Source organism: Heterodontus francisci, chromosome 2 (assembly GCF_036365525.1).
Source record: "Heterodontus francisci isolate sHetFra1 chromosome 2, sHetFra1.hap1, whole genome shotgun sequence".
Lineage (NCBI taxonomy): Eukaryota > Metazoa > Chordata > Chondrichthyes > Heterodontiformes > Heterodontidae > Heterodontus > Heterodontus francisci.
Window position 1 is genome coordinate 214,846,927 of NC_090372.1, and position 144,179 is coordinate 214,991,105.

Below are 144,179 nucleotides of genomic sequence, written 5' to 3' on the forward strand. Positions count from 1 at the left end.
TCACACTCTGCTCCCGAAAAAGCTGCTGCAATGAAAGGAAAGTTATTTTAAACCGCCCAAATATATAGTGTTTTACTTACCCAGCAGCCCCCTGGCCTCCGCCGAAAAACAAAAGGAAATTAAATTTACTTTCAAACTGACCTTCCCAGCTGCTCACTCGCTCACACTCTGCTCCCGAAAAAGCTGCTGCAATGAAAGGAAAGTTATTTTAAACCGCCCAAATATATAGTGTTTTACTTACCCAGCAGCCCCCTGGCCTCCGCCGAAAAACAAAAGGAAATTAAATTTACTTTCAAACTGACCTTCCCAGCTGCTCACTCGCTCACACTCTGCTCCCGAAAAAGCTGCTGCAATGAAAGGAAAGTTATTTTAAACTGCCCAAATATATAGTGTTTTACTTACCCAGCAGCCCCCTGGCCTCCGCCGAAAAACAAAAGGAAATTAAATTTACTTTCAAACTGACCTTCCCAGCTGCTCACTCGCTCACACTCTGCTCCCGAAAAAGCTGCTGCAATGAAAGTAAAGTTATTTTAAACCGCCCAAATATATAGTGTTTTACTTACCCAGCAGCCCCCTGGCCTCCGCCGAAAAACAAAAGGAAATTAAATTTATTTTCAAACTGACCTTCCCAGCTGCTCACTCGCTCACACTCTGCTCCCGAAAAAGCTGCTGCAATGAAAGGAAAGTTATTTTAAACCGCCCAAATATATAGTGTTTTACTTACCCAGCAGCCCCCTGGCCTCCGCCGAAAAACAAAAGGAAATTAAATTTACTTTCAAACTGACCTTCCCAGCTGCTCACTCGCTCACACTCTGCTCCCGAAAAAGCTGCTGCAATGAAAGGAAAGTTATTTTAAACCGCCCAAATATATAGTGTTTTACTTACCCAGCAGCCCCCTGGCCTCCGCCGAAAAACAAAAGGAAATTAAATTTACTTTCAAACTGACCTTCCCAGCTGCTCACTCGCTCACACTCTGCTCCCAAAAAAGCTGCTGCAATGATGTAGACTACATCAACTGCTTTACCCTCATCTACACATCTAGTCACCTCCTCGATAAATTCAATCAAGTTAGTTAGACACGATCTCCCCCTGACAAAGCTATGCTGACTATCCCTGATTAATCCCTGCCTCTCCAAATGGAGATTAATCCTGTCCCTCAGAATTTTTTCCAATAGTTTCCCGACCACTGATGTTAGACTCACCGGCCTGTAATTACCTGGTTTATACCTGCTACCCTTCTTGAATAACGGGACCACATTCGCTGTCCTCCAGTCCTCTGGTACCTCTCCTGTGGCCAGAGAGGATTTGAAAATTTGTGTCAGAGCCCCTGCTAACTCCTCCCTTGCTGCACATAACAGCCTGGGATACATCTCATCTGGGCCTGGGGATTTATCCACTTTTAAGCCCGCTTAAACAGCTAATACTTCCTCCCTTTCAATGCGAATATATTCAAGTATATCACAATCCCCCTTCCCGATCTCTACACCTACATTGTCCTTCTCCATTGTCATAGTCCTGTAGTTTTTTTTCCGAGAATATGCAGTTTACCTTTAAGGCTTGCAAAAGATCAGTATTACTTTAAGAACCAGCAAGCCTCAGGAGTTATAGGAAGCTGCATTTTCGCTGCCTTAGAAACAGCCATTTGGAGACTGCGCTTCAAAGGGTGCATTCTCGATGCCATGGAAACAGCCACTGGAAGTTAGTCTCATGCGATACATTTGTTACAATTCAGTTTTGAACTGCATTTTAGTTGAGGACAGTTTGCTCCAACAGAACACACAGACAGAGGACACAGCTGTGATGACAGCACCTGGAAAAAGAGCTCTCAACCATTTAAACTGAAGGAAGAGGATTTTAGTCTGTTTATTATTATCTCTCAAAATTCTAAAAAAGTCGAGCCAAAACAGAGATCTCTAGTAATTTAAATTGAAGAAAGGGAAGTTACACTGTGACAATCTTTTATCCCTCAAAAACTCTAAAGTCATATTGATTCTGTTGAAAGTGTTTGCAAATCATTAATTGTTGAAATTTGCTGGAGAAGGAAAGTAACATCCTGTGAGGACTTCAAGCAGCATCCTGTGAGGACTTCAAGCAACATTGAACTGTAAATTTACAAGGACTCGAATTATTCTATTTTAAATGTTGTTTATATCTTCATAGTGTTTAAGAATTTAGTTATTCTAATTAAAGAGTTAATTTATTGATTTAAATACACCTGGTTTGGTTAGCCTCATTCGGGGGTGAATAGATGTTACAATTTGGTTGGGTCTTTCTTTAATTTGGAAAGTTTTAAATGATATGTTCGCCGATCTGTGGAGCGACAGCATTGAATTAACAGTGCGCTGGTCCCACCACAATCAGAATCATATATTTTGATTGGGGGCTTTGACAGAGCGGTTGGACATAACATCAGAGTGAACACAGATGAAAAGTAATCATTTAAAACCTCACCTATGTCCTCCGGCTCCACAAACAGATTGCCATTTTGGTCCCTAATGGGCCCTACTCTTTCCCTGGTTATCCTCTTGCCCTTAATATACTTATAAAATGCCTTAGGATTTTCCTTTATCTTGCCCACCAGTGTTTTTTCTTGTCCCCTCTTTGCTCTACTAATTACTTTTTGAAGTGCTCCCCCTACACTTTCTATACTCCTCCAGTGCCTCCACTGTTTTCAGTGCTCTGAATCTGCCATAAGCCTCCTTGGGGTGCAATTTGTTCATCTTTCCTTAATCCCCTGGTGGGGCCCACTTGCACCCATCTGAAGGCCATATTTCTCAGCTCTGTTTTTATACTTTGCCTCAAGTAATCTGCCAGATTCCCTGTGAGGCGAGGAAGTGGAACTCCTGATATGGAAAGTCCCCACATCCATTGTTTACTATAAAATTGCTTTGCCAAGAAAAGAAATGGATGTAAATTCAACGCAAAATCTATCTGCAGGATCTTGTTAGTGTACTGGTCTGGTCGACAAGTTGCAAGTTATGCTTTGCCAGCTTCTTGTGCTTGCATAGCAATTGTGGAGACATCATCAGTAGTCCAGTCACTGTGTGCCCATTTTATATTCTCTGTGCCTCAAATGAGAACCATTTGTGAAATTATTCATTGTTTTTATCCTTCAGCGGGAATTTTTTTGTCGCACAGTATTTTTCATTTGGTTTTCAGAATGATTATATCATTTGAGAAAGACTGGACTGAGGAAAGGTCATCCTCACTTATTCATCAAAAAAATCTACAGTCCTCCCACCACTCCACGCACTGTTTGTTAAATGACCCCAAAGTTTCTATCACCAACACTCTACCATGAGGTCCATTCATGTTTTCAATCACTTTCTAATAGCAGCAGCCAGCATCTCCTTTCCAAATCTTCTCCCTTTTCTTCCTCCTCTCCCATTCCGCTCCTCCTCTTCCACATTAAAATATAAGAAATAGGAGTAGAGTAGGCCATTCAGCCCTTTGAACCTGCTCTGCCATTCAATAAGATCATGGCTGATCTTCAACCTCAATTCCACTTTCCCATCCAACCCCCATACCTCTTGATTCCCTTATTTTCCAAAAATATACAGATCTCATTCTTGAATATACTCAATTGATGTCTTGAATCTCGAGTTCAGCTCTTTTTTCCATGTTTGAACCAAGGCTGTAATGAGGTTAGGAGCTGAGTGGCCCTGGCAGAACCCAAACTGAGCATCACTGAGCAGGTTATTGCTAAGCAAGTGCCGCTTGATGGCACTGTTGACGACACCTTCCATCACTTTACTGATGATTGAGATTAGGCTGATGGGGCAGTAATTGGCCGGGTTGGACTTGTCCTGCTTTTTGTGTACACGACATACCTGGGTAATTTTCCACATTGCAGGGTAGATGCCAGTGTTGTAGCTGTACTGGAACAGCTGGCTAGGGGCGCGGCAAGTTCTGGAGCATAGGTCTTCAGCACTATTGCCGGAATATTGTCAGGACCCATAGCTTTTGCAGTATCCAGTGCCTTCAGTCGTTTCTTGATCTCATGCAGAGTGAATTGAATTGGCTGAAGACTAGTACCTGTGATGCTGGGGACTTCAGGAGGAGGCCGAGATGGATCATCCACTTGGCACTTCTGGCTGAAGGTTGTTGCAAATGCTTCAGCCTTATCTTTTGCACTGATGTGCTGGGCTCCCTCATCATTGAGGATGGGGATATTTGTGCAGCCACCTCCTCCAGTTAGTTGTTTAATTGTCCATCATTCACGAATGGATGTGACAAGACTACAGAGCTTAGATCTGCTCCAATGGTTATGCGATCGCTTAGCTCTGTCTATCGCATGCTGCTTACGCTGTTTGGCACGTAAATAGTCCTGGGTTGTAGCTTCACCAGGTTGACACCTCATTTTGAGGTATGCCTGGTGCTACTCCTGGCATGCCCTCCTGCACTCTTCATTGAAGCAGGGTTGGTCCCCCGGCTTGAAGGTAATGGTAGAGTGGGGGATATGAGGTTACAGATTGTGGTTGAGTACAATTCTGCTGCTGCTGCTGATGGCTTACAGCACCTCATGGATGCCCAGTTTTGTGTTGCTAGATCTGTTTGAAATCTATCCCATTTAGCACGGTGGTCATGCCACACAACAGGATGGAGGGTATCCTCAATGTGAGGATGGCACTTTGTCTCCACAAGGACAAAGCTTATCTTGTATGGTACACACTGCTGCCACTGTGAGCCAGTCGTGGAAGAAGTGAACGTTTAATGTAGTGGATTGAGTGTTGATCAAGCGGGCTGCTTTGTCCTGGATGGTGTCAAGCTTCTTGTGTGTTGTTAGAGCTGCACTCATTCAGGCAAGTGGAGAGTATTCCATCACACTGCTGACTTATGCCTGTAGATGGTAGACAGGCATTGGGGAGGTGAGTTCCTCACTGAAGAATTCCCAGCCTCTCAACTGTTCTTGTAGCCAATGTATTTATATAGCTGCTCCAGTTCAGTTTCGGGTCAATGGTAACCCCCAAGATGTTGATGGTAGGGGATTCAGCGACGGTAATGCTATTGAATGTCAAGGTAGGAGGAGGGTAGTTCGATTCTCTTTTGATGGAGATGGTCATTGCCTGGCACTTGTGTGGTGTGAATGCTACTTGCCACGTATCAGGCCAAGCCTGAATGTTGTCCAGTTCTTGCTGCATATGGACATTGGCTGCTTCAATATTTGAGGAGTTGTGAATGATATTGAACACTGTGCAATCATCAGTGAACATCCACACTTCTGACCTTATGATGGAGGGAAGGTCATTGATGAAGCATCTGAAGATGGTTGGGCCTAGGACACTAGCCTGAACAACTCCTACAGTGATGTCCTGGAGCTCAGATGATTGACCTCCAACAACCACAACCATCTTCATTTGCGCTAGGTATGACTCCAACCAGGAATCTGTGATAAAAGAAATCTTTATAGGACAATGAGTTCCTATCAATATAACAACCAGGTCTACCCCTGAAAAAGAAAAAAAGTAAGAGACTTTGGGAGGCCTCGGTACAGGTAGACAATGGAGGAGAAATATCGAGGATGGCTCCAATCTAACACTCTTGGGTAAATCGAGATGTCGTGAAGATGTGAGACACCGAGAAGAGGAAAGAGGCGAAAGAAGAAACAGCGGGTTGCAAATGACCTGGACCGGTACTCACGACTTGTTATGGATCCTATTTCTTTTCTGTCTATTTAGCTTATGTATCGTATCTAAACTGCTTTAAAATCATATATGATGCAGACCCCTTTTTTGGGTAATCCGTGACTCTTGGACCAAATCTTACACCCTTTCTTCTTTCCTCCCCTCCTCTCTCTCCTTTCCTCTCACTCTCTCTTCTCCCCTCTCCTCCCCTATTCTCTTTCATCCCTTCCTACCTCAGGGGAGGCGGTGGCGTTGTAGTAATGTCACTGGACTAGTAATTGAGAGCCCAGGCTAATGCTCTGGGGAGGTGGGTTTGAATCCCACCACAGCAAATGGTGAAATTTGAATTCAATTAATAACATCTGGAATTAAAAAGCTAGTCTAATGGTGACCATGAAACCACTATCAATTGTTGTATAAACCCATCTGGTTCACTAATGTCCTTTAGGGAAGGAAATCTACCTTCCTTACCTGGTCTGACCTACATGTGACTCCAGACCCACTGCAATGTGGTTGACTATAAATGGCTTAGTAAGCCACGCAGTTCAAGGGCAATTAGGGATGGGCAATAAATGTTGGCCCAGCCAGCGACACCCACATCCCACAAACGAATAAAAAACAAACTAACATAAAGATAAACAAGAAGTGTTATAAAACATAATGGCCATAGAGTCATACAGCATAGAAACAGGCCCTTCGGCCCACCACGTCCATGCCGACCATAATGTCTATCTATACTAATCCCACCTGCCTACATTAATTCCATATCCCTCTATGCCTTTCTCATTCAAGTACCTGTCCAGATGCCTCTTAAATGTTGCTACTGTTCCTGCCTCCACCATCTCCTCTGGCAGCTCATTCCAGATACCCACTATTCTTTGTGTGAAAAATTTACCCCTTTGATCCCCTTTAAACCTCCTCCCTCTCACCTTAAATCTATGCCCTCTAGTTTTAGTCACCCCTACCATGGGAAACAGACTCTGGCTATCTACCCTATCTATGCCTCTCATAATTTTATATACCTCTATCAAGTCCCCTCTCAGCCTCCGTCGCTCCAGGGAAAACAGACCCAGCCTATCCAATCTCTCTTTATAACTCAAGCCCTCCAAACCAGGCAACATCCTTGTGAATGTTTTCTGCACCCTCTCTAGCTTAATCACATCTTTCCTGTAGTGCGGCGACCAGAACTGCACACAGTACTCCAGACACTAATGACTGACAAATACCTAGCTCCTCGTGGTTTTCACCTCAAGTTTTAAAGGAAGAAATTGTAAGTGTATCTTCCAAAGCTGAATTCAGGAATTGTCCCTCTGGATTGGAAATAGCAAATGTAACTCCATTATTTAAGAAAGATGAAGAAGAAAAATGATACGAGGAAGTTATTGAAATCTCTAATTAAGGACAGAGTGACTGAGAACTTAAAGACATGTGAGCTGATTAGAGAGAGCCAACATGGAGGTCATGTCTAACAAACCTAGCTGATTTTTTTGAGGAATCAAAAGTAGTGGACAGGGAAATGTCTATGGATGTAATTTATATGGACTTCCACAGGCCATTTGATAATATATGAAAGCAACACAATAAAACTCACCCCTCTCACTCACTCCCCCTTCACTTGGTCCTTTATCACTCCTTTCTCTCACTTCTCGACTCCCACTTCACCCCTCCACACCCTCACTCTCCTCCCCTTCACTCCCCTCACTCCCTCTCCTACTTCCTCACTTTCCTCCCCCTCACACCCATCTCCTCGACCCATCCCCTCCCCTCTTCCATCACTCCTCTCCTTTCTCACTCCCCTACCCCTCACTGTCCCTCTCACTCCATTCCCTCCACTCCTCCTCATCCATTCCTCCTCACTTCTCCTCTCCTTCCGCCTGACCTTCCCCTCACTTTCCCCCTCACTATCCATCCCAAACATGCCCACCCCTCTCCTCTCTCACTCACCCCACTATCCCCTCTCTTTACCCCTTCCCTCTTTCATTCCCACCACTCCTCCCCTTCCCCATTTCCCCTCTCACTTCCCCAATTCCACCCTCAATCTCCCCCATTCCCCCTCTCTCCCCCCATTTCCCTCTTTCCTCTCACTCTCCACCATTTCTCTTCTTTTAGCTCACTTCCCCCTCTCTCCTCTCCTCCTCCACTCTTCTCTCTCCCTCTTCTCTCCCCCTCCCTCCCTCTTCTCTCCCCCCTCCCCTCCATCACTGAGCATGTTCAAGACAGAAATCAATAGGTTTCTGGTTATTCATGATATCAAGGGATATGGGGATAGTGAGGAAAAATGGCGTAGAGGTAGATGATCAGCCATAATCTGTTTGAATGGCAGAGTAAGCTCGAATGGCCTACTCCTGCTCCTATATCCTATGATCTCCCCCTCTCCTGCCCTCTTCACTCTTTCCCCTCCCTCACTCCCTCTTCCGCCTCCCCTCCCTGTCACACATTCTTCTCCTTCCTCTCCTGTCCTCCTCTCCCCCTTCCCCGCTACACTCCCAATTTCCCTCCTCACTTCCCTGCCTCTCTCTTTCCCCTGCCTGTCTCTTTCTCCTGCCTCAGTCTCCACCCCCTTCCCTCCTCTCCTCCCATTCGAACATATGAATTAGGAGCAGGAGTAGGCCACTCGGCCCCTCGAGCCCACTCTGCCATTGAATAAGATCATGGCTGATCTGATTATTACCTCAACTCTACATTCCTGCCTACTCCCAATAACCTTTCACCCCCTTGCTTATCAAGAATCTATCTAAAAATATTTAAAGACTCTGCTTCCACTGCCTTTTGAGGAAGAATGTTCCAAAGATTCACAACCCTCTGACAGAAAAATTTCTCCTCATCTCTGTTTTAAATGGGTGACCCCTTATTTTTAACAGTGACCCCAGTTCTAGATTTTCCCACAAAAGGAAACATCCTTTCCACATCCACCCTGTCAAGACCCCTCAGGATCTTATATGTTTCAATCAAGTCACCTCTTACTTTTCTAAACTCCAGCGGCTACAAGCCTAGCCTGTCCAACCTTACCTCATAAGGCAGCCCGCCCATTCCAGGTATCAGTCTAGTAAACCTTCTCTGAACTGCTTCCAACGCATTTACATCCTTCCTTAAATAAGGAGACCAATACTGTACACAGTACTCCAGATGTGGTCTCACCAATGCCCTGTATAACTGAAGCATAACCTCCCTCCTTTAGCATTCAATTCCCTCACAATAAATGATAACATTCTATTAGTGTTCCTAATTACTTGCTATACCTGCATACTAACCTTTTGCAATTCATGCACTAGGACACCCAGATCCCTCTGCATCTCAGAGCTCTGCAATCTCTCACCATTTAGATAAATGCGTCTTTTTTATTCTTCCCGCCAAATGGACAATTTCACATTTTCCCACATTATACTCCATTTGCCAGGTCTTTGCCCACTCGCTTAACCTATTAATATCCCTTTGTAGCCTCCATATGGCCTCTTCACAACTTACGTTCCTACCTATCTTTGTGTCATCAGCAAATTTAGCAACCATACCTTCGGTCCCTTCATCCAAGTCATTTATATAAATTGTAAAAAGTTGAGGCCCCAGCACTGATCCCTGTGGCACACCACTCGTTACATCTTGCCAACCAGAAAATGACCCATTTATTTCTACTTTCTGTTTCCTGTTAGCTAGCCAATTTTGTATCCATGCCAAAATGTTACCCCGACACCATGCTTGTATTTTCTGCAATAACCTTTGATTTGGCACCTTACCAAATGCCTCTGCAAATCTAAGTACAGTACATCCACTGGTTCCCCTTTATCCACAGCACATGTTACTTCTTCAAAGAACTCCAATAAATTGGTTAAACATAATTTCCCTTTCACAAAACCATGTTGTCTCTGCCTGGTTACTTTGAATTTTTCGAGGTGCCCTGCTACAACGTCTTTAATAATAGCTTCTAACATTTTCTCTGTAACAGATAGGCAGCACAGTGGCCCAGTGGTGAGCACTGCAGCCTCACTGCTCCAGCAACCTGGGTTCGGTTCTGGGTACTGCCTGTGCAGAGTTTGCACGTTCTCCCTATGACCGTGTGGATATCTGCTGGGTGCTCTGGTTTCCTCGCACAGCCAAAGACTTGCAGGTTGATAGGTAAATTGGCCATTGTAAATTGCCCCTAGTGTAGGTAGGAGAAGGGTGGGGATGTGGTAGGCAATATAGGGTTAATGTAGAATTTGTATAAATGGGTGGTTGTTGGTCAGCACAGACTTGGTGGGCCAAAGGACCTGTTTCAGTGCTGTATCTCTAAATAAATAGATGTTAAGCTAACTGGGCTGTAGATTCTTGCTTTCTGTCTTCTTCCCTTTTTGAATAAATGAGTTACATTCACTATTTTCCAACGTAATGGACCTTCCTCGAATCCAAGGAATTTTGGAAAATGAAAACCAACACATCAACTATTTCACTAGTGTCAGGCAAGCCCCCCACCTGCCAAGAATGAGGAAAATTAATTTCGCCACATGAACATTGATTTTAAACTGTTGTTGGTGAAGGAAGAACTTGCTTCAAAAAACAACTGGAGACTTTGGCTGGAAAGAGACATTAGCATATCAGCAGACTGTACTTCAAAGGACAAAGGGGCTATTCCCTGCTCCAATTTAATCCACAATGGACTTTTGATTACCAGATGTTGAAGCATTTCAGGTTAACTACGAAAATGGCCAAATCCACAAACAGATGTGGTCAGACCAGTTTCTTCATATGACTGGCTGATTGTTGGAGTTTTTTGGATTTGAACTGGACACAGGGTTAAAACTCAGAAAGCTGTTTGCTCCTGGACTGGAAAAGACCTCTCTCCTGTCTGCTCTCATCTCTCTCTCACCAGCTTCAGAAACCATTGAAGACATATGGACCCCAAGAGAGAAAAGTCTCCTAAAGTGAATTAGAACAAAGAACAGTACAGCACAGGAACAGGCCATTCGGCCCTGCAAGCCTGCGCCGATCTTGATGCTTGCCAAAACTAAAACCTTCTGCACTTCCGGGTCCCATATCCCTCTATTCCCATCCTATTCATATATTTGTCAAGATGTTTCTTAAACGTCACTATCGTACCTGCTTCCACCACCTCCCCTGGCAGCAAGTTCCAGGCACTCACCATCCTCTGTGTAAAAAACTTGCCTCGCACATCCCCTCTAAACTTTGCCTCTCGCACCTTAAACCTATGTCCCCTAGTAACTGACTCTTCCACCCTGGGAAAAAGCTTCTGACTATCCACTCTGTCCATGCCGCTCATAACTTTGTAAACCTCTATCATGTCGCCCCTCCATCTCTGTCGTTCCAGTGAAAACAATCCGAGTTTTTCCAACCTCTCGTCAGAGCTAATGCCCTCCAGACCAGGCAACATCCTGGTAAACCTCCTCTGTACCCTCTCCAAAGCCTCCACGTCCTTCGGGTAGTGTGGCGACCAGAATTGCACGCAATATTCTAAGTGTGGCCAAACTAAGGTTCTGTACAGCTGCAACATGACTTGCCAATTTTTATACTCTATGCCCCGACCGATGAAGGCAAGCATGCCGTATGCCTTCTTGACTACCTTATCCACCTGCGTTGCCACTTTCAGTGACCTGTGGACCTGTACGCCCAGATCTCTCTGCCTGTCAATACTCCTAAGGGTTCTGCCATTTACTGTATACCTCCCACCTGCATTAGACCTTCCAAAATGCATTACCTCACATTTGTCCGGATTAAACTCCATCTGCCATTTCTCTGCCCAAGTCTCCAACCGATCTATATCCTGCTGTATCCTCTGACAATCCTCATCATTATCCGCAACTCCACCAACCTTTGTGTCGTCTGCAAACTTACTAATCAGACCAGCTACATTTTCCTCCAAATCATTTATATATACTACAAACAGCAAAGGTCCCAGCACTGATCCTTGCGGAACACCACTCGTCACATCCCTCCATTCAGAAAAACACCCATCCACTGTTACCCTCTGTCTTCTGTGACTGAGCCAGTTCTGTATCCACCTTGCCAGCTCACCTCTGATCCCGTGTGACTTCACCTTTTGCACCAGTCTGCCATGCGGGGACCTTGTCAAAGGCTTTACTAAAGTCCATATAGACAACATCCACCGCCCTTCCCTCATCAATCATCTCGTCACTTCCTCAAAAAACTCAATCAAGTTAGTAAGACATGACCTCCCCTTCACAAAACCATGCTGCCTCTCGCTAATAAGTTTGTTTGTTTCCAAATGGGAGTAAATCCTGTCCCGAAGAATCCTCTCTAATAGTTTCCCTACCACTGACGTAAGGCTCACCGGCCTATAATTTTCTGGATTATCCTTACCACCCTTCTTAAACAAAATAACAACACTGGCTATTCTCCAGTCCTCTGGGACCTCACCTGTAGCCAATGAGGATGCAAAGATTTCTGTCAAGGCCCCAGCAATTTCTAGGGTAGATCCCATCAGGCCCTGGGGACTTATTCACCTTAATGCTTTGCAAGACAATTCTCCCGCATTCCCTCCCCCTTCCCTTCCTCTGCATTCCCTGCCTTCGCATTCCTGCCCTTGCATTCCCTCCCCCACAACCCCTCCCCCCGCACTCCTTCCCCCCCCTCCTCTCCACCCTCTCCCATTCACTCCCCAGACACTCCCCCCATTAACTCCCCACACCCTCCCTCAACCGGTTCCCCCACCACTCTTCCTCCACTCTCTCCTCCACCACTCCCTCTCCTCCACTCTCTCCTCCACCACTCCCTCCCCCCCCCCACTCCCTCCTCAACATTTCCCCCTCTCCTCCCCCACCACTCCCCCTCTCCCATTTCCCCCCCACATCCTCCCTCTTCCCCTCCTCCTCCCCCCCACCCTCCTTCTCCCATTTCCCCCCCTCCCACTTCCCCTTCCCCCTCTTCCACTTCCCCCCTTCGCTCTTCCACTTCCCCCTTCCCCTTCCCCCCTTCCTCTTCCACTTCCCCCCTTCCCTCTTCCACTTCCCCCCTTCCCCTTCCCCCCCTTCCACTTTCCCCCCACTCTTCCACTTTCCCCCCCTCCCTCTTCCACTTCCCCCCTCCCTCTTCCACTTCCCCCTTCCTCTTCCACTTCCCCCCTTCCCTCTTCCACTTCCCCCCTTCCCCTTCCCCCCCTTCCACTTTCCCCCCACCCACTTTCCCCCCCTCCCTCTTCCACTTCCCCCCTCCCTCTTCCACTTCCCCCCCCCACCCCCCTCGTCCACTTCCCCCTCCCCCCCACCCCCCTCTCTCTTCCACTTCCCCCCCCCACCCCCCTCGTCCACTTCCCCCTCCCCCCCCCCCACCCCCCTCTTCCACTTCCCCCTCCCCCCCACCCCCCTCTTCCACTTCCCCCTCCCCCCCCCACCCCCCTCTTCCACTTCCCCCTCCCCCCCCCCACCCCCCTCTTCCACTTCCCCCTCTTCCACTTCCCCCTCCCCCCCACCCCCCTCTTCCACTTCCCCCTCCCCCCCATCCCCCTCTTCCACTTCCCCCTCCCCCCCACCCCCTCTTCCACTTCCCACCCCCCTCTTCCACTTTCCACCCCCCTACCCCCCCTACCCCCCCCTTCCACTTTCCACCCCCCCTACCCCCCTACCCCCCTCTTCCACTTTCCACCCCCCTCTTCCACTTTCCACCCCCCTCTTCCACTTCCCCCCCCTCTTCCACTTCCCACCCCCACCCCCCTCGTCCACTTCCCCCTCCCCCCCACACCCCTCTCTCTTCCACTTCCCCCCCCACCCCCCTCGTCCACTTCCCCCTCCCCCCCCACCCCCCTCTTCCACTTCCCCCTCTTCCACTTCCCCCTCCCCCCCACCCCCCTCTTCCACTTTCCACCCCCCTCTTCCACTTTCCACCCCCCCTCTTCCACTTTCCACCCCCCCTCTTCCACTTTCCACCCCCCCTTCCACATTCCACCCCCCCTTCCACATTCCACCCCCCCCTTCCACTTTCCACCCCCCCACCCCCTCTTTCACTTTCCACCCCCCCTTTCACTTTCCACCCCCCCTTTCACTTTCCACCCCCCCACCCCCCTCTTCCACCCCCCACCCCACTCTTCCACATTCCACCCCCCTCTTCCACACCCCCTCCCCACCCCCCTCTTCCACTCCCCCACTGCACCCCCCTCTTCCACTCCCCCTCCCCCTCTTCCACTCTCCCCCCCCTCTTCCATTCTCTCCCCCCTCTTCCACTCTCCCCCCCTCTTCCACTCTCCCCCCCCTTCCACTCTCCACCCCCCTCTTCCACTCTCCCCCCCCCTCTTCCACTCCCCCTCCCCCTCTTCCACTCCCCCTCCCCCTCTTCCACTCTCCCCCCCCCCCCTCTTCCACTCTCCCCCCCCCCTCCACTCTCCCCCCCCCCTCTTCCACTCTCCCCCCCCCCTTCCACTCTCCCCCCCCTCTTCCACTCTCCCCCCCCTCCACTCTCCCCCCCCTCTTCCACTCTCCCCCCCTTCCACTCTCCACCCCACCTCTTCCACTCTCCCCCCCCTCTTCCACTCCTCCCCCCCCTTCTCTTCCACTCCTCCCCCCACTTATCTTCCACTCCTCCCCCCCTTCTCTTCCACTCCTCCCCCCCCATTCTCTTCCACTCCTCCCCCCCCCCATTCTCTTCCACTCCTCCCCCCTTCTCTTCCACCCCTCCCCCACCTTCTCTTCCACCCCTCCCCCCCTTCTCTTCCACTCCTCCCCCCCTTCTCTTCCACTCCTCCCCCCCCTCTCTTCCACTCCTCCACCCCCTCTCTTCCACTCCTCCCCCCCTCTCTTCCACTCCTCCACCCCCCCTCTCTTCCACTCCTCCACCCCCCCTCTCTTCCACTCCTCCACCCCCCCTCTCTTCCACTCCTCCACCCCCCCTCTCTTCCACTTCCCCACCCCTTCTCTTCCACTTCCCCCCCTTCTCTTCCACTTCCCCCCCCTTCTCTTCCACTTCCCCCCCCTTCTCTTCCACTTCCCCCCCTTCTCATCCACTTCCCCCCCCCCTTCTCATCCACTTCCCCCCCCCTTCTCTTCCACTTCCCCCCCCTTCTCTTCCACTTCCCCCCCTTCTCTTCCACTTCCCCCCTTCTCTTCCACTTCCCCCCCTTCTCTTCCACTCCCCCTCCCTTCTCTTCCACTCCCCCCCTTCTCTTCCACTCCCCCCTCCCCCCCTTTCTCTTCCACTTCCCCCCTTCTCTTCCACTCCCCCCCTTCTCTTCCACTTCCCCCCCTTCTCTTCCACTTCCCCCCCCTTCTCTTCCACTTCCCCCCCTTCTCTTCCACTTCGCCCCCCTTCTCTTCCACTCCCCCCTCCCCCCCTTTCTCTTCCACTTCCCCCCCCTTCTCTACCACTTCCCCCCCTTCTCTTCCACTCCCCCCCTTCTCTTCCACTTCCCCCCTTCTCTTCCACTTCCCCCCCTTCTCTTCCACTTCCTCCCCCCCTTCTCTTCCACTCTCCCCCCTCCTTCCACTCTCCCCCCTCCTCTTCCACTCCCCCCTCCTCCTCTTCCACTCCCCCCCCTCTCTTCCACTCCCCCCCCTCTCTTCCACTCCCCCCCCTCTCTTTCACTCCCCCCCCTCTCTTTCACTCCCCCCCCTCTCTCTTCCACTCCCCCCCCTCTCTTCCACCCCCCCCTCTCTCTTCCACTCCCCCCCTCTCTCTTCCACTCCCCCCCTCTCACTTCCACTCCCCCCCCCTCTTTTCCACTCCCCCCCCCCTCTTCCACTCCCCCCCACTCTTCCACTCCCCCCCCCCTCTTCCACTCCCCCCCCCTCTTCCCACTCCCCCCCCTCTTCCACTCCCCCCCCTCTTCCACTCCCCCCCCCTCTTCCACTCCCCCCCCTCTTCCACTCCCCCCCCTCTTCCACTCCCCCCCCCCTCTGCTTCCACTCCCCCCCACTTCTCTTCCACTCCCCCCCACTTCTCTTCCACTCCCCCCCCCACTTCTCTTCCACTCCCCCCCTTCTCTTCCACTCCCCCCCCCTTCTCTTCCACTCCCCCCCTTCTCTTCCACTCCCCCCCCCCTTCTCCTCCACTCCCCCCCTTCTCCTCCACTCCCCCCCTTCTCCTCCACTCCCCCCCCCTCTCTCCACTCCCCCCCCTTCTCTCCACTCCCCCCCCCTTCTCTTCCACTCCCCCCCCTTCTCTTCCACTCCCCCCCCTTCTCTTCCACTCCCCCCCTTCTCTTCCACTCCCCCCCTTCTCTCCACTCCCCCCCTTCTCTTCCACTCTCCCCCCTTCTCCTCCACTCCCCCCCCTTCTCCTCCACTCCCCCCCCCCTTCTCTTCCACTTCCCCCCCCTTCTCTTCCACTCCCCCCCCCTTCTCTTCCACTCCCCCCCCTTCTCTTCCACTCCCCCCCCTTCTCTTCCACTCCCCCCCCCCTTCTCTTCCACTCCCCCCCTTCTCTTCCACTCCCCCCCTTCTCCTCCACTCCCCCCTTCTCTTCCACTCCCCCCCCTTCTCTTCCACTCCCCCCCCCTTCTCTTCCACTCCCCCCCTTCTCTTCCACTCCCCCCTTCTCCTCCACTCCCCCCCCTTCTCTTCCACTCCCCCCCCTTCTCTTCCACTCCCCCCCCTCTTCCACTTCCACTCCCCCCCCTCTTCCACTTCCACTCCCCCCCTCTTCCACTTCCACTCCCCCCCCCTCATGTTCCACTCCCCCCCTCTGTTCCACTCCCCCCCCCTCCCTCCTCTCCACTCCCCCCCTCTTCCACTCCCCCCCTCTCTCTTCCACTCCCCCCCCCTCTCTTCCACTCCCCCCCCTCTCTCTTCCACTCCCCCCCCCTCTCTTCCACTCCCCCCCTCTCTTCCACTCCCCCCTCTCTCTTCCACTCCCCCCCTCTCTCTTCCACTCCCCCTCTCTCTCTTCCACTCCCCCCTCCTCTCCACTACCACCCCTCCTCTTCCACTCCCCCCTCCTCTTCCACTACCCCCCTCCTCTTCCACTCCCCCCCCTCTCTCTCCACTCCCCCCCCCTCTCTCTTCCACTCCCCCCCCTCCTCTTCCACTCCCCCCCCTCCTCTTCCACTCCCCCCCCTCCCTCCTCTTCCACTCCCCCCCCCCCTCCTCTCCACTCCCCCCCCCCTCCTCTTCCACCCCCCCCTCCTCTTCCACTCTCTTCCACTCCCCCCCCTCCCTCCTCTTCCACTCCCCCCCCTCTTCCACTCCCCCCCCCTCTCTCTTCCACTCCCCCCCTCTCTCTTCCACTCCCCCCCTCTCTCTTCCACTCCCCCCCTCTTCCACTCCCCCCCCTCTCTCTTCCACTCCCCCCCCTCTCTCTTCCACTCCTCCCCCCTCTCTCTTCCACTCCCCCCCCTTCTCTTCCACTCCCCCCCCTTCTCTTCCACTCCCCCCCTTCTCTTCCACTCCCCCCCCCTTCTCTTCCACTCCCCCCCCCCTTCTCTTCCACTCCCCCCCCCTTCTCTTCCACTCCCCCCCCCTTCTCTTCCACTCCCCCCCCCTTCTCTTCCACTCCCCCCCCCTTCTCTTCCACTCCCCCCCCCTTCTCTTCCACTCCCCCCCCCTTCTCTTCCACTCCCCCCCTTCTCTTCCACTCCCCCCCTTCTCTTCCACTCCCCCCCTTCTCTTCCACTCCCCCCCCTTCTCTTCCACTCCCCCCCCCTTCTCTTCCACTCCCCCCCTTCTCTTCCACTCCCCCCCCTTCTCTTCCACTCCCCCCCCTTCTCTTCCACTCCCCCCCCTTCTCTTCCACTCCCCCCCCTCTCTTCCACTCCCCCCCCTTCTCTTCCACTCCCCCCCCTTCTCTTCCACTCCCCCCCCTTCTCTTCCACTCCCCCCCTCTTCTCTTCCACTCTTCCACTCCCCCCCTCTTCTCTTCACTCTTCCACTCCCCCCCTCTTCTCTTCCACTCCCCCCCTCTTCTCTTCCACTCCCCCCCTTCCCCCCTCTTCTCTTCCACTTCCCCCCTTCCCCCCCTCTTCTCTTCCACTCCCCCCTCTTCTCTTCCACTCCCACCCTTCCCCCCTTTCTCTTCCACTCCCCCCTTCCCCCCTTTCTCTTCCACTCCCCCCCTTTCTCTTCCACTCCCCCCTTCCCCCCTTTCTCTTCCACTCCCCCCTTCCCCCCTTTCTCTTCCACTCCCCCCCTTCCCCCTTTCTCTTCCACTCCCCCTTCCCCCCTTTCTCTTCCACTCCCCCCCTTCCCCCCTTTCTCTTCCACTCCCCCCCTTCCCCCCTTTCTCTTCCACACCCCCCCTTCCCCCCTTTCTCTTCCACACCCCCCTTCCCCCCTTTCTCTTCCACTCCCCCCCTTTCTCTTCCACTCCCCCATTCCCCCCTTTCTCTTCCACTCCCCCCATTCCCCCTTTCTCTTCCACTTCCCCCCTTCCTTTTCCACTTCCCCCCTTCCCCCCTTCCCCCCTTCCCCCCTTTCTCTTCCACCCTTCCCCCCTTTCTCTTCCACCCTTCCCCCTTTCTGTTCCACTTCCCCCTTCCCCCCTTTCTCTTCCACTTCCCCCTTCCCCCCTTTCTCTTCCACTTCCCCCTTCCCCCCTTTCTCTTCCACTTCCCCCTTCCCCCCTTCCCCCCTTTCTCTTCCACTTCCCCCCTTCCCCCCTTTCTCTTCCACATCCCCCCTTCCTCTTCCACTTCCCCCCTTCCTCTTCCACTTCCCCCTTCCTCTTCCCCCCTTCCCCCTTCCTCTTCCCCCCTTCCTCTTCCACTTCCCCCCTTCCCCCCTTTCTCCCTTCCCCCCTTTCTCCCTTTCCCCCTTTCTCTTCCACTTCCCTCTTCCCCCCTTTCTCTTCCACTTCCCCCCTTCCCCACTTCCCCCCTTCCCCCCTTTCCCACTTCCCCCCTTTCTCTTCCACTTCCCCCCTTTCTCTTCCACTTCCCCCCTTTCTCTTCCACTTCCCCCCTTTCTCTTCCACTTCCACTTCCCCCCTTTCTCTTCCACTTCCCCCTTCCCCCCTTTCTCTTCCACTTCCCCCTTCCCCCCTTTCTCTTCCACTTCCCCCTTCCCCTTCCACTTCCCCCTTCCCCCCTTTCTCTTCCACTTCCCCCTTCCCCCCTTTCTCTTCCACTTCCCCCTTCCCCCCTTTCTCTTCCACTTCCCCCCTTCCCCCCTTTCTCTTCCACTTCCCCCCTTCCCCCCTTCCCCCCTTCCCCCCTTTCTCTTCCACTTCCCCCCTTTCCCCCTTTCCCCCTTTCTCTTCCACTTCCCCCCTTCCCCCCTTCCCCCCTTCCCCCCTTTCTCTTCCACTTCCCCCCTTCCCCCCTTCCCCCCTTCCCCCCTTTCTCTTCCACTTCCCCCCTTCCCCACTTCCCCACTTCCCCCCTTTCTCTTCCACTTCCCCCCTTTCTCTTCCACTTCCCCCCTTTCTCTTCCACTTCCACTTCCCCCCTTTCTCTTCCACTTCCCCCTTCCTCTTCCACTTCCCCCTTCCTCTTCCACTTCCCCCTTCCCCCCTTCCCCCCTTTCTCTTCCCCCTTCCCCCCTTTCTCTTCCACTTCCCCCTTCCCCCCTTTCTCTTCCACTTCCCCCTTCCCCCCTTTCTCTTCCACTTCCCCCTTCCCCCCTTTCTCTTCCACTTCCCCCCTTTCTCTTCCACTTCCCCCCTTTCTCTTCCACTTCCCCCCTTCCCCTTCCACTTCCCCCCTTCCCCTTCCACTTCCCCCCTTCCCCTTCCACTTCCCCCCTTCCCCCCTTTCTCTTCCACTTCCCCCCTTCCCCCCTTTCCCTTCCCCCCTTTTCCCCCTTTCTCTTCCCCTTCCCCCCTTTCTCTTCCCCTTCCCCCCTTCCCCCTTTCTCTTCCACTTCCCCCCTTTCTCTTCCACTTCCACTTCCCCCCTTTCTCTTCCACTTCCCCCTTCCTCTTCCACTTCCCCCTTCCTCTTCCACTTCCCCCTTCCTCTTCCACTTCCCCCTTCCCCCCTTCCCCCCTTTCTCTTCCCCCTTCCCCCCTTTCTCTTCCACTTCCCCCTTCCCCCCTTTCTCTTCCACTTCCCCCTTCCCCCCTTTCTCTTCCACTTCCCCCCTTTCTCTTCCACTTCCCCCCTTTCTCTTCCACTTCCCCCCTTCCCCTTCCACTTCCCCCCTTCCCCTTCCCCTTCCCCTTCCCCTTCCCCCCTTCCCCCCTTTCTCTTCCACTTCCCCCCTTCCCCCCTTTCCCTTCCCCCCTTTTCCCCCTTTCTCTTCCCCTTCCCCCCTTCCCCCCTTTCTCTTCCCCTTCCCCCCTTCCCCCCTTTCTCTTCCCCTTCCCCCCTTCCCCCCTTTCTCTTCCCCTTCCCCCCTTTCTCTTCCCCTTCCCCCCTTTCTCTTCCCCTTCCCCCCTTTCTCTTCCCCTTCCCCCCTTTCTCTTCCCCTTCCCCCCTTTCTCTTCCCCTTCCCCCCTTCCCCCCTTTCTCTTCCACTTCCCCCCTTCCTCTTCCACTTCCCCCCCTGCCGGCCGGGCGGTGAATCGCGGATCACTGACGCTTTCAGCACGTGACCGAGCGGCTTGGTCGGGAGGCGGAGCTTGGAGTGGGGCCGCGAGTGGGCGGGAAGCGGCGAGCGGAGGAGCCGGCGGTAGCACTGGAGAGCGGACACCGAGCGGAGGAGCCGGCTGCAGCACCGGAGAGCGGACACCGAGCGGAGGAGCCGGCTGCAGCACCGGAGAGCGGACGGAAAAAACAACAACCAACTGTCCCTAATTGGCGGTGAGTGACGGCGGCCTCCAACCTCATTTCACCGAGCCCGGGTTTTATAATTTCAAAAGCTATTTTAATTGGCAGGAGATTTGACGGAAAATATATCAACCAAATGAAGGTGATGACGTGTAAATGAAGTCAAAGTAACAGTTAAAAAAAACAAGGTTATATAATTTTTATTCCGTTTTTGAAAAAATTTTCCGGTGGTAATTTTTTGGTGCGTCAGAGGCGGCGAGGAGCGGATTAGGAGGAGTTGCTGTTAATTCTCAAACCGTGTTTAGAGGAGGAGGAAAAGCTGCGGCTTTCTGGAAATCTGCGGGTGATGAGAAAGATCAGTTGGTTTGTTGTTTTATGAAGATTGACAGGATGGTGGCTGCAGCCTCACTGCTGACACCACAGCCTTTTCTGTCAATGCAGTCTCCTGCCGGCGCCATCAGCCTGTTTGGGTAGGTGCAGCTTTGCCAAGATTTATCTCCCTGCATTTGGTGCCTGTGCCTTCCTCAAACATATGTTTTCGGGGAACCAATGGACTGTACTGAACTCTTGCTGCCCCCAACAGTGTCTTTTTTTAAATTAGTATCTGCATGGTAGAATATTAAAATTGTGTTTAGCCCTTCTAGCATGACAATGGCCTTTCTGCCATTTCTCGGAATATTAAAATTATTTTCATTTATAGTTTGTCTTTGTAGGCAGTCAGGCCTTTTAAATTCTCATTGTGTGAATATGTTGCTGTTTAACTTTGTGGTTTTACTGATCATTTATCTGCGATTTCCATTTAGAATTCAGATCACTGATTTCAAGTTTATGTTCCACTGCTTGTTGTATGGTCCCATGCCTTGTTTATTCAAGGACACAATCCAGGTGCTGACCCTGTTCAGGAGAGTTTGGGGGCTGGAGGGGGTTATGGGTATGGTTATGATCAGAGGCCAAGCATTTCATGGGAGAAATGTCTGGGTATATTGGAACAATTTTGGTGGAGGCCTGGGGACCAGATTTATTTATTTTTTAAATGGCCAAGTGCTCGTTCTCATTGAAGAGTGAGAAGTTCAATATTATAAATGCTTGTGTGTGGCAGATGATGTTGGTTTACCAATGTAGTACCTTCTAAATTGCACCAGCATCTGTTGCAGACGGTTTCTTAAATAAGTGTGTATGCAGTTATCTGTATCTGACAGTGTGATACATTTACCACAGGTTGACAGCTTGCCACTTTGATTCATTGCCTTAATGAGATAATTTTTGGTGGATAATAGATTATTTGAAAGTTTCCAGCATTAAATCTCCTATGTTGTCCAGTTCATGGAAAAGTCACAGGTGCTGACTTTCCACAGTCATAATGTAGCTCATGCATCCACTTTTGCATGTAGTCCATAGTACTCCCCTTGAATTAACCAGACCACCCAGCTATGTATATATGTTAACGAACCCTCACTCCTTGTATTCTTATTAACAGTCTTTGAAATAATTATTGTGGAGCTAATAGATTGAGAATCAGAGTATGTATACACAAGCATGTGCTGATTGCTGGGTACTGATGGTGAATTTGATAAGTGCCAATCACTGGCACCTGAGTGAGTTTAAATAGTTTGGCACTTTATCAAAATCTCAACTGACATCTCTAAACTAATATTTTTGCCCCCCAAATCTGTGCCCATCTTTCCCACAAGTCTATTTGGCAAACCCTTCAGGTTTCCACTACAGCACTATAACAGCCCTTTTCAAAGCTACAGGTGACATCTTTTGGGACTGACTGATCATGGTAAACTATCCTTCTCAGCCAGTCTGCAGCTTTTGACATGGTTTACCACACATCCTCTTCCAGTGCCTCTCCTTGGTTTCTGTCAATCCAGTCGTAGCCAGGGAATCAACTGCACTGTTGCTGCCAGAGTCCCCAAGCATCTATTTCTCATCTATATGCTGCTCCTTGGTGACATGGTCCAAAAAAAATCAGTTTCCACATGTGCAGTGATGACACCCAGCTCTACCTTACCACCAACTCTCATGACTCTTCAACATCCACTGAATTATCATGCTGCTTGTTCGGTAAGCAGAAATTTCCTTCAACTCGATATTGGGAAGACCGAAGATGTTGTGTCTGCCTCAATTTTGTACAATTCTGGCAGCAGTTGTGGAGGGAGAAAGAGTTAATGTTTCAGGTTGATGAAAGGTCAACAGGACATAGGCGGGCAGAATGGGCAGAGAAGTGGCAGATGGAATTTCATGCAGACAAGTGTGAAGTGTTACATCAGAAGGGATAGGATGAAGTTATGTAGACTTAATGGCACAGCTCTAAAGAGTGTGCAGGAGCAGAGGGGCCCAGGGGTGGGTGTATGTGCAACGATCTTTGAAGGTGGCAGGACATGTTGAGAGAGTGGTTAGCAAAGCACATGGGCTCTTAGACTTCATAAATAGAGGCATAGAGTACAAAAGCAGAGAAGTTATGCTGAACCTTTATAAAGCTCTGGTTTGACCTCAACTACGGTATTGCATCCAGTCCTGGATGCTTTAGGAAGGAAGAGAGTCCTTGAGAGGGTGCAGAGGAGATTTACCAGAATGGTTTCGGGGATGGTGGATTTTAGTTACAAGGCTAGGTTGGAAAAACTGGAGCAAAGGATATTGAGGGGAGATATAATAGAGGTGTACAGATTGACAGGCTTAGATAAGTTAGACAAGAGAGGAATGCTCCTATAAACTGATGTACAAGGACTAGGGGACAGAGGTTGAAGATTTTGGGCAAGAGATGCAGGGGGGATGTGAGGAAGAACTTTTTATGCAGTTAGTTGTAATGACCTGGAACCCGCTGCCCACAAGTGTGGTGAAAGTGGAGACAATCAATAATTTCAAAAGGAAATTGGATGGGCACTTTAAGGAAATAAACTTGCAGGGTTTTGGGGGTCAAGGCTTGAGTGGTACTGACTAGATTACTTTGCTGAGAGCTGCATGGACTCAATGGGCCGAATGGTCGTCTATATCGAAAATGACTCTGACCCTCAATGACTTTGTCCCCTCTAGATTTCTGTGCTCCTCCATTTCTGGCCTCATGCAGGTCCCCATCTTAATTGCTGCATCAAATGCTTTCAACTGCCTAGGCCCTAAACTCTGGAATTCCTTCCCTCAACCTCTCTACCCCTCTCTCCTTTGAGACACTCCTTAAAACTTGTCTCTGACCAACTTTTGGTCATCTGTCCTAATAACTCCTGCGTGGTTTGGTGTCAGATTTTATGATTGCTCCAGTGGAGTGCATTGGGATATTTTGTTAAAGGTGCTATATAAATGAAAGTTGCTGTTGCAAACAGTTCTGTGCTCCACAAATCTTGAGGTTTCTTTTGATCCCTATCCACATTTAGTAACTTTTAAATTGATTAAATCCAGTCCCTATTCACTCCATCAAAGTCGTGCATAATTTCAAAAATTAAACCTTTGCTGTGAATCTATTCCCAGAATCTTAAATCTATCCTTGTAATTATAGTTTCCCTTCCCTGGAATAATCCTGGTGAACCTATATTGTAAACATTCTATGTTTTAATGTCGATTGAGTCGTACAAAACTACACACAGTGACCGAACTAGTGCTTTTTGCTCTGGCCCTTATTTCTGAAATCAATAATTCTTCTGGCTATTTTATTTTCCTTTACGAACCTTCAGTCCATTGCACCAGTTCTCAAAGATGAAAGATATTTTTCCTGCAGCCCTTTTTTGATCGTAATGTATGTTTGTCCTTTGTTAATTTAGGGGAGATCTTCTAGTTGTAATATGTCTGACCTGTGATAATCCATTCCAGTCCATGTTAAACTGCAGGCCTGCACAGTAAAGTGATGTAATGCAATGCACCAGAATGCAGATTATGTCTTTGTCTAGGGTGGCCGCTTTTAATGCCCTTTATACTAAACAATCTTGTCCTTCCAGTAATCAAGACATTTTTTTTCTAGCTATGCACACGAGTTATGTCTGCATGGGAGAAATATGCCAAATGTCAATTTATCTCAATTCACAGTGGGTGTGGGCTAGTGCTCATTGCTGTTGGCAACTTTAGCTTGACTGTGAAAAAGCTAAAACGGCATTAAAGGATTAATTTTCTTTGTTGAATGCTGTTTAATTTCTTGTTGCCAGGAACGTATTTCTAATATTTACCATTGTATCGGCTGACCATTTTCCACCCTTTTCCAAAATCATCTTTCAAAATCACGAGGCATCTAGTCAAAGTAGACCGAAAAACTGTTCCCTTGGAGGTGTTGAGAACCAGAGACCACAGATTTAAGGTGATAGGTGACATGAGAGAACTTTTTTATGCAGTGAGTGGTTAGGATCTGAAATACACAGTCTGAGGGGGTGGATGAGGCAGATTCAGTTGTGGCTTTTAAAAGGAACTTGGATAAGCACCTGAAGATGATAAATATGCACGGTTGCCTGGTAGGAATGGGGTGTGGGACTAGCAGAATTGCTTTTGCACAGTGCTGGTACAGACTCGATGGAAATGGCCTCCTCCTGTGCCGTAACCATTCTATGATTCTTACCTTTGCAGCTACAGTGACTGAACTTGTATCTTTTTAACTACTTTTAAAATTTAATTCTGGCCTCTTGAGCATCCCCGATTTTAATCGCTGCACCATTGCTGGCCGTGCCTTTAGTTGCCTAAGTCCTAAGCTTTGGAATTCCCTCCCTGTGTCTCTTCACCTCTCACTCCACTTTTCTGCTTCAAGGCACTCCTTTAAAACCTATCTTTGAGCAAGCTTTTGGTCATCTGACCTAATCTCCTTATGTGGCTCTGTGTCAGATAGTGTTTTTATAATGCTCTTGTGAAGAACCTTGGGATATTTTATGTTAAGGGCACTATATAACTACAAGTTGTTAAGTCTTGGAATTGCTTTACTGTCTCCAGATGTCTTGGTGCTAAAGGCTGGCTCGGGTCTGCAAATTAAACCCGACCCGAGCCCGACAGAACCACATCCGAGCCCGACCCGGCCCGAGTCCTTCCTATTTTGTTCCCGTGCCCGACCCGACCATCCATTCACCTCCTTTCCATTTTTCACTTTCCTGATCTGCACAAGCTTAAAATAACTAGAAGAAAACAACCTTTCAAGCCCAAAAAGTAAATTAACAGTGGAACCACTTACCTGAGGTTGTGATGAAGTGTGTCTGACATGACCTGAGCCTGAGTGCCGGACCCGGAAGTGCGACCTGAACCTGACGCATGTCATTGGGTCCCATCAGGTTTGAGTCGGGTAGCTGGCCTTTACTTCGTGCTACCCACCTCCATACAGTATGCCTATCAACAGAATCTGCTACGTTTCATAAATGCCTTATTGAAACAGTTTCTATAGGAAACTTTCTTTCTGCCATCTTAAAATGATCTGTTTTTGGCCAGTGGCATGTGAATGCCCATGTCTGAAGTAAATGAAAAAGAAAAATTCATGATGAGCATTGAACCTGTCTCAATATTGTTATAAATCTAGAATACCTGACACTGACTCATTGTACCCATTCTGAAGCAAGTGGATTTTTTAACAAACAGCAGAGTTAAAGGTTTGCAGGTCTTTGAACCATTGGTTCACTGCAGGTTTGAAGGAACATCATGTGTTTGCATTTCTTTATATACAATGATCTTAAAATCAGAGGTAGAGGATGAGCACCTCTTTTTGCATCTGCATTAATGTCCGTTGGATGAGGCGGTAACCTGAGGGCCTGTCTGCCCTTTCGAGTGGCACGATTTTGAAGAAGAGTGGAGAGTTCTCACTGGTGTCCTGACAAGTATTTATATCTCAACACGGTCACTAAACATCAGATTAGCTACTCATATCTCATTGCTGATTGTGGAATTTGCACATAGCAGAGTTTCACGAAGTTATGTTAAACTTGCATAGGACCCAGGTCGGGCCGCACTTGAGTACTGTGCACTGTCTGATCTCCATATTATAAAAAAGACAGAGAAGTACTGGAGAAAGCTCATTTGAAAAAAAATATATATAAGGATTGTACCAGAGCTGACATATTACCACTGTTGGGAAAGATTGACCAGGCATGGACTTGTTTGCGAACAAAGACTTAGAGGTGACATGATGGAGAGCTTTAAAATTATGAATGGATTGAACAGGGTAGATGTGGAGAGAGAGTGTCTCTACTTGTGGTAGAGTCCAAAATTAGGGTCCATAAATACACAATAGTTACTAATAAACCCAATAGGCAAATTAGAAAAATATTCTTTATGAAGAGGGGTGAGAATTTGGTTGAAATAAATAGCTTAGAAACTCTCTCAAAGAAATTAGATGAGTACATAAGAGAAAAGGGAGTAGACAAGTGGATAGAATGGTAGTGGATTCATGTGGAGTTTAAACATTTCAAACTATTTAGGCTGAAAGGCCTGTTTCTTTGCTGTATATTCTATGTAAATTGGCTGTTGCGTTTTCGACATTGCAACTGTGATTTCACTCCAAAAGAATTTCATTGGCTGTAAAGGGCTTTGGGATTTTCTGAACCAATGAAAGATGCTGCAAAATGCAAGTACCTTGAATTGTGCTCTAGGTTATTCGTTGCAATCTTTTGGATCAGCCGCATCATTATTTTTGCTTATCACATTTCAACTCCCATTTTACCTTTCTTCCCCCACCCACCTTGCTTGGTCAACAATAAAAGCTCCGTTGTCTCACTGTGGGCTACAAGACATGCATTTAACAATAACTGGTTTTCTAATATAAAAACAAGAAATGCTGAAACTACTCAGCAGGTCTGGCAGCACCTGTGGAAAGAGAAGCAGAGTTAACGTTTCAGGTCAGTGACCCTTCTTTGGAACTAGCAAATATTAGAAATGTCAAAGGTTATAAGCAAGTGAGCCGGGGGTGGGGCAAGAGATAACAAAGGAGAAGGTGTAGATTGGACAAGGCCACATAGCTGACCAAGAGGTCATGGAGAAAAGGCAAACAGTATGTTAATGGTGTGTTAACCTCTTGGTCAGCTATGTGGCCTTGTCCAATCTACACCTTCTCCTTTGTTATCTCTTGCCCCACCCCTGGCTCACTTGCTTATAACCTTTGACATTTCTAATATTTGCTAGTTCCGAAGAAGGGTCACTGACCCGAAACGTTAACTCTGCTCCTCTTTCCACAGATGCTACCAGACCTGCTGAGTGGTTCCAGCATTTCTTGTTTTTATTTCAGATTTCCAGCATCCACAGTATTTTGCTTTTATTAAACTGGTTTTCTAACATTGGTGACTGGATAAATCAATAGGGATATGGTTAATGGAAACCTTTTGTATCTTGCCCATTTACTTCTTACAAACATGTTCATTTTACTTGGTGTGTAAGACTGCTTATTTCTGAGCTATCTGGGCACTCTTGTCTGGATGGAAAGTCAGTTGATGAGGGGTGATCAATCTAACCTTGTCATTGGGAGTAAGGAGAGAGAATTTAGATATGTTCTTTAGTAAAGACAAAAGGAACGTGCATTTATGAAGTGTCTTTTGCAGGATGTCCTAAACACCGCAGTCAATAAATTACTTTTGAAATGCTGTATCCTTTAGTCAACACTGCAGCCAATTTGTGCACCGTAAGGTCCTATGAAAAACAGTGAGAAAAATTAGCAGATAATTGGTTTTGGTAATGTCATTTAAGGGACAGATATTAACAAGAACACTTAACTCCCTGCTCTTTAAATAGTGCCATGGGTTCTTTTGTGTTCACCTGAACTGATCAGAAGGACAGCGCTCCCTTGGTATTATACCTGAAGTGTTTGCCTGGTATATGTGCTCAAATGTTGGTTGTGGGACCTGAATCAGTGATTTTTTTGAGTGAGATGAGCATGTAATAATTTACCACAGTGAGTAGCTAAGGCAGAGATTTTTTTTTAAGGGGAGAAATGATACAGGCCTATGAGGATAGAACAATGCAGTGGAATTAGTTTTGGATTATTTTAGACAAGAGCTGCCATTCTGTGCTGTAAACTCATATGGTTCTTTTGTTTCTCTTCCCCCCCCCCCCCTGGATTTTTACCCCTCCAAAAAAATGACTCTTCTGCATGGTTTCCGGTTTGAATATTATGTATAATTTGCTTTGATCAGTGACAGGGCAGCCACTAACGACAGCACAGTAAAGGAAGCAATGCTTCTGAAGGAATCAGAGACCCACTAAAAGAGGTTGTTTTTCACAGGCATCTGCTGAAGCAGCACTATTCACCACCTCCCCATGACACAGGATATTGTGGAACACCTGAGATCAATGTAAATTGTTCCCTAACACTCCAGCCAAAGACTTACAGGTTGATAGGTAAATTGGCCATTGCAAATTGCCCCTAGTGTAGGTAGGTGGTAGGAGAATTGAGGGAAGGTGGGGATGTGGTAGGGAATATGGGATTAATGTAGGATTAGTATAAATAGGTGGTTGTTGGTCGGCACAGACTCGGTGGGCCGAAGGGCCTGTTTCAGTGCTGTATTTCTCTATGAATCTATAATATTGCTGGCTGCACTAAATGCATTGAGCTCACTGGCAACTCTTGCCCAGAGACATCAATGTTTTACAAGTCTTAAGTATTTCTGTAAAGTATTTCTTTGTGCAGCTTGATTTAATTCAATGATTAAATGGGCTATGGTGCTTTATAGTCCGCAGTTATTCAGTATTCTGACTTAAAGCACTACTTTGGCACAAAATCTTTGTTCATCAGACCGACTTCAACTATAAGTATATTTATCTCCAAGAAACCGCATGCAATGGTGCATGGTCCCTTTCAAGTAATAACGTGAATTGCAGTGTCCAGTGGGAGGTAGCATTTCATTTCCCACTTCCTGCGCGTTTTCTAGATCCATTCATTTCCACATCTGTCACTGCACTTTCCAACTGGATGAGTTGCTCTTTCTTCCAACCTGTCGTTTTAATTCTGTTTTCCCCACTCTGACCTCTCTGTCCTTTGCCTCTGCCACTGTTCTAATACACTTCAACAAAAGCTCGAGGAACAGTACCTTGCCTTTTGATTAGGCAAGTTACAGCCTTCCGGACTCAACATTAAGTTCAGCCATTTCACATCATAACCATTGCCCTCATTTTTTCAGATGGCAGCTGTTAATGATTCTGATTATTTGATTTACACCTCTAAAGTCTGTTCCTTTACTTGCCCCATACCATCATCTTTCATCTTACACCATCATCCCTTTTGTCATTTAATCTCTCCTGCCTTCCATTCTATCACAGCCCTCCATGTTCTTTCCCCTCCCACTATCCCCATTTCCCTGCCTCTATGCTTAAAGCTTTCTAATCTCTAAATTTTTTCCATTTCTGATAAAAGGTCATCGACTTGAAATGTTAACACTTTTTCTAAAACCTACACAGATGCTGCCTGATATGCTCAGTATTTCCCACATTTACTGTTTTTGTTCTCCTCCCCTATAGGGAAGAAAGAACTTGCATTTATATAAGACATCTGAAAGGTCTTATTGGCACTTTAATCTACACCATTGTGATCTTGAGGCTCAACTTCTCCACTGCACAAATCTCAGATCTTGTGCCATGTTTCATTTCTACATAAAGCAACTCCATGTCCCCGGCTCAGGTCAAAATCTGCTTGCTCTCTGTGCGACAGCAAATTGATTTTGAGCTCTTCAAATCCTGACATGGTCCCCCTGCAATCTTACCTTTAGCTGTACATTTCCTGATGTTATTGCTGCTTTCTCCTCATTTGCTGTTCTGATACTGAATCATTCCCCATTCCCTCTTCTCCAAACTTTGTGGCTTATGTTCCCACTAAGTTTGTGCTTTTAAAAGCCTCCTAAAATCCCCTCCAGCCAAGCTTCTGTTGTGTTCAACATCAACTGTGTGCATTTACTCTAAAAATGCTGTAAAATATTTTTGTAAAGGGTTATAGAAATGTAAGTTGGGATTTCAGCGAAGCCTGCACCTACTCCTGAAGTAGAGAAGGCTGATCAGTAGCTAGCACAGATGTTGGGAGTGGTGGGGGAGAAAAACTATTTTTTAATTTATGTGAATTAGAAAGTAGCATCAAACTTTAGAAGGACACCTTCACACATCTGCCAATTTGAAACTTCTGGTTTTTAGGATGGCGCTGTGAAAATATAGAGGTGCTGTTTGGATTAACAAAGTAAGAATATATTAATAAGAAAATCTTGTTGCCAACTCTTTATGTCCCAAATACGTTTTTGGATCCATTCTCCCTCAATTTGGTCCAGCTGCCATTCAAACCTAGAATGTTACTTATTTGTCCCGCAGTCCCTGTTGAGCTGAATTTAGAAAGGTTAAGTGGTTGCTGTGAGTATTGTTTCTCTTCTGTTCAGATGTTTGTGTCACTGATCTGTGAACTAGCTGCTCATTTTTATATGTTTGAGCATTGAACAGCCCCAGTGCAGTCTGACGTCTGTCAGTGTACGGCCCTGTTCAACCTGAAGAAAGATTTTTCAACCACCTCAAATGGAATTGAGTCTCTGTTCAAATCACCAGGTTTTGTTTAGCAACCTGCTGCTAAAACCTGGACAATTTGCCTATACATTCTTGAAGTTTGTTTTCTGTAATGCACAATAGAGTTGAGTTCTGTTCATTATTGGCAAGTCTCTCAAACACCGATCTAATTGCATGCAATCAGTCAACTACTGCGGATCTTCAGGTTTGAGAGTTTACTTCAGGGAGGGAAGTGCATTGGATTTCTGAAATGTGTGCTGGATTCTGCTTCTCCGAGCTCAGGGCCGTAAAGCAGCTTCTTTTGTTCATTGAAAGTTGTCCAGCAAAGGCTGCACTGTTACCTGCTTGCTGCATTTTATTCTGGCAGGTGGGGGGGGCGGTGGGTGGTGGTCCTGGTGTCGGTTGGAAGGCAGGGGGTGTCCTCTGTCAGACCCTTGAAGCCATTTGACAGCAGGCAGGCAATTAACAGCCTGCCATCAAGGATGCTGTCCCTTTAAGGGTTGAGCTCTCATCTCCAGAGCTGCCGGCCTATTGGAGGGCCGGCAGCACCACTGGGAGCAATGGCGACGGCCGGTGCTGCAGGAAGACTGGAGAAGATCCTGGCACAGGTGAGTGGGGTTGGTGTTGCTGGCGCCATTCAGGCAGGCTGCAGCGACAGGGTGGGGAGAGGTGGCTTCCTGGGGGAAAGGTGGCAATGTTTGTGTTGTGGGGGGTTGGGATCTGGGGGCCCTTGATTGCCCCCAAAGGAGGGAGCCCCCTCCCCAACCCCACTAGGAGGTCACCAGACTTTACCTGGCAGCATCTCCCTCTGGCGGATGGCTCCTCTGCCTTCCACAGAATTGAGGTGGAGGTGAGAAGAGGCCCTTAGTGGCTATTAACTGCCACTTATAGGGGATAAAGTGTTAAGTAATTCGGTACTATTTTGAAACTGCAATTTTTTTTTTTACACGACTTGAATGTTTTACTGCTGGAATCTTCACAAACAATTGACTGCCATCACTGTAAAATCAGCTTAATTTTAAACATTGTGTTTGAGTCCAGAACTCCCCTGGTCTATCAAGAAGCACTTGGATATCATGCAGGTGAGTAGCAAGTATGCAGTGCTGCTATTGGGCACAGCATTGTGCTCCTACTGACCCATTACTTTTGCAATTGTGTAAACTCACTGGCATCATTTCTGTAAAGTTTGTGTGGAGAATATTAGGATCTCTGGGAGTTGTGGATTGTTTATTTTTGGATAAACTATTTTAAGTTTCACTTTTGGGCAATTATCCATGTGCCTTAAGAGACACGTAGGGAAATTTTATTTTCCTCTCTTTGGTACCTTTCCTCTTCTGAACGTGTTGACTTGCTGGTGTGGCATACAAAAGGGTGATTGCACTCTTAGCTATTGCATCCAAGTGATTACTCTGTCTCAAGTATAAAATTAAAATCCAATGTTATGAATTAAAGTTAAAAAAATGAACAAAAAGTGATTATTCAATGTTTTTTTTAAGAATTCAAACTAAGCCCGTTTGAATTTTTTTTATTCATGGGATGTCTGTCTAGGTGGTAGAGGTTGCGGGTTTGGAAGGTGCTTGGTGAGTTGCTGCAGTGCATCTTCTATATGGTACACACAGCTGCCACTGTGCGTTGGTATTGCAGGGAGTGAATGTTGAAGGTGGTGGATGGGTTGCCAATCAAGTGGGTTGCTTTGTTCTGGATGGTGGTGTTGAGCTTCTCAAGTGTTGGAGCTGCACCCATCCAGGCAAGTGAAGAGTACTCCATCACACACCTGACTTGTCGACGACACCTTCCATTACTTCGCTGATGATAGGGAGAAGATTGATAGGGCGGTAATTGCCTGGGTTGGATTTGTCCTGCTTTTTGTGCACGGGACATACCTGGGCAATTTCCCACATTGCTGGGTGGATACCAGTGTTGTAGCTGTCCTGGAACAGCTTGGCAAGGGGTGCAGCTAGTTCTGGAGCACAAGTCTTCAGGGCCCATAGCCTTTGTAGTATTTAGTGCCTTCAGCTGTTACACGATATCATTGGGAGTGAATCAGATTGGCTGAAGACTGGCATCTGTGATGTTGGGGACCTCAGGAGGGGGGTCAAGATGGATCTTCTCGGAATTTCTGGCTGAAGATTGTTGCAAATGCTTCAGCCTTGTCTTTTGCACTGATGTGCTGGGCTCCTCCATCATTGAGGAAGGGGATGTTTGTGGAGCCTCCTCCTCCAGTCAGTTTATTTGTCTACCATTCACGACTGGATGTGGCAAGACTGCACAGCTTCGATCTGATCTGTTGGTTGTATGATTGCTTAGCCTTGTCTGTCACATGCTGTTTTCGCTGTTTGGCACGCAAGTAGTCCTGTGTTGTAGCTTCACCAGACTGACACCTCATTTTTGGGTATGCCAGGTGCTGCTCCTGGCATGCCCTCCTGCACTCGTCTTTGAATCAGGGTTGGTCCCCTGGATTGATGGTAATGGTAAAGTGGGGGATATGCTGGGCCATGAGGTTACAGATTGTGGTTGAATGCATTTCTACTGATGGCCCAGAGCACCTCATGGATGCCCAGTTAAGTTGCTAGATTGGTTCGAAATCTATCCCATGTAGCACGATGATAGTGCCACACAACAGAAAGGTGGGTACCCTCAATGTGAAGATGGAACTTCATCTCCACAAGGACTGTGCGGTGGTCACTCCTAGCAGTACTGTCATGGACAGACGCGTGTGTGGCAGGTAGATGGGTGAGAACAAGGTTAAGTAGATTTTTCCCTCGCCACCTGCCGCAGACCCAGTCTAGCAGCTATGTCCTTTAGGATTTGGCCAGCTCAGTAAATATTTATTTATTTAGAGATACGGCACTGAAACAGGCCCTTCGGCCCACCGAGTCTGTGCCGACCCACAGCCACCCATTTATACTAACCTTACAGTAATCCCATATTCCCTACCTACACTTGGGGCAATTTACAATGGCCAATTTACCTATCGCCTGCAAGTCTTTGGCGGTGGGAGGAAACCGGAGCACCCGGCGAAAAGCCACGCGGTCACAGAGAACTTGCAAACTCCACACAGGCAGTACCCAGAATTGAACCCAGGTCCCTGGAGCTGTGAGGCTGCGGTGCTAACCACTGTGCCACCCATAGTGGTGTGACTGAGCCAGTCTTGGTGACAGATGTTTAAGACCTCCCATCCAGAGAACAATTTGTGCTATTGCTACCCTCAGTGCTTCATTCAATTGGTGCTCAACATGGAGAAGCACTGATTTGTCAGCTGAGGGAGGGAGGTGGGGTGGGGTATGCAGTAGGCGGTAATCAGAAGGTGGTTTCCTTGCACATGTTTGACCTGATGCCATGGGACTTCATGGGGTCTGGAGTCAAAGTTGACAACTCCCGGGGCAACTCCCTTCTGACTATATAACCACTGTACTGCCACCTCTGGTGGGTCTATCCTGCTGGTGGGACAGGACATATCCAGGGATGGTGATGGTGGTGTCTGGGACATTGTCTGCAAGGTATGATTTTGTGAGAGTGACTATGTCAGGCTGTTGCTTGGCTAGTCTGTGGGACAGCTCTCCAACTTTGGCCCAAGCCCCCAGGCATTAATAAGGAGGACTTTGCAGGGTTTGCTGTTTTCGTTTGCAGTGCCTGGGTGAACTGCCCAACTGCCTGGGTGCAGTGCTCCACCTGGTTTCATTCTTTTTCTTAGGCTTTGTAGCGGTTTGATACAACTGAGTGACTTGCTCGGCCATTTCAGAGGCAGTTAAGAGTCAACCACCTTGCTGTGGGTCTGGAGTCGCATGTAGGCCAGACCAGGTAAGGACGGCAGATTTCCTTCCTCAAAGGATGTCAGTGAACCAGATGGTTTTTACAACAATCGACAATGGTTTCACGATCACGAGACAAGCTTTTTTTTTAAATTCCAGATTTATTTATTGAATTCTGATCTGAATTTAAAGCATTAGCCTGGGGCTGTGGGTTACTAGTCTAGTGACTGCCACTGCCTCCCCTATAATTAATTAATTGAATTTAAAATCCTACTAGCTACCATGGTGGGATTGACTCCTTGATCCCAGGGTCTCTGGAATACTGAGCCTGTTACATTACCACCATGTCGCTGTCACCCCAGCACTGAACATGCCAATTACTATACCATTAATGTATATTCCAACTTCCATCTAGAACGCAGCTCCCTTATTTGCCTAATCTCCAGGCTTCAGCTGACCAGATACTGGTTTGCATTTTAAATTTCAGCCTTTTTTTAAAAAAATGTGACAGTGTGCCTCATCACCATAACTCACTTCCTCTTGCCCAAGTTTTGGTACCTATATATGCATTTGCCCAGAATGCATTTTTGGAAAACTGAAATGAAACACGATTAGTGAAAGTATTCTCCATATCACTAATTATCCATTGATATATACCATGCTATAATCTCCCAAAATTCTAGAATTACATGTAATTGAAAAAGTCATTTATTTAAGCACCATAAACAGTAACTCAAATTCTGCATGGATAGAATCAGAGTGTGAAGACTGAAGTGTCCTAAAATTCCGAAGAGCTTGTGCAACAAAGTTCATTTGATTTATTCATCTTAACCATGTGGCCTGGGTAATCACCCAGGGCAGATTAAAGCAAACCAAAACATTTCATTGCAAAGCAAATAATTAATAAAATACATTTCATGTACTGACAGAATTTATGTAAATATCATGAATAATCACTAGGTGAACAAACAGATGACAGCTGGCATTTCTCTGCATAAAACCTACATTTTCTGGTAATCTGCAACAGTTAACGATAGAATCATTGAATATAATGTGTTGTAACTATTACCATGCGACAGCAAATCTTGATTTCATAAATGGGCACCAGATCTAATAGCCTAAAACCAAAATTGGCTAAAAATCTGTTTCTAGGTATATATTGCGTGCTTAAAATGTATTTTTCTACCTTTTAAAATGGTAACCCATAATTTGCAACTTAGCAGAGGCAGCTGCTTCAGTATTTTGCTTTCCACCTGTATTCTCTACTCAGTCGATAGAAATTCATAAGGTGATGCATCATAGAACCAGATCATTAATCACCTTCCACTTATCAATTTTAACTCCTTATACAAAAACAGCAAATATCTAGGTGAGCTCGTTACACAGCCACAAACTTCCGATGGACTTGCAAAACCTGAACAAAACTAATGATAATTATAGCATGCTTGGGGGGGTGGGTTGTTGACTCTGGAACTGTAGTTCCCAAAGCTCTCCATCACTGGGTCTTTCCTTGCACGTGTCCAGGTCTGTTGCAGAATGATTGATTGCCCTGATTAGTCAACATCTGCATTATGGCTTTGATCATGTGACTTCCGAAATGGTGGATGTCACACAAAGTATATGTAATCTTGGGCTTTATAAATAGAGGCATTGAGTATAAAAGCAGGGAAGTTATGCTGAATCTTTTATAAAGCTCTAGCTAGGCACCAACTAGACTACTGTGCCAGGTTTAGTTGCCACACTTTTACCAGAATGGATCATTGGGGAATTTAGTTACAAGGTTAGAACAAAGAACAGTACAGCACAGGAACAGGCCATACGCCGATCTTGATGCCTGTCTAAAGTAAAACCATCTGCATTTCTGGGGACCATATCGCTCTATTCCAATCCTATTGATGTACTTGTCAAGATGCCTCTTAAACGTCGCTATCGTACCTGCTTCCACCACCTCCCCCGGCATCAAGTTCCAGGCACTCACCACCCTCTGTGTAAAGAACTTGCCTCGCACATCCCCTCAACTTTGGCCCTCGCACCTTAAACCTATGTCCCCTAGTAACTGACTCTTACACCCTGGGAAAAAGCTTCTGACTATCCACTCTGTCCATGCCACTCATAACTTTGTAAACCGCTATCATGTCGCCCCTCCACCTCCGTCGTTCCAGTGAAAACAATCCGAGTTTATCCAACCTCTCCTCATAGCTAATGTCCTCCAGACCAGGCAACATCCTGGTAAACCTCCTCTGTACCCTCTCCAAAGCCTCCACGTCCTTCTGGTCGTGTGGCGACCAGAATTGCACGCAGTATTCCAAGTGTGGCCTAACTAAGGTTCTGTACAGCTGCTGCATGACTTGCCAATTTTTATACTGTATGCCCCAACCAATGAAGGCAAGCCTGCCGCATGCCTTCTTGACTACCTTATCCACCTGCATTGCCACTTTCAGTGACCTGTGGACCCGTACGCCCAGATCTCTCTGCCTGTCAATACTCCTAAGGGTTCTGTCATTTACTGTATACTTCCCACCTGTATTAGATCTTCCAAAATGCATTACCTCACATTTGTCCGGATTAAACTCTATCTGCCATTTCTCCGCCCAAGTCTCCAATCGATCTATATCCTGCTGTATCCTCTGACAATCCTCATCACTATCCGCAACTCCACCAACCTTTGTGTCGTCCGCAAACTTACTAATCAGACCAGCTACATTTTCCTCCAAATCATTTATATATACTACAAAGAGCAAAGGTCCCAGCACTGATCCCTGCGGAACACCACTAGTCACAGCCCTCCATTCAGAAAAGCACCCTTCCACTGCTACCCTCTGTCTTCTATGACCGAGCCAGTTCTGTATCCATCTTGCCAGCTCACCTCTGATCCCGTGTGACTTCATCTTTTGGACCAGTCTGCCGTGTGGGACCTTTACTGAAGTCCATATAGACAGCATCCACTGCCCTTCCTTCATCAGTTTTCTTTGTCACTTCCACAAAAAACTCAATCAAATTAGTGAGACACGACTTCCCCTTCACAAAACCATGCTGCCTCTCGCTAATAAGTTCGTTTGTTTCCAAATGGGAGTGAATCCTCTCTAATAATATCCCTACCACTAACGTAAGGCTCAGCGGCCTATAATTTCCTGGATTATCCTTGCTATCCTTCTTAAACAAAGGAACAACATTGCCTATTCTCCAGTCCTCTGGGACGGCACCTGTAGCCAATGAGGATACAAAGATTTCTGTCAAGGCCCCAGCAATTTTTTCCCTTGCCTCCCTCAGTATTCTGGGGTAGATCCCATCAGGCCCTGGGGACTTATCTACCTTAATGCTTTGCAAGATGCCCAACACCACCTCCTTTTTGATAACTGCATGACCCAGACTATCTACACTCCCTTCCCTAGACTCATCATCCACCAAGTCCTTATCTTTGAATACTGATGCAAAGTACTCATTTAGTACCTCGTCCATTTCCTCTGGCTCCGCACATAGATTCCCTCTTCTGTTGTTGATTGGGCCAACACTTTCCTTGATTACCTTCTTGCTCTTTATATACATATAAAAAGCCTTGAGATTCTCCTTAATCCTGTTTGCCAATGACTTTTCATGACCCCTCTTAGCCCTCCTGACTCCTTGCTTAAGTTCCTTCCTACTTTCTTTATATTCCTCAAGGGTTTTGTCTGTTCCCAGCCTTCTAGCCCTTACAAATGCTTACTTTTTCTTTTTGACGAGGCTCACAATATCCCTCGTTATCCAAGGTTCCCGAAACTTGCCAAACTTATTCTTCTTCCTCGCAGGAATATGCTGGTCCTGGATTCTAATCAACTGACTTAGAAAGACTCCCCCATGTCAGATGTTGATTTACCCTCAAACAGCAGCCCCCAATCTAAACTCTCCAGTTCCTGTCTAATATTGTTATAATTAGCCTACCCGTAATTTAGCACCTTCACCCGAGGACTACTCTTATCCTTATCCACAAGTACCTTAAAACTTATGGAATTATGGTCACTGTTCCCGAAATGCTCCCCTGCTGAGACTTAGACCACTTGGCCGGGCTCATTCCCCAATACCAGGTCCAGTATGGCCCCATCCCTAGTTGGACTAGCTGCATATTGTTTCAAGAAGCTCTCCTGGATGCTCCTTACAAATTCTGTCCCATCCAAGCCCCTAGCACTAAGTGAGTCCCAGTCAATATAGGGGAAGTTAAAATCACCCACCACTACAACCCTGTTACCTTTACATCTTTCCAAAATCTGTCTACATATCTGCTCTTCTACCTCCCGCTGGCTGTTGGGAGGCCTGTAGTAAACCCCCAACATCGTGACTGCACCCTTCCTATTCCTGAGCTCCACCCATATTGCCATACTGCATGAAAAGCTGGGTTTGTTCTCAACAAAGGAGATTGAGGGGCAATTTAATAGAAATGTGCAAGATTATGACAGGCTTAACTATGTTACACAAGGAAAAACTGTTCCCATTAACGAATGTTACAAGGACAAGAACACAAGAAGTAGCAGCAGAAGTAGACCATATGCCTGTTGAGATTGCTCCGACATTCAGTACAGTTATGGCTGATCTTGGGCTTCAATTCCACTTTGCTGCCTGCTCCCCATATCCCTCGATTCACTGCGAGACCAAAAGTCTTTCTATCCTTAAATGTATTCAATGATGGAGCATCCACAACCCTCTGGGGTAGAGAATTCCAAAGATTCACAACCCTTTGAGTGAAGTAATTTCTCTTCATCTCAGTCCTGAATGATTGGGCCCTTATCCTGTGACTCTGTCCCCATGTTCTAGATTCCCTAACCAGCGGGAACGATCTCTCAGCTTCTACCCTTTCAGAATCTTGTATGTCTCAATGAGGTCGGCTCTCATTCTTCTAAACTCGAGAGAATATAGGCCCAGTTTACTCAGCCTCTCATCATAGGACAGCTCCTCATCTCGGGGACCAATTTAGTAAATCTTCACTGCACCACCTCCAGTGTAGATATATCCTTTCCTAAATGTGGAGACCAAAACCGCACAGTATTCCAGGTGCGGTCGCATCATCCTGTACAATTTAGTAAGGCTTCTTTATTCCTGTACTCCAATCCCCTTGTAGTAAAGGCCAACATGCCATTTGCCTTGCTAAGAACCTGTTGCACCTGCATGTTAACTTTGTGCATTCCTTGTCCAAGTACACCCAAGTTGCTCTGAACATCAACACCTGATTATTTTTGAAAAGGTGTGAAACTGTTCTGCTTTTCTATTTTTACGACCAAAGTGAACAACTTCACACTTCCCTGCATTATACTCCATTTGCCATCTTGTTGCCACTCACAACCTGTCTGTATCTGTTTGCAGCCTCTGTCTTCCCAGCAGCTTACCTTTCCACCGAGCTTTGTATCAACAGCAAGCTTACATTACATTAATTACAAGAAATGCTGGAAGGTCATGGAGCAAAGGCAAACAGTATGTTAATGGTGTGGTGAAAGAAAAAGCATTAGTGCAGAGAGGGTGTTAATTGACAAAAAAATGAACAGCCCTGGACCAACGCGCGCACATGAAAAAAAAGTGGGTAGGCACAGTAGAAGCAAACTAAATTAAAATAAATAAAAGAAAATTAAGAAAAAAGAAAAACAACAAAAAATAAAACCCTCTCTATACTAACGCTTTGTCTTTCACCACACCATTAACATACCGTTTGCCTTTGCTGCATGATCTTCTGGTCAGTTATTCTCTGTGACCGTGTCCTTTCAACACCTTCTCTTTGGTTATCTCTTGCCCCACCCCTGCTTTACTTAAAAACTATTACATTTCTAATATTTGCCAGTTCTGATGAAGGGTCACTGACCTGAAACATTAACTCTGCGTCTCTCGCCACAGATGCTGCCAGACTTGCTGAGTACTTCCAGAATTTCTTGTTTTTATTTCAGATTTCCAGCATCTGCAGTATTTTGCTTTACATGAATTACTCTGTCTCTTCATCCAAGTCATTAATGAAGAGTGCAAATAGCCGAGGCTCCAACACTGATCCTTGCAACACCCCACTATTCACTGCCTGCCAACTTGAAAATGCTCCATTTATGCTCTCTCTGCTTCCTGTCAGTTAATCAATCCTCTATCCGTGCAAATGTTTACCCCCAACACCATGAGCCCTCATCTTGCCTATTAATCTTTTTTGTGGCATCTTATCTAATGCCTTTTGGAAAACCAGGTAAACTGCATCGACTGGTTTCCCTTTATCTAGCATACTAGTTACCACCTCAAAAAACTAAAATTTGTCAAACAGCATTTTCCTTTAGTGAAGCCATGCTGACTTGATCTAATCATACTATGCTTTTCCAATTGCAATGTTACGACTTTAATAGTTTTCAGCATCTTCCCAACAACAGTAACAGCTATAAATCAGGAGGTGGAAGGAAGAGAGGAACTTGATGAAATTACAATCACCAGGGAAGCGGTACTGACCAAACTGATTGGTGTCGTAAGTAGTGAGGAGGAAAGCCTTGGATTACAGGACGCTATAGATGGTCTGGTAAGATGGACAGAGCAGTGGCCACTGGAATTTAACCTCGAGAAGTGTGAGGTGATGCATTTTGGGAGGACTAACAAGGCAAGGGAATATACAACGGGTGGTAGGACCCTAGGAAGTACAGAAGGTCAGAGGGACCTTGGTGTACGTGTCCATAGATCACTGAAGGCATCAGCACAGGTAGATAAGGAGGTTAGGAAGGCATATGGGATACTTGCCTTTATTAGCCGAGGCATAGAATATAAGAGCCGGGAGGTTATGATGGAGCTGTATAAAATGCTAGTTGGGCCACAGCTGGTGGACTGTGTACAGTTCTGGTCGCCACACTATAGGAAGGATGAGATTGCACTGGAGAGGGTGCAGAGGAGATTCACTAGGATTTTGCCTGGGCTGGAGCATTTCAGCTATGAAGAGAGACTGGATAGGTTAGGGTTGTTTTCCTTAGAGCAGAAAATGCTGAGGGGGGACCTGATTGAGGTATACAAAATTGAGGGGCATAGATGGGAAGAAACTTTTTCCCTTAGTGGAGGTGTCATTAACCAGGGGGCCTAGATTTAAGGTAAGGGCTGGAGATTTAGGGGGGATTTGAGGAAAATTGTTTTCACCCAGAGGGTGGTTGGAATCTGGAACACACTGCCTGAAGGGGTGGTAGAGGCAAGAACCCTCACAACATTTAATAAGTATTCAGATGAGCACTTGAAATGCCATAGCATACAAGGCTATGGGATGAGAATAGATACGTGCTTGATGGACACGATGGGCCGAAGGGCCTGTTTCTGTGCTGCATAACTCTATAACTCTAATGGAGCTGTGGGCTGACAAGTCCCTGGGTCCTGAAGGGCCTTCATCCTCGGGTCTTAAGAGGTGGCTAATGAGGTAGAAGATGCGCTGGTAATTTTTCAAAATTCGCTAGATTCTAGAAAGGTTCCATCAGATTAGAAAGTAGCAAATATAACACCTCTATTCAAGAAGTGGGGGAAACAGAAAACAGGCCAACTTTGAGCCAGTTTGACATCTTTCGTGGGGAAGGTGTTAGAATTGATCATTAAGGAGGCTACAGCTGGCACTTAGAAAAACTCAAGGTATTCGGGAATAGTCAACATGGTTCTTTTGAAAGGGAAATCGTGTTTAACCAATTTATTGGAGTTCTTTGAAGGAGTTACATGCGCTGTGGATAAAGGGGAGCTGGTTGACATAAGGTACTTGGATTTCCAAAAGGCATTTGACAAGGTGCCACATAAAAGGTTATTGCGCAAAGTAGGAGCTCATGTTGTCGGGGGTAACATATTAGCATGGATAGAAGATTGGCTGGCTGACAGAAAACAGAGTATGCATAAAAGGGTCCTTTTCTGATTGGCAGGATGTGACGAGTGGAGTCCCTCGGGTCTGTGCTGGGGTCTCAACACTTAACAATTTTCATATCAATGACTTAGATGAGGGGAGCGATGGCATGGTAGCTAAATTTGACAAAGCTAGGTGGGAAAGAATGTTGTGAAGAGGACATAAGGAAGTTGCAGACAGATATAGATAACTTGAGTGAGTGGGCAAAAATCTGGCAGATGGAGTATAATGTGGGAAAATATGAAGTTGTTCACTTGAGCAGGAAGAATAAAAAAGCAGACTATTACTTAAACGGAGAGCGACTGCAGAATTCTGAGGTACAGAGGGAACTAGGTGTTCTAGTGCATGAGTCACAAAGTTAATATGCAGGTACAGCAAGTAATAAAGGCAGCTAATGGACTGCTATCCTTTATTACAAGAGGAATTGAAAATAAAAGTAAGGATGTTATGCTTCAGTTATACAGGGCATTGGCGAGACCAAATCTCGAATACTGTATGCATTTTTGGTCTCCTTATTTAAGGAAGGATGTGAATGCCTTGGAGGCAGTTCAGAGGAGGTTTATGAGATTGATAACTGGAATAAGCTGGTTGCCTTGTGAGGCAAGGTTGGACAGACTGGGCATGTTTACACTGGAGTTTAGAGGAGTGAGGGGAGACTTGATTGAAGTATATAAGATCCTGAATGGCCTTGACTGGGTAAATCTGGAGGGGATGTTTCCTCTTGTGGGTGAGTCCAGAACGAGGGGCCACTGTTTGAAAATTAGGTGTCGCCCTTTTAGGACAGAGACGAGGAGAATTTTTTTCTCTGAGGGTCGTGCGACTTTGGAATTCTCTGCCTCAGACGGTGGTGGAGGCGGGGTCATTGAATCTTTTTAAGGCGGAAGTAGATAGATTCTTGTTAGGTAAGGAAGTCAAATATTGGGGCCAGATGGGAGTGTGGAATTCGCGAGACAGATCAGTCATGATATTAAATGGCGGAGCAGACTCGACGGGCTCAATTACTACTTCTGCTCCTAAATCGTATGGTTATGTGGACTTCTAGGCTAACTGGCCTGTAGTTCTCTGTTTTCTCTCACACTGCTTTTTCAAGAAAGGAGGTAAACATTTGCCAACTTCCAATCTTACAGGACCGTTCCTGAATCTAAGCAATTCTGGAAAATCATTGCCAGCGCATCCACTATGCTGGCTAAGCCAGCATTTATTGCCCATCTGTAATTGCCCTTGAGAAGGTGGTGGTGAGCTGCCTTCTTGAACCGCTGCAGTCCATGTAGGGTAGGTACACTCACAGTGCTGTTAGGAAGGGAGTTCCAGGATTTTTCCCGGCGATACAGTTCCAACTCAGGATGGTCTGTGGTTTGGAGGGGAACTTGGTGGTCCCATGCTTGCCCTTCTAGTTGTTAGAGGTCTTGGGTTTGGAAGATGCTGTCTAAGGAGCCTTGGTGCATTGCTACAGTGCATCTTATAGATGGTACATACTGCTGCCACTGTGCGTCGGTGATGGAGGGAGTGAATGTTTGTGGATGGGGTGCCAATCAAGCGGGCTGCTTTGTCCTGGATGGTGTTGAGCTTCTTGAGTGTTGTTGGAGCTACACCCATCCAGGCAAGTGGAGAGTACTCCATCACACTCCTGACTTGTGCCTTTTGATGGTGAACAGGCTTTGGGGAGTCAGGAGGTGAGTTATTTGCCGCAGGATTCCTAGCCTCTGACCAGCTCTTACAGCCATGTTATTTATATAGTTACTCCAGTTCATTTTCTGGTCAATGGTAGCTCCTAGGATGTTGGTGGCCCCAGTGATGGTAATGCCATTGAATGTCAAGGGGAGATGGTTAGAATCCCTCTTGTTGGAGATGGTCATTGCCTGGCACTTGTGTGGCACGAATGTTACTTGCCACTTATCAGCCCAAGCCTAGATATTGTACAGGTCCTGCTGCATTTCGACACTGACTGCTTCGACATTGAAACTGCTCTGAGGAATCGGGAATGCTGCTGAACATCGTGCAATCATCCGCGGACATCCCCACTTCTGACTTTAGGATTGAAGGAAAGTCATTGATGAAGCAGCTGAAGATGGTTGGACTGAGGACACTACCATGAGGAACTCCAGCAGTGATATCCCGGAGTTGACCTCCAACGACCTCAACCATCTTCCTTTGTGCTATGTTTGACTCCAGCCAGCGGAGCATTTTCCCCCGATACCCATTGGTTTTGCTAGGGCTCCTTGATGCCATACTCAATCAAATGCTGCCTTGAAAGACAAGGGCAGCAGATGCTTGGGAACACCACCACCTGCAGTTTCCCCTCCAAGCCACGCACCATCCTGACTTGGAACTATATCACCGTTCCTTCACTGTTGCTGGGTCAAAATCCTGGAACTCCCTTCCTAACAGCACTGGTGTATGTACAGCCCAAAGACTGCAGCGGTTCAAGAAGGCAGCTCACCACCATCTTCTCCACTGTAATTAGGGGTGGGCAATGAACTCTGGCCTAGTCAGTGATGTCCACAACCCCCTAATGAATTTTTAAAAGAAAATTTAATATCTGGAATTGAAAGCTAATGTGACTTTCATTGTTATCATTATTAAATCTCATTTGGTTCACTAATGTCCTGTCGAGAAGAAAATCTGTCTTTACCTGGTTTGAAATACATATGACTCCAGACCCACAGCAATGTGGTTGACTCTTAACTGCCCTCTGAAATGGCCTCGCAAGCCACTCAGTTCAAGGGCAATTTGGGATGGGCAGCAAATGCTGGCCTTGCCGGTGACACCTACATCCCATGAAACAATAAAAAGAACCTTTTTAATCAACAACTCTGTTCAGAAATTAAGATTAGCTTTTGCCATATTTAGCTTAGTTGTGAAAAATTAGTACACTGCCTTGCAGGTGTCCATGCCTAATACAAGCAGCAAACTGGTGCAGAAGCAGTTGGGTACACATTTATTTAGTATTTAGTCTGAGTACAGAAGCTGTGTAAATTGCTCATATGTTTTGTGCATAAAATGGTATTGCTATCCATACTAGTGTTTGTATGTTCCCACTGGAACTTGTTGCAAACCGCTTCATTACTTTGTCAAAGAAGCAATTTCTGAGAGCATTATATTGACAATTCTGTGCCACCAATCCCCTCTACCACCCCCTTTTCCTAACTCCCTCCCTGGATTAATAGATCATCCAGTGGCTGGAGGACATTAGAGGCATTGAATTGACTGAGTCAGTAATTCACTGTCAAAAGTGTGTCTGTACTTCATTGTGTAAAAAAGCTTTGAGATATTGAGGTGATATGAGGCACCTTTATAAATATAAATATTTTATTCATGAGGCTGCTGTAATTGAAATGGAATAGCCTGCTGCAAGTGCAATGTACTAAGATTAAAAGTGCTGATCATTTACTTTCTCCACCATCCCATTTCAGGTTTTAAGTACATTGAGACTACTATTAATGGACCAGTTTTGTCAGATCCTGTGACCAGCAGGAGTAAATTCCAATGTTATGACTACCCTTGATGCAGTGAAGACTTGTGATGGGAAATGGAAACTTCAGCTGGAAAATGTGTACATTACCAGTGTATGTAGGATATGAAAAGGCAGTTATGCTCCAGTTACTGAGTGATCTGTCATTCAATCTGTCTATGTACTGGGATCTAAAATGCTTATACGGATAGGCAGCATAGATCCCACTAATAGGCTTCAGTTACATTGAGAATGGGAGATCTGTTCAGTAGAATAAAGAGGTTAAAAGGAGATCTGATGGAGCTGCTCATAGTTATTAGAAGCTGTTTTCGTTGGTCAGTGAGTCTCTAACTAGGGCGCATAAATTTATTGTCAAAAGAATGTCGAGAGGGTTTAGAAGAATATACTTTTGTGCAATGAGTAGTTATATGGAATGCCAGCAACAGGCAGGAAACAGTATTCATGATAGCTTTTTGAAAATGGAAAGTGGTTAAATATTTGAAGAAAAATTAAAAGTGGGGAAATGAGACAAAATGGGTAATTCTTGCAGAGTCGGCATTGGCACACTGGACTGAATGCCTACTATGTTATAAAACTGTGGTTTTATGTTTCAGTAGGCCGATTTTGTGTACAGAGCATTGGCTTTTTTACGGATTTTGAGCAAATTCACGTGACATTAAGTAACTTAAGTGGGTCAAGCAAGCCAAGTGATTACAGTAATTGTGGCCTCAGTTGAAAAGCAAAATTCACTAATACAAGGCCTAGGCTTGAGAGAGATAACCAGAGCAAAATACTGTAAACTCTTTTAATCTTCTACTGATTTTTGGGGCGGCACAGTGGCGCTGTGGTTAGCACCGCAGCCTCACAGCTCCAGCGACCTGGATTCAATTCTGGGTACTGCCTGTGTGGAGTTTGCAAGTTCTCCCTGTGTCTGCGTGGGTTTCCTCCGGGTGCTCCGGTTTCCTCCCACATGCCAAAGACTTGCAGGTTGATAGGTAAATTGGCCATTATAAATTGCCTCCAGTGTAGGTAGGTGGTAGGGAAATATAGGGACAGGTGGGGATGTGGTAGGAATATGGGATTAGTGTAGAATTAGTATAAATGGGTGGTTGATGGTCGGCACAGACTCGGTGGGCCGAAGGGCCTGTTTCAGTGCTGTATCTCTAAACTAAACTAAGATCCTTAAATGTTGTAAAACATCCCAAAGCACTTGCAGGAGCGTTGTCCAACAAAGTTTAACACAGCAGCATGAGATATTAGGACAGCTAAGTTTACAGAGCGTCTTAAAAGTGAAAAGTGAGGTGGAGAGGCGGAGAGTTTTAGGGAGGGTAATACCTGGAATGGGCGGGTTGTCTTATGAGGAAAGTTTGAACAGTTTAGGCTTGTATTCGCTGGAGTTTAGAAGAGTAAGAGGTGACTTGGTTGAACCATATAAGATTCTGAGGGGTCTTAAGAGGGTGCATGTGGAAAGGATGTTTCCTCTTGTGGGAGAATTGAGAACTAGGGGGTGACTGATATTTTTTGGTAGTAGGGAGAGAGCCTGCTTTGTTGATGGCTTTTCAGTTACTACTGTCTGCTGACAAAGCTTAAAGTTTTTTCAGAGCTGTGCAGGCTCTATCAAGCCCCTTTATTTTTAATGAGTTTTTTCTGGAATCTTAGATTCAAGGTGCTACATGCCTCAATGTCCAGTCACACTGGGAGGGGGTTGGCTCTTTCAAAGTCAATGGGTGTTGATGGCCTTGGCGACAGTGTTGATAAAGCCATTTTAGGTAATTCAGTCACTGAGAGCAAGCCATTGTTCTGTCTGGACTTGGTAAGACATTTCGTCTCCATTTAATCTTGTGTTTCAAATGTAAATTGCATTGGACATCTTGGCTGCCAGTTTTTTAAAAAGTTAACTTGTAGCATTTTTTCATGAAAAGTCTAATGTAAGGTTCCACTGAGGAAAGTATGTTGCGACCAAGGCAGGAGTAATGCACTGTTAATTCAGTCCTACTACTCCACAAGACATAGCATATCAAATAAGGTTTTCCACCTACCGAAGAATAACCAAATTAAACACTGTATTTTTATCCCCAGAATAAAGCACACCAAACCAGGTTTCTTTAAACAACAATATTAACTATTTGTTAGAAAAGAAATAGGCTGCGTTCGCTGACAACGCAACCACTAGGTGGCGCTGCACTGGCACATGCGCAAATGCAGCGTGTTCAACTAAAACGTCACAATGGCAACGTAACCACATGGCAGCACACAATGGCCATGGAGATCGGGCAGCGGGTGAATGGCCGGAGAGGTGGTTTGGTGGGCGGGGGGGTTGGTGGAAATGCTGGAGAGATCGGGCTTGGGGGGTGGGGGGGGCACGTGCGCAGTTTGGCGCAACCGGATGATAGCGGCCGGCTGCGTTGTCAAGAATCACTTTGAAAGAAATAATAGATCTTAACTACTAATGCGATAAATCCATATGTATGAAAAAAAACCCTTACTTCCTTAACCCTCATGCAAACATACATTTAAAAAAAAACTGATTAACCTGGGAAAAGGAAATTTGGTTTGCAGGTGTTTCTTAGGAATAGAGAGAATAATAAAAATAGAATTTCACGTTCTGGTAGGATGCTTTTGGTACGGCGAGGTGTCGCAGAGTCAAATAGTTGGATGCCACTCGAAGTCTCTCCAGGTAAAGTTGATGAACTGTCTGTGATGGGTAGGTTTTCAAGGCAATTTGTCTGCAGCAGGTTTCACCAAGGTCTTTCAGCAGGGGTGCAGTAACCGGTCTGCTTGGGTTTTTCAAAACAGCAGTCTAGCATTAGAAGCTTTCTTGAGATTTCAGGATTTCCAAAACATATAAGGAGGCAACAAGGACCATTCTGGGTGCAGGAATTCTTCAGAGACTGGAGGCCAAAAGGAATCTGCGAACTTTTAAATGCAGGATTCCTTTTCAAGAGATGCAAGTCTCCTTTACAGAGAGAGGTAACACTTTTCTGGGTCTTCCTCCCTTGCTCCAGGCAAGTCAAAGCAAAGATTTCAAATGCCTTCCCTTCGTTCATTTCAAAGAACAGTACAGCACAGGAACAGGCCATTCGGCCCTCCAAGCCTGCGCCGATCTTGATGCCTGCCTAAACTAAAACCTTCTGCACTTCCGGGGACCCTATCCCTCTATTCCCATCCTATTCATGTATTTGTCAAGATGCCTCTTAAACGTCGCTATCGTACCTGCTTCCACCACCTCCCCCGGCAGCAAGTTCCAGGCACTCACCACCCTCTGTGTAAAGAACTTGCCTCGCACATCCCCTCTAAATTTTGCCCCTCTCACCTTAAACCTATTTCCCCTAGTAACTGACTCTTCCACCCTGGGAAAAAGCTTCTGACTATCCACTCTGTCCATGCCGCTCATAACTTTGTAAACCACTATCATGTCACTCCTCCACCTCCGTCGTTCCAGTGAAAACAATCCGAGTTTATCCAACCTCTCCTCATAGCTAATGCCCTCCAGACCAGGCAACATCCTGGTAAACCTCCTTTGTACCCTCTCCAAAGCCTCCACGTCCTTCTGGTCGTGTGACGACCAGAATTGCACGCAATATTCTAAGTGTGGCTGAACTAAAGTTCTGTACAGCTGCAGCATGACTTGCCAATTTTTATACTCTATGCCCTGACCGATGAAGGCAAGCATGCCGTATGCCTTCTTGACTACCTTTTCCACCTGCGTTGCCACTTTCAGTGACCTGTGGACCTGTACGCCCAGATTACTCTGCCTGTCAATACTCCTAAGGGTTCTGTCATTTACTGTATACTTCCCACCTGCATTCGACCTTCCAAAATGCATTACCTCACATTTGTCCGGATTAAAGTCCATCTGCCATTTCTCCGCCCAAGTCTCCAACCGATCTATACCTGCTGTATCCTCTGACAATCCTCATCACTATCCGCAACTCCACCAACCTTTGTGCCGTCTGCAAACTTACTAATCAGACCAGCTACATTTTCCTCCAAATCATCTATATATACTAACAGCAAAGGTCCCAGCACTGATCCCTGCGGAACACCACTAGTTACAGCTCTCCATTCAGAAAAGCACCCTTCCACTGCTACCCTCTGTCTTCTCTGACCGAGCCAGTTCTGTATCCATCTTGCCAGCTCACCTCTGATCCCGTGTGACTTCACCTTTTGGACCAGTCTGCCATGAGGGACCTTGTCAAAGGCTTTACTGAAGTCCAAATAGATAACTTCCACTGCCCTTCCTTCATCAATCATCTTTGTCACTTCCTCAAAAAACTCAATCAAGTTAGTGAGCACGACCTCCCCTTCACAAAACCATGCTGCCTCTCGCTAATAAGTTCGTTTGTTTCCAAATGGGAGTAAATCTTGTCCCGAAGAATCCTCTCTAATAATTTCCCTACCACTGACGTAAGGCTCACCGGCCTTGCTACCCTTCTTAAGCAAAGGAACAACATTGGCTATTCTCCAGTCCTCTGGGACCTCACCTGTAGCCAATGAGGATGCAAAGATTTCTGTCAAGGCCCCAGCAATTTTTTCCCCTTGCCTCCCTTAGTATTCTGGGTAGATCCCATCAGGCCCTGGGGACTTATCTACCTTAATGCTTTGCAAGACTCCAACACCACCTCCTTTTTGATAATGAGATGACTGAGACTATCTACACTCCCTTCTCTAGGCTCATCCTCCACCAAGTCCTTCTCTTTGGTGGATACTGATGCAAAGTACTCATTTAGTACCTCGCCCATTTCCTCTGGCTCCACACATGGATTCCCTTCACTGTCCTTGAGCGGGCCAACCCTTTCCCCAGTTACCCTTTTGCTCTTTATATACGTATAAAAAGCCTTGGGATTATCCTTAATCCTGTTTGCCAATGACTTTTCATGACTCCTTTTAGCCCACCTGACTCCTTGCTTAAGTTCCTTTCTACTGTCTTTATATTCCTCAAGGGATTCGTCTGTTCCTAGCCTTCCAGCCCTTACTAATGCTTACTTTTTCTTTTTGACTAGGCTCACAATATCCCGCGTTATCCAAGGTTCCCGAAACTTGCCAAACTTATTCTTCTTCCTCGCAGGAACATGCTGGTCCTGGATTCTAATCAACTGACATTTGAAAGACTCCCACATGTCAGATTTTGATTTACCCTCAAACAGCCGCCCCCAATCTAAATTCTTCAGTTCCTGCCTAATATTATAATTAGCCTTCCCCCAATTTAGCACCTTCACCCGAGGACTACTCTTATCCTTATCCACAAGTACCTTAAAACTTATGGAATTATGGTCACTGTTCCTGAAATGCTCCCCTACTGAAACTTCGGCCACCTGGCTGGGCTCATTCCCCAATACCAGGTCCAGTACGGCCCCTTCCCTCGTTGGACTATCTACATATTGTTTCAAGAAGCCCCCCTGGATGCTCCTTACAAATTCTGCCCTATCTGAGCCCCTAGCACTAAGTGAGTCCCAGTCAATATTGGGGAAGTTAAAATCATCCACCACTACAACCCTGTTACATAGAACAGTACAGGCCCTTCGGTCCACGATGTTGTGCCGAAACTTTAACCTACTCTAAGATCAAACTAACTTCCTACCCTTCATTCTACTATCATCCATGTACCAATCCAAGAGTCGCTTAAATGTCCCTAATGTATCTGCTTCTACTACCACCGCTGGCAGCGCATTCCACGCACCCACCACTCTCTGTGTAAAGAACCTACCTCTGACATCTATCCGAAACCTTCCTCCAATCAGCTGAAAAATAATGCCCCCTGGTGATAGCCCTTTCCACCCTGGGAAAAAGTCTCTGGCTATCCACTCTATCTATGCCTCTCATCATCTTGTACCCCTCTATCAAGTCACCTCTCATCCTTCTTCGCTCCAGTGAGAAAAGCCCTAGCTCAATCTTTCTTTGTAAGACATGCCCTCCAGTCCAGGCAGCATCCTGGTAAATCTCCTCTGCACCCTCTCTAAAGCTTCCACATCCTTCCGATAATGAGGCGACCAGAACTGAACACAATATTCCAAATTCCAAGTGTGGTCGAACCAGTGCCTTATAGAGCTGCAGCATAACCTCGCGGCTCTTAAACTCAATCCCCCTGTTAATGAAAGCCAACACCCCATGCGCCTTCTTAACAACCCTATCAACTTGGGTGGCAACTTTGAGCGATCTATGGACATGGACCCCAAGATCCCTCTGGTCCTCCACACTACCAAGAATCCTGTCTTTAAGCCTGTATTCTGCATTCAAATTCGACCTTCCAGAATGAATCACTTCACACTTTTCCAGGTTGAACTCCATCTGCCACTTCTCAGCCCAGCTCTGCATCCTGTCAATGTCCCGTTGCAACCTACAACAGCCTTCCACACTATCCACAACTCCAACCTTCGTGTCATCGGCAAACTTGCTAACCCAGCCTTCCACTTCCTCATCCAAGTCATTTATAAAAATCACAAAGAGCAGAGGTCCCAGAACAGATCCCTGCGGAACACCACTGGTCACCGAGCTCCAGGCTGAATACTTTCCATCTACTACCACCCTCTGACTTCTATGGGCCAGCCAATTTTGTATCCAGACAGCCAACTTTCCCTGTATCCCTTGCCTCCTTACTTTCTGAATGCGCCTACCATGGGGAACCTTATCAAACGCTTTGCTAAAATCCATATACACCACATCCACTGCTCTTCCTTCATCGATGTGTTTTGTCACATCTTCAAAGAATTCAATAAGGCTTGTGAGGCATGACCTGCCCCTCATAAAGCCATGCTGACTGTCTCTAATCAAACCATGCTTTTCCAAGTAATCATAAATCCTGTCTCTCAGAATCCTCCAATAATTTGCCCACTACCGAAGTAAGACTGACTGATCTATAATTCCCAGGGTTATCCCTATTCCCTTTCTTGAACAAGGGAACAACATTTGCCACCCTCCAATCATCTGGTACTACTCCAGTGGACAGTGAGGGCGCAAAGATCATCGCCAAAGGCGCGGCAATTTCTTCCCTCGCTTCCTGTAATATCCTGGGTATATCCCGTCTGGCCCCGGGGACTTATCTGTCCTCATATCATACAGAATTTCCAGCACATCCTCCCTCTTAACCTCAACCTGTTTGAGCATATCAGCCTGTTCCACGCTGTCCTCACAAACAACCAGGTCCCTCGCTAGTGAATACTGAAGCAAAGTATTCATTTAGGACCTCCCCTACCTCCTCCGACTCCAGGCACAAGTTCCCTCCACTATTCCTGATCGGCCCTACCCTCACTCTGGCCATCCTCTTGTTCCTCACATAAGTGTAGAATGCCTTGGGATTTTCCTTAATCCTACCTGCCAAGACTTTTTCATGTCCCCTTCTAGCTCTCCTAAGTCCATTCTTCAGTTCCTTCCTGGCTACCTTGTAACCGTCTAGAGCACTGTCTGATCCTTGCTCCCTTGACCTTAAGTAAGCTTCCTTCTTCCTCTTGACTAGCTGTTCCACATCTCTTGTCATCCAAAGTTCCTTCACCCTACCATCCCTTCCTTGCCTCATCAGGACAAACCTATCCAGCAGGTGCTCCCGAAACAACCTCCACATTTCTGTCGTGCATTTCCCTGAGAACATCTGTTCCCAGTTTATGCTCCTCAGTTCCTGCCTAATAGCATTGTGATTCCCCCTCCCCCAATTAAATATTTTCCCATCCCATCTGCTCCTGTCCCCCTCCATGACTATAGTAAAGGTCAGGGAGTTCTGATCACTATCACCGAAATGCTCTCCCACCGAGAGATCTGCCACCTGGCCTGGTTCGTTGCCAAGCACCAAGTCCAACATAGCCTCCCCTCTAGTCGGCCTATCTACATATTGAGTCAGGAAACCTTCCTGGACACACCTGACAAAAACTGCTCCATCCCAACTATTTGCACTAAGGAGGTTCCCATCAATATTAGGGAAGTTGAAGTCACCCATGACAACAACCCTGTTACTTCTGCACCTTTCCAGACACACATGATCTACAGTTTGCAGATGATTGCAGTGTTATCCACTCTGTAGTCGATTTGCAAGCCACTCTCAATTTGTTCAATTTGGCCTGTCCTTGAATGTTGCTAAAACAAAACTCCTTTGTCAACTCACACCTGGTCAGCCAAATATTCTACATCCCATATATATTGAAGGAGAGATTCTGGAATATTTTGAGCACTTCTCATAAAATGGCAGTTACTCTCAAAAGGCCACCATTGAGATCCAACACTGGGATCACCTGCACCAGTTCAGCCTTCTACAAATTATGGCAGCGAATGTTTGACAACAAAGACTTCTGCAAATCAACAAAAGTCTTAGTGTACAATAGCAGTTGTTGTCACCATGCTCCTGTATTGCGGCAAAATCTGGACTCTATCAGCGACACATAAGTGTGTACGGCCACGTGATGTGACATCGGTGGTTCCCCCTGTTCAACACCCCCTCCCACCCAACCCCCCCACTTGACCACAGCAAGTGCATTTGTATTAGAGTTTAGCCCCTTGGTGTTGTAGTTTACAAATAACCAGACAATGACGGGTTTTGTTGTAGGTTTTTGTTTAAAAATAAAAAAAAAAATTTTTTTGAAGGAATTTATAGTTAAGCTGAATAAATGCTGGATCAGTGTTCTTTAATCAAGAGGACAATGAGGGCTGAATTGGCAACAGTTCGTCAGCTAGCTCAGGCTAGGCTTCGAACGGGCAGAAAATTGACCAGCGCTCCTTTTGATTGGACAAGCCCAGTTGCAACAGAGGACATCTAGGTGGGCAGAAAACTGTCAAGCTTTCTGGTTGTCAGTCAGTGTATGTGTGTTAGACCTTCTGGAGGAAGAGACCAGATTCTTGCTGAATGTCTTTAAAAAGAAAAGTCAAGTGCTGCTGAAGTGTCAAGAAAAAAAAGACCGGAGGAGGAGAGAATTCCAAGGAAGAACAGAAGACCACAACCCATTTCATATTCTCTCAATTCCCTGAAAGACTCGAGCTCAGTGTGTCAATTTGTCTTGTTTCCTGTATTTCAAGAAGGCCTGCTAAATTATTTTTCAATGCTGCCTGAAGAGAGCTAATACTGGAAGATTCTGAAGATCCTGCCCGCATGTGTTTGAATGTTGGACTGTGTACCAATTTGGTGCAACGTGTCTTATCTGTTGTTTTCTCAGGGCTGGGCAAGTGTTTGTGGTCTGATGTGTTATTTTTTGGTCTATAATAGAGCTCTGACCTAAAACTCCTTTATTACGTTCGTGTGCATGCGCGATGACTGGGTACAGATCAATGTTGGATTTTAAAAACATTCGATCCGACCTAGTGTACTGCATTGCTAGTTAGGACCTGTTCATAATTTTGTTTCACTAAAGAAACCTGGTTAGTGTGTTCTATTCTGGGTAAAATTGTGCATCTGATTGTTTCAACAAGTGGAAAAACTTAAAAGAATGTGTTCTGATCTGCGGAGAAGTGGGACTAAATTAATGGTGCACTCCTCCCACCTTGGTCGTAACATTGGGGTAATTGGCGGGGCTGTTTTTCCGGGATAAACCCAATGCTGACGGCATACAAATATAAGTGGGGTAATATTGGAAAAGAAAAAAAAAGAGCCAGGTTTCTCATGCAGTAAAGTTTACACCACTGGAATGTCTTCAACAGTTGCTGTGACTTTTCTGGGGAAGGAGGTATCCCTTAGTGACTTGCAAAATTTAACCAAGGCTGAAGTAAAGGATTTGGCAGCACAATTGGGGTTAAAATTGAAATCAGATGCGACAAAAGCAGACATAATTGAAGTAATAGCCCAACATTTGAAATTGAAAGAAGAAAGCAAACCAGAGACTAGTGCAATTGACTTGGCTAAAATTCAGTTACAGATGATTACAGGCCCCCTCCTGAAGTCCCCAGTATTACAGATGCCAGACTTCAACCAATTCGATTCACTCTGCGTGATATCAAGAAACAACTGAAGGCACTGGATACTGCAAAGGCTATGGGTCCTGACAATATTTCAGCAATAGTACTGAAGACCTGTGCTCCAGAACTTGCTGCACCCCAAGCCAAGCTGTTCCAGTACAGCTACAACACTGGCATATACCCGGCAATGTGGAAAATTGCTCAGGTATGTCCTGTACACAAAAAGCAGGACGAGTCCAACCCGGCCAATTACCACGCTATCAGTCTACTCTCAATTGTCAGCAAAGTGTTGGAAGGTGTCATCAATAGTGCCATCAAGCAGCACTTGCTTGGCAATAACCTGCTCAGTGATGCTCAGTCTGGGTCCCGACTGGGCTACCCAGCTTCTGACCTCATTACAGCCTTGGTTCAAACATGGATTAAAGGGCTGAACTCGAGGTGAGGTGAGAGTGACTGCCCTTGACATCAAGGCAGCATTTGACCGAGTATGGCATCAAGGAGCCCTAGCAAAACTAAGGTCAATGGGAATTGGGGGGGGGGGGGGAAACTCTCTGCTGTTTGGAGTCATACCTAGCGCAAGGGAAGATGGCTGTGGTTGTTGGAGGTCAATCATTTGAGCTCCAGGGCATCATTGCAGGAGTTCCTCAGGGTAGTGTCCTAGGCCCAACCATCTTCAGCTGCTTCATTAATGACCTTCCTTCAATCATAAGGTCAGAAGTGGGGATGTTCACTGATGATTGCACAATGTTCAGCACCATTCGCGACTCCTCAGATACTGAAGCAATCCGTGTAGAAATGCAGCAAGACCTGGACAATATCCAGGCTTGGGCTGATAAGTGGTAGGTAACATTTGTGCCACACAAGTGCCAGGCAATGACCATCTCCATCGAGAGAATCTAACCATCTCCCCTTGACATTCAATGGCATTACCAGTGCTGAATCACCACTATCAGCATTCTAGGGGTTACCATTGACCAGAAACTGAACTGGAGTAGCCATATAAATACCGTGGCTACAAGAGCAGGTCAGACGCTAGGAATCCTGTGGCGCATAACTCACCTCCTGACTCCCCAAAGCCTGTCCATCATCTACAAGGCACAAGCCAGGAGTGTGATGGAATACTCTCCAATTGCCTGGATGGGTGCAGTTCCAACAACACTCAAGAAGCTCGACACCATCCAGGACAAAGCAGCCCGCTTGATTGGCACCCCATCCACAAACATTCACTCCCTCCACCACTGACGCACAGTGGCAGCGGTTTGTACCATCTACAAGATGCACTGCAGCAACGCACCAAGGCTCCTCAGACAGCACCTTCCAAACCTGCGACCTCTACCAACTCGGAGGACAAGAGCAGCAGGTGCATGGGAACATCACTACCTGCAACTTCCCGTCCAAGTCACACACCATCCTAACTTGGAACTGTATCGCCGTTCCTTCACTGTCGCTGGGTCAAAATCCTGGAAAGCCCTTCCTAACAGCACTGTGGCTGTGCCTACCTCACGTGGACTGCAGTGGTTCAAGAAGGCAGCTCACCACCACCTTCTCAAGGGCAATTAGGGATGGGCAATAAATGCTGGCCTGGCCAGCGATGCCCTCATCCCGTGAATCAATAAAAAAAAAAGTGGCTTGAACTTGACAAAAAGGAACAGCGATAGCATTGGAAAGACTTGAACTTGAATTTCAAAGAGAAAGTGAAAGAGAAAAACAGGACTTAGATTTTTTTTTTAAATGGAACTAAGATAAAGGAGTGGTCTTGACTCAAGTGAAAAGTCTGGTCAGGATGAATGAATCCAGCCCAGGACCCAGCGAAAAGATGTTAAAATTTATACAAGCTCTCGCTAAGCTTGAGGAAAAAGATGTAGGGGCATTTTTAATTTCTTTTGAAAAGATAGCCAAACAAATGAAATGGCCAAAGGAAAGCTGGACACTGCTTATGCAAAGCAGGTTGATGGGCAGAGCTCATGAAGTTGATGCCATACTTTCTGAAGAGGTTTCTGCAGATTGAGATGGCAAAAAACACTATTCTCGCTGAGTATGAGTTGGTCCCTGAAACTTACCAACAGAGGTTTGGGAACTTAAGGAGACTTATGTAGAATTTGAGAGGGTAAAACAAATTAATTATGGTCTTTCCGGTCAGGGGCTTGCAATTTTTAAGTTTTAAATGTTCATTTGGCGAAATATGTGCGCTTCAGTCTTGGCAGGTGGGGGGTTTGCCTGACACCATGTAGAGAAATAGAAGGTTTTAACAGCCAGACAGGCAGTGGAAATTGCTGATGATTAGGAGCTTGCGTACAAGTCCGTCACCCCCACAAACCAGAGCAGGATAGAAGGTGGTAAAGTGAAAGGAAGGCAAGAAGCCGGGGACAAGAAACAACAGCTGGAATGCCCCGCGATCATCTCAGGCCAGAAAGGAAGGTGCTGAGGGTGGAAGTGAGGTCGTAAGCCTAAATGTTGCCATTGTCATAAGGTGGGACATTTGCAAGCAGAAAGCTGGAACTTGCGGGGTAAACCCATGGGACTTATTTGGGTACACAAAGCCAATACAGTGAAAGGGGTCCTGACGGCGAGTACAGCAGATCAAGCTGCAGCTCTGACTGCAGCTGTAAGGGCAAGTACAAAAATCACATGAGTCTCAGGGTTGTGAATGAGATACCTGAGTTATAGGGAATTTTTGTTGAAAGGAAAAGTAACACCTTATCCCTCAAGTAAGGCAGGCAAACCTATAGTTATACTTAGGAATACAGGAGCCACCCAAACTCTCTTGCTGGGGAAAAGCGTAACATTTCCACCAAAAAGCGAACTGAATGCTAAAATTTTAGTGACTGGTATTGGCGGGGAGTATATAACCTGTAACTTTTGTATCAGGTGCACCTAGAGTGTGACCTAATGTCTGGAATGGTAACTGCAAGTGTTGTCCATAGCTTTCCAGTAGATGGAGTTGATTTACTCCTGGGGAATGATTTGGCTGGAGTGAAAGTAGTAGCTTTGCCAGTAGTCATGGAGAAACCAAATGAAGTTAAAACAACTGGACAGTTAAAGGAAAAGGTTCCAGGAATGTTTCCTTGTGTAGAAACCCAAGCAATGGCTAAAAAAGTGCCATTGGCGGAGGTAAATTTGGCATCGCAGTCAGATAGTTGAATATCTGAAATTTTCTTTGGGGGATTTAGATAATCCAAATGAATTTTTTTTTTAATTTGTTCATGGAATCTGGATGTCACTGGCTAGGCCAGCATTTATTACCCATCCCTAATTGTCCTTGAGAAGGTGGTGGTGAGCTGCCTTCTTGAACTGCTGCAGTCAATGTTGGGTAGGTGCACTTAGTGCTGTTAGGAAGAGAGTTTCAGGATTGTGACCCAGCGACGGTGAAGGAATGGCGATATAGTTCCAAGTCAGGATAGTGTGTGGCTTGGAGGGGAACGTGCAGGTGGTGGTGTTCCTATGCATCTGATGCCCTTGTCCTAGGTGGTAGAGGTTGTGGGTTTGGAAAGTGCTGTCTAAGGAGCCTTGGTGTGTTGCTGCAGTGCATCTTGTAGATGGTACACACTGCTGCCACTGCGTCATTGTTGGTGGAGGGAGTAAAAGTTTGTGGATGGGTTGCCGATCAAGCAGGCTGCTTTGTCCTGGATGGTGTCAAGCTTCCTGACTGTTGGAGCTGCACTGATCAGGCAAGTGCAGAGTGTTCCATCACGTTCCTAACTTGTGCCTTGTAGATGGTGGACAGGCTTTGGGAGTCAGGAGGTGAGTTACTCACTGCAGGATTCCTAGCCTCTAACCTGCTCTTGTAGCCACAGTATTTATATGATTATTCCAGTTCAGTTGCTGGTCAATGGTAACCCCCAGAACGTTGATAGTGGGGGATTCAGCGATGGTAATACCATTGACCGTCAAGGGGAGATGGTTAGATTCTCTCTTGTTGGAGATGGTCATTGCTTGGCACTTACTTGGTGCGAGTTACTTGCCACTTATCGGCTCAAGCCTGGATAATGTCCAGGTCTTGCTGCATTTCTACACTGACTGCTTCAGTATGTGAGCAGTCACAAATGGTGCTGAATGTTGTGCAAATATCAGCGAACATCCCCATTTCTGACCTTATGAGTGAAGGAAGGTCATTGATAAAGCAGCTGAAGATGGTTGAGCTGAGGACACTACCCTGATGAACACCTGCAGTGATGTCCTGGAGCTGAGATGATGGACCTCCAACAACCACACCATCTTCCTATGTGCTTAGTATGATTCCAACCATTTGGGAGTTTCCCACTAATTCCTATTGACTCCAGTTTTGCTAGAGCTCCTTGATGGCATACTCGGTCAAATGTTGTCTTGATGTCAAGGGCAGTCACTCTCGCCTCACCTCTGGAGTTCAGCTCTTTTGTCCATGTTTGGACCAAGGCTGTAATGAGGTCAGGAGCTGAATGGCCCTGGCGTACCCAGACTGGGCGTCAGTGAGCAGGTTGTTGCTGAGTAAGTGCTGCTTGATCGCGCTGTCAATGGCACCTTCCATTACCTTGCTGATATAGAGTACATTGGGGCAGTAATTGGCCAGGGTTGGATTTGTGCATGGGACATACCTGGGCAATCTTCCACATTGTCGAGTGGATGCCAGTGTTGTAGATGTACAGGAATAACTTGGCTGGGGCCGTAGCTAGTTCTGGAGCACAAGTCTTAAGTACGATTGCTAGAATGTTGTCAGGGCCCGTAGCTTTTGCAGTATTCAGTGCCTTCAGCTGTTTCTTGATATCACGTGAAATGCATCGAATTGGCTGAAAAATTGGACTTCAGGAGGAGACAGAGATGGATCATCCACTCGGCACTTCTGGCTGAAGATGGTCTTTTGCACTGATGTGCTGGGCTCCCCATCATTGAGGATGGGGATATTTGTGGAGCTGCCTCCTCCTGTTTGTTGTTTAATTGGCCCACATCATTCACTATTGGATCTGGCAGGACTGCAGAGCTTATCTGATCCATTGGTTGTGGGATCTGTTAGCTGTCTATCGCATGCTGCTTCCGCTGTTTGGCACTAATGTCCTAGGTTGTAGCTTCACCAGGTTGAAACCTCATTTTGAGGTATGTCTGGTGCTGCTCCTGGCATGCCCTGCTGCACTCTTCATTGAACCAGGGTTGATCCCGTGGCTTGATGGTAATAGTAGAGTGGAGGATATACCAGGCCTTGATTACAGATTGTGGTTGAATACAATTCTGCAGCTGCTGATGGCCCACAGCACCTCATAGATGCCTAGTTTTGAGTTGCTAGATCTGTTTGAAATCTCTTCCATTTAGCATGTTAGTAGTGCCACACAACACGATGGTGGCTATCCTCAATGTGAAGACGGGACTTCGTCTCCACAGGGACTATGTGGTGGTCACTCGCAATACTGTCATGGACAGATGTGTCTGCGACAGGTAGATTGGTGAGGACGGGGTCAAGTATCTTTTTCCCTCATCACCTGCTGCAGGCCAGTCTAGCAGCTATGTCCTTTAGTACATGGCCAGCTCAATTAGCGAGCCACTCTTGGTGATGGACTTTGAAGTCCTGCACCCAGAGTACACACTGTGCCCTTGCCACCCTCTGCTTTGTCCAAGTGGTGGTCAACATGGAGGAGTACTGATTCATCAGCTGAGGTCAGGCGGTAGGTTGTAATGAGGTTTCGGCACCCATATTTGACCTGATGACATGAGACTTCATGGGGTCCGGAGTCAGTGTTGTCTCCCAGGGCAACTTCTTCCCAACTGTATGTCATTGTGCCACCACCTCTGGTGGATTTGTCCTGTCGGTGGGACAGAACATACCCAGGAATGATGGTGTTGGTGTCTGGGACATTCTGTGGTCAGGTAAGGATGCAGTGTTCCAGTTGGGGCCTAACCAGAGCTTTCTAAAGTTTCAGCTTAACTTCCTTGCTTTTGTACTCAATGTCTCCTATTTATGAAACTCAAGGTCCCACATGCTTTACTAACCACTCTGTCCATATGTCCTGCCACCTTCAAAGATTGATGAACATGCACCTGCAGGTCCCCATGTTCCTGCTTATGCTTTAGAACTGTGTCACTCAGTATATATTGCCCTCACTATTCCCTCTGCCAAAATGCATCACCTCACACTTGTCAGCATTAAATTCCATCTGCCACCTGTCTGCCCATTATGCTACCTATCTGTCCTGTTGCTGGTTGTTCATATCCTCACTCTTTGCCGCACCTCCAAGTTTGCTGTCATTGGCAAATTTTCAAATTCTATTCAAGATCCAAGTCCTTTTCATAGCAAAATGAAAGCAGTGGTCCCAGCACTGACCCTTGGGGAACACCACTGTCTACCATCCTCGAGTCCTTTAAGCCAGTTTTTTTATCCAATTGAACACTAATTCTCCAATTATGAGCCTCAATTTTGTTAACCAACCTTTTATGTGGTACCTTATCAAATGCTTTCTTAAAATCCATATAAACAACATCCATCACATTCCCTTTATCAACTTTCTCAATTCATCAAAAATTCAATTGATTAGTCGCGCATGATCTTCCTTTTGTAAACTGTGCTGGCTTTCCTTAATTAACTCGCCTCTCCAAGTGGCTGATTTTTTTTATTTGCCTCTGATTATAGATTTTAAGCAAGTAAAGCGGGGGTGATAACAAAAGAGAAAGTGTTGGTAGGATACTTGCTTAAAATCTTTTGAATTTCTAATATCTGCCAGTTCTGATGAAGGGTCACTGACCTGAAACGTTAACTCTGCTTCTCTCTCCACAGATGCTGCCAGACTTGCTGAGTATTTCCAGCATTTCTTGTTCATGCCTCTCTTTTAGTTGGGCTGAGAATATACTGATCAAGGGAGTTTTCCTGAATGCATTTCAGAAATTCCTCCCTATCCTTACCCTTTACTCTAAAATGATCCCAATCGGTATTTGGGTAATTAAAGTCGTCTTATCACTCTGTAGTTCTTGCACATTTCTGCAATATCCCTGCAGATTTGCTCCTCTATCTCTCTCACTATTTGGAGGCCTGTAGAATACCCCCAGTAGTGTGATCATAGCCTTTTTGGTCCTCTACTCTAACCAAATGGATTCTGTCCTTGACCCCTCAAGGACATCCTCCCTTTCCAACACTACAGTGTCTTCCCTAATCAGTGCTGTCAACCCACCTCCCTTTTTTCCTTCCATCTTTTCTGAACACTTTATATCCTTGTATATTAAGTGCCCAGTCCTCACCATTTTTGAACCATGTTATTATCATATTCCCATTCTGCTATTTCTGCTTGTAGATCACCAATGTTATTCGCTACACTTTGTGTGTCTACACACTGTATTGTATTCCATTCCTCATAGTCTGGATGTCCAAAAGTGCTTCACAATTAAGTTCTTTTGAAGTTTAGTCACTGTTGTAAAGTAGGAAAACTCTGAACCAAGTTTAGGCATCTTTGAGTTTAGAGAAGTATTGATGGGGAAGTTGAAGTTCTGAATCCTCATTGTTATAAATCGCAGTTATGGTATGCCTGATCAAATCCGAGTCCTCCTGCATTTTACATTTGGACAGATAACTTACCAAAGCATGCATTTTGCATATGATTTTCATTCAAACTGGAGCTTGACCTGCTTTCTAATTTCTTTAAAAAAAAATCTTTTTGTCTCGCCACCAGTTTTAGACCATGAACTGCAGTAACAAGGATTGTGATACCAATTGACACTTTTTGTGTTTGATGTCCAACAACTATTTGGATACAGTTCAGTGACTTAACCAATACTTTCTGCTTGAGATCTGATTTGTTTGCATCCAATGAGTTAGCAGTCTCAAGCCAAACAATTTGCAATTTTTAAAATATATTTCTATTAAACATTATTTTTCACATTATAGGTCAAGAATAAGGATTTGCATCGTTGATAATGTCGCAGGAGAAGGCATACCTGGTCTCGGGGGATCCACAGCAGCCTCCTTATCCACATAATGAGATGTCTTATGGAAATGACCATTATCCACAACAACCTCCACCGTATGGGCAGCCTGCTTTTCCGCAGGCTGCTTATGGGCAGCCCCCTTTTCCACCAGCTGGGTACGTGCAGCCCCCTTTTCCACCAGCTGGGTACATGCAGCCCCCTTTTCCACAATCTGCCTATGGGCAGCCTGCCTTTCCGCAAGGATCGTATGGAGAGCCACCACAGGGTCCATTCCAGCAGCCACCCATGCCTCCACCTCCAGTGATGCATTCAAATGGTAAGGTGATTCTTAAATACTTTACCCATTTTATCTCTCCTTTTTCCTTCATTTTTGCAGAAATTCTTTGCTGTGAATTACAATTTTAAGTGTAGTGCAGTTGCACGATCTCTTTTTTTTCTATGGACAAGTAATGGCATATTTGTGAATTACTGTCGGTTCATGGTAGACCTAAATAAAATCATACAAAAAATTAGTCAAAGGAAGGGTGAGACTGATTATGGAACAAAAGGAGATCTTGAGGCAGAGTTACCAAGTGAGCACTTTGTATCTGTCTTCACAAAGTAAGAGGATGCTGCCAATGTCACAGTAGAAGGGGAGGTAGTAGAAAAATTGGGTAGGATAAAAATATACAAAGAGGAGGTGCTTAGAAGATTGGCAACACTAAAGAAGTCATTCTGGATGGGATGCTTCTTAGGTTGTTGAGGGACGTATTTGTGAAAATTGCAGAAAATCTGGCCACAGTTTCTTCAGTTGTCCTTGGATATGGGACTGAAGATGGCTGGAGGGTTGGAAATGTTACACTCCTGTTCAAGTAAGGGATGATGGATAAACCTGGTAATTACACAGTCAGCCTAATGCCAGTGGTGGGTAACCTTTGTGTAATCTGGGACATAATTGTCACAAGGAAATGCATGGATTGAGAAATGATACTCAGCATGGATTTGTTAAAGGCAAATGGTGTCTGATTGGTGCAGGAACGGTGTGTGAAATCTTTGAAGGTGGCAGGGTAAGTTCAAAAGCATATGGCATCCTTGGCTTTATAAATAGAGGCGTAGAGTACAAAAACAATTAAGTTATGCATAAAAGATTAGGCCTCAGTTCAGTTCTGGGCAGCACACTTTAAGAAGGTTGTCAAGGCTTCGAGGGATGGAGAGGAAATTTACAATGGTGACCGGGTCGAAGGACTTCAGTTACTGGGAAAAACCAGAAAAGCTAGGGTTGTTAATGCAGAGAAGGGTAAGGGGAGATTTAATGGAGGCATTTAAAATTATGTATGACTGGTGTAATTTAGGAGAAACTGTTTCCAGTGGCAATAGTCGAAGGACACAGATTAAAGTCAATTGGTAAAAGAACCAGAGGCAAGATGAGAATTTTTTTCATACAGCAAGTTACGATCTGCATTGCCTGAAAGTTGTGGAAGTGAGTTCAATAATTTTCAAAAGAGACTTGATTAAATACTTGGGGTGAAAATTTGTAAGGCTGTGGGTAAAGGATCAGAGAATGGGGCTAATTGGATAGCCCTTACAAAGAGCTGGCACAGGCAAAATGGGCTAGATGCTTTCCTTTTGTGCTATATCAGTCACATACTTTTACACTGCACATTCCTCAGATGAGAAAGATGAGGAGACCAGCTGGAGTTGGTAAGCAGGAGGCATAGGTTAAATGAGATGGGGTGGAAGTATTTTTGTTTTCCACTGTAGGTGTCTTGGTCCCACAAAGCATTATATCAGCTCTTTGTTATTAGTAATCTATTTGAGATGTGAGTTGGAACAATGGACAGTCCTGTAACTCCATTCTTAATCTAAGGGTTGTGAATATGTGGCACCAAACATCATGAGTGATGAATATTGACTGAAAAGCTATTCTTTTGTGGTTGAGATCAAGATCTCTTGGAATGATGGATCCGATCTGCAAACAAATCTGGTATGTAGAAGGGTAGAGTGTAATTTGAAGTATTTACCCCGCTCATAATGGCAAAGAAAATCTGGGATTGCTTTTGGCAAGGAGAAATAATTGAGGTGAACAAATGAATTTTTTTTTTCCAAATTAAAACGATTCATACCAGTGACGTATATAAAATAAAATGTGGGAATTGGGAGTATGTATGAATTGGTTGAATCAGTGTTCGCTGCTCAAGCTGGTTCCACAGATCCACTGTTCTTGGGAAAAGAAACACTTCCAAACATCTAACCTAGATCTGCCTTGTGATCCCAAATAGGGAAATGTATAATTGGCATATTGCCCAAGTTATATTATTCAAGCAAACTATATAAATGGGTTTAAAATACAAGATAATGCATGTCTGGAGAGAAGGAACATTGTGAAAGTAGCGTGAACATTAATTAAAGTGCAGGTTTATTGGGCAGTCCTATGTTTCCAACAGTAAGCATCCCACTTTTTGGTCACCTTGTTAGTACATCATTTACAGCTCTTGTTACTTTGTTACTCTGACTATTGTCAATGTTTAGTTTGGATGCATTGTTTTACAGAAAATTATGCATTTTAGTTATCAAAACATGCCACCTGGTGGTAAGGAATTTATTTTTTATTGCAGTTGCTTTGGGAAGCCCTGGGTATCACGATGACGTCCCGCCATCTTATTATGACAACGAGGAATTCACTGCGGCAAACTTTGAAGACAAGAAGATCCGTCGAGCATTTATTAGGAAGGTAAGACTCTTGTGCACAGAATAAATGTAAAGGACACGCGAGTCATAGAGTTTTACAGCACAGAAACAGGCCGTTCGGCCCAACGTACCTGCACCGACCATCCTAACTAATCCCATTTCCCCATACTTGGCCCATAGCCTAGTATAGAAGTGAAAAATAAACATAGAAACATAGAAAATAGGAGCAGGAGTAGGCCATTCAGCCCTTTGAGCCTGCACCGCCATGGCTGATCATCCAAACTCAGTACCCTTTTCCCGCTTTCTCCCCATATCCCTTGATTCCTTTAGCCCTAAGAACTCTTCCTTGAATATATTTAATGATTTGGCCTCAACTGCTTTCTTTGGTGGAGAGTTCCACAGGTTCACCACTCTTTGGGTGAAGAAATCCCGCCTCATCTCAGTCCTAAATGGCTTACCCCTTATCCTTAGATTGTGACCCCTGGTCCTGGACTGCCCTGCCATCGGGAGCATCCTTCCTACATCTAGTCTGTCCAGTCCTGTTAGAATTTTGTAGATTTCTATGAGATCCCCTCTCATTCTTCTGAAGTCTAGCGAATGCAAGCCTAATCGACCCAATCTCTCTCCATACGTCAGTCCTACCATCCCAGGAGTCAGTCTGGTGAACCTTCGCTGCACTCCCTCCATAGCAAGAACATCCTTCCTCAGATAAGGAGACCAAAACTGCACACACTACTCCAGATGTGGTCTCACCAAGGCCTTGTATAATTGCAGCAAGACATCCTTGCTCCTGTACTCTAATCCTCTTGCTATGAAGGTCAACTTACCATTTGACTTCTTAACTGCCTGCTGCACCTGCATGCTTACTTTCAGCGCCTGGTGCTCAAGGACACCCAGGTCTCGCTGCACCTCCTTTCCCAATCTATTGCCGTTTAGAGTTTTTGCCACCAAAGTGGATAACCTCACATTTACACACATTATACTGCATCTGCCTTGTATTTGCCCACTCACTCAACCTGTCCAAATCACACTGGAGCTTTTCTGCATCCTCCTCACAGCTCACACTCCCACCCAGCTTTGTGTCATCTGCAAACTTGGATATATTACATTTGATTCCCTCATCTATATCATTAACATATATTGTGAATAGCTGGGGTCCTGGCACTGATCCCTGCAGTACCCGACTAGTCACTGCCTGCCACTCGGAAAAAGACCCGTTTATTCCTACCCTTGTTTCCTGTCTGCCAACCAGTTCTCTATCCATGTCAGTCAGTACCTAACCCCCAATCCCATGTGCTTTAATTTTGCATGCTAATCTCTTATGTGGGACCTTATCGAAAGCCTTCTGAAAGTTCAAATACACCACATCCACTGGTTCTCGCTTATCTATTCTAGTTACATCCTCAAATAAATTCCAGTAGATTTGTCTAGCATGATTTCCTTTTTGTAAATCCATGCTGACTCTGCCCGATTTTACCACTGTTCTCTAAGAGCTCTGCTATTACATCTTTTATAGTGGACTCCAGCATTTTCCCCACTACTGATGTCAGGCTAATTGGTCTATAATTCCCTGTTTTCTCTCTGCCTCCTTTTTTTAAATAGTGGGGTTACTTTAGCTACCTTCCAATCTATTGAAACTGTTCCAGAGTCTATAGAATTTTGAAAAATGACCAGCAATGTATCTTCTATTTCAAGGGCCACTTCCTTAAGTACTCTGGGATGTAGATGATTAGGACCTGGTGATTTATCGACCTTCAATCCCATCAATTTCCCCAACACCATTTCCCTACTAATACTGATTTCATACAGTTCCTCCTCACTACGTTCCCCAACATTTCTGGGAGGTAATTTGTGTCCTCCTTTGTGAAGACAGAACCAAAGTATGTATTTAATTGGTCTGCCATTTCTTTGTTCCCCATTATAAATTCCACCGTTTCTGACTGTCAGGGACCCAAATTTGTCTTCACTAATCTTTTTCTCTTCACATATCTATAGAAGCTTTTACGTTCAGTTTTTATGTTCTCTGAAAGCTTACTCTCATACTCTATTTCCCCCTTCTTAATCAGTCCCTTTGTCCTCATTGTAATAATTTGCAGTAAACAACGTTTAAATTTTTGAAAATCTTCATTATTTAAAAGAAGTGGTTGCAGTTACCACTAGTTCGACGACTTTCTCTCACCCTGTCTCAAGATTGTTTTCTATTTTTGGGATATGGTACCACTGCCAAGGCTGGCATTTAGTGCCCTAATGCAGTTTTGAGCTACCTTCTCAAACTGCTAGTGGTATGCTCCAACTTAGTGGCGTGCTAAGCCACTTCAGAAGGAAGTTAAGAGTCAGTCATGTGGGTGTGGGACTGCAACCACATATAGGCCAAATTGGCTAAGGGGTTTAATGAGTGTTGATGATAAAGAACTGGTTATGAATAGTTGTTGAATTGACTATGTGGAGGAGCTGGATTAATATATCAATAGACTTTTAACTGTGCACTAGGTCTCGGCTCATCTCCTCCTTTTAGCCCCTCCACTGTCCCATGCACTGCTTATTAAACAATTTTTAAAAATTTGGTGGAATCTCATGACATGCTTTTTGGATCCGTTCAGATGGAAAGAGAATGAACTTGTGCTTCTATGGGACTGTAAAAGAGACATTAAGATTTGGGTAGATCTCCAGGTGACACACTGGATGACTTACAAATGTTAATTCTAATGAATCTTGGTTTGAAAATAATAACCCAGCTTACTGCTTCACACTTAATGATTAATATGATGTGACCCCTTAAAAGGGAAGCAGAATCGAGGCGTTATAATTTCTGTTGAATTAGTTTCAACTCTTCCTCTTAAGGTATAGGAATAAATGTGACCCCTCATTAATTTGCTACTTCATGCAGATATGCCATTTTGGATCACTTTCCCTCGATGGTTCTGATTTTTAAAAAAAAGGAAAGGAAGAACTTGAAGTGTGTAGTGCCATTCATATCCTCAAGATGTCCCAAAGCACTTCACCGTTTATGTACTGCAATGAGATGATAAAGTGAAGATCTATTTACTTCCTGCAGTACCTTCTTTCACTGGATGTTGACGATCTGGACTGGGCAGATGGGATGTGAAAAATGAACTAGCAGCTAAATATGCAGTTTTTTGGAGAGCCACATTGTCTATCTCACCCTGACTGTTAAATTCAGCATTATGAATTGGAGAGGGTGGAATAATGGAAACTGGAGATTCCAACGCACTATAAGTGGTTTGAGTGGATTTTTTTTTTTGTTTGGAAGTTCTTGCAGTTATTTTAACAGGATCTTTACTTTTTTTTCTCCTTCCCCTGCCAAATCTAGCAAACGAAAATATTACATATAGATGATCAGATACTCTATGGAACTTACAATCTTATTGAGAGAAATAGAATGTTATCGGCAATGCTGCTGTTTAATTAATTTTCACTTGGGGAATCGTGGGGGGGCTGTGGTAGAATGTTTTGATTTTGGCAGTTTGTATGTCGTCCTTCCTCGGCTACTTCAATGAACAAACCTAATAATTACATATCTGTAGGAAGGAGTGGGTTTCCTGGACCAGGTATCCTTCATTTGCTTATTCTCTAGCCCTGTATGTTGTGGCTTGGGGTCATTTTTGCCGTATCGGGAATCTGACATTGGGGTCATTTTTGCATTGTGAATCCACTTGGTGGCAAAGGCCTTCTGGCTGGATTTTGAGGACGGTTAGAGATGGTGGGTGGGTTCTGGAGGCGGGAGCTGCAGACTGCATGGCCCATTGCAAGGGAGGCCGGGAGATTGTGATGTGCAACCAGTTGGAGCACTGCTGGGGTCCAGGAAGCAGGAGCAGAATGGAAACACTGGATCCTCCATCAGTATCAGGGAACAGCTGAGACCCCATTAGGCCCATGAAGATTGGGGGCATCCGTTTCCAGGAATTCCACACTCCAATGGCAAGACTGTGACATGGGAAGACAGCAGTCTTGCCATTTTCTGCCAGAAGCATTTGGGTCTCCCTTAGCTGTAACGCAGCCTCGAGCTCTTGCTGTGCTGTCGTCTCCTCTCACTTGCGGGGATATGGACACTGCGCCACACTGGTAAAAATTACTGTGCTGCTGCAATAATTGCTGTTAAGTGGCTCCCTAATTAGCTTGATTGCATTAGCTCTGCTGCCAGCGGTTTGCTGTCACGGCTGCCGCCTGGCCTCCAGGGAAGTGCGAGGAGACGGGTGTGTGTTGGGGAGTCGGCCCAATACTCTTCAGTGCAATTTTCCTGGTGTTTCTGCCTCCAATATCATGTTCAGAGCTGGAAAAATTCTGCCCTTGGTGATTGTGTCAGGAGATAGTATAACTTGACCGTGGGCACTTGCTGATTTACACATACTGCCATATCTCCCCTGTTTTTTTTTCCCTTGCAGGTCTACATGGTTTTGACCGTTCAGCTATTGGTGACTTTCATTTTTGTCTGCGTCTGTACCTTTGTTTCCGATGCCAAGAAATTTGTGAGGCGCACTCCTTGGATCTATTATGCCTCATATGGTGTATTCTTCATTACACTTATTGCTCTCAGCTGTTGTGGACAAGTAAGACGCAAGCACCCTTGGAACCTCATCGCTTTGGTAAGCGGCATCATTAATGTTTCCTTTCCATGGTTTACTCCAGTGTAAATGGAAGTCGTATAATCGGGAGCAGGGGCGGGTAGGTAGTGGTGCAGATGGGAAGGTAGGGGAAGGGATGAAGAAACAAACTCTGAATTGATTCAGGATGTGAATTTACAATTTGCCCAGTGAAAGCCCATCCCTCACATCAAGTCTCCTATCGTAACACCTTATATTTTGAGTAACTGCAGTGTTTTCTATTAACTTGTTTGGGTTAAAACATTTATCCTTGAAGCAAAGAAGCTTTTCCTGGTATGTTTTCACTAATTCCTATTTGTCCTCTGATCCTTTTATTATTTTGAAGTAATCTTGGATTTACTGTCTTTATACTTCAAAGTCTTCCTCTTTAACTACCTGTTTTATTCAATGTAAATTTTAAGCTGCTCTACTCTTCTGAGTTCTATCCATTTTGATTTTTGGGATTGTTTTATTTTCTGCACACTTTTTCTAAAGTAGTATATATTTAAGTGGTGACTCAAATGGGAACGTTATATTGGAAAGGGGTTTGGCCAATATCTTATGCATCATTAGCACAGCTGCTGCAGACTTGTATTCTAGTGTTGTAGCCTATCGTTCTATTTTAAGTACTTCAACCTTTTCTCCAGCCCATGAAATGAGGGTAAACGAAATTTAAACAAACTGAACATTATGTACAGCAAGCTAGTATTATAAGAAAACATTTTAATAGCCTTTAAATTAAACACTTAAAGTGGTTGGGGTGGGTGGATGGTGAGGAGAAGAGAATCTAGCATTTTCTTTTTAATAGGTAGCAGTCTTAGTCCAGTTCTAGTAAGCATAGAGCCACTGCACCAATTGGTCTCAAATTGTCAGTCTAGTTTATATATTCTAATTGCTTCTGGTATTGGAAATGGGTCGGGGAGGGGCAAGGCCTCATTACTGCAGTTGAAAGTACTATTCTGACTCTGGACAGAGGAAACTTTATTGATCTGGGAATGTCTGATGTAAACATGACGTGACCAATAGTGGCAAACTGTTGCTTCGCTTTCACACCATTTTCCTGCTCCCCATTTTTTTTTTAAAGAAAAGACAAGTGTGAGATAATTTAGGATTTTTTATCACATTTTTTCATAGGAAGGATTTGGAATGAATTACTTCTAAATGTTGGATTTTAAAATAAGATGGATTATTAAAGCCAGAAATTGGCACTTAGCCAGAATGATCAAATGATACAGGAGTTACCTCATTCCTGGTTCCCAGCAAATGTACAGAGAGTTGATGTCCTGTTGTGCTTGGCTTTGCACAAAGCTAGTATGAAAGGGAGCATGTGCAGAAGCAGGTTTGATTATCAGCTCTTCACATTAGCTGCTGTAAAGGGAGCGATCAGAAATCTAGTCATATGTCTTGTGGGGACAGGAAGAAGATGAGAAAAGACTCCTGTGAGTAGAAGTTTTTTCCACCTGAAAGCTTTCATTTGAGGCAGCCTCACTCGGAAATGTTGGAGGAACATTTCAAAGACATTTTTTGATTGCGAGACTGGTATTGGGAATTATGGCATGTTAACTTTATGCAACAATACAAAATATAGTTGTTAATTAAACTGAATCTGATCATAATGTTGCTCTATGATCATGTTGCGGGGGTTGGTGGTGGGTGAAAATTGGCTCAACAATTTAATCCAAAGACAATTACCTAATTCAAATCATCTGGTAACACTATTGTTCAGTTATGCGATCATGCATAATAAAAACTACTCAGCAGGTCTGGCAACATCTGTGGAGAGAGAGAAGCAGAGTTAATGTTTCAGGTCTGTGACCTTTCTGAAAGGTCATACAAGCATTTGACCTGACTCTCTCAGTTTGAGAGACTTGACACCATTGAGCCAAAAAGGGTATCTATCTGATCCAAACCAGTAACAGTGTATATGCAGTTTACTTATTTGCTGTTGTTTTTCTGTCTTCAGTCTGTCCTGACTCTGAGCATGTCGTATATGACAGGAATGATTGCCAGTTTCTACAGTACGGACTCTGTAGTGATGGCTGTTGGAATCACTGCAGCGGTTTGCTTTACTGTTGTGATTTTCTCTATGCAGGTAAGCATTTTTAAAAAAAAACATGGGTACACACATGATCTTGATGAGCTGCCTACCTAGAGACCATTAAGAAAGAAAATGATTTGGAGGGAATGATGCGTGTAACTAATGTGTAAATTATCTGACTGCTTGAGATTCTAAACACAAAAAAAATCAGCTGTTCGTTTATCTTTTATTTAGCCTTTGGCACAATATCTGTACCCTACCTACTGATTCCACCCCCCTCCCACTTCAAGGTTAGCTTCTGAACCCATATCCTCCCCACCTCCAAGAATGCCTTTATTCACCTGTCAGTTTGCCCGCCACCTTCCCTGCCTCAGTCCATCTGCTGCTGAAAGCCTTATCCCTGCCTTTGTCAGCTCCAACGTTGGACTATTCCAATATTTTCCTGGCTGTTTCTCCACATCTTCTACCTTCTGTAGAAATCAACTCATCCAAATCTCTGCTTCCAAAACTTTACTTCCCATATCCTATCCTGCTTACCTGTCCTTGCTGACTTGCATCAGCTTCTGGTTCTCCAATGCCTCCAATTTAAAATCATCCTAGTATTTCAATCCCTACATGGCCTCGCACCTCTATCTGTAACCTCATCCTGTTCCAGCCCTCTCCCTGAACTCTCTGTTCCTCTGACTTTAGCCTTTTGTGCATTCTCATCCTATGCATAACAAGAAATAGGAGCAGGAGTAGGCCATTTAGCACTTCGAACTTGCTCCGCCATTCAGTGAGATCATGGCTCATCTACTTCAACACCATTTTCCTGCACTCTGGCTGTATCCCTTGATGTTTCTAATATGTAGAAATCTGTCGATCTGAATCTTGAACATACACAATGTTTGAACCTCCACTGCCCTCTGGGGCAGAGAATTCCAAAAATTCACCACCCTCTGAGTGAAGAAATTCCTCCTCATCTCAAGTCCTAAAAGGCATGCCTCTTATTTTGAGACTGTCCTCTCGTTCTAGACTCCCGAGCCATCTACCTTGTGGAGCCCTGTTAAAGAGAAAATTGTATGTTTGAATGAGAACGCCTCTCATTCTTCTAAACTCCAGTGAATAAAGGCCCAGTCTATTTTATCTTTCCTCATAGGACAGTCCCTCCATCTCAAGAATTGATTTGGCGAGCCTTCGTTGCACTCCCTTTATACCTTTCCTTGGGTAAGGAGACCACACAATACTCTTGGTGTGGCCTCACCAAGGTTGTAAATATTGGCAGCTCTGCTTTAAGCTTTGGGATTTCCTCCCTTCCTAATTCTTTAAATACTAGCCAGTGCCTATTTACCATCAAACCTTTTGATGTCATGGTGGATTGGAAAAGTACATTAAGAGGTTTGATGGTAGAGAGGCACTGTCTAGTATTTAAAGAATTAATGCATGGTTTTCAAAAAACATACACTATTAAGGCAAAAGAATCTAATAGAAAAAGCGAGTCAGCCGTGGCTAACAAAGGAAGTTAATAGATCAAAGGGGGAGGCTTATAAAGTTGTCAAAACAGTCGTAAGCTGGAGGATTTGGAGAATTTTAGAATTCAGCAAAGGAGGACCAAGAAATTGACAGAGAAAACAGAATATGAATGTAAACTAGCGAGAAATATAAATACTGATTGTAAAAGCTTCTATAGGTCTGTAAAAAGGGAAAAAAAAGGCAAAAGATAAATGTGGGTCCATTACAGGCAGAGACAGGAGAAATTATAATGGGAAGTAGAGAAATGGCAGAGAAGCTAAATAATTACTTTGTGTCTGTCTTGACGAAGGAAGATACAAGAGGTCTCCCTGAAATAATTGAGATTCAAGGGTCTAGTGAGAATGAGGGACTGAAAGAAATTGGGATTAGTAAAAAAAAAAGTAGTATTGCAGAAATTAATGGGACTGAAAGTTGACACATCCCCAGGACCTGATGATCTTCACCCTAGAGTGTTGAAAGAGATGGCTGTGGAGATAGCGGATGCATTGATGGTCATCTTTCAAAATTCTCTGCAATGGTGCTTGCAGATTGGAAGGTTGCAAATGTAACCTGTTAGGACTGAGACAGGAGGAGTGCACTGCATTTTCTAGTTCCACTTCTCCACAGGTCACAACAACCATTTACCGATACAGCCAATCATGTACTCTTTTTTTTTTCTAAACCCCAGAATAAAATACTCCAACCAGGTTTCTTTTAATAAATAACAAAATTATCAGTTTATTATAAAACAAGACTTAACGAGTAACGAAGCAAAGCATTAACACTGCTTAAGATAAAGTTCCCTTTCTAAAAATTCACCAACTAAACTCAATGGAAAAAAATAGAGAAATTCACTCTGAAGAGGCCTGTTACAAAAACAAGACAAAAAAAAAACTTTGGCCAAATACTTGCTTATTCTTTACAAAAAAAAAGAAGGAAGATATGGAAGGAGGTTCCTTTTTTGGTCTGGTATACGGAGATGGGTCACAAGGATAGTTTCAGAAGTTGTCCGTTCTGGAGATGGCGAGAATTATTCTAGTAGGCTCTCTAGGAGAAATGTGGCATCAAGGTTTTTTTGCCAGCACACACTTGAATCACAGGATTTCTTTTCAGCTCCTCTGGAGCTATGCGTCACCAAGGATTTTTTTTCTCCTACACTGTATCACAGCAGGATTTTTTCAAAAAGGTAGAGAAGGTGGTGAGCTGGGTGATTTCTTTATCCTTGGCAGGAAAACACCAACTGTCTTCAAACAGTTCACACCACAACTAAAACTGAAAACAATGTTCAAACCCCTAACAGTGAGTTGAACTCCTGACCTCTACAAGCCTTGTCATGTCACTGCTCTGTAACCATTTTTCCCCCAGATCACCAAGGGTTCTGCAGTTTTCTGAGCTTATGGACAGAATTTTACACCCTCCCAAAGAGCGGGAAGGTGGGCGTAAAATGGAGCGGGTGGCTCTGGAAGCCCTTCCTGACCTGCTCCTGCCTCCGCTGTCACTTTACATGGTGGCCACAGCAAAAAACAGCCCTTCTGCCCCAGGCCAATCAAGGCCCTTAAGTGGCCACTTAATGGCCTCCGCCCGCCGCCATGGGGATTTTACCCGTGGCTAGTCGGGTGGCCTAGGCCCGAGAAAAGTCGCCTGATAAAAGCAGACAGCTGTCCGGCCTCAGAGGGGGCCCTCATGATCGGGCACCCAGTGCCTGACACAGGGCCACCCATGCTGCCCCAACACACCCCGCCTCTCCCCCCCCCCCCCCCCCCCCGTCGACCACCCTTGCCTCGCCGGGGCCTGACACCGCCATCACCCTCTCCAGGCGAGGCAACAAAAACTTACCTTGGTTCAGGGGCTCCCCGACATCTTCGTCTTGAAGCTGGGTTGCAGACCCAACAGTGGCCACTGCTCGGTGGCGCTACTAGGACTAAGAGCTGCGATCGGCAGCTCTGTTAGGCAGGACTTCCTGCCTCATTGTGGGTGGAAGTCCCGCCTCAGAACAATTAAAGGCCGGGAAGCTGCAAAATGCAGGTCAGATCCCCAGGCCAGGCGGAAGGGGGTTCATCAACTTTTCAGTCGGTGGACAGCTCCCACCTGCCATGGGTAAATTCCTGGCCCATATCACAGGTGGCTTTTAAACCACATCTCAAATTCTGTCTGTGAACTTATTTAAAAAAACACATCCAGGGAATCTTTTAAGTTTTAACACAAGTTCTCAAAGAAAAATTAATAATGGAAGCACTTTTGTAACAAATCCCACTGTTTAAGAGCGGAGGGAGAGAGAAAATGGGGAACTACAGACCTGTTAACTGATGTCAGTAGTAGGGAAAATCACAATGTATTATAAAGGATGTGATTACTGGATACTTAGAAAATAATGGTCTGATTTGGCAGCGTCAACATGGATTTATGAAAGGGAAATCATGTTTGATAACTTGAGTTTTTTGAGGATGTTACTGGCGGAGTGGATAAGGGGAAACCAGTGGATGTGGTATATTTGGACTTTGAGAAGGCTTTTGATAAAGTCCCACATAGGAAGTTACGAAGTAAAATTAAAATGCATGGGATTGGGGTAATATACTAGCATGGATTGAGGATTAGGTAACAGACAGAAAACAGAAGGAATAAATGGGTCATTCTCAGGTTGGCAGACTGTGACCAGTGGGTACTGCGAAAATCAGTGCTTGGGCTGCAACTGTCCACAATCTGCATCAATGATTTGGATGTGGAGACCAATTGTAATATTTCCAAGTTTGCGATTGGGAATGTGAGTTGTGAGGAGGATGCAAAGAGGCTTCAAGGGGATTTGGACAGGCTAAGTGGGCAAGAACATGGCAGATGGAATATAACGTGGATAAGTGTGAGATTATCCACTTTGGTAGGGGGAACAGAGGTGCTGGGTATTTCTTAATTGGTGAGAGATTGGAAAGTGCTGATGTCCAAAGGGACCTAGGTGTCCTAGTTCATAAGTCACTAAAAGCCAGCATGCAGGTGCAACAAGCCATTAAAAAGGCAGATGTTGTGTACGCCTTTATCGCAAGAGGATTTGAATACAGGAGTAAACAAGTCTTTCTTCAGTTGTATAGAACATTGGTGAGGCCGCACCTGGAATATTGTGCGCAGTTCTGGTCCTCTTGCCTGATTAAAGGATATACTTATCATCGAGGGAGTGCGACAGAGGTTCACCATATTGATTCCTGGGATGGTGGGATTGTTCTATGAGGAGAGATTGAGGAGACTGGGCCTGTATTCTCTGGAGTTTAGAAGAATGAGAGGCAATCTCATGGAAATTTACAAAATTTATATAGGGATAGATAGGGTAGATGCAGAAAGGATGTTTCCCCCGGCTGTGGGGTCTAGAACCAGGGGACACAATCTCAGAATAAAGGGCAAGCCATTTAGGACTGAGATGAAGAGGAACTTCTTCACTCAAAGGGTGGTGAATCTCTGGAATTCTCTACCCTAGAGGGTGGTGGAAGCTCAGTCACTGAGTAAGTTCAAGATAGAGATGGATATATTTCTAGTTGCTAATGACATTAAGGGATATGGGGATAGTGCGGGAATATGGTATTGAGGTAGATAATTCGCCATGATCTAGATTGGCAGAGCAGGCTCGATGGGCTGAATGGCCTACTCCTGCTCCTATGTTCCTAGTGCCTCATATCTATTGGAAGCTAATACACTAGACAACAGGTTAGGGGAGTGTGGCAGGCCTAGTGAATTAGTAGATATACTGTCTCCATTTAGCTAATTCTTCTATGATTTCTAGAAGTAATGCATTTTTTTCCAGCCACAGAGATTTTATTGTGGATCAGGTTCTGATGACTGTACGGTGTTGATTTGCTTTCCTGTTAATGGATTTTTTTCCCCCTCTTCACAGACAAAGTATGACTTTACTTCCTGTATGGGTGTGATGCTGGTGTCTGCGGTTGTGCTCTTTTTCTTCGGAATTCTGTGCATTTTTATCCAGAACCGGATTCTCCAGATTGTTTATGCTTCTGTTGGTGCACTGATCTTCACCGTGGTAAGTGTGAATGCTTCCTGGGGGGGGGGAATATTACAGCAAATGAGCAGGTGATAGTGCTCCCCTGATCATTTCAAAATTAAGAAACTACCCTCTGAAAGCTGGTTGTACCTTTCATGGCACAGTCATGGGTTTTGTGGATAACTACTTAACCTTTCTAAGGATCAAAGTCTTGCCTGTTGATGAGAAGTCGTCTTGCCCATGATGACCAAATTTTAGAATGACTTGTTTAAATGAAGAGGCAATAAAACCTGCCCTTTGTTAGTGTTTCTGTATTGTACTGTATAACAGCAGTTCACACCCCAATTTACTGTAGTGAGTTCTTGATTCCTGTTGTCAGGTTGATGGATAAAAAGAAAGAAATGGGTTTGCATCTATGGATATATATTTTTAATACATATATTTTTAAAGCAAAATACTGGAAATCTGAAATAAAACTGAAAAGTGCTGGAAATACTCAGGTCTGGCAGCATCTGTGGAGAGAGAAGCAAAGTTAACGTTTCAGGTCAGTGACCTTTCATCAGAACTGACGAAGGTTAGAAAAGTAATAGGTTTTAAGCAAATAAAGTGGTGGTGGGGCAAAAGAGAACAAATGGGAAGGTGTTGATAGGATGGAGGGTCACAGAGAATAACTGACAAGGCGGTCATGGGGCAAAGACAAAGAATGTGTTAATGGTGTGGTGCAATACAAAGCATTAGTGCAGAGAGGGTGTTAAATGACAGAATAATGAAAGCCCTAGCCAAAAGCAAAACATGAAAAAAGTGGGTAGGCACATGGTTAAAAAAGTGTGATGAAACAAATTAAAATAAAATGAAATAAAAAATGTTTTAAAAACTAAAGAAAAAAAGTGGGGGGCCAGTCATGCTGTGAAATCATTGAACTCAATGTTCAATCCGGTAGGCTGTAGCATGCCTAATCGGTAAATGAGGTGCTGTTCCTCGAGCTTGCGTTGATCACTTAACACCTTCTCTGCAGTAACATTTTGTATTTCACCATACCATTAACACACTCCTTGTCTTTGCTTTGTTTCACCATTACTCTTTTTGTGGCGAGCGACAGGAAGCTCGGGATCATGCTTTCGGACTGAATGGAGGTGTTCTGCAAAATGGTCACCCAATCTGAGTTTGGTCTTCCCAATGTAGAGGAGACTGGATTGTGAGCAGCAAATACAGTATACTAAATTGAAAGAAGTACAAATAAATTGCTGTTTCACCTGAAAGGAGTGTTTGGGGCTTTGGAATAGTGAGGTAAAAATCAGGTATTACATCTCCTGCGATTGCATGGGAAGGTGCTATGAGAAGGGGGCGAGGTGTCGGGGGTAATGGAGGAGTGGACCAGGGTGCCGCGGAGGGACCAATCCCTTAGGAATGCTAACAGGGGAGGGGAAGATGCGTTTGGTAGTGGCATCACGCTGGACGTGGCAGAAATGGCGGAGGATGATCCTTTGTATGTGGAGGTTGGTGGCATGGAAAGTGGAGACATGGGGAGCCCTGTCATGTTTCTGGGAGGGAGGAGGGGAAGGGGTGAGAGCAGAGGTGCGAGAAATGGGCCGGATACGGTGAGGGCCCTGTCAACCACAGTAGGGGGAATCCTTGGTTAAGGAAAAAGGAAGACCTATCAGAAGCACTGTTGTGGAAGGTTGCATCATCAGAGCAGATGCGTTTGAGTCGGAGAAACTGGGAAAATGGAATGGAGTCTTTACAGAAGGCAGGGTGTGAGGAAGTGTAGTCGAGGTAGCTGTGGGAGTCGGTGGGCTTATAATGAACATTAGTGGACAGCCTATCCCCAGAGATGGAGACAGAGGTGTCAAGTAAGGGAAGTGTTGGAGATGAACCATGTAAAGGTGAGGGAAGGGTGGAAATTGGAAGCAAAGTTGATAGTTTTCCAGTTCAGGGCGGGAGCAGGAAATGGCACCGCTAATCATCAATGTACTGGAAAAAGAGTTGGGGGAGAGGGGCTGGGTAGAACTGGAACAAGGACATAAGAACTAGGAGCAGGAGTAGGCAATTCAGCCCCTCGAGCCTGCTCCAACATTCAATATGATCATGGCTGATCTCGTCTCTGCCTCAACTCCACTTTCCTGCCCGTTCTCCATAACCCTTCAATGCATTACTAATTAAAAATCTGTATCTCCTCAAATTTACTCAATGTCCTGGCATCCACTGCACTTTGGGGTAGTGAATTTCACAGACTCATGACCCTCAGAGAAGTAATTTCTTCTCTCTCAATTAAATTTGCTACCCCTTATCCTAAAACTATGACCTCTCGTTCTAAATTGCCCCACAAGAGGAAACATCCTCTCCACGTCTACTTTGTCAATCCCCTTAATCATCGTATATACGTCAATTAGATCTCCTGTCATTCTTCTGAACTCCAGAGAGTAAAGGCCTAAACTGCTCAATCTCTCTTCATAAGACAAACCCCTCATCTCTGGAATCAATCTAGTGAACCTCCTCTGAACTGCCTCCAGTGCAACTACATCCTTCCAAGTAAGGGGACCAAAACTGTATGCAATACTCCAGGTGCGGTCTCACTAATGCCTTGTACAGTTGCAGCAACACTTCCCTACTTTTATACTCTATTTCTTTAGCAATAAATGCCAAAATTCCATTTGCCTTCCTTTATTACCTGCTGTTCCTGCTTATGAGTTTTCTGCGATTCATGCACAAGGACACTCAGATCCCTCTGCATCGAAGCGCTCTGAAGTTTCTCTCCATTTAGATAATCTGCCTTTTTATTATTCCGACCAAAATGGATAACCTCACATTTATTCACGTTAAACTCCATCTGCCAAATTTTGGCCCATTCATCTAACCTATCCATATCCATTTGTAAATTTCTTTATTGCAACTTACTATCCTACCTATTTTAGTGTCATCTGCAAATTTGGCTATAGTACCTTCTATCCCTGCATCCAAGTCATTAATATAGATTGTAAATAGTTGGGGCTCGAGGCATAACTAGAACCCATGCGGGTACCCATAGCAACACCTTTTACTCCAAGGAATTAACTTTAACTTGCTGCAGTGTTCCAGTGAACATCAACGCAAGCTTGAGGAACAGCACCTCATTTACCGATTAGGCACACTACAGCCTACCGGACTGAACATTGAGTTCAATAATTTCAGAGCATGACTGACTCCCCCCCGCCTTTTTTTTCTTAAAAATTTTACTCTAAATTTTACTTCGTATTTTTTATTTTTATTTTATTTTAGTTTGTTTCATCATTACACTTTTTTTGCCATGTACCTGCCCACTTTTTTTTCATGTTTTGCTTTTGGTTAGGGCTTTCATTATTCTGGCATTTAACACCCTCTCTGCACTAACGCTTTGTATTTCACCACACCATTTAACACACTTTGTCTTTGCCCCATGACCACCTTGTCAGTTATTCTCTGTGACCCTCTGTCCTATCAACACCTTCCAATTTTTTCTCTTTTGCCCCACCCCCACTTTATTTGCTTAAAACCTATTACATTTCTAACCTTTGCCAGTTCTGATGAAAAGGTCACTGACTTGAAACGTTAACTTTGCTTTTCTCTCTCCACAGACGCTGCCAGACCTCCTGGGTTTGCATTTATATTGTGCCTTTCGCAACCTCAGGATGTCCAATAGTGCTTTACATTCAAAAGTACTTCATTAGCTGTAGTCAGTGTTGCAATGGAGGTAGCACAGTAGCCTATTTAACACACTGAGCTCCCACAAACAGCAATGTGATAATAGCCAAATAATCTGTTCTTAGTAATTTTGGTTGAGGGATAAATATTAGGTAGGACACCAGGCAAGGTTCTCTTCAAAAAGTGAGTGTAGTTGGGGTCTATTTCAGCCATCTGAGGGGGCTTTGTTTAATGTCTCATCTGAAAGACAGCACCTCTTATGGTGTATTATAGAATGGTTACAACATAGAAGGAGGCCATTTGGCCCATCATGCCCATGCTGGCTCTCTGCAAAAACAACTCAACTCGTTGCACTCCCCTGCCCTTTCTCTGTAGCCCTGCAGATTATTTTCTCAAGGTGCTTATCCAGTTCCCTTTTTGAAAGCCACGATTGAATCTGCCGCCACCACACTTTCAGGCGGTGCATTCCAGCTCCTAACCACATGCTGCGTTTTTCAAATAAAGTATTTTCGCATGTTGCAGTTGGTTCCTTTCAGTCTAGACTTTGTGTTCACGTTTCTGGAGTGCAACTTTAATCCACAACGTTCTGACTAGAATTCAAGAGCGATACTACAGAATCAAAGCTGGCATCTTTTTCCAAGAAGGAATTAAAACTTTTTTTTTATAAAGGCAATTTCCTATTCCTGGAGTTGCTCATTAGTGTTACTGGTCATTACAGAATTTGGCCAAGATGTAAAAATACATCAGATGGAAGGAGATGTAAAGAAAGTCTATATATCCTGTATTGAAAGCTTATCTACAATACTCACTTCAAAAAAAAATTGGAAAATGTTCAAGGGTTGTTAAACTATATTTTAAAAGCTTCACTGAGATTTCTGATTTTTGGTTCAAGACCTTCAGTAGAACACTCCACACACATTAGTTCAAAGTTTAGGCTTTATTTTTAAAATGTAGATTCCACAGTAATATATTTCAGTGTTAAAACATCTACAAAATATTTACTGTATAAAAATTCTATAAAAAAAGGCCATTTACTTAGTATAAAATTCAAATGAGACAATATTTGTAGTAATATTCTTCACGTAACGAGCTATGTCTGCAGACTGATTTGATTGGTTAATGTTTCAGGTCTGTAACCTTTCATCAGGTCACAGACCTGAAATGTTAGAAAACATAGAAAAATAGGAGCAGGAGTAGGCCATTCGGCCCTTTGAGCCTGCACCGCTATTCAATACGATCATGGCTGATCATCCAAACTCAGTACCCTGGCTTTCTCCCCGTATCCCTTGATCCCTTTAGTCCTAAGAACTAGTATCTAACACTTTCTTGAATATATTTAATGATTTGGCCTCAACTGCTTTCTGTGGTAGAGCCACTCTGGTTGAAGAAATCCCTCCTCATCTCAGTCCTAAATGGACCTCTTATCCTTAGACTGTGACCCCTGGTCTTGGACTCCCCCCACCATCGGGAACATCCTTCCTGCATCTAGTCTGTCCAGTCCTGTTGGCATTTTGTAGGTTTCTATGAGATCCCCTCTCATTCTTCTAAACTCTAGCGAATACAAGCCTAATTGACCCAATCTTTCTTCTTTCGTCAGTCCTGCCATCCCAAAAATCAGTCTGGTGAACCTTCGCTGCACTCCCTCCATAGTAAGAACATCCCTCCTCAGATAAGGAGACCAAAACTGCACACAATTCTCAAGATGTGATCTCACCAAGGCCTTGTATAATTGCAGCAAGACATCCTTGCTCCTGTACTCGAATCCTCTTGCTATGAAGGCCAGCATTTCTTAACTGCCTGCTGCACCTGCATGCTTACTTTCAGCGACTGGTGCACAAGGACACCCAGGTCTTGCTGCACCTCTCCCTTTCCCAATCTATCGCCGTTCAAATAATAATCAGCCTTTCTGTTTTTGCCACCAAAGTGGATAACCTCGCATTTATCTGCATTATACTGCATCTGCCATGTTATTTGCCCACTCACTCAACCTGTCCGAAACACACTGGAGCTTCTCTGCATCCTCCTCACAGCTCACACTCCCACCCAGCTTTGTTTCGTCTGCAAACATGATTAATACCCTCATCTATATCATTAATATATATTGTGAATAGCTAGAGTCATAGAGTTTTACAGCACAGAAACAGGCCCTTCGGCCCAACGCGCCTGCACTGACCATCGAGCAACTGTCCTAACTCATCCCATTTCCCCGCACTTGGCCTGTTGCCTTGTATGTTATGGCGTTTCAAGTGCTCATCTAAATATTTCTTGAATGCTGTGAGTGTTCTTGCCTCTACCACCCCTCTAGGCCGTGTGTTCCAGATTCCAACCACCCTCTGGGTGAAAAAATTCCTCCTCAACTCCCCTCTAAACATCCTGCCCCTTACCTTAAATCTATGCCCCCTAGTTATTGACCACTCTGCTAAGGGAAAAAGTTTCTTCCTATCTATCCTTTCAATGCCCCTCATAATTTTGTATACCTCGATCAGGTCCCCCTCTTCAGCCTTCTCTGCTCCAAGGAAAACAACCCAGCCTATCTAGTCTGTCTTCATAACTGAAATGCTCCAGCCCAGGCAACATCCTGGTGAATCTCCTCTGCACCCTCTCCACTGCAATCACATCCTCCTTTATAGTGTGGCGACCAGAACTGTACACAGTACTCCAACTGTGGCCTAACCAGCGTTTTATACAGCTCTTGTATTCTATGCCTCGGCTAATAAAGGCAAATATCCCATATGCCTTCCTAACCACCTTATCTACCTGTGCTGCTGCCTTCAGTGACCTATGGACAAGCACCCCAAGGTCCCTCTGACCCTCTATACTCTCTAGGGTCCTACCATCCATTGCCTTGTTAAACTTCCCAAAGTAATCACCTCACACTTCTCAGGATTAAACTCCATTTGCCACTGCTCCGCCCATCTTACCAGCCCATCTATGTTGTCCTGTAGTCTAAGGCTTTCTTCCTCACTATTTACGACACCACCAATTTTCGTGTCGTCCGCAAACTTACTGATCATAGCTCCTATATTCATGTCTAAATCATTAATGTACACGACAAACAGTAAGGGTCCCAGCACCGATCCCTGCGGTACACCACTGGTCACGGGCTTCCACTCGCAGAAACAACCCTCTACCATCGCCCTCTGCCTCCTGCCACTAAGCAAATTTTGAATCCAATTTGCCAAATTACCCTGGATCCCATGGGCCTTTACTTTCTTAACCAATCTCCCTTATCAAAAGCCTTACTGAAGTCCATGTAGACTACAACTGCTTTACTCTCATCTACACCTCTAGTCACCGCCTCTCAAAATTCAATCAAATTTGTTAGTTAGACACGATCTCCCCCTGACAAAGTCATGCTGACTATCCCTGATTAATCCCTGTCTCTCCAAGTGGAGATTAATCCTGTCTCTCAGAATTTTTTCCTATAATTTCCCTACCACTGATGTAAGACTTACTGGCCTGTAATTACCTGATTTATCCCTGCTACCCTTCTTAAATAATGGTACTACATTCGCTGTCCTCCAATCCTCTGGTACCTCTCCTGTGGCCAGAGAGGATCTGAAAATTTGTGTCAGAGCCCCCGCTATCTCCTCCCTTGCCTCACATAGCTTGGGATACATCTCATCTGGGCCTGGGGATTTATCCACCTTCAAGCCCGCTAATACTTAGTCCTTTTCAATGCTAATTTGATCAAGTATATCACAATCCCCTTTCCTGATCACTACAGTTACATTGTCCCTCCATTGTGAACACATGAAAAGTAATCATTCAAAACCTCACCTATGTCCTCCGGCTCCACACACAGATTGCCACTTTGATCCCTAATGGGCCCCACTTTTTCTCTGGTTATCCTCTTGCCTCTGACATACTTTAAAACGCCTTGGGATTTTCCTTTATCTTGTCTGTGTGATTTTTCATGCCCCCTCTTCGCTCTCCTAATTACTTTTTTAAGTACTGCCCTACACTTGCTATACTCCTCTAGGGCCTCTGCTGTTTTCAGCACTCTGAATCTGCCATGCGCCTCTTTTTTTTTTTCCTTATCCAATCCTCGATATCCCTTGACATCCAAAGTTCCCTTGACCTGTTGGTCCTACTCTTCACCTTTGCAAGAACATGTTGCACCAGAACCCCCTCAATTTCCCTTCTGAATGACTCCCACTGGTCTTATGTAGACTTTCCGATAGGAAGCTGCTGCAAGTTAACTTTGGCCAGATCCTATTTTATCATATTGAAATCTGCCTTCCCCCAATTCAGTACTCTTCTTTCCAGTCCCTCTGTCTTTTTTCCATAACAATCTTAAATCTTAGAGTTATGGTCACTATCCCTAAAATGCTCCCCCACTGCCACTTCTACCACTTGTCCAGCTTCATTCCCTAGGATTAAGTCCAGTACCGCTTCTCCTCTTGTAGGACTCTACGAGCTGGCTCAACAAGCTCTCCTGAATGCACTTGAAGAATTTCGCCCCCTTTAAGCTTTTTGCACTAATACTATCCCCTCTAATATAAGGGGGATATATATAGTACCATTATTTATGTGAGTCGCATGGAAGATGGCACGATCCCCAAGGACACATTGTACAGTGAGCACGCCACTGGTATCAGACCTACCGGCCATCTATGTCTCCGACATTGATCTATGACATTGATCACAAGTCGTGGGAGTCAGTTGCCAGCGATCGCTAGAGCTGGCGGGCAGCCATAAAGGCGGGGCTAAAGTGTGGCGAGTCGAAGAGACTTAGCAGTTGGCAGGAAAAAAGACAGAGGCGCAAGGAGGGAGCCAACTGTGTAACAGCCCCGACAACCAATTTTTTCTGCAGCACCTGTGGAAGAGTCTGTCACTCTGGTATTGGCCTTTATAGCCACTCCAGGCGCTGCTCCACAAACCACTGACCATCTCCAGGCGCTTACCCATTGTCTCCCGAGACAAGGAGGCCAAAGAAGAAGAATAATATAGGGGAAGTTGAAATCCCCTACTACTATTACCCTATTATTGCACCTCTGAGATTTGCCTACATATCTGCTCCTCTACCACTGCCTGACTGGAGGCCTGTAGTACACTCCCAGCCAAGTAATAGCCCCCTTTTTGTTTTTAAGTTCTACCCATATGGCCTCATTAGAGGAACCTTCTAAGATATCATCCCTCCTTACTGCAGTAATTGTCTCTAATCAACAGCATAATACCACCTCCTCTTTTACCCCCTCCCCTATCACGTCTGAAGATTCTATACCCTGGGATATTAAGCTGCCAGTCCTGCCCTTCCCTCAACCATGTCTCAGTGATAGCAATAATATCATATTCCCATCTGTTACTCAATGTCCTCAATTCATCTGCCTTACTAGTAAGACTCCTTGCATTAAAATAGATACAATCCAGCCTTGCATTATTTGCCTGAGCCTTAACAGGCCGACATTTACTCTGTCCTCCGGACTGACTTAGCTTCACATTTATATTTGATTGTACATCACCCACTATTGTGCTTCCACTCTGTATCCCATCCCCCTGCCAAATTAGTTTTAAACCCCTTCCCTTCCCCCCCCCCCCACCCCCACCCCAACAGCACTAGCAAACCTCCCAGCAAGGATGCTGGTCCAGTTCTGGTTCAGGTTCAACCCATCCATCTTATACAGATCCCACCTTCACTAGAAACAGGCCCAGAAATCTAAAGCCCTCCCTCCTGCACCATCTTCTAACCTCCTATTCATATACTCACTAGCCCGTGGCACTGGAAGAAACCCAGAGGTTACAACCTTTTGAGGTCCTACTTTTTAATCTGCCGAGCTCCCTAAAGTCTTTTTGCAGGGCCTCATCCCTCTTTCTGCTATTGGTATCAACGTGGACCACGACCTCCGGCTATGCACCCTCACCCTCCAGAATACTTCGTAGCTGCTCAGTGATATCCAAGACCCTTGCACCAGGGAGGCAACATACCATCCTGGAATCATGTCTGCGACCACAGAAATGCCTATCTGTTCCTCTAACCATAGAATCCCCTACCACTATTACCCTCTTGTCCCTTTTTCTCCTTCCCAGCACAGCTGAGTCGGCCATGACATTCTGGTCATGACTCTCGGTGCATTCTCCAGAGGAACCCTCTCCCTCATCGGTACTCAGAACTGAATACCGGTTAGAAAGTGGGATGTCCTTTGCAGACTCCTGCACTATTCACCGAAGAGAGGGACATGACGGATGTTGAGGTTAGGGATAGATGTTTGATTACTCTAGGTCAAGTCGGCATAAGGAGGGAGGAAGTGTTGGGTATTCTAAAAGGCATTAAGGTGGACAAGTCCCCAGGTCCGGATGGGATCTATCCCAGGTTACTGAGGGAAGCGAGAGAGGAAATAGCTCGGGCCTTAACAGATATCTTTGCAGCATCCTTAAACATGGGTGAGGTCCCGGAGGACTGGAGAATTGCTAATGTTGTCCCCTTGTTTAATAAGGGTAGCAGGGATAATCCAGGTAATTATAGACCGGTGAGCCTGACGTCAGTGGTAGGGAAGCTGCTGGAGAAGATACTGAGGGATAGGATCTATTCCCATTTGGAAGAAAATGAGCGTATCAGTGATAGGCAACATGGTTTTGTGCAGGGAAGGTCATGTCTTACCAACTTCATAGAATTCTTTGAGGAAGTGACAAAGTTGATTAATGAGGGAAGGGCTGTAGATGTCATATACATGGACTTCAGTAAGGCGTTTGATGAGGTTCCCCATGGTAGGTTGCTGGAGAAAGTGAAGTCGCATGGGGTCCAAGGTGTACTAGCTAGATGGATAAAGAACTGGCTGGGCAACAGGAGACAGAGAGTAGCAGTGGAAGGGAGTTTCTCAAAATGGAGACGTGTGACCAGTGGTGTTCCACAGGGCTCCGTGCTGGGACCACTGTTGTTTGTGATATACATAAATGATTTGGAGGAAAGTATAGGTGGTCTGATTAGCAAGTTTGCAGACGACACTAAGATTGGTGGAGTAGCAGATAGTGAAGGGGACTGTCTGAGAATACAGCAGAATATAGATAGATTGGAGAATTGGGCAGAGAAATGGCAGATGGAGTTCAATCAGGGCAAATGTGAGGTGATGCATTTTGGAAGATCCAATTCAAGAGTGAACTATACAGTAAATGGAAAAGTCCTGGGGAAAATTGATGTACAGAGAGATTTGGGTGTTCAGGTCCATTGTTCCCTGAAGGTGGCAACGCAGGTCAATAGAGTGGTCAAGAAGGCATACGGCATGCTTTCCTTCATCGGACGGGGTATTGAGTACAAGGGTTGGCAGGTCATGTTACAGTTGTATAAGACTTTGGTTCGGCCACATTTGGAATACTGCGTGCAGTTCTGGTCGCCACATTACCAAAAGGATGTAGATGCTTTGGAGAGGGTGCAGAGGAGGTTCACCAGGATGTTGCCTGGTATGGAGGGCGCTAGCTATGAAGAGAGGTTGAGCAGATTAGGATTATTTTCATTGGAAAGACGGAGGTTGAGGGGGGAGCTGATTGAGGTGTACAAAATCATGAGAGGTATAGACAGGGTGGATAGCAAGAAGCTTTTTCCCAGACTGGGGGATTCAATTACTAGGGGTCACGAGTTCAAAGTGAGAGGAGAAAAGTTTAGGGGGGATATGCGTGGAAAGTTCTTTACGCAGAGGGTGGTGGGTGCTTGGAACGCGTTGCCAGTGGAGGTGGTAGACGCGGGCACGATAGCGTCTTTTAAGATGTATCTAGACAGATACATGAATGGGCAGGAAGCAAAGAGATACAGACCCTTAGAAAATAGGCGACAGGTTTAGGTAGAGGATCTGGATCGGCGCAGGCTTGGAGGGCCGAAGGGCCTGTTCCTGTGCTGTAATTTTCTTTGTTCTACTACCTGCCCTGACTTCTTTGTCCGTCCGACATCCACCAAGTCACCCCCCGACTGTACTAACCTAAGCACCAGCTTGACTACCTCCTGCAACGTGCCATCCACATAGTCCTCCACCTCGTGGATGTGCCACAGTGACTCCTTCATAGTTTCCTTATTTAGATTCAGGACCCTAGTCTTGGAATCAACTCTCTCACTCTCTATCTTAATGAAGAATTCTATCATGTTATGGTCGCTCTTTCCCAAGGAACCCCGCACAACAAGATTGTTAACTAATCCTAATTACACAATACCCAGTCTAGCTTCCCTTTCCACAGAAGCTGCCTGACTTGCTGAGTATTTCCAGCACTTTGTGTTTATTTCAGATTTCCAGCATCTGCAGTATTTTGCTTTTATTAAATGACTAGATTGTAGTTTTAAAATCTGGGATGTACCATAAGATATTACAATTTGACTGTAGCTGTCAGTTTTCTCGTTGTGGGGCACACACTCAAGTAGGCTGCTAAATTTCCTCCTATTTAAGGCATAAAACCCCAGTCAGTGTGAATCTTGAGATACCTGCCAACCACAGCATTTATATCAATGAAAAGTTATAGAAAACATTATTACACTGGGGCAAAGAAAGAGCTTCAATCAAATTGAAGTACTGAATCTTCTCTTATCTCCTATTATATTCCATCCATTGGTAACCATTTAAGTTTGTTTTTGTAGCTAACAATTCTGAAGTCTATCCTTCTCCCATAAATAAATGTTGAGGTTCTGGAACAAATCGAAAGTATAAACTCCTAAACAAATAACAAAACGATATGGTTTCCTAATTAATTCTACAGCCAAGCAATATTTAAGGATAAATGCAATGCATTTCTTCTTGAGTTTATCACACTGTCACCTTGACAGTGGCACATAGCTATCATAAAGATGTCACACATCTACATCCTTATGAAGCTGGGAAAATTTGATAGACTGGAAGCAGTCACGCACTCTCACAGCACTTAAGGCCTGGATATTTCCAAAGCCCTTGTATGTTTATCAGCGAATTGGTAAGAAATAACTTAAATGGCTGGTGTTATGAGGGTAAGCTTCAATTCAAAATTTCAGTACTTTACAAATTTTAATTGCAAATGTATTGGCCTGTATATAAAAAAAAAAAGTAGACTTATCCTGTTAGGAAAATTTCCCTTTAAGATCTCACTTGGTAACTAGGTTCACTAGGGTTAGAGAATGGAGTTTTTTTTTCTAGTTTTCCTTTCCACAGAATTTTGAAAAATTGCAGTTATTTCTGTTATATCTTATGAATGCTTTGATTCCAGTGATTGCTTGCCTTAACTTTGAGTTATTTCTTTAATGCTATGTCTTTGAATGTTAACTTCCACTATACTATACCCACCTGGAGTATTGTAGTCTTCTGTGAAGACAGAGGCAAAAGATGTATCTCTGCAATTTCCTAGTATTCCAACACATGCCTGCTTCCTTCATGTCTTAGAAGCCCTATCTGACCTTACGACTAACCATGTCTTACTACTAATGTGCCTATAGAAAACATTCTTATTTCTCCCCTTTTCCCCAACACTTGCTGATTTTCTCGCATGCCATGCGAGTAGGAGAGAAAATTCATAAGGTATATGAAGACTGCTTAAGATATTGTTCAACTGCTGGGTCGAGCAAAATCTAGCACAATGAGAAAGGTTTGGGAAATCATAAATCCTATTTTGAACAGACATCATCTGGTAAAGTGTGCACACAATTCAGTGAGCCAGTCAGTTTGGGGAGATCAACAGAGATATGCATTTGCTAATTTTACAGAATAGAGAATAAACATTTAAAGGAGGTAAGCTGTCCAATCTAACTCTGTGCTCTTAATTCTTCTGCAGTTCTTGGCCATTGACACACAGATGATCCTAGGGAACAAACAGCTGGTTATCAGTCCGGAGGAATACGTTTTTGCAGCACTCAACCTTTATACCGATATTATCAATATTTTTATGTTCCTCATGACCATCATTGGGAGTACCAGAGAGTGAGGTGTCAGCAGACAAGGAACAAATGTGCTCCTAGTGCAGTGAAGAACTAACCTGAAGCCATCTTTCCTTTGTTGTGTAGTCTAGGTTAAGGAATATTCCTTTTGACTGGTACAGTTGTAATGCCACTCCTGTGAATAAGCATGTTTGCATGGATGGGCAAATGTGAATGTAACAGCTTCACTGTGGCCATCAGTGCATTCAGTCTCAATTGCTTCTTGCATCAGGTTCATCGAGACATTTGATATTCCCTTCTAACTTGCATAGTCTAGTGAGTTTAGGGTTCACCTTTCCAAATCAGAAGATTAAATTGCAAATAGTTAATTTAGAAATAAGTGGAAATTTCTTTGTAGAAGAGTCAGATTGACACCACTGCAATACACTCTAAACTTTATTATGCTAATTACGATTTGAGGTATTTTGCTTCTGTGTTTAAACCAACTGAGGAAGAAGTATCCAATGTCTGTAAACATACTAAATTCTAGATATGAATCTGTATAATATCAAGTGAACCTTAACTTGCACGCATAGTTTGCAAATCGGTGAAATTAAGTTAACCTACTAAATGTGAAACCTGTAACATTTTGAATTACAGCTATTGATTTGATTTAGGAAAAATTGTAGCCTTTAATGCACCAATCTTGTTGCCCTGTACAGCCTGTATATACATAGTTGGCGGAGGGTATTGGTTCGTGGATGGGTTAAGGAGAGGAAGCCACAGTTGTTTTGACTCTATGGCAAACTGCATGATGTGTCTAAATCTAGTAGTTATAATGGGTCCTTCTTGGGGGACTAATTTAATAAAAATGCTGGAAACCAGCCTTTATCCTTGAATGAAGACAACACTTCAGTTATTGAAATGTAAGAGTAAAGAATTGGTCTTTTTCAAATAGGTTATTTTTGCTAATGTGCAAAGCTTTGAGTTTGCTTCTAAAACCACAAGTTAGAATTGAGCCCAAGAGAAGAAAGGTCCCTCAGTGGTTTATTTCTATTTTGATTACTCAATGAAACTGCCTCTTTGGCTGGCTGCCTTGGAATGTGTTCTGAGTAGAAGCTGTATTGTTGAGGAAAGTGTTTAGAACTGCTTAGTGGCGCTGTAACTGACTAGGATTGCATTGCATTTTTAACCCTTCGTAGATTTATGATGCATACATGAATGAAGACATTTGTGATGCTGGGACTTCAGTACTTATTAGGCACATCTGGTTGCTTTTCGGAGTGCATGTTGCAAACACCTTAATTCCTGATATTTTTTTCAGCTTTTAGCTCAACAGACTTAGAAATCCACAGAACCTAACACTTTTATTCGATCATTTAAAAATATTAGTCTTAAGTGCAATCTTCAATAAATAGGTTTCATGATTCAATGCTTAAGACCTCAGATTAAATTATTGTCCTATCAAACAGCCAAAGAAATTAGGTTTTGGCTAATCATATTTGGGGTTGGTGGAACAAGAAGGGCAACTCTGCATATGACAGATGTTAATGTTTTGTGACGTACCTAACTCCTCCAGTGAAACTTAACATGTAGGATTAACTAATGTACATTTTTGTATCCATTATAATTGCATTAGTGTGATCAGTCAAGGGACCATCCAGAATGACTTCACTGAAGGATTCAGATTTGTATGTACTTGGATGGGAAGATTTCTGTAAATGCTTTAAAAAGTATGAGGTAATCAAGGATTTGATTTGCTTAAAATTAAGTGCTATAAAGGAGGCTGGTCCAAACAGTTAGCATTTTAAGGAGTAGTTTACTTTGTCAAATAAGTGAAGACTATAGTGTGTTTAAATATCTAAAATGTTATTGACTGTGAACCCAGAACTTGTACAGCTGTTCAAAAATGCATGAGTAAAACTAATTTTTATGTAATGGTGTTTGGAAAAGTCTAGTGTAGTACTTGAACAGGCTGAGTTTTAGATCTTTCTTCCTCATGTTCATTCTAAATATTTCTTTCTAACATGCAATATAAACCATTTGTAGAAACTTGCAAGGAACTGTTTAATCTCAATGGGGATAAAAGTTAATGACGATGCATAGTATGTGTTTTTAATTTTGAGCAGATATCAAACTGAGAATAATTCACATTCCACTTTGAGGTATATTATCTTGACACAAGAAAACAAAGAACCTGCCTCCAGGCAATATTTGTTTTTAAATTTGCTTTTGTTTTTGAAAACAAGCATTAGGAAAAATTATATTCAAACGAAATGAGGCATGGTATGAAAGTTGTAAGACTTTTAAATTGTCCACCCTTTGTCCCATTAATTAATACTGCTGACCTGAAGGCTCGCCTCCATGTCATGAATTTAATTTAAAACCACAGTGATCTATAGTCCTTTACCGTAACTGTGCTGACGATTGGCCAAGTTTATGCATGGCCCTTTTAAATAGAAGTTTACAGCACAGAAACAAGCCATTTAGCTAACCAATGTTTATGATCCACACAATCTTCCTCTCGCCTCTACGTCACCACATCAGCTTAACCTTTTTTCATCCTATGCTTTTCTTGGTGCCTCAAAAAGGCAGATGAGAAGAGAAAATCTAGTCCATTGAAACTTTGTGCATTGCCATATACCCTTCCTAACTATTAGGGCAGGCTAATGCCAAGAGACTAATCATCTGAAGTTAAACACTGACCAAATCCAAATTAAAATTGTAATTCTCTGCTCATTTTTCCCCCATCCCAAAATCATTTTGCTTTCTATGTCATGATTTAGCCTGAACTTGTGAACTTCTGTTGTTCTAACAATGCTAGAGTTTGTGAGATTTGTAATCCTACTTGTCCTTTCCTATGGAACTATGCATGTTAAGTAGGCTGGTAAAATCTGCTCAGTGAGGCCAAGTAAATGCTCGAGGTGTAGATTGGAACTATAACATTTGGGAATCGTCCACAGTTCTCTCTATGTAGTTGTACAAATCCCTACATACAGATTTTTGTTTTAAGGTGTAATGAGTTCGCACATTTTCCTTTCACCCACTGGGTCCTTGGCTCCAATTCAACCTGGAAGAATGGATTGAGTGCCTCACCGCTTCTGGCTTTTGTTTGAAATCTCAACCTAGTTCCCAGTGAACCTGTGGAAACTGTCTATTTTGGCACCCAGTAGGCAATCTTACTCTAGCTACAAGGATGTTTGGTGTAGTGATGGAAAATATGACACCAGTATGGCAAAAGTCGTCCTTACGAGATTTGGAATAAGTCACATTATCGAGGTAGATCGGGGGGAGCTTTTCTCTGCATTCGACTTGTTTCACTTTACCTGGCAGTAAATAATGCTGACATTTGCTATCCAGTTGGGAAAGTTTCTACCTGTGTGCTCCTTGAGATTACCATGAAATGGTCCTTTCTATTTTGAGCACAAAAAATTACCAAAATATATATATAAAAAAAAATGCAATTCATAAATTGAGGGAATTTTGATTGCAATTTACATCATCTCAAGTTCTGACCCTGTTCATGGTGTCTGTCTAATTTCATAATGCATTTGCAAAATGATGAAGCACATTCCAAATGTGTTGACAACTCCAGCAACAGATGATTTTTCCCTTACTTTACTGATTCTTATTTACAGTACTTCATTTAATCCAGATTGGTTGCTAATTTGATCTCTCAGCATTCTTAAGTAACTGCTTAAGTCAATATACTGAGAGCTATTTTCACTTTCACATTATATTGAAAGGATTTGACGTGTCTTTAAAAACAAGACAGAAGAACTCTTGTACAACTTTTAGCAGATACTTTCAGACTCTCAACTTGGTTTATATTCATTTCAATTAAGTAGTTTTCAACTAAACAAATCCTAGATGTATAGTATTTAGAAGATTGATATTTATTACCACAAATCTTTTGTGTATGTCCTTTAAACCTGTTTAATGCAGTCTTTTGGGATTCTTTTAAAATAACTTTGTTTTAGAACAGACTAAGATTTAGTAAAGTTTCTTGAATTAATTTGGCACTGTTAATTTTTTTTTTACTGTCAAGCAACTGAAGTTGTAATACCTATATTTTCTATAATCTCATTTCGACTTCGGTTAGGAGAGTGAGCTTTGGATGTATTCTCAGTTGACAAGTTTTGCACCTAGGGAAATGTTGACTATATTATCCCTTCATGTATTAAATTGGCTATAATGAACATAAAACCCATTCTAAATGTTCAGTTTTGTAAACTCAGTATTTGCTGTTAACAAATTAGATGCCTATCTGATGAAACTCATTGTGGTTGCTAGAGGTCTGTAGTTAAATGCACTTTTTACCTCAGATATGTTCTGTATTGCTATAGTTGATGCACCGTTGCAGTAATTAAATTATTTAAATAAAATTTTCATGCACAATAGCAGTTTCATCCTTTGAAAATTAGAGATTCTGAACCAACTATTTAAATCTCAATTTTTAGTGTTGGGTTTTGCAGTTTAGTTTAGAAAAGTTGATTTTGCAATCAGAAAAAACTGAATCGTGTGTACATACAGTTCATGAAATGCACAGTCTTGCTTCTGTTGGAAACTTTGCTTTCTGTAGTTATTAATTCACTCATTTAAGCCACTTAGAAATTTTCTATAATGATAAAAACAGAATACAATAGTAACAGTATTAGCCTTTACTACCCTTTCAATACCAGGCATAGCTAAAAATGAGGTGCCAACCTGGTGAAGCTACGACACAGAACTACATGCATGCTAAACAACGGAAGCGATCCTACAACTAATGCAGCAGATCAAAGCTCTGGAGGCCTGCCACATGGCAAGTTGGATCCAAAATTGGCTCATTGACAGGAAGCAAAGGGTAGATGAATGATTTTGCGAATGGAAGGCAGTTTCCAGTGGCGTTCCATAGGGCTCAGTGTTGGGTCCCTTGCTGGTTGTGGTATATATTAATGATTTGGACTTAAATATGGGAGGCATGATAGGAAAATTTGCAGGTGACATCAATGATTTGGTTGAGTGGTCAGAAAAGTGGCAAATGGAATTCAGTCTGGAGAACTGAGGGGTAATGCATTTGGGGAGGGCAAACAAAGCAAGGAATATGCAATACATGGGAGGATATTGAGAGGGATAGAGGAAGTGAGAGACCTTGGAGTGCATGTCCACAAGTCCCTGAAGGTGGCAGGACAGGTAGATAAAGTGGTGAAGAGGGCACATGGAATGCTTTCCTTTATTGGCTGAGGTATGGAATACAAAAGCAAGGATGTAATGCTGGACCTGTGTAAAATGCTGGTTAGGTCAAGCTGGAGTATTGCATACAGTTCTGGTCACCATGTTACAGGGAGGACATAATTGCTCTGTAGAGAGTACAAAGGAGCTTTACAAGAACGTTGCCAGGGCTTGAAAGTTAAGGTGTGTGGTAGAAGGATTAGAGGGGATATGAAGAAAAACCTTTTCACCCAGAGGGTGGTGGGTGTCTAGAATTCACTGCCCAGATCCGTGGTGGAGGTAGAAACCCTGAACTCATTTAAAAGGTACCTGGACCTGCACCTGAAGTGCTGTAACTTGCAAGGCTATGGACATGGTGCTGGAGGTGGGATTAGATTGGGTGGCTAGTTTTTCAGCCGGCGTAGACATGATAGGATGAATGGCGTCTTTCTGTACCATAACCTTTCTGTGGTACTTGGGGTTGATAAGCCATCTGGTCCGCATGGCTTGCATGCCAGGTTGCTAAAGGAAATGGGGATGGAGATAGCGGAAGGGGTTGCTATAATTGCCCCCATATCCAGGGAAGATTGGAAAATGCCAGAGGATTGGAGAATGGCAAATGTGACACCCTTTTTCAAGAAAGGGTGTAAGGACAATCCAAGCATCTACAGGCCAGTTTCATATCAGTGGTGGGTAAGGTTATAGAAACAAACAGGAAAATATCAATGGATACTGAATTAACTCAAATCTCTCTAAGGATAGCCAGCACGGATCTGTAAAAGACAGATCATGCTTGACAACTCGAATTGAATTTTTTGATGAAGTAACAGAGAAGGTTGAAGGGAATGCGGTGGATTATTTATTTTAAGAAAACATTTGATAAGGTTATCACATAAAAGGCTGGTTAACAAAATTGAGGCTCGTGTAATAGGAGGGTCAGTGGCCAACTGGATTAAAAAAAAATATCTTAAGGACAGAAAACAGCGAGTTGTGGTAAATGGTTGCTCTTTAGAATGGAGGATGGTGCACAGTAGTGTTCCCCATGGGTTAGTGCTGGGACCACTGCTTTTCTTTTTGCTACATATTACTTCGATTTTGGAATAGAGTAGAATCTCAATTTGCCAATTTTTTTTATTCATTCATGGGATGTGGGCGTCACTGGCTATGCCAGCATTTATTGCCCATCCCTAATTGCCCTTGAGAAGGTGGTGGTGAGCTGCTTTCTTGAACCACTGCAGTCCATGTGAGGTAGGTACACCCACAGTGCTGTTAGGAAGGGAGTTCCAGGATTTTGACCGAGCAACAGTGAAGGGACGGCGATATAGTTCCAAGTCAGGATAGTGTGTGACTTGGAGGGGAACTTGCAGGTGGTGATGTTCCCATGCATCTGCTGCCCTTGTCCTTCTAGGTGGTAGAGGTTGTGGGTTTGAAAGGTGCTGTCTAAGGAGCCTTGGTGCGTTGCTGCAGTGCATCTTGTAGATGGTACACACTGCTGCCACTGTGCTTTGGTGGTGGAGAGAGTGAATGTTTGTGGATGGTGTACCAATCAAGCAGGCATTTGTTCTGGTGTCGAGCTTCTTAAGTGTTGGAGCTGCACCCATCCAGGCAAGTGGAGAGTATTCCAACACACTCCTGACTTGTGCCTTGTAGATGGTGGACAGGCTTTGGGGAGTCAGGAGGTGAGTTACTCGCCGCAGGATCCCTAGCCTCTGACCTGCTCTTGTAGCCACGGTATTTATATGACTTTCAGTTCAGTTTCTGGTCAATGGTAGCCCCTAGGATGTTGATGTGGGGGATTCAGCGATGGTAATGCCATTGAATGTCAAGGGGAGATGGTTAGATTCTCTCTTGTTGGAGATGGTCATTGCCTGGCACTTGTGTGGTGCAAATGTTACTTGCCCCCTTATCAGCCCAAGCCTGGATATTGTCCAGGTCTTGCTGCATTTCTACACTGACTGCTTCAGTATCTGAGGAGTCGCGAATGGTGCTGAACATTGTGCAATCATCAGTGAACATCCCCATTTCTGACCTTATGATTGAAGGAAGGTCATTGATGAAGCAGCTGAAGATGGTTGGACCTAGGACACTACCCTGGGGAACTCCTGCAATGATGTCCTGGAGCGCAGATGATTGACCTCCAACAACCGCAGCCGTCTTCCTTTGCACTAAGTATGACTCCAACCAGCAGAGTGTTTTCCCTGAATTCCCATTGACTCCAGTTTTGCTAGGGCTCCTTGATGCCATACTCGGTCAAATGCTGCCTTGATGTCAAGAGCAGTCACTCTCCCCTCACCTCTGGAGTTCAGCTCTTTTGTCCATGTTTGAACCAAGGCTGTAATGAGGTCAGGAGCTGAGTGGCCCTGGTGGAACCCAAACTAAGCATCACTGAGCAGGTTATTGCCAAGCAAGTGCTGCTTGATGGCACTGTCGATGACACCTTCCATCAGTTTACTGATGATTGAGAGTAGACTGATGGGACAGTAATTGACCAGGTTGGACTTGTCCTGCTTTTTGTGTACAGGACATACCTGAGCAATTTTCCACATTGCCAGGTAGATGCCAGTGTTGTAGCTATACTGAAACAGCTTGGCTAGGGGTGCATCAAGTTCTGGAGGACAGGTCTTAAGTACTATTGCCGGAATATTGTCAGGGCCCATCGCCTTTGCAGTATCCAGTGCCTTCAGTTGTTCAGTTTTAGTTTAGTTTAGAGATACAGCACTGAAACAGGCCCTTCGGCCCACCGAGTCTGTGCCGACCATCAACCACCCATTTTTATATTAATCCTACACTAATTCCATATCCCTACCACATCCCCACCTGTCCTTACGTTTCCCTACCACCTACCTATACTAGGGACAATTTATAATGGCCAATTAACTATCAACCAGCAAGTCTTTGGCATGTGGGAGGAAACCGGAGAAAGCCCACGCAGACACTGAGAACTTGCAAACTCCACGCAGGCAGTTTCTTGATATCACGCGGAGTGAATCGAATTGGCTGAAGTCTGGCATCTGTAATGCTGGGAACTTCAGGAGGGGACCGAGATGGATCCTCAACTCGGCACTTCTGGCTGAAGATTGTTGCAAATGCTTCTGCCTTATCTTTCGCACTGATGTGCTGGGCTCCCCCATCATTGAGGATGAGGATATTTGTGGAGCCACCTCCTCCAGTTAGTTGTTTAATTGCCCACCACCATTCACGACTGGATGTGGCAGGACTGCAGAGCTTAGATCTGATCCATTGGTTATGGGATCGCTTAGTTCTGTCTATTGCATGCTGCTTAAGCAGTTTGGCATGCAAGTAGTCCTGGGCTGTTGCTTTACCAGATTGACACTTCATTTTGAGGTATGCCTGGTGCTGCCCCTGGCATGCCCTCCTGCACTCTTCATTGAACCAGGGTTGCACTCCTGGCTTGATGGTAATGGTAGAGTGGGGGATATGCTGGGCCATGACGTTACAGATTGTGGTTGAGTACAATTCTGCAAGCTGCTGATGGCCCACAGCGCCTCATGGATGCCCAGTTTTGCATTGCTAGATCTGTTTGAAATCTATCCCATTTAGCATGGTGATAGTGCCACACAACACGATGGACACTATCCTCATTGTGAAGGCGGAACTTCGTCTCCACGAGGACTGTGCAGTGGTCACTCCTACCAATACAGTCATGGACAGAAGCATCTGCGGCAGGCAGATTGGTGAGGACAAGGTCAAGTATGTTTTTCCCTCGTGTTGGTTCCCCCACCACCTGCCGCAGACCCAGTCTAGCAGCTATGTCCTTTGGTACTCAACCAGCTCGGTCAGTAGTGGTGCTACCGCACCACTCTTGGCGATGAACATTGAAGTCCCCCACCCAGAGTACATTCTGTGCCCTTGTCACCCTCAGTGCCTCCTCCAAGTGGTGTTCAACATGGAGTACTGACTCATCAACTAAGGGAGGGCGGTAGGTGGTAATCAGTAGGATTACAAATGTTTGACCTGATGCCATGAGACTTCATGAGGTCCGGGGTCGATTGTTGAGGACTCCCGGGCAACTCCCTCCCTACTGTATACCACAGTCCCGCTGCCTCTGCTGGGTCTGTCCTGCCGGTGGGACAGGACATACCCAGGGATAGTGATTGCAGTGTCTGGGACATTGTGAGGTATGATTCGGTGAGTATGACTTTCAGGCCGTTGCTTGACTAGTCTGTGGGACAGTTCCCCCAACTTTAGAACAAGCCCCCAGATGTTGGTTAGGAGGACTTTGCAGGGTCGACGGGGCTGGGTTTGCCGTTGTTGTTTCCGGTGCCTAGGTCAATGCTGGGTGGTCCGTCAGGTTTCATTCCTTTTTATTGACTTTTTGTAGCAGTTAGGTACAACTGAGTGGCTTGCTAGGCCATTTCAGAGGGCATGTAAGAGTTAACCACATTGCTGTGGGTCTGGAGTCACATGTAGGCCAGACCAGGTAAGGACAGCAGATTTCCTCCCCTAAAGGACATTAGTGAACCAGATGGGTTTTTTACAACAATCGACAATGGTTTCATGGCCATCACTGGACTAGCTTTTAATTCCAGATTTATTAATTAAATTCAAATTCCACCTTCTGCTGTGGTGGGATTCGAACCCATGTCTCTAGATGAATACCCTGGGTCTCTGGGTTACTAGTCCAGTGATAATACCACTCCGCCACTGCCTCCCCAATGACACCAAACTTGGAGGTGCAGCAAACAGAAATGATATGAACCGCATGCAACAACATAGGCTAGCAGAGTGGGCAGACAGGTGGCAGATGGAATTTAACAGTGACAAATGTGATGTGATTCAATTTGGCAGAAGGAATAGCGAGAGGCAATATATACTTAATCACACAGTTCTAAAGTGTGCTAGAACAGAGGGTCTGCCTCCAGTTCTGGTCACCACACTTCAGAAGGATGTGAGAGTGCAGAGGAGATTTTCCAGACTGGTTCCAGGGATGGAGGATTTTGGTTACAAAGTTCGGTTGGAAAGGCTGGGTTTGTTCTCCTTTAGAACAAAGAAGATTGAGGGGAAATTTATAATAAGTGTAGCAGATTGTGACAGGCTTAGATAAGTTAAACAAGAAAAAACTATTCCCATTAATGGTGTAAGGACTAAGGGGTACAGATTGAAAATTTTGGGCAAACGATGCAGGGGGAATGAGGGAAGTACATTTGTTACGCAGCAGGTGGTAATGACCTGAAACTTGCTGCCCACAAGGGCGGAAGCGGAGACTATCAATACTTCTCGGCAGATAACTGGTAAAAGGAAGAGTGGGGCAGATTATGGACCAGAAAGGGGATTTACACATGGAGGCAGAGGGCACAGCTGAGGTGTTAAATAAATACTTTGTATCTGTCTTTGCCTCGGTTGCTGCATCATCTTTGGTAAAGTTGAGAGAGGAGATAAGTCAGACAGGGGTGACTTGGGGTTTAAAATTGATAGAGGAAGTATTAGATAGGCTGTCTGTACCTAAAAATGGATAAAGCATCAGGGATGGATGAGATGCATCCAAGGATTCTGAGGGAAGTGAGGGTGGAAATTGCAGAGGAACTGGCCATAATTGTTCAGTCTTCCTTAGACTCGGGGGTGGGTGGGGTTGATGCCAGAGGACTGGAGAATTGCCAAGTTTATACCCTTGTTCAAAAAAGGGTGTAAAGATAAACCCAGCAGTTACAGGCCAGTCAGTTTAACTTTGGTGGTGGGAAAACCTGTAGAAAAAATAATTCGGGACAAAATCAGTAGTCACGTGGACAAATGTGAGTTAATTAAGGAAAGCCAGCATGGATTTCTTAAAGGAAAATCATGTTTAACTAACTTGCTGGAGTTTTTTGAGAGGTGACAAAGGGTTGATGAGGGCAATGCTGTTGATGTGGTGTACATGGACTTTCAAAAGGCGTTTGATACAGTGCCACACAAGACTTGTGAGCAAACTTGCAGCTCATGCAATACAAGGACAATAGCAACTTGGATGCGAAATTGGCTGAGTGACAGGAAACAAACATGAGCGGCACAGTGGCGCAGTGGTTAGCACCACAGTCTCACAGCTCCAACGACCCGGGTTCAATTCTGGGTACTGCCTGTGTGGAGTTTGCAAGTTCTCCCTGTGTCTGCGTGGGTTTTCACCAGGTACTCCGGTTTCCACCCACCACCAAAGACTTGCAGGTTGATAGGTAAATTGACCATTATAAATTGCCCCTAGTCTAGGTAGGTGGTAGGGGAATATAGGGACAGGTGGGGATGTGGTAGGAATATGGGATTAGTGTAGGATTAGTATAAATGGGTGGTTGATGGTCGGCACAGACTCGGTGGGCCGAAGGGCCTGTTTCAGTGCTGTATCTCTAAATAAAATAAAAATAAAAAACAGTAGTGGTTAATGGATGTTTTTTGGGCTGGAGGAAGGTTAGTAGTGGAGTTCCCCAGGGATCAGTGTTGGGATCCTTGCTTTTCCTGATATATATTAATGGCCTAGACCTTGTGTACAGGGCACAATTTCAAAGTTTGCAGATGTTACGAAACTTGGAAGCATTGTGAATTTTGAGGAGGATAGTGCAGAACTTCAAAAGGACATAGACAGGTGGCAGATGAAGTTCAATGCAGAGAAATGTGAAGTGATTCATTTTGGTAGGAAGAACATGGAGAGACAATATAGAATAGAGGTACAATTCTCAAGGGGGTGTAGGAGCTAATGGACCTGGATGTATATGTGCATGAATCATTGAAGGTGGCAGGACAGGTTGACAGAGCGGTTAACAAAGCATATAGTATCCTGGGCTTTAATAGGGGCATAGAGTACAAGAGCAAGGAAGTTATGTTGAACTTGTATAAGACTTTCGGCCTCAGCTGGAGTATTGCGTCCAATTCTGGGCGCTGCACTTGAAAGACGTGAGGGCATTGGAGATGGTACAGAAAAGATTCACGAGAATGGTTCCAGGGATGAGGAATTTCAGTTATGAAGATGTATTGGAGAAGTTAGAACTGGTTTTCCTTGAAGAGAAGGCTGAGAGGTGATTTGATAGAGGTATTCAAAATCATGAGAGGTCTGGACAGGGTAGATAGAAACTGTTCCCGCTTGTGAAAGGATCGCGAGCGAGAGGGCACAGATTTAAAGTATTTGGTAAGAGAAGCAAAAGGGACATGAAAAACTTTTTCACACAGCGAGTGGTTAAGGTCTGGAATGCGCTGCCTGAGAGTATGGTGGAGGCAGGTTCAATTGGAGCATTCAAATGGGAATTAGATAGTTAAATGAAAAGGAAGAATGTGCAAGGTGACTGAGAAAGCAAGGGAATGGAACTGACAGACAGTCAGTGTAGACACAATGGGCTGAATGGCCTCCTGCACTGTAACAATTCCGTGATTCAAGAGGAAGTTGGATGGCCACCTAAGAGAAATAGACTTGCAGGTCTAGGGGGATCGAGCTGGGGAGTGGGACTGATTGGATAGCTCAGTGGAGATCCGAATGGCCTCCTGTGCTGCAAATTGACTTATTTTCACTTCCCAAGTATTATCTCTCTCCACCTCTGCCTCAATGTTTCTGCTGCTGAAATCCTCATTGATGCTTCTGTTTCTACTCCAATGCTCTTCTGGCTGGTCTTCCATCTTTCACTCCCCATAATCCTAAGCTTATTCAAAACTCTGCTGCCCATATCCTAACTGGCACAAAGTCCTATTTACACCTCTATCCCTATGCTTACTGACCTGAATTGGCTCCTGTTCCTTGAAAAACACACTTGTAAAATTCTTATCTGCTTGAAATTCCTCCATTGTCTTGCTCCTCTTGATCTCTAACCTCCGTGACTCTACATTCTTCCATTTCTGACTCGCGTGTTCTCCTGTTTCTATTGCTCAACCGTGGCAATTGTGCCTTCAATTCTTTAAGCCCTAAACATACGAATTAGCAGGAAGGAGTAGGCCACTCAGCCCCTCGAGCCTGCTATGCCATTCAATAAGATCATGGCTGATCTCGTAACCTCAATTTCACATTCCCGCCTAACCCCAAAAACCTTTCACCCCCTCACTTATCAAGAAATTGTCATGACCGAGGTAGTCCCACCATTCCACAGGTCGCAGCATATTAAAAGTTTTCCCACCCAACCATAAAACAGCCAAATTAAACATTCTAGTAACCCCCAGAATAAAACAGAGCAAACCAGGTATCTTTAGACAACAACAAATTAACTATTTATCAAAAAAACTAAATCTTAAACACTATTAAGATAAACCTATGTTTGAAGACCTTATAACTTATTTTAACCTAACTCCCCCCATTCTCTTTCTCACTCAAAAATCAACGGCTATCCTTTAAAAAAAAATTACAAAAATATTAGCTTTTTCTTCAGAATAAATAAATAACTGGGTTAAAAGTCTTTGCGGGTTGCGTTCCTGATGGGTTAGGTATCCTAGTGTTAAAAAAAAAAATAATCAGATACCGCTCGAAGTCTCCACGCAGATTTGATGAAACAGTCGTCTTATTAGGTATTCAAAGTATTTTGGCTGCAGCAGGCATCAAACAGTTCTTTCAACAATGGGTACAACGATAGGTTTATGCTTAGATTTTAAAATTGGTAGATTTCAGTCGAAGCTTTACTGCGAATTCCAGAAAACACAATCAGTCAAGAGAGACTCAATCTTGAAGCAAAGACTCCTTAGATTGTAAGTAAAGAAGAAGGAATTTTGCTACCTCCAGCAATATAAATGTTCTTTTGAAAAGGGTTTTTTCCTCCTTCAGCAACTAACACATCCTGTGGGTCATTGTAGAATTTCTGCTGAGAGAATTCTCCTTTTTCAAGGCACGCAAGCTCTGCTGCCTCTCAAAAACTGGTTTCAGCCAGTCCCTGCTATTAGGACCAGGTGAGAAAGGTGTTTAGGGGTCTTTTCAGCCTTCACCTGGTCTTATTGTAACAGGGTTTGACTGTTAAACACTGTTTGAGCTCCCCCTTGGTGAATCCTTGATGAGAGCAGTCAGGAGAGAGGTCTTTTCCACTCCAGGAGCAAACCGTTTTGAGTTTTAAAACTCTGTGGTAAATTCAAATTCAAAAAACTTCAACCACTAGTTTAGTCATGTGACTAAACTGGTCTGACCAGGACTTCTGTGTATTGGGGAAGCAGGGATTGGATCCTTTGTTCCAACACTGCTAGTATGCAAAAAAGGTCTTTCCGGCGATGGGCCTGTCAATTCCTTGTGTGAGGTCCTCTTTTCTTCCCAACAGCAACTTTAAGTTTTAATATTCATGTGACAGAGTAATGTGTGCCTCATTCTTGGCAGGTGGGGGCCTGCATGGCACCTCCACACCCAGGGGAATGAAATGTGATTTGAAAAGAAATGGCGCATTTCATTAAAAGGTTTGAGAAAAGTATAAGATACAGAAAGAAAAACAAGCATTTCGCTTTCATTTCCATTCATTCATCAATCTTAAAGCCTATTAAAATGGTCTTTTCTGCTGCTTTAATTTCCCCGATTTTTGGCATCCCAGTAACCATGTGGTTCTTTGGGGAAGCTTTGCTTCAGTTTGCCCATTGCCATGACTGCCTAGGGTTTTGTTCCTGTTGAGGTAATGTTTTTCCTTGGAGAGTTAGTAGTGGGCAGGTCTATCCTGAACTGAGTCATGCAAAGACTTTTGACTTCAGGGGATGGATGGTTTCCTTTTTCTCTGTCGGGGAGGATTCTTTGTTAATCTCCCCTTTGTTCTCTGGGACACTCCTACCTGCAGGTATGTGTGCAGACTTGACTGCACACTCCTGTGGCACTTCGACTAGGTGAGGCATCACCCTCACGGTTTTGGTGCCCCCGAGAGGTCTCTCTTCGTCTCTGCAGGTTCCTGTAATTAGCAACTCTGCAGTGCTTCTGGAGTCTGCATTGACATAGGATGGGGAGTATAACTTTTCATATTTTTCAGGGTTGGCTGACCAGGCCGTAGGGGTTTTCATCCGGGATTCCTCCTGGACTTCCTTTAACCTGCCCTCTTGGTCACTCTTTCCCCTTCTCTTTCTAAACTTTTGCCAGCCGCGTGCCTGCCTGTCCCCTTTCGTTTTGGCGGGTGTCCCTAAGAGTTCACAAGCCCTCGGCTGGAGGGTTCTCCTAACACCGGTACAGGACTTGGGGTGCAGGTTTCATTGTAGGTTGGGGTCTCCCCTCAACCTGGCACATGTGGCAACTCCTGTAGTACTCCACCACATCTTTGTGGAGTTTTCGCCAGTCAAACTCCTGTCTTGTGCGGGCTTTGGTCTTTTGTATACCGGCATGTACAGCCGCTGTAGTCTCATGGGCCCTTCTTAGTATTTCAGTGGCATCACTAACTGGTGAACTATTGTCCACTCCTTGCTTTCAGGTCTGTGAGGAGAACTCCATTTCCTCATCACTACCTCATCCTTTAAATAGTAGCAATCAGGGACTCCCTCTGCTTCACTTTCAGACTGGGCAGCCTGTGCTAATTCCTTCAATGCTGGGTTGGCTTGCTGAGCCTCAGCTAAGGAAAATCCATTTAATTCATTCACTGGGTCTCCTAACTTTCCAAATAAAGTCTTGGGCAGGCAGACCTCATAATCATTTGCCTGCAGTGCCAGTGCAGCCTCCTCTGGGGGAGCTGGTTTAATCATGGCCTGATCCACGACACATTCAGGGAGACTACAGGGGACTGTCTCCTGCCACTGCCCTGTCTCTCTGACCTCCTGTGGTCTGTCTTTCACTACTGGGGGGGCGGAGGCTACCACCATCACCCCGGCCAGATCATTACCTAGGAGCAGGTCAACCCCGTCCACAGGCAAACTAGGGACAATCCCTACAGTCACCGGTCCCAAAAATAGGTCACACTCCAGGTGCACCCAGTGTACAGGCATACACTGCCCTCTCTGGGGGGAAAGGTCAGGCCTTTTCCCAGTGAAAGGGTTCTAATGGCCCCTGTGTCCCTGAGAATTACTATGGGCTTGCTGGCCCCACTCGAGCGATATGGGGTTACTTTCCCTTCAGACACAAAACCTTGATAACCTTCAGGAGCTGTATTAAATTTTCCTGCACTGGTTGTAGTAAGCTTCCTGGGTTGCACTCTTGTTGCAGTTAAAGCCACAGCTTGTTCTGTGCTTTCCATCAGGTCCAGTCTGCACTGAGCGCATGTGCCCTGATTAACCCTCCCAGTTTTTCCTTTAGTTTCCAGCAGTCAGCTTTTAAATACCCTGCCTTATAACAATGGAAGCACACAGGTCTCCGGGTCTCACTCTTGCTCACAGCACCTTCCTTTTTAGCTGGAGCAGGGCCCCCGTGTCTCCTGCTTTCCTTTCTCTTCCAGGACTTCCTGGGTGGATATTACCTTCCCACCCTTTGTGCCTTTCAGATTTGTGGGGGTGATTAGAAAAGATTCTCCCCTGGGAAACTGACATAAATTAAAGCAAACTCATCGGCCAGAACGGCTGCTTGCCGGGGTCTCTGAACTCGCTGCTCCTCTACATGGGTCTTTATTGAGAATGGGAGAGAGTTTTTAAATTCCTCCAACAGAATTACTTCTTTGGGAGTCTCATAGCTGAGCTGTATTTTAAGAGCCCTCAGCCACTGGTCAAAAGCCAGCTGCTTACTACTTTGAAATTCCAGATAAGTTTGATTATCTTGCTTTTTGAGGCTACTAAACTTTTGGTGGTGTGCTTTGGGTACTAATTCACATGCCCCAAGGATAGCATTTTTGGTCAGTTCATAATCTGATGAACTCTCATCTGGCAACAAGGAATAAACCTCATGGGCTTTACTGGTTAGTTTGCTTTGCAATAAGTGAGACCAGGTCTTGGCTGGCCATTTTAGCTGCCTTGCCAGTTTCTCAAAAGACACAAAAAACTGCTTCCACATCTTCTCATTGAATTCTGGAATTAATTGAGCGAGTTTTAGAATTTTGTACCCAGTCCTGAAATTTCCTCCATATTGGCCATGCTTTCACTGGGTACTCTGTCGCCCCCCCTAGTTAACTCAAGCCGACTTAGCGCTCTCCACATTCTTTCTGCAATATTCGTTCTCTATCTCTCCTGCCTCTTTCTTTCCTTCTCCTGTCTTTTGTTTCTTCACATTCCTTGTGGAAGGCCCTTTCTTTCTCTTCCCATTCCTTCTGGAAGACTCTCTCCGCTCCCCCCCCCCCCCCCTGCCTATTCAAGTTTCCTCTGTTCCAGTTGTAACTTTGTTAGTAGGACCCTCTCTGGGGCTGCTTCTAACCCTAATTCTGCTTCTTCAGATTCATGGGAAAAATGTTTGGCCACTAGCCTTAGGAGTTCAGACTTCCTAGCCTTGCCATTTTTCCCAACTCCTCCATAGACAGTGCTTTTAACTTATCCCAAGTTACTTCACCCTGGCTTGGAGAGCTACTCGCTTCAGTTGCAGACATGTTAATATTCAATCACACACAACCACAAGAAAACCTGTATTAATTTTGTTCTTTTTTTGATTGGGAACAATTTGGCATCCCCCTTCCAATTTCTCTCGTTTGTCTGCGGATAAAATTCCGGACGCTAGCACCCAAATTTCTGTTACGACCAGGTGAGAAAGGTGTCTAGGGGTCTGTTCAGCCTTCACCTGGTCTTACTGCAACAGGGTTTGATTTTTAAAGTGTTTTGAACTCCCCCTTGGTGAATCCTTGTTCACCGCTTTCCAATTATAAGGCAAAACAAATGAGCACAAACAAGCTTCCTTAGGTTTAAAGAAGAAAAGTGAAGTTTATTAAACTTAAACTAAAAACTGTAATTCGGTTAACGCCCACGGATATAGGCGCTGCCCCACGCTAGCAAGCATATGCGATACGCACATGCAAATAGAGACAGAAAAGAGCAGAAGAAAAGATAAAGTAGAACAGTTTGAGGCAATATCTTGTTACTGTGCTTTGAGCTCACTGTATAGTCCTTTTGTAGGTAGTTCTTGCTTTTCATTGGGGCCCAGTATTCTTCTTAAACTTTGTTCACTGTCGGAGACTTTTCTCTCTTGGCGTTCATGTGTGTTCAATGGGTCTTCGGTTCCATGAGAAAGAGAGGAGAGCAGATGGCAGACACCACAGGCTGAATAGCCTCCTGCTGCAGTGTAACGATTGCATGATTCTGTGATATTCCCTTAAATGTCTGCCGCTGCATCTCTATTGACCTATCTCTTAACCTAATTTGCCAGTTCACTTGAGCTTGCTCTGTTTTCATGCTCTCAAAATTACCCTTATTTAAGTTTAAAATACTAGTGTTAGACCCACTCCCCTCTCCCTCAAACTGAATGTAAAATTCAATCATATTATGATCGCTGCTGCCTCGGGGCGGCTTCACTAATAGGGGCATAGAGTACAAGAGGAAGGAAGTTATGTTGAACTTGTATAAGACACTATTCATTCATTAATTTGATCTTGTTGCACTATACCAGATCTAGTACAGCCTGCTATCTGGTTGGCTCCAGAACGTGGTGTTCTATGAAACTATCCCCAAAACGTTCTCTGAACTCCTCATTTAGGCTACCTATGCTCATCTGATTTTTCCAGTCTATATGTAGATTAAAATCCCCCATTATTATCACGGTACCTTTCTGACCAGCATCAATTATTTCTTCCTTTATACCCTGTCCTACCTTTTGGGGGAGGGGGGGGGGGTTCTGTACACCACTCCCACAAGTGACTTCTTGCTTTTATCATTTCTTATCTTTACCCAAATTTTTTCTAAGTTCAGGAAACGAGGATGTAGGTCATCTCTTTCTATTGTGCTAATAGCACAATTAGCATAATTAATTAACAGAGCCACCCATCCAACTTTTCCTAGCTTCCTGTCCTTCCTAAATGTCATGTACCCTTCAATATTCAGATGCCAGTTTATGTCAGCCTGCAGCTATGTCTCTGTAATGGCTACCAGATCCCGTCCCAGCAATTCCCTCCCTATATCTCTCCACATCTTGCTATCCTTTTAACGTGCTCCTGAAAATCTAGCTCTTTGACCAAGCTTCACATTGCTTTTCTTAATACCAGCTTGTATTTATACAGCAGCTTTAATATAGAAAATGTTCACATGAACATTATCAAATTAGATTTGACACTGAGCCACATGAGACCTGAGCAAAAGCTTGATCAAAAAGATAGATTTAAGAAGCATCTGCAGGCAGGAAACAAGGCAGAAAAGCAGAGATTTTGGAAGGGAATTTTGGAGCTTAATGCTTAGGCAACTGAAGGCATGCCATCAGAGGAGTGATTAAATTCTGGTTTGCCGAAGAGCCAGACAGCTTTTAGGTTTATGAAGCTGGAGGAGCTATTGAGATGGTGAGAAGCAAGGTCATGGAGCGATTCTGAACAAAAGAACATTTTAAAAGAGGCATTGCTTGACTTGGAGCTAATGTTGCTAAGTGAGCACAGGGCTCCTGTGTGAATTGAACTTTGTGTGAGTTGGGGCATGGACAGCAGAGTTTTGGATGACGTGTTTCCAGAGGGTAGGAGATGGTGTCACCTCCTTTGGCTTGGTGTGAATTTTTGTCTGATTAGCTCCTGCCTGTGAAGCACTTTGCAAGTTATTGTATAAAAAACTAACATTGAAACAAAATCAATTTTATCTATATCAGTGAAACAAAGTATGTCACGCAGTGCCTATCGTTGTAGAAAGATGTTATTTGCCAGTTCTGATGAGGGGTCACTGACCTGAAACGTTAACTCTGCTTTTCTCGCCACAGATGCTGTTGGACCTGCTGAGTATTTCCAGCATTTCTTGTTTTTATTTCAGATTTCCAGCATCCGCAGTATTTCGCTTTTATTTAAGTTGATTTTAGTAATGTGTACGGCTGCAAAAAAAAAGCCATTATATTTCAGTGCTCATGCATGGTATAAATGTATACAGAGGGGAAAGGCCTTGCAGTCTGCTGAAAAAGTGTCAAGTGACCCAAATGAGTCGTTCCAAGAATGAATACATGAACTAGGTTATAGAAAATTTTCTGGGCTTTTAAAAAAATTAAAACACAGTTTTATGGTTTGATTTCTTTTCCTCTTGTAGTTTGGTCGCATTTTTTGTCGTCAACGGCTCACAGTAGCTCTTTGATTGTAAACTGCTACAAAGAAAAATGCTGCACTGTTTTTGGCAGTTTCTGGAAGCTTCGAAACCGCCACCGCGGGGATCAAGAGCGGCAGCTCCACATCTCAACTGGCTAACCCCAGTAGCAGATACGCATGCGCGGGGCGGCAGAAAACCGTTAGGGCGGTGGCTGCGCGCGACTGTCTCGCGTGGGGCGGCGGTTTGGCGCCATTATTGCTCTTGGGATGTCGTCTTTGTTTCAGCGAGAGCACGAAATGGCGAGGAGTTGTGGGGTAATTGAGCAGGGGAGACACAGGGAGAGCACGGTGATAGAAGACAGAAGTGGAGGGAATGAAGCGACAATGGAGAGGCTGTGGGCGGGGGTTACTGAAGTAGAAACGGGCAGCGTGGGTGGGAGCTTGAAGAAATCGCGGCACAGTATAATGGCAAAGATTTGGAGGAAACATGGTCAAAAGAGCAGGGCAGGATATTCTCTGGCAGAGTGATGTGAGTATAATGTGGAGGCCCCTCACCTAGCGCTTGTACTTTTAATTAAACTTCACGATGTCCCAAGACATGGTTTTTTTTTAAAAAAACGTTTTGGTCAATTCCATTAGTGGATGAACATATCCGTTATACTGGATATCAGGACTTGGGCGCCATAGGATTTGGACCTCAGGAAGCAGTCAGGATGGAAGAGTTACAGGTAGGGAAGAATGTCGCTAAGATGGATTTTAACCTTTTTTTTATTAGTTGAGGGGATGTGAGCATCGTTGACTATGCCATTTATTTATTGCCCATTCCTGATTGTCCCTGAGAAGGTGGTGGTACACAACAGCGCTATTTGGAAGGAAGTTCCAAGATTTTGACCCAGCGACAGTGAAGGAACGGCGATATAGTTCCAAGTCAGGATGGTGTGTGACTTGGAGGGGAACTTGCAGGTGGTGGTGTTCCCATGCATTTGCTGCCCTTGTCCTTCTAGTTGGTAGAGGTCGCGGGTTTGGAAGGTGCTGTCTAAAGAGCCTTGGTGCATTGCTGCAGTGCATCTTGTAGATGGTACACACTGCTGAACGCTGTGCGTCGGTGGTGGAGGGAGTGAATGTTCAAAGTGTTGAATGGGGTGCCAATCAAGCGGGCTGATCTGTTTTTGGTGATGTGAAGTTGCTCGAGTGTTGTTGGAGCTGCACCCATCCAGGCAAGTGGAGAGTCTTACATCACACTTCTGACTTGTGCCTTGTAGATGGTGGACAGGCTTTGGGGAGTCAGGAGGTGAGTTACTCGCCGCAGGATTCCTAGCCTCTGACCTGCTCTTGTAGCCACGGTATTTATATGGCTACTCCAGTTCAGTTTCTGATCAATGGTAACCCCCAGGATGTTGATAGTGGGGGATTCAGCGATTGTATTGTTATTGAATATCAAGGGGAGATGGTTAGATTCTCTCTTGTTGGAGATAGTCATTGCCTGGCACTTTTGTGGCATAAATGTCACTTGCCACTGATCAGCCCAAGCCTGGATATTGTCCAGGTCTTGCTGCATATGGAAATAGGCTGCTTCAGTATCTGAGGATTTGCGAATGGTGCTGATCATTGTGCAATGATCAGCGAATGTCCCTACTTCTGACCTTATGGAGGGAAGGTCATTGATGAAGCAGCTGAAGATGGTTGGTCCTAGGACATTATCTGAGGAACTCCTGCTGTGATATCATGGGACTGAGGTGATTGACCTGCAACAAGCACAACCATCTTCCTTTGCACTAGGTTTGACACCAACCAGCAGAGTGTTTCCCCCCTGATTCCCATTGATTCCAGTTTTGTTAGGGCTCCTTGATGCCATGTTCAGTCAAATACAGCCTTGATGTCAAGAGCAGTCACTCTGACCTCACCTCTTGAGTTCAGCTCTTTTGTCCATGTTTGGACCAAGGCTGTAATGAGGTCAGGAGCTGAGTGGCCCTGAGAGAACCCAAACTGAGCATCACTGAGCAGGTTATTGCTGAGCAAGTGCCGCTTGATGGCACTGTCGATGACACCTTCCATCACTGATTAATCTGATCAATAAGGGTGGCACAGGTTTGCCCCAGTGTCACTAACCAGAAATATATCTGTACAAGTATTGAGATGTCACTAATATAATTTGTAAATTACATCCAATCACCTGGCAATATATTGCTTCCCATTACTTATGGAATACTCCAAGGAATTATCCTTGACCCCCTCCAATTTCCCATTTACATGCTGCCTTTTGCTGAAATCACCCAAAAATACGGCAGGTTCCACAATGTACACGGGTGATATCCAGCTGTACCTCACCACCAGCCGTCTCGACCCTTTGAGGTCCTTTGTTGTTCAGGCTGCTGAACTCAGTTCTGGATCAGCAAAAATTTCCTCCAATTCAGCATTTGGAAGACTGAAGCTGTTCTCTTTGACCCCAATACAAGCTTCCTTCTTTTGTTATTGATTCTGTCTCACTTCTCAGCTACTGTCTGAGGGTCAACAAATTGGGCATCCTATTTATCCGCAAGTGGAACTTTCAACTCCATATTCTCTCCATCACCAAGACTGCCAATTTTCACCTCCAAAATAATATCCTCTTTGGCTTATCTGCTGCTAAAACCCTCATCCCTCTATCTGTTACTGTTCCAGTGCTCTACTGGCCGGACTTCCATCTTTTTCTCTGCATAACTTAAGCTCTGCTGCTTGTGTTCTAACTGGTTGCAAGTCTTGTTTATTCCTCCACCCCGTGCCCGACCTGCATTGACTCCCATTGCTTGAATAAGTCTATTAATATTCTCATCCATTGCCTCACACCTACCGATTTCTAACCACTACATGCCTCTGCATTCTTTCATCTTTCATCTCTGACCCCCTTGTCCATCTCCTATTTCCCTTTCTCCCTTGCCTCACTGTAGCAACTGTGTTTTCAGCTCTCTGAGCCGTAAGTATTCCAGTTTCCTTCCTAACCTCTCTTCAGTGTCTTAATGGAGGATAGAGAAGCAGAGAGGTTTCGGGAGAGGCTTCCATAGTTTAAGGTGGATCGATTACAATTGGGGATGCTTTAGAGGCTGCAATTGGAGGAGCGCAGAAGTCTCTGAGGGTTGGAGGAGATTATAGAGAAAGGGAGGAGTGAGGCCATGGGGGATTTGAAAACCAGGGTGAGAATTTTAAAATCAAGACATTGCTTAAGCAGTACTTTGCATCTGTCTTTACAAAGGAAGATGATGTTGTGAGAGAGGAAATAGTTGAGACACTGGATGGGCTAAAAATTGATAGAGGTATTAGAAAGGTTGGTTGTACTTAATTTAAGTCACCAGAACCGGATCAGATATATCCGAGGATACTGAGGGAAGTAAGGGTGGAAATTGTGGAGGCACTGGCTATAATCTTCCAATCCTCCTTAGATATAGGGATGGCACCAGAGGACTAGAGAATTACAAATATTACACCCTTATTCAAAAAAGGGTGCAAGGACTTGTCCAGCAACTACAGGGCAGTCAGTTTAACCTTAGTGGTGGGAAGGCTTTTAGAAATAATTTTATCCCAGATTATCATCAGTCACTAGGACAAATGTTGATGAATTAAGGAAAGTCAGCACGGATTTGTTAAGGGGAAATTGTGTTTAATTAATTTGATTGAGTTTTTTGATGAGGTTAATACGGTTGATGTGTACATGGGCTTTTAAAAGGCATTTGATAAAGTGCCACATAACTGCCTTGTCAGCAAAGTTGAAGCCCCTGGAATAAAAGGGACAGTAGCAGCATGGATATGAAGTTGGCTTAGTGACTGGGAGCAGAGTGTTTTTCGGACTGGAGTAAGATCTATCATGGGGTTTCCCAGGGGTCAGTACTAGGACCTCTGCTTTTCTTGATCTATATTAATGACGTAGACTTGGGTGTGCAGGGCACAATTTGAACATTTGTGGATGATAAAAACTTGGAAGTATTGTGAACTGTGAGGAGGGATAGTGATATAGTTTAAGAGGACGTAAACAGACAGGTGGAATGAGTGGACATGTGACAGATGAAACTTAATGCAAACAAGTGAATTGATACAATTTGAGAGGAAGAACAAGGAGAGGCAATATGAAATATGTTATGACCGAGCCAGGAGGAGTGCACTGCTTTTTGAGTTCCACTTTTCCACAGGTCATAACAATTTACCCAGTTACTGATAGGGTCAATCATAGACTCTATTTTTATCCCAGAATAAAATACACAAACAGGTTTCTTTAATAAACAACAAAATTGTCAGTTTATTACAAAACAAGACATAACCATTAACAAAGCAAAGCATCAACATACAGATTGAAATAGGAAGGTTTCCTTTTTCCTTACCCCCCTCACAGACACATAGACACCGGTTAACAGAAAAAAAAATTTCTTTTTCGAGTTTGATTATGAAAAAAAAAGAGAAATAATACTTTGGCCAAATACTTGCTAATTTTATTTTTTTTAATTTATTTTTTTTATTCAGAGATACAGCATTGAAACAGGCCCTTCGGCCCACCGAGTCTGTGCCGACCATCAACCACCCATACTAATCCCATATTCCTACCACATCCGCACCTGTCCCTATATTCTCCTACCACCTACCTATACTAGGGGCAATTTATATTGGCCAATTTACCTATCAACCTGCAAGTCTTTTGGTGGTGGGAGGAAACCGGAGTACCCGGCGAAAACCCACGCAGACACAGGGAGAACTTGCAAACTCCACACAGGCAGTACCCAGAATTGAACCCGGGTCGACGTCCTTTTTTTCGGTTTGGCCCAAATATGCGTAGACATCTATCACTGGGATTTTTATCTGGAACAATTTATTCAGGCAGCATCGAGGATTTATCTGGCAAGTTTTTCCAACGTCTCAGGAGAAATGCAAAACAGGTTTTAAGCAGGCCTTTCAAGATGAATGTAGCATCTATTTCTCAATTTCATATACTCGCTTCGCAAAGAGATGGAACAGGATGAGCTAGGGTTTTGTCCTTCAGGTTAATTATTAAAACTCCAACTAACTGTCCAAAGTGAAACCAAAACAATTTCTCAGGAGTCAAGTCTCCTGACCCCTATAAATCTTGACCTGTCACCTCTCTGTTAACATCTCCCCAAGTCAAAAAAGCCCTGCTGGGTTGTGATGAAACATAGATATAATAGGCTTAATTAGGCCAAATCTATATATAGTTAATATATTATACCTTTTAGTGTTAAAAATTGAGTAAATGGTCTGTTTTCAAGACTCACTGAAATTCCTCTTTAAGAAGGTAGAGTTAAAAATTCAAAGGTCTTTCAAGGTCTTTGTTACAATGAAGTTAGAACAGGATGCAAACAGGATTAAGGAAAATCCCAAGGCTTTTTATACGTATATAAAGAGCAAGAGGGTAACCAGGGAAAAGCTTGGCCCACTCAAGGACAGAGATGGGAATCTATGTGTGGAGCCAGAGGAAATGGGCGAGGTGCTAAATGAGTACTTTGCATCAGTATTCACCAAAGAGAAGGACTTGGTGGATGATGAGCCTAGGGAAGGGAGTGCAGATAGTCTCAGTCATCTCATTATCAAAAAGGAGGAGGTGTTGGGTGTCTTGCAAAGCATTAAGGTAGATAAGTCCCCAGGGCCTGATGGGATCTACCCTGGAATACTGAGGGAGGCAAGGGAAGAAATTGCTGGGGCCTTGACAGAAATCTTTGCATCCTCATTGACCACAGGTGAGGTCCCAGAGGACTGGAGAATAGGCAATGTTGTTCCTTTGTTTAAGAAGGGTAGCAAGGATAATCCAGGAAATTATAGGCTGGTGAGCCTTACGTCAGTGGTAGGGAAACTATTAGAGAGGATTCTTCGGGACAGGATTTACTCCCATTTGGAAACAAACGAACATAGCGAGAGACAGCATGGTTTTGTGAAGGGGAGGTCGTGTCTTACTAATTTGATTGAGTTTTTTGAGGAAGTGACGAAGATGATTGATGAGGGAAGGGCGGTGGATGTTATCTATATGGACTTCAGTAAAGCCTTTGACAAGGTACCTCATGGCAGACTGGTACAAAAGGAGAAGTCACACGGGATCAGAGGTGAGCTGGCAAGATGGATACAGAACTGGCTCGGTCACAGAAGACAGAGGGTAACAGTGGATGGGTGTTTTTCTGAATGGAGGGATGTGACTAGTGGTGTTCCGCAGGGATCAGTGCTGGGACCTTTGCTGTTTGTAGTACATATAAATGATTTGGAGGAAAATGTAGCTGGTCTAATTAGTAAGTTTGCGGACGACACAAAGGTTGGTGGAGTTGCGGATAGTGATGAGGATTGTCAGAGGATACAGCAGGATATAGATCGGTTGGAGACTTGAGTGGAGAAATGGCAGATGGAGTTTAATACGGACAAATGTGAGGTGATGCATTTTGGAAGGTCTAATGCAGGTGGGAGGTATACAGTAAATAGTAGAACCTTTAGGAGTATTGACAGGCAGAGAGATCTGGGCGTACAGGTCCACAGGTCACTGAAAGTGGCAATGCAGGTGGATAAGGTAGTCAAGAAGGCATACAGCATGCTTGCCTTCATCGGTCGGGGCATCGAGTATAAAAATTGGCAAGTCATGTTGCAGCTGTACAGAACCTTAGTTAGGCCACACTTAGAATATTGCATGCAATTCTGGTCGCCACACTACCAGAAGGACGTGGAGGCTTTGGAGAGGGTACAGAAGAGGTTTACCAGGACATAGCCTGGTCTGGAGGGCATTAGCTATGAGGAGAGGTTGGAAAAACTTGGATTGTTTTCACTTGAACGACGGAGGTGGAGGGGCACATGATAGAGGTTAACAAAGTTATGAGCGGTATGGACAGAGTGGATAGTCAGAAGCTTTTTCCCAGGGTGGAAGAGTCAGTTACTAGGGGACATAGGTTTAAGGTGAGAGGGGCAAAGTTTAGAGGGGATGTGCGAGGCAAGTTCTTTACACAGAGGGTGGTGAGTGCCTGGAACTTGCTGCCGGGGGAGGTGGTGGAAGCAGATACGATAGTGACGTTTAAGAGACATCTTGACAAATACATGAATAGGAAGGGAATAGAGGGATATGGGCCCTGGAAGTGCAGAAGGTTTTAGTTTAGGCAGGCATCAAGATCGGCGCAGGCTTGCAGGGCCGAATAACCTGTTCCTGTGCTGTACTGTTCTTTGTTTGTTGATACACATTGAAACATCTTGTGTGACGTTAGTAAGAGGTTGCTATAAACTTAATTCGTTGATTGTGTTGGTTATGTAGACAGACTGACTCAAAAGAAGGGTTCAAGGTACCATTAAAAAAACAATTGTAGATAATAAAATGATATGGTGAAGAAACATGCCAAGTAACCCCAATTATAAACATTTTGACCAGATCAAAGCTCACAACTTCAACAGCAGGGGATATTACCATATATGGATCTCAAAAACAGGAAAAGCACACATAGAAAGAAAACACCTATATGCCAAAAAGTCAGATGATAGCTTAGAAACGGTATAAACATGAGAGTTTCGAAACAAGAAACCAGAAGCATTGAATTCCTCATCAATGCTTCTCAACCGATGGCTTACTCGGGGAATTTAAGGTGAAGGTATACTTCACTTTTTAATGGATATTCTAAGATATTTTGCTGTAATATTATCAAGGTTAAACCTTTGGATTCTATTTTAGAAATAAGATTGTTTGTTACATCTCTGAGTAATCTTTGATATTGTGGTATACTTAGCCACTTAAAGAGTTGTGCATGTTCAATTCTTTGAATATATAAAAGTTAATAAATTGTCCCATGTAGCATTCTGTATACATCTACAAGAACCCTCTCTCTGTATCTCTTTAAGTAGGGAGATATGTATTGAAGAGAGTTACCCAGGCCTTTATAATATTTGGGATATTTATGACTTAGCCATAATTATTAAAAATAGGCTGTCCGAAAGATGGTAATATACTCTTTCTTTGAGGGAAGACTAGTTCCATTCTTCAGACCCAAATAAGTGTCTATAAGAATTGTCTGTTTAGAACTTAATTAAAGGAGATTCGTTGTTGATGTGTTTTAGTCCCTATAAGGGGTTAAAGTCATAAATCACTTCAGGGTAATTATCTGCTGTTTACAAATGAACATATGAAGATATGAATTAGGAGCAGTAGTAGGCCACTCGGCCCCTTGACCCTGCTCCGTCATTCAACACAGTCATGGCTGACCTGATTGTAACCTCAACTGCACATTACCTCCTACCCTCAATAACTTTTCACCCCCTTGCTTATCAAGAATCTATCTACCTCTGCCTTAAAAATATTCAAAGTCTCTGTTTCCACTGCCTTTTGAAGAAGAAAGTTCCAAAGACTCACGACCCTCTGACAGAAAAACATTTCTCCTCATCTCTGTCTTAAATGGGGGCCCCCTTATTTTTAAACAGTGACCCCCAGTTCTAGATTCTCCCACAAGGGGAAACATCCTTTCCACATCCACCCTGTCAAGACCCCTCAGAATCTTATATGTTTCAATTAAGTTGCCTCTTACTTTTCTAAACTCCAGAGGATACAAGCCTACCATGTCCAACCTTTCCTTATACGACAACCTGCCCATTCCAGGTATAAGTCCAGTAAACCTTCTGTGAACTTCCAATACATTTACATCCTTCCTTAAATAAGGAGACCAATACTTTGCACAGTAATCCAGATGTGGTCTCAGCAGTGCCCGGTATAACTGAGGCATAACCATCCTACCTTTGTATTCAATTTCCCCTGCAGTAAATTATAACATTCTATTAACTTTCCTAATTACTTGCTGTACCTGCGTACTCACCTTTTGCAATTCATGCAGTTAGGACACCCAGATTCCCCTGCATCTCAGTTCTGCAATCTCTCACCATTTCGATAATATGCTTTTTTTATTCTTCCTGCCAAAATGTACAATTTCACATATTCCCACATTATACTCCATTTGCCAGATCTTTGCCCACTCACGTAACCTATCTATATTCCTTAAAATAAAAGCAAAATACTGCGGATGCTGGAAATCTGAAATAAAAACAAGAAATGCTGGAACCACTCAGCAGGTCTGGCAGCATCTGTGGAAAGAGAAGCAGAGTTAACGTTTCGGGTCAGTGACCCTTCTTCGGAACTGACAAATATTAAAAATGTCACAGGTTATAAGCAAGTGAGGTGGGGGTGGGGCAAGAGATAACAAAGGAGAAGGTGTAGATTGGACAAGGCCGCATGGAGAAAAGGCAAACAATATGTTAATGGTGTGTTGAAAGACAAAGCATTGGTACAGAAAAGGTGTTAACGGGCTGAATATTGAACAGCAGCAAGTGCAAACATGAAAAAAAACAGTGGGTAAGCAAACTGAACAAACTAAGATGAAATGAAATAAATGCAAAAAAAGGTTGTAAAAAATGTAAAAAAGAAAAAACAGCTAAAAATGAAAGTAAAATGGGGAGCTGTCATGCTCTGAAATTATTGAACTCAATGTACAGTCCGGCAGGCTGTAGTGTGCCTAATTGGTAGATGAGATGCTGTTCCTCGAGCTTGCGTTGATGTTCACTGGAACACTGCAGCAAGTCCAGGACAGAAATGAGAGCAGGGGGGAGTGTTCAAATGGCAAGCAACTGGAAGCTCAGGGTCCTGCTTGCGGATTGAGCGGAGGTGTTCTGCGAAGCGGTCACCCAGTCTGCGCTTGGACTCCTCAATGTAGAGGAGACCACATTGTGAGCAGCGAATACAGTATACTACATTGAAAGAAGTACAAGTAAATCGCTGCTTCACCTGAAAGGAGTGTTTGGGGCCTGGGATAGTGAGGGGAGAGGAGGTAAATGGGCAGGTGTTACACCTCCTGCGATTGCAGGGGAAGGTGCCATGGGACGGGGACGAGGTGGTGGGTGTAATGGAGGAGCGGACCAGGGTGTCACGGAGGGAACGATCCCTTCGGAATGCTGACAAGGGAAGGGAGGGGAAGATGCGTTTGGTAGTGACATCACGCTGGAGGTGGCGAAAATGGCGGAGGATGATCCTTTGGATATGGAGGCTGATGGGGTGGAAAGTGAGGACAAGGGGAACCCTGTCACGGTTCTGGGAGGGAGGGTAAGGGTTGAGGGCAGAGGTATGGGAAATGGGCCAGACACGGTTGAGGACCCTGTCAACAACAGTGGGGGGGAATCCTCGGTTGAGGAAAAAAGAGGTCATGCCAGAAGCACCGTCATGGAAGGTAGCATCATCAGAGTAGATGCGTTGAAGACGGAGAAACTGGGAGAACAGAATGGAGTCCTTACAGGAGGTAGGGTGTGAAGAAGTGTAGTCGAGGTAGCTGTGCGAGTCGGTGAGCTTATAATGGATATTAGTAGACAACCTATCCCCAGAGATGGAGACAGAGAAGCCGAGGAAGGCAAGGGAAGTGTCAGAGATGGACCATGTAAAAGTGAGAGAAGGGTGGAAATTGGAAGCAAAGTTGATAAAGTTTTCCAGTTCGGGGTGGGAGCAGGAAACGGCACCGATACAGTCATCAATGTACCGGAAAAAGAGTTGGGGGAGTGGGCCCGAGTAGGACTGGAACAAAGAATGCTCGACATATCCCACAAATAGACAGGCATAACTAGGACCCATGCGGGTACCCATAGCGACACATTTTACTTGAAGGAAGTGCATGGAGTTGAAGGAGAAGTTGTTCAATGTGAGAACAAGTTCATCCAGGCGGAGGAGGGTGGTGGTGGATGGGGACTGGTTGGGCCTCTGTCTATATTCCTTTGTAGTCTCTTTATGTCCTCTTCACAACTTACTTTCCTACCTATCTTTGTGTCATCAGCAAATTTAGCAACCATTCTTTTGGTCCCTTCATCCAAGTCGTTTATATGAATTGTAAAAGGTTGAGGCCCCAGCACTGATCCATTTCCACACCACTCGTTACACCTTGCTGACCAGAAAATGACCCATTTATGTCTACTCTCTGTTTCCTGTTAGCTAGCCAATCTTCTATCCATGCCAGTATGTTACCCCCTCCACCATAAGCTTTTATTTTCCGCAATAACCTTTGATGTGGCACCTTATCAAATTTCTTCTGGAAATCTAAGTACAATACATCCACAGGTTCCCCTTTATCCACATCGCATGTTACTTCTTCAAAAAACTCCAATAAATTGGTTAAACATGATTTCCCTTTCACAAAACCATGTTGACTCTGCCTGATGACCTTGAATTTTTTATAAATGCCCTGTAATAATGTCTTTAATAGCTTCTAACGTTTTACCTATGACAGATGTTAAGCCATCTGGCATGTAGTTTCCTGCTTTCTGTCTCCCTTTTTGAATAAAAAAGTTACATTGGCTATTTTCCAATCTAATGGAACCTTCTCCAAATCTAGGGAATTTTGGTAAATTAAAAGCAACACATCAACTATCTCACTAACCACTTCTTTTAAGACCCTAGGATGAAGTCCATCAGGATCCATGGACTTGTCGGTCTGCAGCTCCAATAATTTGCACAGTACGACTTCCCTGGTGATTGTAATTTTCTTGAGTTCCTCCCTTCCATTTCCTGATTTACAGCTACTTCTGGGATGTTAATTGTATCCCCCATAGAAGACTGATGCAAAATACCTGTTCAATTCATCTGTCATCTTCTTATTTTCCATTATTAATTCCCAAGACTCATTTTCTGTAGGACCGACGTTCACTTTAGAGTCCTAGTCATAGAGACGTACAGCATAGAAACAGGCCCTTCGGCCCACCGCGTTCATGCCGACCATATTGCCTATCTATATCTATCCCACCTGCCTGCATTAATTCCATATCCCTCTAAGCCTTGCTCATTCAAGTACCTGTCCAGATGCCTCTTAAATGTTGTTACTGTTCCTGCCTCCACCACCTCCTCAGGCAGCTCATTCCAGATACCCACTATTCTTTGTATGAAAAATTTACCCCTTTGATCCCCTTTAAGCCTCCTCCCTCTCACCTTAAATCTATGCCCTCTAGTTTTAGTAACCCCTACCATGGGAAAGAGACTCTTGTTATCTACCCTATCTAGGCCTCTCATAATTTTATATACCTCTATCATGTCCCCTCTCAGCCTCCTTCGCTCCAGGGAAAACAGACCCAGCCTATCCAATCTCTCTTTATAACTCAAGCCCTCCAAACCAGGCAACATCCTTGTGAATCTTTTCTGCAGCTTCTCTAGCTTAATCACGTCTTTCCTGTAGTGTGGTGACCAGAACTGCACACAGTACTCCAAATTCGGCCTAACCAACATTATGTACAACTGTAACATGACGTCCCAACTCTTGTACTCAATGCCTCAGCCGATGCCTTCCTCATCACCCTCTGTACCTGTGTTGCCACTTTCAGGGAACTATGTACTTGCACCCCAAGGTGTCTCTGCTCAAGAACACTCCCCAGGGCCCTGCCATTCACTGTATATGTCCTGCCCTGGTTTAACTTCCCAAAATGCAACACTTCACACTTGTCTGCGTTAAATTCCATTTGCCACTCTCTTGCCCACTTTCCCAGTTGATCTATATCCTGTTGTAACCTTAGACAACCTTCTTCACTGTCCACTATACCACCAATTTTGGTGTCATCTGCAAACTTACTAATCATGCCCCCTACATTCACATCCAAGTCATTAATATATATGACAAACAACAGAGGGCCCAGCACACTACTGGTCACCGGCCTCCAATCTGAAAAACAACCCTCCACTACCACCCTCTGCCTCCTATCACTAAGCCAATTTTGTATCCAATTTTCTAGCTCACCCTGGATCCCATGTGTTTGAACCTTCTGAACCAGCCTACCATCTGGGACCTTGTCAAAGGCCTTGCTAAAGTCCATGTAGACAACGTCCATCGCCCTGCCCTCATCAATCCTTTTGGTCACCTCCTCGAAAAACTCATTCAAATTCGTGAGACATGATTACCCGTGCACCAAGCCATGCTGACTATCCCTAATCAGACCATGCCTTTCCAGATGCATAAAAATCCTGTCTCTCAGAATCCCTTCCAATAACTTTCCCACCACTGATGTAAGGCTCACCGACCTGTAGTTCCCTGGCTTATCCCTGCTGCCCTTCTTAAATAAAGGCACAACATTAGCTATCCTCCAGTCTTCCGGTACCTCACCCGTGGCTAACGATGATATAAAAATCTCTGCCAGGGCCCCAGCAATCTCCTCCCTTGCTTCCCATAGCATCCTAGAATACACCTGGTCAGGCCCTGGGGATTTATCCACCTTAATGTGCTTCAAAACCTCGAACACCTCCTCTTTTGTAATGTTGATCTGCTCCAGGATATCGCTGTTCCCTCCCTTGAACTCACTAGCTTCCATGACCTTCTCTACAGTAAATACGGACGAGAAATATTCATTTAAGACCTCGCCCATTTCCCGTGGCTCCACACATAGATTGCCACACTGATCCTTAAGGGGACCTACTCTTTCCCTAGCTACCCTTTTACTCTTAATATACTAATATAATCTTTTAGAATTCTCCTTTATCTTATCTGCCATGGAAATCTCATGGCCCCTTTTCGCCCTCCTAATTTCCTTAAGTGTACTCCTACATCCCCTATACTCCTCGAGGGACTCACTCGATCCCAGCTGCCTATACCCGGGTGGCGCAGTGGTTAGCAGCACAGCCTCACAGCTCCAGGAACCCGGGTTCGATTCTGGGTATTGCTTGTGCGGAGTTTGCAAGTTTTCCCTGTGACTGCGTGGGTTTTCACCGGGTGCTCCGGTTTCCTCCCACCGCCAAAGACTTGCAGGTGATAGGTAAATTGGCTGTTGTAAATTGCCCCTAGTGTAGGTAGGTGGTAGGGAATTACTGTAGGGTTAGTATAAATGGGTGGTTGTTGGTCGGCACAGACTCGGTGGGCCGAGGGGCCTGTTTCAGTGCTGTAATCTCTAAATAAATAAATAAATAAATAAAAATATGCCTCTTTCTTTGTCCTGACCAGACCCTCAACCAAGATTCCCTAAACTTGACAGCCTTGCCCTTCCATCTAACAGGAACATGCTGGTCCTGAACTCTTCCTATCTCACTTATAAAAGCCTCCCACTTGCCAGACGTCCCTTTACCTGTAAACAGCCTCTCCCATTCAACTTTTGAGAATTCCTGTCTGATGCCATCGAAATTAGCCTTGCCCCAATTTAGGACCTCGACCTGAGGACCAGTCCTATCCTTTTCCATAACTATCTTGAAGCTAATGGAGTTATGGTCACTGGTCCTAAAGTGCTCCCCCATTGACACAACAACCACCTGCCCAGCCTCATTTTCTCATTTTCATCAGAGGATGTTGAGTGTAGCCCCTCCTCCAGTAGGGCCATCTACATACTGCTTCAGAAAACTATCCTGGACACATTTAACAAATTCTTCTCCATCTGATCCCTTAGCACTACGGCAGTCCCAGTCAATATTAGCGATGTTAAAATCACTTGCTATTATAACCCTATAATCCCTACACCTATCTCTGATTTCCCTACATATATGCTCCTCCACTTCCTTCTGACTATTGGGGGGCCTATAGTATAATCCCATCAAAGTGATCACCCCTTTGTTATTTCTAAGTTCTACCCATATGGCCTCGCTGGACATTCCCCCTGGGATATCTTCTCTAAGTACTGCTGTGATGTCCTCCCTAATCAATAGTGCAACTCCCCCACCCCCCTCCTCTCTTACCTCCACCTCTGTCACGCTGGAAGGATCGGTACCCCGGAACATTGAGCTGCCAGTCCTGCCCATCCCTCAACCACATTTCCGTAATAGCTATAATATCACAATCCCATGTACTAATCCATGCTCTGAGTTCATCTGCCTTACCTGTAAGGCTTCTTGCATTAAAGTAAATGCAGTTTAGCCTATCAGACCTTGCTTGCTCCCTGTCCTGTCCCTGCCCGGCCTGCCTACTGGACTTGCTTGCTTTAACCTCTACATTTGCCTCAACTATCTCATCTGAGAGACTACTACTTTGGGTCCCAGCCCCCGGCAAGACTAAACCCTCCCGAGTAGTACTGGCAAACCTCCCTGCAAGGATATTGGTCCCCCTCCAATTTAGATGCTTTTTCTTAACTCTTTTCTTTTTAAAATATCTGTAGAAACTCTTACTATTTTTATATTTCCAGCTAGCTTTCTCTCGTACTCTAATTTTTCCCTCCTTATTAATCTTCTAATCTTAATTGCTTTTTATATTCTGTCCAATCTTCTGACCTGCCACCCACCTTTGCACAATTGTATGCTTTTTCTTTAAGTTTGATACTATATTTAAATTTTTTAGTTAACCACAGATAGTGGGTCCTCCCTTTGGAATTTTTCTTTCTTGTTGGCATATATCTATTCTCTGTATTCTGAAGTTTCCAGACCAATATCCAAACCAAGTCAAAAAGACCTTACGAGGACCTTCTTGTTTAAACAAAAACTCAAGTTCAGCATCTATGGAATCCTTTTTTTCCGTTTCAAAACACACGTCCTCAAAATTTAACAAAAAATGGAAGTACTTTCATAACACCTCCTCCCTTGGAGGAATGAAACACCATTCTTAAATGCATTTCATTACAAAGTGTGGAGAAAATAGATGAAAGAATATTAAACACATTTACCCATGGGGAGTTGATGGCGAAGTTGTCTTGTCACTGGACTAGTAACCCAGAGATCCAGGGTATTCCTCTGGGGATATGGTTTCGAATCCCACCACAGAAGAAAGTGGAATTTGAACTGAAATCAATTAATAAATCTGGAATTAAAAGCTAGTTATTGATGACTGTGAAACCATTATTGATTGTTGTAAAACCCCACCTGGTTCACTAATGTCCTTCAGGGAAGGAAATCTGCTGTCATTACCTGGTCTGGCGTACAGGTGACTCCAGACACACAGAAATGTGGCTGACTCTTAAATGCCCTCTGAAATGGCCTAGCAAGCCACTCAGTTGTATCTAACCGCTACAAAGTCAATAAAGAATGAAACTGGATGGACCAGCTGGCATCGACCGAGGCACCGGAAACGACAATGGTAAACCCAGCCCTGTTGACCCTGCAAAGTCTTCCTTACTAACATCTGGGCGCTTGTGCCAAAGTTGGGAGAGCTGGCCCACAGATTAGTCAAGCAACAGCCGAACATAGTCATACTCACAGAATCATACTTAACAGACAATGCCATCACCATCCCTGGGTATGTCCTGTCCCACCGGCAGAACAGACCCAGCAGCGGGACATGTGGTATACAGGGGAGGGAGTTGCCGTGGGAGTCCTCAACATCGATTCTGGACCCCATGATGTCTCATGGCATCAAGTCAAACATGAGCAAGGAAACCTCCTGCTGATTACCACCGACAGCCCTCCCTCAGCTGATGAATCAGTACTCCTCCATGTTCAGCACCACTTGGAGGGCGGCAAGGGCGCAGAATGTACTCTGGGTGGGGGACTTCAATGTCCATCACCAAGAGTCGCTTGGTAGTACCACTACTGAATGGACTGGCCGAGTTCTAAAGGACATAGTTGCTAGACTGGGTCTGCAGCAGGTGGTGAGGGAACCAACAAGAGGGAAAAACATACAGATGCATCTGTCCATGACAGTATTGGTAGGACTGACCATTGCACAGTACTTGTGGAGATGAAGTCCTGTTTTCACATTGAGGATATCCTGTTTTCACATTGAGGATATCCTCCATCGTGTTGTGTGGCACTACCACCGTGATAAATAGGATAGATTTTGAACAGATCTAGCACTGCAAAACTGGGCAGCCATGAGACACTGTGGGCCATTAGCAGCAGCACAGTGGCGCAGTGGTTAGCACCGCAGCCTCACAGCTCTTGCGACCCGGGTTCAATTCTGGGTGCTGGCTGTGTGGAGTTTGCAAGTTCTCCCTGTGACTGCGTGGGTTTTCGCTGGGTGCTCCGGTTTCCTCCCACAGCCAAAGACTTGCAGGTTGATAAGTATTTATTTATTTTATATCAATTAACTAATTAGTGATAGAAATGACAGTTAGAGGGGTGAATTGCTTCACCTGTGAGATGTGGGAAGTCCGTGACGCTTCCAGCGTTCCGGGCGACTACATCTGCAGGAAGTGTACCCAGTTGTAGCTCCTCACAGACCGCATGGATCGGTTGGAGCGGCAACTGGATGCACTTAGGAGCATGCAGGTGGCAGAAAGTGTCATAGACAGGAGTTTTAGAGAAGTGGTTACACCCAAAGTGTAGGCAGATAGACGGGTGACTGCTAGAAGGGGCAGGCAGTCAGTGCAGGAATCCCCTGTGGCTATCCCCCTCTCTAACAAGTATACTGTTTTGGATACTGTTGCGGGGGATGGCCTATCAGAGGAAAACAGCAGCAGCCAGAGCAGTGGCACCACGGTTGGCACTGTTGTTCAGCAGGGAGGGACAAAGCGCAGAAGAGCAATAGTTATAGGGGACTCTATAGTCAGGGCACAGATAGGCGCTTCTGTGGACATGAAAGAGACTCCAGGAAGGTATGTTGCCTCCCTGGTGCCAGGGTCAAGGATGTCTCTGAATGGACAGAGGGCATTCTGAAGGGGGAGGGTGAACAGCCAGAGGTTGTTTTTCATTGCAGCAGCTTTTTCGGGAGCAGTGTGTGAGCGAGTGAGCAGCTGGGAAGGTCGGTTTGAAAGTAAATTTAATTTCCTTTTGTTTTTCGGCGGAGGCCAGGGGGCTGCTGGGTAAGTAAAACACTATATATTTGGGCGGTTTAAAATAACTTTCCTTTCATTGCAGCAGCTTTTTCGGGAGCAGTGTGTGAGCGAGTGAGCAGCTGGGAAGGTCGGTTTGAAAGTAAATTTAATTTCCTTTTGTTTTTCGGCGGAGGCCAGGGGGCTGCTGGGTAAGTAAAACACGATATATTTGGGCGGTTTAAAATAACCTTCCTTTCATTGCAGCAGCTTTTTCGGGAGCAGTGTGTGAGCGAGTGAGCAGCTGGGAAGGTCGGTTTGAAAGTAAATTTAATTTCCTTTTGTTTTTCGGCGGAGGCCAGGGGGCTGCTGGGTAAGTAAAACACTATATATTTGGGCGGTTTAAAATAACTTTCCTTTCATTGCAGCAGCTTTTTCGGGAGCAGTGTGTGAGCGAGTGAGCAGCTGGGAAGGTCGGTTTGAAAGTAAATTTAATTTCCTTTTGTTTTTCGGCGGAGGCCAGGGGGCTGCTGGGTAAGTAAAACACTATATATTTGGGCGGTTTAAAATAACTTTCCTTTCATTGCAGCAGCTTTTTCGGGAGCAGTGTGTGAGCGAGTGAGCAGCTGGGAAGGTCGGTTTGAAAGTAAATTCAATTTCCTTTTGTTTTTCGGCGGAGGCCAGGGGGCTGCTGGGTAAGTAAAACACTATATATTTGGGCGGTTTCTGAACCCGAGACACCACACTTGTCGTGTCTCCCACCCGCCGTCCTCCTCTAACCAAAAAAAAAGGACTCGGTGGGGTGTTTATAAGGTAAGGCTTTTTCGATTTCTCTGGTTTTATTGTGATTGGTAAAAGCTTTTCGTTCCTTTTTCATTTAACTAAGTTAAGCTTAAGATTAAAAATGGCAGGAGATCTCAGACCCGTGTCATGCTCCTCTTGCTCAATGTGGGAGCTCAGGGACATGGCTGATGTCCCTGACTCCTTCACGTGCAGGAAGTGTGTCCAACTGCAGCACTTGTTAGAACGCATGACGGCTCTCGAGCTGCGGATGGACTCACTTTGGAGCATGCGCGATGCTGAGGAGGTCGTGGATAGCACGTTTAGTGAATTGGTCACACCGCAGATTAGGATTGCTGAGGGAGAAAGGGAATGGGTGACCCAAAGGCAGAGAAAGAGCAGGAAGGCAGCGCAGGAGTCCCCTGCGGTCATCTCCCTCCAAAACAAGTATACCGTTTTGGATACTGTTGAGGGAGATGGCTCACCAGGGGAAGGCAGCAGTAGCCAGGTCCATGGCACCGTGGCTGGCTCTGCTGTTCAGAAGGGCGGGAAAAAGAGTGGAAGGGCTATAGTCGTAGGGGATTCGATTGTAAGGGGAGTAGATAGGCGGTTCTGTGGTCGAAAACGAGGCTCCCGAATGGTATGTTGCCTCCCAGGTGCACGGGTCAGGGATGTCTCAGATCGGCTGCAGAACATTCTAAAGGGGGAGGGTGAACAGCCAGTTGTCATTGTGCACATAGGCACTAATGATATAGGTAAAAAACGGGATGAGGTCCTACAAGCAGAGTTTAGGGAGTTAGGAGCCAAGTTAAAAAGTAGGACCTCAAAGGTAGTAATCTCAGGATTACTACCAGTGCCACGTGATAGTCAGAGTAAAAATGAAAGAATAGTCAGGATGAATGCGTGGCTTGAGAGATGGTGCAGGAAGGAGGGGTTCAGATTTTTGGGACATTGGGACCGGTTCTGGGGGAGGTGGGACTATTACAAATTGGACGGTCTACACCTGGGCCGGACTGGAACCAATGTCCTTGGAGGTGCTTTTGCTAACGCTGTTGGGGAGGGTTTAAACTAATGTGGCAGGGGGATGGGAACCAATTGAGGTCAGTTGACAGTAAGGAGGTAGTAACAAAAGCCTGTAAGGAACTAGATAATGAAGTCAGTGTGACTAAGGGGAAAAGCAGGCAGGGAGCAGATGATGAATATAAAGGGACTGGTGGTCTGAGGTGCATTTGTTTTAATGCAAGAAGTGTAGTAGGTAAGGCAGATGAACTTAGGGCTTGGATTAGTACCTGGGAGTATGATGTTATTGCTATTACTGAGACTTGGTTGAGGGAAGGGCATGATTGGCAACTAAATATCCCAGGATATCGATGCTTCAGGCGGGATAGAGAGGGAGGTAAAAGGGGTGGAAGAGTTGCATTACTGGTGAAAGAGGATATCACAGCTGTGCTGAAGGAGGGCACTATGGAGGACTCGAGCAGTGAGGCAATATGGACAGAACTCAGAAATAGGAAGGGTGCGGTAACAATGTTGGGGCTGCACTACAGGCCTCCCAACAGCGAGCGTGAGATAGAGGTACAAATATGTAAACAGATTATGGAAAGATGTAGGAGCAACAGGGTGGTGGTGATAGGAGATTTTAATTTTCCCAACATTGACTGGGATTCGCTTAGTGTTAGAGGTCCAGATGGAGCAGAATTTGTAAGGAGCATCCAGGAGGGTTTTCTGGAGCAGTATGTAAATAGTCCAACTCGGGAAGGGGCCATACTGGACCTGGTGTTGGGGAATGAGCCCGGCCAGGTTGTTGAAGTTTCAGTAGGGGACTACTTTGGGAATAGTGATCACAATTCCGTAAGCTTTAAAATACTCATGGACAAAGACGAGAGTGGTCCTAAAGGAAGAGTGCTAAATTGGGGGAAGGCCAACTATACCAAAATTCGGCAGGAGCTGGGAAATGTAGATTGGGAGCAGCTGTTTGAAGGTAAATCCACATGTGATATGTGGGAGGCTTTTAAAGAGAGGTTGATTAGCGTGCAGGAGAGACATGTTCCTGTGAAAATGAGGGATAGAAATGGCAAGATTAGGGAACCATGGATGACAGGTGAAATTGTGAGACTAGCTAAGAGGAAAAAGGAAGCATACATAAGGTCGAGGCGGCTGATGAAAGACGAAGCTTTGAAAGAATATCGGGAATGTAGGACCAATCTGAAACGAGGAATTAAGAGGGCTAAAAGGGGTCATGAAATATCTTTAGCAAACAGGGTTAAGGAAAATCCCAAAGCCTTTTATTCATATATAAGGAGAAAGAGGGTAACTAGAGAAAGGATTGGCCCACTGAAGGACAAAGGAGGAATGTTATGCTTGGACTCAGAGAAAATGGGTGAGATTCTAAACGAGTACTTTGCATCGGTATTCACCGAGGAGAGGGACATGACGGATGTTGAGGTTAGGAACAGATGTTTGATTACTCTAGGTCAAGTCGGCATAAGGAGGGAGGAAGTGTTGGGTATTCTAAAGGGCATTAAGGTGGACAAGTCCCCAGGTCCGGATGGGATCTATCCCAGGTTACTGAGGGAAGCGAGAGAGGAAATAGCTGGGGCCTTAACAGATATCTTTGCAGCATCCTTAAACACGGATGAGGTCCCGGAGGACTGGAGAATTGCTAATGTTGTCCCCTTGTTTAAGAAGGGTAGCAGGGATAATCCAGGTAATTATAGACCGGTGAGCTTGACGTCAGTGGTAGGGAAGCTGCTGGAGAAGATACTGAGGGATAGGATCTATTCCCATTTGGAAGAAAATGGGCTCATCAGTGATAGGCAACATGGTTTTGTGCAGGGAAGGTCATGTCTTACCAACTTAATAGAATTCTTTGAGGAAGTGACAAAGTTGATTGATGAGGGAAGGGCTGTCGATGTCATATACATGGACTTCAGTAAGGCGTTTGATAAGGTTCCCCATGGCAGGCTGATGGAGAAAGTGAAGGCGCTTGGGGTCCAAGGTGTACTAGCGAGATGGATAAAGAACTGGCTGGGCAACAGGAGACAGAGAGTAGCAGTCGAAGGGAGTTTCTCAAAATGGAGACGTGTGACCAGTGGTGTTCCACAGGGATCCGTGCTGGGACCACTGTTGTTTGTGATATACATTAATGATTTGGAGGAAAGTATAGGTGGACTGATTAGCAAGTTTGCAAACGACACTAAGATTGGTGGAGTAGCAGATAGTGAAGGGGACTGTCAGAGAATACAGCAGAATACAGATAGATTGGAGAGTTGGGCAGAGAAATGGCAGATGGAGTTCAATCAGGGCAAATGCGAGGTGATGCATTTTGGAAGATCCAATTCAAGAGTGAACTATACAGTAAATGGAAAAGTCCTGGGGAAAATTGATGTCCAGAGAGATTTGGGTGTTCAGGTCCACTGTTCCCTGAAGGTGGCAACGCAGGTAAATAGAGTGGTCAAGAAGGCATATGGCATGCTTTCCTTCATCGGACGGGGCATTGAGTACAAGAGTTGGCAGGTCATGTTACAGTTGTATCGGACTTTGGTTCGGCCACATTTGGAATACTGCGTACAGTTCTGGTCGCCACATTATCAAAAGGATGTGGATGCTTTGGAGAGGGTGCAGAGGAGGTTCACCAGGATGTTGCCTGGTATGGAGGGCGCTAGCTATGAGGAGAGGTTGAGTAGATTAGGATTATTTTCATTAGAAAGACGGAGGTTGAGGGGGGACCTGATTGAGGTGTACAAAATCATGAGAGGTATAGACAGGGTGGATAGCAAGAGGCTTTTTCCCAGAGTGGGGGTTTCAATTACTAGAGGACACGAGTTCAAAGTGAAAGGGGAAAGGTTTAGGGGGGATATGCGTGGAAAGTTCTTTACGCGGAGGGTGGTGGGCACCTGGAACGCATTGCCAGCGGAGGTGGTAGATGCGGGCTCGATGGAGTCTTTTAAGATGTATCTAGACAGATACATGAATGGGCAGGAAGAAAAGAGATACAGAACCTTAGAAAATAGGCGACATGTTTAGAGAGAGGATCTGGATCGGCGCAGGCTTGGAGGGCCGAAGGGCCTGTTCCTGTGCTGTAATTATCTTTGTTCTTTGTTGTACATCGGTACCAATGACATAGGCAGGAAGAGTGATGAGGTCCTGCAGGGGGAGTTTAGGGAGTTAGATAGTAAGTTAAAAGACAGGACCTCTGGGGTTGTAATCTCTGGATTACTCCCTGTGCCACGTGCCAGTGAGGCTTAAATAGGAAAATAGTGCAGCTAAACACGTGGCTGAGTAGCCGGTGTAGAAGGGAGGGTTTCAGATATCTGGACCATTGGGCTCTCTTCAGGGACAGATGGGACCTGTACAAGAAGGACGGGTTGCATCTAAACTGGAAGGGTACTAATATCCTGGCTGCAAGGTTTGCTAGCGTCACTCGGGAGGGTTTAAACTAGTGTGGCAGGGGGGTGGGAACCAGAGCAGTAGGACAGCTAGTGAAGTAAATGAGGAGGACATAGTAAATAAGGCCAGTAGGAGGAAGAGGAAGAGCAGGCAGGGAGATGTTGCTGAGCACAGTGGGACTGGTGGTCTGAAGTGCATTTGTTTCAATGCGAGAAGTATAACAGGTAAGGCAGATGAACTTAGAGCTTGGATTAGTACTTGGAAATATGATGTTGTTGCTATTACAGAGACTTGGTTGAGGGAAGGACAGGATTGTGGCAGCTAAATGTTCCAGGCTTTAGAAGCTTCAGGCGGGATAGAGGGGGATGTAAAAGGGGTGGGGGAGTTGCATTACTGGTTAAGGAGAATATCACAGCTGTACTGCGGGAGGACACCTCAGAGGGGTCATGCAGCGAGGCAATATGGGTGGAGCTCAGGAATAGGAAGGGTGCAGTCACAATGTTGGGGGTTTACTACAGGCCTCCCAACAGCCAGCGGGAGGTAGAGCAGCAGATATGTAGACAGATTTTGGAAAGATGTAAAGGTAACAGGGTTGTAGTGGTGGGTGATTTTAACTTCCCCAATATTGACTGGGACTCACTTGGTGCTGGGGGCTTAGATGGGGCAGAATTTGTGAGGAGCATCCAGGGGGGCTTCTTGAAACAGTATGCAGATAGTCCAACTAGGGATGGGGCCATTCTGGACCTGGTATTTGGGAATGAGCCCGGCCAGGTGGTCGAAGTTTCAGTGGGGGAGCATTTCGGGAGCAGTGACCGTAATTCCATAAGTTTTAAGGTACTTGTGGATAAGGATAAGAGTAGTCTTTCATTGCAGCAGCTTATTCGGGAGCAGAGAATGCGAGCGAGTGAGCAGCTGGGAAGGTCAGTTTCAGTTTAAACTTAATTTCCTTTTGTTTTCGGCGGACCAAGGGGCTGCTGGGTAAGTAAAACCCTATATATTTGGGCCGTTTAAAATAACTTGCCTTTCATTGCAGCAGCTTATTCGGGAGCAGAGAGTGCGAGCGAGTGAGCAGCTGGGAAGGTCAGTTTCAGTTTAAACTTAATTTCCTTTTGTTTTCGGCGGACCAAGGGGCTGCTGGGTAAGTAAAACCCTATATATTTGGGCCGTTTCTGAACCCGAGACACTACACGGGTAGTGTCTCCCACCCGCCCTCCTCCTCTAACCAAAAAAAAAGGACTCGGTGGTGTGTAGATAAGGTAAGGCTTTTTCTACTTTGTTTTTTATCGTGTGATTGGTAAAAAACTTTTCGTTCCTTTTTCATTTATCTAAGTTTCAGACTAAGTTAAGCTTAAGATTAAAAATGGCAGGAGATCTCAGACCCGTGTTATGCTCCTCTTGCTCAATGTGGGAGCTCAGGGACACGGCTGATGTCCCTGACTCCTTCACGTGCAGGAAGTGTGTCCAGCTGCAGCTCTTGTTAGACCGCATGACGGCTCTGGAGCTGTGGATGGACTCACTTTGGAGCATCTGCGATGCTGAGGAGGTCGTGGATAGCACGTTTAGCGAATTGGTCACACCGCAGATTAGGATTGCTGAGGGAGAAAGGGAATGGGTGACCAAAAGTCAGAGAAAGAGCAGGAAAGCAGCGCAGGTGTCCCCTGCGGTCATCTCCCTCCACAACAGGTATACCGTTTTGGATACTGTTGAGGGAGATGGCTCACCAGGGGAAGGCAGCAGTAGCCAGGTTCATGGCACCGTGGCTGGCTCTGCTGTTCAGAAGGGCGGGAAAAAGAGTGGAAGGGCTATAGTCATAGGGGATTCGATTGTAAGGGGAGTAGATAGGCGGTTCTGTGGTCGAAAACGAGACTCCCGAATGGTATGTTGCCTCCCAGGTGCACGGGTCAGGGATGTCTCAGATCGGCTGCAGAACATTCTGAAGGGGGAGGGTGAACAGCCAGTTGTCGTTGTGCACATAGGCACCAATGATATAGGTAAAAAACGGGATGAGGTCCTACAAGCAGAATTTAGGGAGTTAGGAGCCAAGTTAAAAAGTAGGACCTCAGAGGTAGTAATCTCAGGAATGCTACCAGTGCCACGTGACAGTCAGAGTAGAAATGAAAGAATAGTCAGGATGAATGCGTGGCTTGAGAGATGGTGCAGGAGGGAGGGGTTCAGATTTTTGGGACATTGGGACCGGTTCTGGGGGAGGTGGGACTATTACAAATTGGATGGTCTACACCTGGGCTGGACTGGAACTAATGTCCTTGGGGGTGCTTTTGCTAAGGCTGTTGGGGAGGGTTTAAACTAATGTGGCAGGGGGATGGGAACCAAATGAGGTCAGTGGACAGTAAGGAGGTAGTAACTAAAGCCTGTAAGGAACTAGATAATGAAGTCAGCGTGACTAAGGGAAAGAGTAGGCAGGGAGCAGATGATGAAAGCAAAGGGACTGGTGGTCTGAGGTGCATTTGTTTTAATGCAAGAAGTGTAGTAGGTAAGGCAGATGAACTTGGGGCTTGGAGTAGTACCTGTGAGTATGATGTTATTGCTATTACTGAGACTTGGTTAAGGGAAGGGCATGATTGGCAACTAAATATCCCAGGATACCGATGCTTCAGGCGGGATAGAGAGGGAGGTAAAAGGGGTGGAGGAGTTGCATTACTGGTCAAAGAGGATATCACAGCTGTGCTGAAGGAAGGCACTATAGAGGACTCGAGCTGTGAGGCAATATGGGCAGAACTAAGAAATAGGAAGGGTGCGGTAACAATGTCGGGGCTGTACTACAGGCCTCCCAACAGCGAGCGTGAGATAGAGGTACAAATATGTAAACAGATTATGGAAAGATGTAGGAGCAACAGGGTGGTGGTGATAGGAGATTTTAATTTTCCCAACATTGACTGGGATTCACTTAGTGTTAGAGGTCTAGATGGAGCAGAATTTGTAAGGAGCATCCAGGAGGGTTTTCTAGAGCAGTATGTAAATAGTCCAACTCGGGAAGGGGCCATACTGGACCTGGTGTTGGGAAATGAGCCCGGCCAGGTGGTTGAAGTTTCAGTAGGGGACTACTTTGGGAATAGTGATCACAATTCCGTAAGTTTTAGAATACTCATGGACAAAGACAAGAGTGGTCCCAAAGGAAGAGTGCTAAATTGGGGGAAGGCCAACTATACCAAAATTCGGCAGGAGCTGGGGAATGTAGATTGGGAGCAGCTGTTTGAAGGTAAATCCACATGTGATATGTGGGAGGCTTTTAAAGAGAGGTTGATTAGCGTGCAGGAGAGACATGTTCCTGTGAAAATGAAGGATAGAAATGGAAAGATTAGGGAACCATGGATGACAGGTGAAATTGTGAGACTAGCTAAGAGGAAAAAGGAAGCATACGTAAGGTCTAGGCGGCTGAAGAAAGACGAAGCTTTGAAAGAATATCGGGATTGTAGGCGCAATCTGAAACGAATTAAGAGCGCTAAAAGGGGTCATGAAATATCTTTAGCAAACAGGGTTAAGGAAAATCCCAAAGCCTTTTATTCATATATAAGGGGCAAGAGGGTAACTAGAGAAAGGATTGGCCCACTCAAGGACAAAGGAGGAAAGTTATGCTTGGACTCAGAGAAAATGGGTGAGATTCTAAACGAGTACTTTGCATCGGTATTCACCGAGGAGAGGGACATGACGGATGTTGAGGTTAGGGTAAGATGTTTGATTACTCTAGGTCAAGTCGGCATAAGGAGGGAGGAAGTGTTGGGTATTCTAAAAGGCATTAAGGTGGACAAGTCCCCAGGTCCGGATGGGATCTATCCCAGGTTACTGAGGGAAGCGAGAGAGGAAATAGCTGGGGCCTTAACAGATATCTTTGCAGCATCCTTAAACACGGGTGAGGTCCCGGAGGACTGGAGAATTGCTAATGTTGTCCCCTTGTTTAAGAAGGGTAGCAGGGATAATCTAGGTAATTATAGACCGGTGAGCCTGACGTCAGTGGTAGGGAAGCTGCTGGAGAAGATACTGAGGGATAGGATCTGTTCCCATTTGGAAGAAAATGAGCTTATCAGTGATAGGCAACATGGTTTTGTGTAGGGAAGGTCATGTCTTACCAACTTAATAGAATTCTTTGAGGAAGTGACAAATTTGATTGATGCGGGAAGGGCTGTAGATGTCATATACATGGACTTCAGTAAGGCGTTTGATAAGGTTCCCCATGGTAGGCTGATGGAGAAAGTGAAGGCGCATGGGTCCAAGGTGTACTAGCTAGATGGATAAAGAACTGGCTGGGCAACAGGAGACAGAGAGTAGCAGTGGAAGGGAGTTTCTCAAAATGGAGACGTGTGACCAGTGGTGTTCCACAGGGATCCGTGCTGGGACCACTGTTGTTTGTGATATACATAAATGATTTGGAGGAAAGTATAGGTGGTCTGATTAGCAAGTTTGCAGACGACACTAAGATTGGTGGAGTAGCAGATAGTGAAGGGGACTGTCTGAGAACACAGCAGAATATAGATAGATTGGAGAGTTGGGCAGAGAAATGGCAGATGGAGTTCAATCAGGGCAAATGCGAGGTGATGCATTTTGGAAGATCCAATTCAAGAGTGAACTATACAGTAAATGGAAAAGTCCTGGGGAAAATTGATGTACAGAGAGATTTGGGTGTTCAGGTCCATTGTTCCCTGAAGGTGGCAACGCAGGTCAATAGAGTGGTCAAGAAGGCATACGGCATGCTTTCCTTCATCGGACGGGGTATTGAGTACAAGAGTTGGCAGGTCATGTTACAGTTGTATAAGACTTTGGTTCGGCCACATTTGGAATACTGCGTGCAGTTCTGGTCGCCACATTACCAAAAGGATGTGGATGCTTTGGAGAGGGTGCAGAGGAGGTTCACCAGGAGGTTGCCTGGTATGGAGGGCGCTAGCTATGAAGAGAGGTTGAGTAGATTAGGATTATTTTCATTAGAAAGACGGAGGTTGATGGGGGACCTGATTGAGGTGTACAAAATCATGAGAGGTATAGACAGGTTGGATAGCAAGAAGCTTTTTCCCAGAGTGGGGGATTCTATTACTCGGGGACACGAGTTCAAAGTGAAAGGGGAAAAGTTTAGGGGGGATATGCGTGGAAAGTTCTTTACGCAGAGGGTGGTGGGTGCCTGGAACGTGTTGCCAGCGGAGGTGGTAGACGCCGGCACGATAGTGTCTTTTAAGATGTATCTAGACAGATACATGAATGGGCAGGAAGTAAAGAGATACAGACCCTTAGAAAATAGGCGACAGGTTTAGATAGAGGATCTGGATCGGCGTAGGCTTGGAGGGCTGAAGGGCCTGTTCCTGTGCTGTAGTTTTCTTTGTTCTTTGTTCTAGTCCTCGGGTGAAGGTGCTAAATTGGGGGAAGGCTAATTATTACAATGTTCGGCAGGAACTGAAGAACTTAGATTGGGGGCGGCTGTTTGAGGGTAAATCAACATCTGACATGTGGGAGTCTTTCAAACGTCAGCTGATTAGAATCCAGGACCAGCATGTTCCTGTGAGGAAGAAAGACAAGTTTGGCAAGTTTTGGGAAGCTAGGATAATACGGGATATTGTGAGCCTAGTCAAAAAGAAAAAGGAAGCATTTGTAAGGGCTGGAAGGCTAGGAACAGATGAAGCACTGGAGGAATATAACGACAGTAGGAAGGAACTTAAGCAAGGAGTTTGGAGGGCTAAAAGGGGTCATGAAAAGTCATTGGCAAACAGGATTAAGGAAAATCCCAAGGCTTTTTATACATATATAAAGAGCAAGAGGGTAACCAGGGGAAGGGTCGGCCCACTCAAGGACAGAGATGGGAATCTATGCGTGGAGCCAGAGGAATTGGGCGAGGTGCTAAATGAGTACCTTGCATCAGTATTCACCAAGGAGAATGGCTTGGTGGATGATGAGCCGAGGGAAGGGAGTGCAGATAGTCTCAGTCATCTCATTATCAAAAAGGAGGGGGTGTTGGGTGTCTTGCAAAGCATTAAGGTAGATAAGTCCCCAGGGCCTGATGGGATCTACCCTAGAATACTGAGGGAGGCAAGGGAAGAAATTGCTGGGGCCTTGACAGAAATCTTTGCATCCTCATTGGCTACAGGTGAGGTCCCAGAGGACTGGAGAATAGCCAATGTTGTTCCTTTGTTTAAGAAGGGTGGCAAGGACAATCCAGGAAATTATAGGCCGGCGAGCCTTATGTCAGTGGGAGGGGAACTATTAGAGAGGATTCTTCGGGACAAGATTTACTCCCATTTGGAAACGAACGAACTTATTAGTGAGAGACAGCATGGTTTTGTGAAGGGGAGATCGTGTCTTACTAATTTGGTTGAGTTTTTTGAGGAAGTGACGAAGATGATTGATGAGGGAAGGGCGGTGGATGTTGTCTGTATGGACTTTAGTAAAGCATTTGACAAGGTCCCGCATGGCAGACTGGTGCAAAAGGTGAAGTCACACGGGATCAGAGGTGAGCTGGCAAGATGGATACAGAACTGGCTCGGTCACAGAAGACAGAGGGTAACAGTGGATGGGTGTTTTTCTGAATGGAGGGATGTGACTAGTGGTGTTCCGCAGGGATCAGTGCTGGGACCTTTGCTGTTTGTAGTATATATAAATGATTTGGAGGAAAATGTAACTGATCTGATTAGTAAGTTTGCGGACGACACAAAAGTTGGTGGAGTTACGGATAATGATGAGGATTGTCAGAGGATACAGCAGGATATAGATCGGTTGGAGACTTGGGCAGAGAAATGGCAGATGGAGTTTAATCCGGACAAATGTGAGGTGATGCATTTTGGAAGGTCTAATGCAGGTGGGAGGTATACAGTAAATGGCAGAACCCTTAGGAGTATTGACAGGCAGAGAGATCTGGGCGTACAGGTCCACAGGTCACTGAAAGTGGCAACGCAGGTGGATAAGGTAGCCAAGAAGGCATGCGGCATGCTTGCCTTCATCGGTCGGGGCATCGAGTATAAAAATTGGCAAGTCATGTTGCAGCTGTACAGAACCTTAGTTAGGCCACACTTAGAATATTGCGTGCAATTCTGCTCGCCACACTACCAGAAGGACGTGGAGGCTTTGGAGAGGGTACAGAGGAGGTTTACCAGGATGTTGCCTGGTCTGGAGGGCATTAGCTATGAGGAGAGGTTGGAAAAACTCGGATTGTTTTCACTGGAACGACGGAGGTGGAGGGGCACATGATAGAGATTTACAAAGTTATGAGCGGTTTGGACAGAGTGGATAGTCAGAAGCTTTTTCCCAGGGTGGAAGAGTCAGTTACTAGGGGACATAGGGTTAAGGTGCGAGGGGCAAAGTTTAGAGGGGATGTGCGAGGCAAGTTTTTTACACAGAGGGTGGTGAGTGCCTGGAACTTGCTGCCAGGGGAGGTGGTGGAAGTAGATACGATAGCGACGTTTAAGAGACATCTTGACAAATATATGTATAGGAAGGAAATAGAGGGATATGGGCCCCGGAAATGCAGAAGGTGTTAGTTTCGGCAGGCATCAAGATCAGCGCATGCTTGGAGGGCTGAATGGCCTGTTCCTGTGCTGTACTGTTCTTTGTTCTTGATTGGTAAATTGGCCATTATAAATTGCCCCTAGTTTAGGTAGGTGGTTGTGGAATTTTGGGGATGTGGTCGGAATATGGGATTCATGTAAGATTAGTATAAATGGGTGGTTGATGGTCGGCACAGACTCGGTGTGTTGAAGGGCCTGTTTCAGTGCTCTATCTCTAAATAAATGAATACCGCGGCTACAAAAGCAAGGGTCAGAGGCTCGGGATACTGTGGCGTGGAACTCACCTCCTGACTCCCCAAAGCCTGTCCATCATCTACAAGAGTGTGATGGAATACTCTCCACTTGCCTGGATGGGTGCAGCTCCAACAACATTTAAGAAGGTCGACACCATCCAGGACAAAGCAGCCTGCTTGATTGGCACCCCATCCACAAACATTCACTCCCTCCACCACCGAAGCACAGTGGCAGCAGTGTGTACCGTCTACAAGATGCACTGCAGCAATGCACCAAGGCTGCTTAGACAGCACCTTCCAAACCTTTACCACCTACAAGGACAGGGTCAGCAAATGTATGGGAACAGCATCACCTGCAATTTCCCCTCCAAGCCGCACACCATCCTGACTTGGAACTATATCGCTGTTCCTTCACTGTCACTGGGTCAAAATCCTGGAACGCCCTTCCGAATAGCACTGTGGGTAGTATACTTGACCCAGATGGACTGCAGTGGTTCAAGAAGGCAGCTCATCACCAATTTTTCAAGGGCAATTAGGGATGGACAATCAATGCTGGTCTAGCCAGCGATGCCCACATCCCATGAATGAGTAAAAAAAAAACTTATTCACTCTTTACCTGTAGCTAATACAGTTCGGCTTTGTCCCATCTTTGCACTGAGATAACTCAAAACAAAGTTAAATTCTAGATAAAGCATCCACAGTTACATTTTTTTTCCTGCAATGTGGGTTACTTTTAAGTAATGAGGTTGCACTATTAAACATCATCAGAATAGTCTGGCATTCTGATTTTTGAATTTTTCCACAAAGGGTTCTAATCAGTATATACCAGTGTCTCTCTGTGGTCATGGTGGACATAGACCTCAAACTGCTTAAGAGATGGGAATAAGACTAGGGTTTCTTTTCCCAGTGTTGAATATCTTTATTTGTGTTGATATAGCTTTTTGGAAGAGTATCCCACTGACCTTTCTGTGTCTGATTCATCATCTTGTAACAGGACTGCACTGACCCCCAGGTCATGACCTTCAATTGCTACCTTGAAGGGCTTAGTGAAATTTGGAGCAGCCAACACTGGTTCATTCATCAAATGGCCTTCAGCCTCTCAAAAGATGCTTGGCACTCCCCTGATCACACTTCATTGATTTTCTTTGTTTGTAGCAAATCTATCTGTGGAGCAGCTATAGTACTAAACTATGGTACAAACTTGCAGTAGAAACCACACATCCCCAAAAACCTCATGATTTCCCACTTAGTCTTAGGGGCAGGGAACTCCACCAATGCTTGTATTTTTGCTGTTCTTGGCAACCCTTGTCCTTGCCCTATTATATGCCTGAGGTAGGTTACTGTGGCTTTTGCAAGTTTACTTTTAGCAAGGTTCATTACTATATCAGCTGCTTGTAAAACTTTTAGTTGCTCCAAGTGGTCCTTCCAAGTGTCACTGTTTACTAGCACAATGTCAAGGTAAACTACGCAGTTAGGAACACTGGCTACCACTTGGTTCATTAGTCTCTGAAAAGTGGCTAGGTATTTTGTAGCCCGAATGGCATCACTTGACATTGGAAAAGACTGTCTGGTGTGACAAAGACTGATATTTCTTTAGCTCGGAGTGTTCAAGGAAGCTGCCAGTATCCCTTCACCAAACCTATTTTTGTAAGAAACGTGGCAGTGCCCACTGTAAATATTGTCTTTCAAGCAAGGAATTGTGTAGGAGTCTGTCTTTGTTACTGCATTAACCTTTCTGTAGTCTATGCAGAATCTAGTTGAACTGTCAGATTTAGGCTCTAACACCACTGGGGAACTCCAGCTGCTTTGACTGGGTTCAATTAGGTGGTTTTCCAGCATGTATTGGATTTCTGCTTTTACCTGGATCTCTTTCTCTGCACTTAAGCGATAAGGATGCT

At 45.2% G+C, this 144,179-nt stretch overlaps 1 protein-coding gene across 1 annotated transcript; it reads left to right on the forward strand.

Annotated features, from left to right (window-relative positions):
- Window positions 1-20,042: 20,042 nt before the first annotated feature.
- LOC137351119 (protein lifeguard 1-like) lies at window positions 20,043-96,039 on the forward strand. Its single transcript, XM_068015745.1, has 7 exons — window positions 20,043-20,232; window positions 63,369-63,725; window positions 66,004-66,119; window positions 70,480-70,680; window positions 72,641-72,769; window positions 78,081-78,224; window positions 91,560-96,039. The coding sequence occupies exons 2-7, from the start codon at window positions 63,398-63,400 to the stop codon at window positions 91,707-91,709; spliced, it is 1,068 nt and encodes a 355-aa protein (XP_067871846.1). The 5' UTR covers window positions 20,043-20,232; window positions 63,369-63,397; the 3' UTR covers window positions 91,710-96,039.
- The last annotated feature ends 48,140 nt before the right edge of the window (window positions 96,040-144,179 follow it).

Excerpts from the sequence above, each read along its gene's own strand:
- LOC137351119 (XM_068015745.1), top strand. The coding sequence starts at position 63,398 with ATGTCGCAGGAGAAGGCATACCTGGTCTCGGGGGATCCACAGCAGCCT. Across the intron at positions 66,120-70,479 it reads GTCGAGCATTTATTAGGAAG|GTCTACATGGTTTTGACCGT; the intron begins GTAAGACTCTTG and ends TTTCCCTTGCAG. Across the intron at positions 78,225-91,559 it reads GTGCACTGATCTTCACCGTG|TTCTTGGCCATTGACACACA; the intron begins GTAAGTGTGAAT and ends ATTCTTCTGCAG.